This window comes from Beta vulgaris, chromosome 1, assembly GCF_026745355.1.
Source record: "Beta vulgaris subsp. vulgaris cultivar EL10 chromosome 1, EL10.2, whole genome shotgun sequence".
NCBI classification, from domain to species: domain Eukaryota; kingdom Viridiplantae; phylum Streptophyta; class Magnoliopsida; order Caryophyllales; family Amaranthaceae; genus Beta; species Beta vulgaris.
The window spans coordinates 64,058,817-64,199,695 of NC_079202.1; the positions used below are offsets into that span (position 1 = coordinate 64,058,817).

Below are 140,879 nucleotides of genomic sequence, written 5' to 3' on the forward strand. Positions count from 1 at the left end.
GTGGTCGTGAGAGATTGGTTGTAACTTCAATTCACATGGCTTGACGGTTGTCTACGAAATCTTTTAGTAGATTGTATCCAACTCTTACTTGATAATAAGTTGGGTATCAAACCTAAAAAAATGGAGAATCGTGTTTTGCAATTAGTACAATTAGCAATTGTTCATGTTTGAAGACATATTACAGAAACAAACATTCTTATATGAGATGGATGTACAATAATTTATGATATGTGGGTAACTTTTTGTCAAATATAATTTTTTTTTTTTTGAAATGATTTATCAAATATAATTAAATTATAACAAAAAATGACCTTTTAAAGTAAAAAAATTATATTACTTATGTAGAAGTCAACCATATAAGAGTATAGTCTTGCTACGAAGAAATTATTTATCCTACATCATGTATTTAGGAGCGAGAACTCTCCAAAGTTCAAACCAAAGACAACTGGAATAATTATCGTCAGCCTAGGTAATTTTTTAATAGCACAGTGACAGTACTAGACTATCTTCCAGTTAGACCAGTACGACGTTTCTATCCAGTCTGGTTGTTTTTATCTTCCAGAAAAAGCTAGCTAGTCCAAATGAAACTAAAACCACCACAACAAATAATTTATGAAAAATACAGAAAAAAGCAACAAACAAAAGATACTCATAAAATAGTTTTCGTGAAAACGTGAGCCATTTGTAATTATAGAGATTCACCCATTAGTAATTGATAGAGTGTAAAACTATTTTGAGAGTCTAATTATTAGTTTAAATTTTTGATTGAGTTGATCATTTGACATAATATTAGAGTAAGAGTGAAATAAAGGTCATGGTTGTAAGTTCTATTGACTATAAATCTAACAAGCAGTAGTAGCAAACAATAATAGAACAACGAATAACAAAGCAATAAAAGACAAACAAAAACTTTTACGTGGAAACCCAACTACCCAAGAACTGGGAGAAAAACCACAAATCTGCACTGGGAATCGATGAACGTTCAAGAAAGATTACAAAAGCACTTCAAGAACTCTCTCTCTAGCTTTTTTTTCTCTTGAATATGAGAATAATAATGTCGAATCCAATCATATGCGTATTAGGCTAAACTTGTTTATACCCCTTCGGAAAAAACACGTCTCCACATCGGATTAGGCCAAAATAGCCCACCGCCCGATCGGGTCGGGCGACTAATCGCCAACTAAAATTGTAGGCGGGCCCGATCAGGCGAAAGGAACCCTGATCGTAAAATACAGTCCTTCGCCCGATCGGGCGTAGCACAAACCTGCCCTGCTATACAGCCAGTCTTGGGTCCGATCGGGCAAAGCCCCTGCACCACATTTTTGACGTTTTCCCCTTCTACGCAACCTCATCTCTACACCCATATATACACCTCCTTGAGCCTCATATTGACAATACACCCAACAATGAATTCCAATCTCATCCACCCACTTTACGCCAAAGGATTCTTGCATGAAAGGATATGATAAAGTATAAAACTATTTATGGGACCTCACAAAATTTAAACTTCTCATCCGTTTTCAAAAAAAAAAAATAGTGATAATATTCATGATTTTGTATTGAACGACGACATAATGAGTATGATCTTTAGTAATTTTTTAAGAGAGAGAATCTTTATTAATTGAACCGTAGTGATCTTGTATTATAGGACGAAGAGTTTTTGGACGAATAATCTTGAAATGTATGTATATACTTCCTCCGTTTTTTTATAGATGCTACATTTCCCTTAAATGGAAATGTCATAATAGATGCTACATACCATAAATGGATTCCTTTTCACCATAAAAATCTTAAAATACTATTAAAAAGTTGGTGGTCCCCACCTTCTCTTTTAAAATACTCATACTTTTTCCTTAACAAATGTTTTTTTATTCAAAAAGTGGTGGTCCCCTACTTTCTCTCTCTACCTTTCTTAAAAACCCCCCACTTTCTCTATGTAGCAAGAATAAAAACACGGAGGAAGTATATATTTAAGGAAATAAAAACAAGGTTAAATTATCCCCATAAGAAGTCCAATATAGCTCGGATACTTTATGATGATGATGGTGAATTTCAAAGCGACACAAGATGGTGTGGGTGAAAAGTAAAGTATGTAGAATCGTTGGTAGCACAGAATTAATACTAAAATGTGACAAGTACAGTGTTATATAGTTCGTTGTATCTCCCAAAGCTCAATTGTAGCTTAACCAAATTTTATTTACGAAATAGAAAGTAACAAGGAAATACGGTGTTCATCCCTTGATAGTCTTGTTGTATTCTAAAGTCTTTCTTATAAATTCACCTTTTTCCGATTAGCAACAAACTCTAGTTAACCAGTCATGGTGTCATGGATCAGAAATGGATTCAGGAAGAAAAGAAAATACGAAATATCAAGTATAATAGATTAAGAGAGTGTTTGGTATAGAAAATTTGATGTAGAAAACGAATTCAAATAAGCATTTCCATTTCTAATTGTTTGGTATGAGTGTTAAGTAACAAATACCGTTTTCGGAGGGATTCACAATCCTGCCATTTGTTATCCTTATCAAACTAGTGGAAACAAATCACGTTTCCTTACTCAATCATGAACTTCTCAATTGTTTTCATTCTACTAGGATACCAAACAATTAGTAAAGGTAACAATTATTATTTCTATTTCCCCTCTTTATCCAAATCATTTTCATCCCGTTTCCATTAATCATACCAAACACCCCTAAGTAGGTAGGACAATAATTTGAATTACATAGAACTATAGAAGTTACTGGTCTCTTCTGACTTTGTGAGACATGATCCCGTACATGAATGAGACTGAAACTCCAGTCACCAGCTTCTGATCCTAATACTTAATTCATCAAAGCAAACGATTTTGTAATTATTTAACGAAGCTAAGCTAGGTTAGACTTTAGAGTAGTAATGGGATGAATGTGGCTCTTTTGCTGAATACTACAAAACAAAAGCTCTGGAAGCACAACATAAAATAAAATTAAGAAAAAGAGGAAGCTTTATTCCATAACTATAAAGCGTAGACGAGGCAAAAGGAATCAATATTTACCATGGTCAGCTTTTCTTTCCCGCTTATGGAGGAAGGCAGAAGGCTCATTATGGTGCAATTAGTGTTTTTACCTTGATCTTGCTGTTTCTCTTCACGCACTGTGCCCCAAATATTCACCTTGAGGGAAATTAGCCACAATTTTTCATTATTCTACTACTACTCCATGTTTTTCTTACCCTAGCTTTTGTTAATAGAGATACCCCCTATACATTTTGACTTATCAATGACAATTGTAAGCCATTTTTCTCATTCCCATAACTAGACAAACTTATTCATTAGGGTAAAAAGTAAAACAAAGGGAGGATAATCTTTTCAAATTATAAAATGAGTAGTATACTCATGTATTTGATTGAACATTTAAGCTTGTGTACATTGATGCAATCTTGTCACATAAAAAATTTCAGGTCTAATTAATTCAAATAAGTTTTAGTACGTATAGATTACGTACATTCATCAGTATAATACAAGTGAAAATACACCCTAAATATATACACAATCCTAAACTTGGATGCCTTATTCCTTTACAATAAGTTTAGCTTGGCAATATATACTATCCATACATGGTATAATCTCAAAATGAATCAGTATAATAGTGTGTTTAGATACTTGCATTTGATTTGATATTCGTTCTAAAATTGAGCAATTTAATTGTTTGGATGAAGGAAATAATCAACTTTGAAAATTTCCGAATTCCCAACAGAATTCAAAGGGCCATTAAAAAATAACGGATTGTAAAATCGTTACCATGTCCATGTCTTGATATTGCCATTACTTTACTATACAGCTCTATTCTCTTTGAACAAACCCATGTGTTATTTCATACCAATTTCTCTCTGTCTAAGTCATCACCATTATTCACCAATCTAGACTAACATTTCATGTACAAGTCAGTTACAGGTCATTATAGGTTCAGATCAGGTTATCAAATTAGGCCATTTTTTGACTGATGCTCTACCTGGCTATCAATGACCGCCACAACTAGTCATGATGAACCATCACCAATCACCAATCAGCATTGCAGTTTCTCCGTTCTCTCACAAAAGTTCTCCTCCTCTTCCACCATGATCGAGCACATGGTACTCATCGACCGATTGACGAATACTACATTTGACATTTCTATTTTTGAAATTTGAATTCAGTAAGTCCAAATAAATTTGGAGCTTTCAAACACTATCTAAACTCAATTTTATTTGACATATTATTTACTATAGAAGTAATATACAATCGTCATATTATTCAAAAAATTAATTCTGTCGTGGATAGCAAAAATAAACAAATAATCAGACACAGTTACAACGTAACCCATGCAGATTGCAGATTGCAGATTGCAGATGCAGTCACTAAAATTTGTCAACTTGGAACTTGGAAGGGAGATTTTAAAACATGAATTTATGGACTAAGTGAGCTTTGCGAGAAATGTCTGACAAAAGATTAAGTTGGCCATACATACGTACATAAATTTAGCCGCCAACAACAAGTGGTTGGAAAGTTGCTTCCAAAATCACAAACTAGTGAACTACTACGAGAAATATCAAATATGTAGAGTAATACTACATCCGTTTCTTTTTAATTGTTACACTTTGACATTTTACACTATTCACAAATTGCACTTCGACCCTCGTTTGTGATTTATACGTGAATAAAAACATAGTCATGTGGGATCTTGTTAGATTCGTATTAGTATGTATTTTATTAATATGTAGTTTTTATATTTTTTACAAATACAAAATTAGAGATATAAAGGCTCAAAGTATTGCATCGACATGCGTGAAAAGTGTAAGTGTAACAATTAAAAAGAAACGGAGGTAGTACTAATAAGTCAGTACTGAGTACTGTGTTGTGTGTGCTGAATCTATGGTAGGGACTAGGGTGTGGCGGTGTGGCGTTGGTTCGGATGGAATTCAGTTACATCGCGCCCAAAGTCCAAACAAATACTACGAACCCAGTAACCAATACTACTATACTAGTTGCTTATGTTGCAAAAAAGGATAAAATATACTAGCTATTTTCAGTTGCCTAACCTAAGGTAGCAATTAGCATGCATTACTTTTAGCTTATTTGAAGTTCGTTACGTATCTTAGCTCAACATTAAACTCAATCAGTCAAGGGCCAAGGCATATTTCTTGTGTTTAGGTTTTTAATTAAAATTAGGTGGATTAAGAGTTAATTGCAATAACTAAAATTTATTAGAACTAAAACAATCAGAGGAAAAAAGCTAAACTGATAAACTAGAAAATAAGTCCTAGATATGTGTAGCTTTTTTAAGTACGAGATTTCTTGTAAGTTAAGTTAGGAAATATATAACGATTATTATTAGGATGAGGAGTATGTTAGATCTTTCAATCGCCAGAGACCTTACTTAAAATCTCATAGCTTATAAACTAATTTGAATTCTTAACTTATTTTTGATTCAATACTTAAACTAACTATATATGAACTTTCTTTTAGTTGTAAACATTACCTGATAGTTCAACTGCTTACCTAGCTAAACTCACATGAGCTTAATTTACAATTTATTTGAACTTATATATGTTTAGAAAAGTTATCATAAGTTGGCAAGTTGACTATGTGTGTTTAACTTAAACTGAAATATTTAGCTAATTAATCAAATCAAGCTGAAAACTTCATTAAAAGTTGAAATAAAGAAAGCCTTGTTCTCCCAACTCCCAAGCCTCAAGTCCCAATGACAAACAACTTTCTTAATAATTATAATGAATTGTCCCTCCCAAATCTAGAATTTTAAAGTAACAAATCTTTTTGTGTTCCAATTATTTGATAAATATATGTATTGTTTATCTCCACATTATTGCTAACTATGTAGTATAAATCAAAATGCTAACATCTACAATGGTCCAAATGTATCAGTTGTGTAAATTTGTGGTGGTTATTTGTTCTTATAGAATTTGTGTGCAAAAATTTTCTCCCCCCACAGTTCCACTATAATTCAAGAGAAAGAAAAAGGGAAATCATCTATGATCCATCATCCATGCATATATATAGATGAAGGAAAGAATACCCAAAACAATACTTACTTGTATAATGCTGGTGGAAAGATATATAAAATCTGATTATTTGAGGGCCTACTGAGTACCCACCAGGCCACCACCGAGCGGCAATTGATCATAAGCGTGATATTTTAATTAATGACCCAAAAAAGAAGGATACAATACTATAACCTTTTTCGCATAACAATTAATGCTGTCCACCAACATATGATAATATGATGATATGAGTACATATCTTGTGTAATTGTAAGTAATACTGCCAAATATAAAAATGCATTCCGGTACCTAGCAGTTGTAGCAGCTAGCTATACACCAATACACCATATGATGAGATATATATCTATCTATCTGGTGAAGTATTTTAATTAATGGCCGGCCAGAATCAGATTATATCGATACAGTACACCCTATCAGTATCACACTATTAGTTTAATTTAGGAGTGCTGAAGATAAGAGAATCAAGCTAAGGTAGCTTCAGTTGCTGACTCGTGTACTTGTACCAACCTAAATCTCAACCAAAAAACACTTTATTGCAATTAGGTATCCTCGTTCATCTTGCATTGATGAGGCATGTCATCAACAATTCTTCAACTCATTATAACAATCTAAAATATCAAGTGATTGGAGGTACTATGTACTGAGACTGATTATAAGGTATATACGGAAGTGTTTTTTTTTTTTTATAAAAAAAAAGTTTCATGTGGGATTATAGTGTTCACAAAATCTGAATACATAATAATTTAGAGTAAAGATAAAATAAATAAAGCAATGTGAAATCTTGTTAGATTCGTTTATGAATAGTTTCAAAATATCAACCTTTATACTAGCTCGTACTAATACATAATCATAAACTCATATTTGGTCTAGACTCTAGTGATAAGTTTGTGTCTCACGTGTGATCAAACTCTATTAGAGGCACTTTTCAAAATATGAGTATTCTTACCTTTTTCCCCTCTCTTATAGGTCTTATATATACTCTTACTTGCATAGCTAGGTCGAATTAACCTGCAAAAGGTTTCAATCTAGTAGGATACTTGTACTTAACAATCTAAAAGAGATTCTAATACATAATTAAATGTTAACCTAGTTGGTTAAATGCACTTCTTTTATGTGACAATGATTTTCCTTGCAAAGTGAGATCCCTATACTATATCCCCAATTATAAGATATGTCAATTGTCACCTTAATTTAAAAAAAAACAAGTTAAATACTATCGACAATAGAATCAAAATATCAGTATAAAAATGGGTAGTGGAAATTTATGGAAACTTCAAAAGTGATATCCCATACGTGTAACTGGGAAACATGTCATGAGGTAAAAACATTTTTTTTACACAAAATTTAAACACTTTTAATGCTGGAGTTAACTGATATTGGATGCTTAAACTATTAGTCTACTCCAGAGTCCAGACTAATAAAGAAGTGCTATATAGGGAGTAGAGAGTAGTATGAAAGTTTGCCACATAACTCCCAAAATTTCAATCCCAAATCCAAAGAACCATAAATTAACAAAAAGCACAGCAAAGCAAACCTTCCCCTCCCTCTTTCTTCGCCTTGTTTATTTCAACTGCAACCATGTATACACTTTTTAGAACTTGTGCTTAAAAAGCTTCCCATGTGAACCTCTTAAATCCTAAAAGAGAAAACAGACAACTGTGTTTCTTCTTCTTCAACAATGGCAAAAACTACCAATCCCAGGAAACCCACAAAGGAAATCCATAGAACAAGAAAAAGTCAGCTTCCACAGAGGACAGAGAAAGAAAAAGAGCAGCAGCAGCAGCAGCAGTTACCTTCATGGGTAGTAATGAGGAACATCCTCACTTGCAAACACCTCGAAGTAGAGCAACAACCACAACCACAACCACAACTACAAGAACAACAAGCAACACTAACCCAGAAAAAGAAACAGCAAAAACTAGGTGCAAAATCAGCAATAATGGAGGAAAACAACAAGAAGAACAAGAAAATGAGGTGTTCTGGTTCACTTTGTAACAACACAAAGGTGATGCAGAGGCCTGAACCTGTCTCCCCTGAAACTCTACAGAGGAAAAACAGGGGACTTCCTGGTAGTAGCACCAGTAGTAGCAGCCATGAAGGGTCAAATAGGTCAATTAGATCTCCTGTGTTAAGCGAGCTTAGCAACAACAACAACAACAACAATACTAATAATCTGTTAACCAAGTCATCTTCTTCTAATAGTAATGCTAATTATTCTATTAAGGGGATGCCATTTAGGAGACTTTCAGGGTGCTATGAATGTAGAATGGTTGTTGATCCTGTTTTGGCTTTCACTAGAGATCCTTCTCTTAGGGCTACTATTTGCTCTTGTCCTCATTGTAGTGAGATTTTCATGAAACCTGAGAATTTGGAGCTTCATCAAGCTGTTAGGCATGCAGGTACTTTCTCTCTCTTCATCTCTTATTCTTAACCACAAGCTACATTTCAGTTGCAGTAATCATCCTACTCAAATTTATTGCTTTATTTGTTTCACTAGCTAGCAGTATTAAGGAATATCTTATATTCTTATCCTTTGTTAAATACAAAAAATATGTTAGTAGTGTCAATTATGTTCATCAAATTTAGATATGTCAAAACCAGTTGAATAGAGCAAACTCTTACACTAACATGAATTTTAGCAATATTCTTATATTAGAAGGTGAAAAGTGAGCTAAAAAAGTCATGTACTACAATTTGATTAACCTTGTTTTTCAAGTATAGAATGTGTTTTTGTCACTTTATTTAGAACGTTTTCATACATACTTTCTAAGTTTTTCATAGAAAATTTCTTTGACTAAAAGATTTAATATTTGGTTGCAGTATCTGAACTGGGGCCAGAAGATACAAGTAAGAATATAGTAGAGATCATATTCCAATCAAGCTGGCTAAAGAAGCAAACTCCAGTTTGCCAAATTGATAGAATTCTCAAAGTTCACAACACCCAAAAAACCATTAACAAGTTCGAGGAATATAGAGATTCAATTAAGTTTAAGGCTACAAGGCTTCCCAAGAAACATGCTAGGTGCATAGCTGATGGAAATGAGCTTTTAAGGTTTCATTGCAGCTCATTCATGTGCTCCTTAGGCCTAGATGGCTCCTCCAACCTTTGCAATTCTATCCCAAATTGCAATGTTTGTAGTATTATAAAAAATGGGTTTAAGCTCGCTGATGAGGGGCCTGCCGGCAAAGGTATTCTGACAACAGCCACAAGTGGAAGGGCCCATGATCAGGCTGATGTTGGTGTGGAGGAGCATGATAGGAGGGCAATGCTGGTGTGTCGGGTGATTGCAGGACGGGTCAAGAAGAGTCCAGAAGGCGGCGGGGCAGAGGAGTATGATTCGGTGGCCGGAGCTACCGGAGTTTATTCAAATTTGGATGAACTGTATGTTTTTAACCCAAAGGCTATACTGCCTTGTTTTGTTGTTATCTATAGGGGGTTTTAGATGTTTGGGCTTAATTTAATTAGTGTAGAATAGTTCCATTATTATGCTTTGGTTGTTGTACATCTTCACTCTTCAGACTTGAGCTTTGGGTAGGGTAAATTTTTTATGATATTTTGTACCATATGCAGCAGTATGCATGGAAGTGGTAGCCCATGGTTAGAAGACCCAAGCAAGTGAAGAAAATACTCGGGAGTTTTTTATTACCTAAGAAAACAAAAAACAGAATAGGTTTGTTCAAATTTGGCTCCAGTAAGTGTACGGTGAACTGTTAAAAAAAGGTTTAAAACCACAAGTGAAATGATCAGCTAATTAACCAAGTGAGTAATGAGACTTTGTTTTTAAATATCTCATCAACCTCATAACTTAATACCTTTAATTTGCAAAAAGCTTAAAGTGTGTGGTATATTGAAAGAAAAAATATGCAAGAGAGTCTTATCTATAATGAACTTTGCAAAGTAGTACTTATTTTGGAAATTTTAATGAACTTTGGGGAAAATAGAAAAGATACAGTCACATGTAAGATTGGCAAGTGTAATTAAGCAAAAAAGTAATGATAGAGAAGGATATGAAAAACTTGGTGAGATTAGGAGATCAGTCTCTGAGAAGAGAGAATACAAACCTAAAAAGATGAACGCCCCCAAATCCAATGGAAACCCCAATCCATGTTCTCATGAGCAATCAAACTCAAGATTTCATGTATGTTAATTGTGTGCATATATTCCATAATTTTCTTCACATTATAAGGGAAAGACCGGGAACTCCCTAGTTTCAACAGGCCACAATAGTACCTGGTGAGTTCGTAAAGTGAAACCCCCTACCGATTGCACTAAAAACTACTACTTGGAAAGTTTGCACATTTTCTGTAAGACCACAACTTGAAGACCTTAAATTATAATTATTGCGAGATTTAACCACATGTATTATGTATATGTATGTTTTACCTGTGCAGACTGTAGTTGCTAATGCATGTCATAAGTATATTGTAATTGTTCCCATCATCATGCATCAACATCTCGTAATTGTTCTTTGGAAGCTTTTTGACTCATGTTTTTGTACTATTATCACTCCCATCCTGTTAAGTACGTTAACTAATAAGCAGTACAGGCGTAGCGTCGGAAATGTAACACAAAATAAGCAGTGCACTATGGGCCTACAGTAGTGTTTAAACAAAAAGACAAGACGGCACAGCCTCCTAATCACCTAGAATTCTATTCTGAGGACCGAGGAGACATTTTTAACATTATAAGCATTAAATTTTGATGTGATTAAGGTCAATGCACACTAGCTTAGTACACTTGGCACCAAGCATATGGTGTGGTTCAGTTTCTACTGGTTTATTTGTTTAACTACTCTTTCTTCTTCTCATCATTCAATGCCGGGCTCGAGAATCCATTGCCATTGTTGACACCCTCAACTTCTGTGCTCCTTTTTTTTTTAATCTCAAGGAAATATAAAAAGAAAAGAACAGCACATGGAAGCTTGCCTTTGTTGGATATTTACCTTACTTTAATTCTTTACTAGCTGGCGCTGCAGATAAGAAAAAGGGGAAGAAAGAAAGAAAGATAGAATAAAGGGTTAACTTGGGCCTCAGGGAAAGCAGTAAAAAAGTTGGGGTGAAATTGAGTGCACAGGTGAGGCAGCACAACACAGCACAGCACATTCACAGGCCATGAAAAAAGAAGGTAACTTGAAGAACATGCTTCAGTCGATTAATAATGAACAATCAAAAGTTCTGGATAAAAATATAAAGAAGAGGGAATGACGACGGAGTGGATATAGAAAGCAAAATGAAATGATTGTACAAGGAGTGCGCATGAGCACTGAGCAGCAGAATGTCCAAAAACAAGAAGACTGCCACTGACTCACTGACAGGAAACCCCCAAATGCCGTCTTAAAACGGTAAAAGGATAATACTATGTACTGCTACACTACTAGTGTAATAGTGTTACAATCATCATATTATTAGGCTTATGAGTGCTAATCCTACTCTAATCTCTTTAATGCTTCTTTTATTAATCAAATCTTAATTCATTACTATCGACTTGCCGCTATTTTTTAGTGCATATAGGGGGCAGTAGCCAGTAGCCAATGCTCACTAGTCACTAGTTACTTAGTAGTAACCTCTTATACTCTCTCCCTTTTTCTTGACTAATAATATTAATAGTTTCCATAGACAACCACTTTAGGATAAAATATGAAGTAATAATGCTTTACATACACCGCCAAAAAGATAACATATTATAAAATTTTTATCATTCGAAAACGTAAAAGTTGATTATTATTACATTTGTCTTCCGTATAACATGCCAGGGTTCAAATGATGGTGTGACATTATGAATAATCTCATTTAAGCTTATAGTAGCCACCTCTTATATGCATTGACACATAAAGTACTTCGTTACGAACTTCATATTTCTTATTAATTATCCGCTTATGCTACTCAGTAACTCCCATTGCATTCCACATAAATCATAATGGTTTTGATTTTTTGTTTTTGGGATATATAATTGCTGATATGATGTTGTTTAGAACAGTTACAAGATGGTAGGGGCGTGAATGTTCTCCCATCACGTTTAATTGATTTACGTTCTTGTTGTTGGGTCAGTCTCATGCTAACTGCTAATAACCCTTCAGTCTTGGGTCGCTATAAGGTCCAGGGGACCAATTGTCTTTAGTTCACAATTGCAACATCTTGAGCAATACACCTCTGGAAGTATAAGTACATTTTCTTGCGTGGGGCCTAATTAGTTTTAGATAAACATATATGACACATGGAATAGTTAGTTACCCTCCAGATAAGTTTTAACTCACCCCTAAATCATTTCAACGAAAAGAATTATACCATTCAAGTCCCATAAATAATTTATCTCTTTCGTCTTTCTTTTCAAGGGAAAAACAACCTCAAACTTATTATGCCAAACATTCAAAGCTTCATTCATAACTTTTATGATGGCAACCATATAAATGATGGAGATAAGGAAGCATCAAAATTTATGAGTCAAGGCTATTTTGTTCTATTTCATGATTACACTAACCAAAAAAAAAATAACAATACAGGGGCCTTTGATCCAGTGGGCCATAAAAAAATTGGACCAAAGAAAATATGTCCTAGCCACTACTGCAAAAATGGAGACTAGCATAAGCCTTTTAAAAGGCAAAGTAACCATTAATGCACATCATCTAGCAAACATAAAAAGCATCAAAATGCTCCGGGGTTCTCATCTCAAAGACGTTGCTCCAATTTAGCAACTTCTATGTTAATCAACTACTTCCAAATGCATCATTATTAATAGACATTCACGCACCTGCACCAGAGCAGTCAGCAGACTATACCAGACACCCAATTTGTCCAGATTACCTCGGCTACGAAACTATCAGCAACGAATTCCTGTTGCACCTTAAAAATTGTGTTGAAAAGTATAATACCTAGGCACATGGTGTGATACTTGGACATTCAAACTCGGCCAAAATCATACGGATATCTTCAAATAATGGCCTCGTCTAGACATGCAGTTCACACCTGATCACATACCCGTGCTATATTTATTTAATTATATTCTTGTTAAATGGATAAATGCTTGGCACAGCATGCTGAAATATTGCAAGAGTTCCCACATCAAATAATGAGCTTCAGCTGATCATCCAACACATTACCCACATTTGCTAGATTTACTGTAAGATTTTGACCTTCTTGAAGACATCTACACTGTGGAAATGGGTACTTATAAATTGAGTTGTGCCTGCTAGATTTTTTTATTCTTGGCATCATAAGCCCTTCCCGGTTGCTTTCTACAAGCATCCCCTTGACCTGATCTTTAATCTCTTGCCAACTGCCAAAACATTTTTAATGCCCAGAAATGTAAGTTATCTGTCCACAACATAGCTCTAGAAAATAATGGGAAGTGCATGAAGTGTATTCATGAACTTCAAATAAGAAGTTCCAAAGTTTGTGATTCTAGTAACCTACTAGCCTCCACATGCTCAAATCACATGCAAAATGCAACATACGCAAATCATGCAGGTCAATTGGTCAACTGTTCAATGAAGTGATGACGAGGAAAGTCACCTGATGCTTGTGTTGTGGAAGAGAAGAACAAGTTTCTGCTTGTCAGGTTTGATAGTCTTTGCATGTCCCCCATAAAGATATCTGCGATGACCCATGAGAAAATGTGGGAAGTTTCCACCCTGAGTTGTCAAGAAAACCTCGCTAAATAAACACACTACATAGTCCAAAGCAGCCAATCTAGATGAGTAGCCCTGTTACAAGTCAAGAATTTCAAATTCAGATGATATTCAATACAGTGCAGCCAAATGGAAGTTGATCCTGCAGGCCATTACGGATTTTTGAGAAGTAAAGCACCTGAATTAATTAATTATATCTGGGGTAAATCACAATTAAGTGCAGCAAAATTCTGAATTTATTTTAGCTTTATCCATATTATCAGAAAACTTAGCAACAATCACCTTAAAATAAGCAAGCTCTTCTTTGGTCGCAAGAGACTCCTTGGTATATAGAAGCGGAAACATCTCTAACAAGGGAGCTAGATGTCTCTCCTCTTGATATAGCTTCCCTGATGCCATATAGATCAATGTTTTGTTGTCAAATCCCATTCCCCTAAGCATCATTCCAACCTATGCTGACGAGAAAAAAACATGGAAGGAAAAAGTGAGGGAAATGATAATTTAGGGATGCAAAGACCCCAAAAAAAATTTTGTTCTCCCAGTGGACATATACTATAAGTAAACATTTGGAGGTCAAGAAAGATCCAAGGAAATATTTGTTCTTTTTGAGATCTATTTTCATATTGTCTTAGAATCCTGATTACAGGGAAATCCAAATAGCTTGAGAGAGAGAGCGAGACTACCTCCACAGGAGTTAAAGGACACTTTCCACTGATTCGATTGAGACCAGGATTGATAACTGAGCTCCTGCGTCTAAATTTTCCTTTCCATCCTTTTTCACGGACAGAATCCATTTCTAATCGTTCTTCTTCGCCTCCATCGTATAAGCAACACGAGAATGCCACCATATCCTACAAGTCCAGTAGAATACAAATAAAAGGCCAGAAAAAATAGGATTGTTTCACAAGAACAATGGATAGGCCGAAACTTCTTGAAGAGGGATTGAAAGTGATCACTCATACCTCCTCAAAGCGGAGGTGGACTGAGACATATTTACCGTCAATTCTTGGACTTTTCTCCATCATTCTCTTAATTATCTTTTTGGCAAGTGTTGATATAGGAGATGCGAATTTTAAGGCTTTGTAGTTTGCAAGGCATCTTAGAAACTGAATGTCGGGAGGAAGATACATTGACAATCTATTGGCGAAAGGAGCTATGCGAACAAGCCTGGGCCACATCAGGGCATGATGATCAGAACTTTTTAAGTAAAATAACTACAAAATCTACAGCATGAAGCTAATTTAACATTTCACTCAAAATTGTAGATGTGTGGAACAGTTTACCATATTCTTCACACAAATACATAAGTATCATTGGATGATCTTAATGCGGTCTGGCAAGGAAAGGATAACTTAAAGTTATCAAAGAAATGCTCTCTTAAAAGTGGAGTGCATGTCCCTGAAGATATGAATATTGAAAACCACGTACCCTTGATTCCGTAAGATGGGGAAAACTTCTTCAAGATAGTAACTGATGGAAGACCAAGCAGGGACTTGAATAATTGGTACATTGCTGATATTGTTGTCATATTGTTCCATCAATATCAGTGGCAGTTCCCGAGCCACCCTCACAAAGCCATTAAGAGTGTTTACGAAATGCTGCTCGTCATAGATAGCATCAAAAGGACTGAAAGAATTAAAGCAGATGAGAAGGCTATGGCAGACCCTTATTTACTTGAGCAACAGAAAAGATAGATGTAATATATAGCTAATCAATTAAAAATATGCTGGTCTCAGTAGTGTATAAGTCACTTGAAAAAATAGATTCTTGTAGCCACATAGACATGCATCTAACAAAAATTGAATGTCCATTTTGAAATCAACTAGCACTCCTTATACCTTTGTTATTTCAACCAGTCAGGAGACTAGCATCTGAATATGTCGTAGAACAAACTTAATAACATAAGATAACAAAGTGAACAAACTCAGCTACTAAAGAATATATTAAGATCCTAACAGGACCAGAAAAAAGTAAGGACAATATCATAATAGTCAGTCATGAGAATAGGTCATTGTAACGTTAATTAGTGATTTTGTGTAGCCAATAATCCATGCATGTAGCACACTCGACTGGAACCTCAATCTGAAATCGACTACTACTCAGTACTCACTTTAAGTTAGTACTCACTTTAGTACTCTGTGATCACTTTAAGTTGTTGAAGTGTACAGTATTACCTGTACCATTGCTATAAGTTATGAATATGACATCTGACAACTGTGCAGAGCAGCCATAAACACATAAAGATAACAGGGCAAAGAACACAATAAATAATGGATAGAAATTCGAACTTATAAATACAAAGCCAAATGGAATGCCATCAGGAAGAAAGGGATGGGAAGAGAAAGAATCGAAAATAATTAAATTTTCCAATGATTGCTTATGGAAGGATTGAAAGGAAGCAAATGTTTGTTTAGCTATTAGCAAAGGAAGGAAAAAAAACAGGAAATAAAGAAAAATTGACAACTTTATTTTGTGAACTTCACTTACTTTCCTTTCCTATCATATACAATACTTACAACCAAATATGGACAAGTCAATTGATTGCTTCCTTTCCCTTTATTTTCAATCCACATGCTGTCTACAGAACAAACTCTTAGCAGTTTGTTGGATATCTATTTAGTAAAGGAAAACAAACGGAAGAGAAGAGAAAGTAATCATATTTTCATGTGTAAGAGTATTTGGTTTGGCGTAAAACCTTTTCCTAGAAATTAGAGTTTTCTGTTTTCCTTTTCTTGGTTTGTAAAGGGTGAAAAATAGTTTTTTAATTGGTGGAATATAGTTTTTCCAATGGTGAACTGTATTTTCTCCTAGATTATATATTTTCAAGGAAAATGATTTTCCATTGAAAATGTTTTCAGTCCAACAAAACGGAGCCTCAATAGAAAGAGTTGAATTCCTATACTTTGTAATTGGCTAGATACGAAAAAGAAATAGAGGGACAGGGAAGCAAAATTTTCGAGAAACAAAAGAGGATGAGAGCTTTTAAATTTCTCTTCACACCCAAAATCCTCCATTGTATGGAGGAAATGAAAGTAAAACATTTCAAACTTCTCCTCTAGTCACTTCCTTCCCTTTCTTCTCACATCCAATATCATTTTGAAAACCAAACACCGGAAAATTGGTCAATTCCTCTCCCCCTCCTTCCTTTTCATAGTAAAGCATCCAAAATCCAGTCGAAGGAAAAAGATGAAACACCTTGGGTCCATCCAGACATTGTGATATTCAAGACGTGGGATTACTAATGTAGCATTCAAAAAGCCAGCAACAGCCACTGCATTGCATATCTGCATCAAAGACATTGAAACTAAACAGAAGCAACAACTACTTGTAAATGTTGTAATCTAGTAGAGATATAGAATGAAGAATTCATAATATGATCAACAAGTATAAGTTCGTCTCACTGCAGAAGCAAAATATGTAGAGGAATTAGAAAGAGAAGAACGTGGACATACCGAAGACCTTTGTTGATTAAGACCTCCATTAGCCTCAACAATGAGATATCCATTATTTTGTGAGGTTTCTAAAGGAAAAGAGTAGGCCAAAATCATGAATAATTTACAAGAGAAAGTTTAAAGAGGACAAAAAACAAGGAAAGTGAGGCAACAAAGATTCTGGTAACGAAAATTCAAAATTGCTTACCCATTCGCATTCCTGCATTAGTAATCTTGCAGGGCTTTTCGATTTTCAATTTTTTATACTTCCATAGAGTAGATAACTGCGAGAAAAGCATTAACCATATGTTGTCAAAAGAATAGTAATCATAGAATTTTTCAGACCTGATCCCAGACATCAAATGCAGCAGTCAAATAAAATCCAAAATCAGGAAGATCAATCAGATGTCTACAAAACTAACTCACAAGTCTGAATATTGACGGAGTCATATGAGATGAAATTAAAAACAGAAAATTAGATTGAATTATACATGTTGTTCTGGAAAAATGTAAAATCAGAAACAGTTAGTGAGCAGAAAATTGAATAAAATGCGCAAATAGTTAGACAAGAGAGAGAGAGGTGAGACCTGAATGGGAGGAGAAAAGTCGTTGAGAATGTGGAGACGAAGGTTGTGGAAGATGTGATGACTAAGGTAAAGAGAACCAGGAGGATTAACGGAGAAGAAGAAGAGAGAAAGAGGGCGAGCACAAAGAATTAAACCTAAAAGGTATAGAAATGGTAAGATCAGCCAATACCGGAGACAGCAACGCCGCCGGAGAACGATGCCGGCGTAGATATATTTCCGGCGAGGTTTAGAACGGGTTGTAGAGTTGAGCATCTGGCCCGATGGAATTGCATTGGGCATGGATTCAGGAAACATTGTTGCTGCACAATGTCAGAACAACGCAGGGTTTATTTGATTGATTCAATCCTGCCTGGTGCCTGCAACTGCAGCCTGCATTTGGGGTTTTGGAAGTGACTTATGGCCTATGGGGGGAAGTGGAAACTCAATTTGGATTTAACTACTAGTCTACTACTACTTTTTGTAATTTTGTATTGACTATTCACTATAAGCTGATCACTGCTCATTCAGTGACTCACTGGGATTGTGGTTGAACCATCGCTATAACAAATTACCAACTCGCTTCCTCTTCATTTCTACTGTCTCATTCCACACTTTCCATCATCTTCGGGAAACTTGTTATTATGGACTATCCTATTCTCGTTTTTTTAGGCTTCAGGAGTAGTTATTAATTTCATATATCATACCTTAAAAAAGGGTTAAAATATCATCATTTTGCAAATTTAAATACAACTCTACGTAAAGCTAACTCGAATTGACACCTCTACTTACGATTTAGAGCTAACATGAAAATATAATACATCAACTAACACGACATTAAATCATTCGGTATCAAACTCAAATTACGCAGATTCATGATGACTTGTATCATGAATAACAAAAATGCTCTTCCGATGCTTATAAAAAGGTCCAAATGCGTAAGGCAAGATGATGAGGATTAGGGGTGGCAATGAGATGAGACAATTCGTGAGCTACCCGAGATCGACTCGGTCAAAGCTCGAATCGAACTCGAGCTCGACTCGAGATGCTGGTAAGTCGAGTTGAGCAACTCGATACTCGACTCGAAAACTCGTAAGAAACTCGAATACCCAATTATCAATAGCAAAATACCTAAATTCAACATTTTTCTACCTTATTGTTACCTGTGACATGAGACACTTGCAATCTACTCGAAATCTACTCGGTCAATGCACGGTCAAAACTCGACTCGAGTGAGCTCGACTCAACTCAAACTCGACTCGAAATGCTAACGAGTCAAGTCGAGTCGAGCTAGCTCAAACTCGAACTCGACTCGCATCATTGCCACCCCTAATGAGGATGACAATGTGCACAATCAGACACTCTTATAACGGAACTATAAATTAAATTACCCAATTTAACTACTACTCACATTCATTAATACACTACCAAGTGATCATTTGCAAAAAGAAATTGTATTGAATGGACGGGAATTGAAAATTACGCCTATATTTTGAAGCAATTTCATACTACCTTGATCTATTTACAAGTATCATTGTTTTACAGTGAATAGAAGTAGATAAAAGTATCCCAAACATTCACCCCTGACAAATACACAGGTGCTTTGTCACCTTCTAAGGACTGAGGAGAGTTTCAAATTAACCAACTCTGGTCCAACATATGGGAGTATGAGTTTTAGCAATGCATGTTTCCCTTTTGAGAAGGGAAGGGAGTAAATAAGTGGAGATGAATAGATGATCACAAAAGGTAATAGTCACAATCTGATTTGCATCCAAAAGATGCAGATCTGGGTCCTGGGATCACCCACCCTCAGGTTTTAAGTTTTTAACTATAAAAGGCGGGCCACGTGATCTAGTGCTATTTCTTTAATGAATTTGGCTAATAATATAGAATTGGTTGGGGTCTGTGATTTTACTCTCAGAAATTTGCAGATTTAATGATAACTGTGTCAATGACAAGGGGTTGCCGACTATTATCAAACAGCAGCAACATCAAGCTAAGAAACGAGACCACTTTCATTCACTAGTGAAAACTGAAAAGTGATACATTATCAGCAAGTTACTATGCATCTATATTTGATCAGTACCTGCAGAGCTGCAGGGCATGGCCTATCTTTAGTCAATAACAGAGAAATATGCACCAACTCAGCCTCCCTAAATTGGTCATTGGCTGATTTGTTGCCTCAACATTTCAATCTCAGTAAGTTCCTGGAAATATAACCCCTCAAGTCAAGCCATTTAATTAAAATAAACAATAATATTAAATGGCAAAGTAAACTTCGTCCAAATTCCACAAAACTCCATTTCTTCAAAGATCTTCAAAACACACGTAATAACTTGGATCATGGACCATTACCTTCGTTATTGATTTACTTTTTCAGATCAGCAGGCACTAGTCACTAATATTATTACAGTTTAGATATTGCACGTTGTAGAACTTACAAGTCCTATTAGGCCTTGGCTTTTTACATCAAAAACCATAAACAAGTACATTGAGAAAATAGCCAAATTGTGAATTCTTATGACAAGATCATCTAAAAGGAAGTCTCCAAAGCACCAACTCTATCGCGGGGAATCAGCCGCAATTCAGACCCATGCTTGAGGAAGACATTACCTAAACATTCAAACATCAAAAATAAATCATCATAAACACTATACGCGCTTGGTAGATTCTTCTTAGCAATACAAACATGTAAATTAATAAAGCATCAACTTATACTAAGCAAGTTTTACACAACGCCACAAACAGGCATATATACTCCGATGAAATGAGCAAATGGCAAGATGAGGTAATAGTGAATGAAAAAACTAGCAGACTACTAAAACACACAATGATTCCTTATTTGATATCAATAATCATGGTCCATAATGCATACCAGGGAAGCCTTGACCAAAGCACTCATGTATTGCTTTCATAGCTTTTTTCTTTTATAAACATAAAGTATTATATTCTTAAAATAAAACCTCATACAGAGATGAGGCAAGATTAGGAACTATGACATAGTTTGCCTTTTAGAGATACTTCAAAACCTTTTGGCCTTGTCAAGGGTCATGAAAGAATATGTATAAGAAGAGAAAACAATGGGATCAGAAAAATAACAGAAAAACATCCAAAAGACTTAATATGAAGGGAATTTATCATTATCCTCTAAAATTTCATACTTTAGATACAACAACCTATAGAATCTAGGAAAAAGTTGTTCAAATGTCATTGCGAATGGTGCCAATACAGTATCAAACACTATATATTTCAATTGCCGAACAAAAGGAGAAACCATGAAAAAGAAGTAATACTGAGACAATCTGATGGAAAACAACTTGTAGACAAATAGGCAAACTTTGCTTACCTGCACTTTGCTGAGGATTAATACCAACGCCATCTGTTTTAAGAAATAGCCAAATAAAAGAAATTATGATTAGTGGAATATAAATATTGCAACCCAAGGAAACATAATGCCCTAAGATTTCAAAGCTGTAGTCTGTAGCTAATAATGAATCTTTAGAAGTTGGAACAGAGTTGAACAGAAATCATATGGACATGTTCCCATATCCACATAAATGTAAATCAACAGTTGAAATGCCCTGGTAAGCTGAATCCTATTATAGAAAGTTAGTGTTTTGAACCTCACTAACTAACTATAAACCCGTAATAAGTACAATTTACAGACAGCAATGTCAGCAGAGAATAAATAATATATGCCGGATCAACGGGTCATCACCCTATTTTTCACTTGAGAAATAAAAAAAGTTTCGAGACCAAGGCACAAACCATGAATCTACACAAGTTCAGACAGTAGCTCCACTGGAAAATAGTTCTGTATCCGAATTCAGATGTTGTAACAAGCATCAGCATAAATACATAACCCGATTCCCAAAACATTACTTTCCTTCTATGAAGAATCATCCCAAAAGTTCGTCTAACCTTGAAAGTCTAAATTTGTTCTTCACGCTCTTACTTGAAGCTTTATTCATCTAAAATCACCCCATTTGCTGAATTCTTCAAAGTAACATGTAAAGTTCCAACCCTTGGGAACAAGACTTCGAGATGAAAAATTGAAGGGAAAACTAATACACTTCAATAAGAGTATATTAGCCATCATCCAGCCAATTAAGAATGGACAGTAGTGTGTCTATTACAGATTACTTTAGTCATTCTCCCTGGTCCTTAGCACCCAATATTCTCTCACATAGAGAACATTATGAGGCCATAGAACTTAGGAAACAAGTGAACTTACTTCATTAATGAAGATTGAATATTGATATACCTGAAGAAAAGGAAGTATGCAACTCTGTTTCTTTCATTTAAAAAAAAAATTGAAAGGGGCTTTCTAATAGTTCTACAGCAGCCAAAAACTTAATTACTATGCTTATGAAATGGGGTCTGTTAAGGATAAGATACGTAAAAGTAGTACACTTCATATATTTAACCAAAAGTTATAACCATATAGTAAAAGGCAAGGAATTCTTCACGGGTCTTAAAATCCTTCAGACTCCATTTGGTACTCTATTTTGGCCAACTATTAAATATACGCTCGACTGCAAGCTCCTTTTACCCTGATCTCCAAAGAGTATACTGATTGAAGGTGTACGTAGATTAAATCATTGGGAAAGACTAGCATATCTGAATCATTTTGATGGATTCAAATACAACCTTAATCTAAATCTCACATAAGCAGAAGAGTAATAATAAAGTTTCAAGTCTTTCAACTGGCAATTCAAAAGTCGTTAACAATGAAAATCAACAAGCACAAGCGATGTATCCGCTTCCTGTTTATGAGCTTTTAACAAAAATATAATAGTAGCTTAACATCACAACAGCATTTTCAATTTCCTCCTTCTAGAAAACTATGCAAGCATCGTCCTTGATCCTACCACCTCCAGCTTCCAAAGGTTCACAAGTCACAACACGTGATTTGATAAACATGCTGATCGCCGAGCAATTAAATAAACTCAAATTCCTCATATTTAGATTCAAATAGCAGGTTGATTTAAAAAAAACAATGAAATTGAAATAGCGAATTCCAACCAAAGTAGAAAATAAATCATGGTAAGTCAGCAGCAAATAGAACGATAAACAGTCTCCGTATATCTAAAGTTGAGAATATAGATGGAATTGAATTCGGAAAATTGCAGAGAAGAATGTAAGAAATCAATACCATCAGTGATGATAGCGCTGGTCTGAGGAGGCACCTTAAATTCCTCGGCGGCGAATTTGAGAACGGCGGTGAAAGGTGCGGCTTCAGGCACACAAAATCTGTTTTTGATAATAATAATAAGAGAAAGTAAATAATGATAATCCTAATCAAATCGAGAAATTAATTAAGAGGATAGAGAGATATATGCAAACATACACTTTGAATGGAAGTTTTGGATCCGAAGTCAGTGTAATCTTGAACGACACCTTGCCTCCTGCTGCTGCTCCTCCTCCACTCGCCATTCTTTTTCTTAGTTCTTCCTCTTTCTTTCTCTTTTTAATCTCCTTCAATAATAGGGATTAGGGAGGGATTCTTATTTTGTTAGATTTTGGGGAAATTCCTCGAATACTCTCCAATTGATCATATATGACTTAAAACCTAACTAATATTATGAGATAATAATTACATAAGTAATAATACTAACTAACTAATTGGGTTGAAGTTTTAGAAATGGTACCTAAACTTGGGATCAAATCTCGTTTACATTATTTGTCCTTGTATTTCTGTCTACCAAAAAAAAAAAAAAAAAGCCACGCACAAACTTAAAAGACAAATGGAGCAACTAAGGGTGTTAGTGAGTGGTGACCCTAGCTGGCTCGCAAATATTAGAGCTCAAAGTTCGTGATAGGTTCGAAAGATATTTTAGCTATATTATTTTTCATATTATAGAATTTAATTGAAAAGTCATACTTATATTGTACACAATATTTGTGAAAAACTTAATGTAAGTGTAAACCTATTTCTAGAATAAATTTAATATAATTTTTCTCACTCAAGTTGAAGGTAAATTGAAATAGAAATTTTTAACTCAAAAAAACTCGAGACTTGGCTCGAATTTGGGTAAAAGTGTTAGAGTCGAGCAACCCTTGGCTCGGTCCTCGGTGCGGCTCATTAACACCCATAGGAGCAACCTTTTTTAAACGATGGGAATATATTAATTATGCAATCACTCTGCAAAATAAAAAATAATAATCTATTTTGATTTGAAATGTTTATCTCGTATTCCTGTTACAATCCAATGGTCGATCTAGAATTTATGAAGATTTTAGTGTTCGGTCCATTTTTAGACCAACAAACTATGAACACTGTCCTTAACTTAAGTACTAGTGATGTACTCACGTTGGCCTTAGTTTTTCCAACATCTAAAAACCAGTAAAAACCAATTCTATTAATTTCGCCGCTCCCAGTTCTATGACTGGCACTATGGCCAATGGTGTATCGGATATAGGAGAACTAAAAACATTTTCATCCAAATGGTTAAAGATCTATGTGAGTCATATTATAATAAAAAATGATAATTCCGCTATTAAATTTGTGATAATAATTGAGAAAGGGTGCTCAAGGTTAGAGTCACGAACACCAGGGGAGCAAAGCTTTGTCACAATAATTGCATGCCTAGATATGTCTATGAACTTAAACGAAATATAAAATATCACCTAATAAGAAGGACAAATTTTCACCTACTACTTCATATGTCTATAGGAGTCCATTTACATTATTCAATTATCTTTTATTATCTCATTTCATTACTCATTATCTCGACCCACTATTGATCCACTATTAACGTATCAACAAGATTAACATGTTGCTAGCATGATATACTATTGATCCACTCTTCCTTAGTAACCAAGCCTTGAAGTGAAGTAAATCAACATATGAAGTAATATTCATGCACAAACTTGAGATATACATTGATGATTGAAGGGATTAAAATCAAACAATTAGGGGCTTTATGTGATGTATGCCTTTAATATATCCATAATCCAATAGAAGGAAAAAAGCTGAGTTCAGATTGCTCCTTTTGGCCCTTGGAGACTTGGACGTGTAGAAAGCAAGTTTCGAAGTATATACTACCAACATACGACATTATTTTATATTTCTCCTAGCTAGTAGCTACCCGGCTACGCTCTAACAAATAGCTGAATCACTGATGTTTGATGTTTTTTCAGCCCATGGAAAGGGTCTTTACTCCTTACCCTTGCTTCATTAAACAATCTTAACTACTTGAGTACCGTATATCTTATACACAAATTATTAAAAGAGACGGTCTAATTTTAATATAAAAGTAGACCTAGTAACTAAATGGATTAAACTAGTGACCGAAATAAATTAACCTAGTCACTATTGGGCTTAGCTTTGCCTAATTTTAATTTAAAAGTAGGCGGTCTCTTACAAGACAAACTAAATCTTATATTGTTATGCTACCGCTAATAATTAAAGTTTGGCCCATAATAAAGAGGCCACACTACCCAAAAGCCCTTTAAATTTCTATTACCTTTTTTTAAAATATTTTCAGTGGAAAAGAATTGATCATTTTTTGCAAGGCCAGTTGGCACACGTGTGACGCTAATCATGATAAGCACCAAGCCCACCCTTGTTAATCATTCTTCCACTTTAAAGATGTACCCCTCACATTAACACTAATCTTCCCTAATAACTTAAAGCAAGTACGTTTTACTAATCTGCCTAACAAAAATTTACCAACTTGTTTGACATATAAAAACAATAATCCATCTATTCCTTTAATTTAAGGTCTTTTTGCTCTTGTAATTTATGTGGTTTCTAATGTGCATATTCAATAAATTAAAATATTTGGTTATTTAAACAAAAAATTATAAATAATGTAATAAACATGATATACATAGATTTGGTTTAGAATTAAGTATATTACTTAAGTTTCATTTAGATGTTTTTCTTCTTAGACTATGTTCTTACTAGCCTTCATATGCACGCGATGCGTGCGTTAATTTCAAAATTTGTTATTCTATTAGATACTCCATTCGTACTTTATTTATGATTAAACTTAAATGTGAAAAATTCAACAGTTAGGTGAATTTAGATATATTAATTCGCTAATGTAAAAAAATAAAAAAGGTTATGAGTGATTGTTAATATTAATTTTTTGTGAATGAATATTGAACAGAAAGAACAAAAATAATGAGTTGGTTTAACTGAATTAAAGAGTATCAAAGGTAGTGAATGTTCAGACTTTTCATGTGCACGTTATGTATGCCATCTTTTTTAATAAGGTATATATATTTGTCCATTTAATTTTTGATTGAAGTATTTGATGCATATACCATTTTAAACTTGTTTTAAATGGCAAGTTGGAATGAGAATTTTTAAATGATTTGCTTTTGTAATTTTTTTCATTTCATTAATTAGATCATTAAGGGTATTTTAGTCACTTCAAAAGAGGACACCACACCTCCTCCCTTGGCTTATATAATAGAAATTTGTTTTTTTTTTTGGAAAATAGTATGATTGATTCTTGTTTCTCGTGCTTCGTATTAATAGAACTATTAACCGACATATTCTAGACTCTAGTATTTATTCTTTTTCGTTTTAATATCCAACACCTTGTAGGCACTGTTTGCATACTTTACTTTGACCATTGCATATGACTTACAATAAGAAAATCTACATTCATGAATTCCTTTTAAAGTTATCTCGACATATTTATTCTCAATATCAATATTTTAATTTATAAATTTTATTTATATAAATAAAGATGCAACAATCAAAATATTATATTGACTAACATGAAAATAATAGATTAAAAAGAAATTGGCGTATATCACAAACTTTTTATAACTTGGTTTATGTGGAAAAAAAGGATTCGGAAGGATAAATGATACTGTAAATTACTAAATTACATGGGGATTGACTACTAAAGCGGCGTGATGGTGGGCCATGCCGCTCGTGGGGTTGCATGCGAGCCTGGCCCATCCTCCACAGACAAGGAGTCTCAAGCACAAGCATGGAAAATGAAAATGAAAATGAAAATGAAAAAAAAAAAAAAAAAGAGAAAACCAAAAAAGGGCAAAAGAAAAGAGGTAGGATGGCCGCAGCGCAAGAGTGTGAAAGTCATGGGGACATAAGTATAGCACCCACCAATGAAATGAAAGCAATGATCCCAAATATCGCAAACAATGAACCTTTTTTAAAATATTATTAAAGTGGGGGGAAGTGAAGAAAGTTGAAGTCACCCAAACAAGCTAAGTGTGCTAATCATTGCTTTACCAATTACCACCCTCAAAGATTGCATTTAAGAAGGTGCTAGCTAACCCAATTATTCTAACATTTTACAAATTAACATCAACTTGTAGTACAACTACCATAGTCCCTATTAGTATAAAGTCCTCTTTCTTAGAGATACCACTATTCTTTATAACTCTCCTCATGTATCAAAACTAGCTAGCTTATTTGATAATCCATTTCTTTTTTAGAATTGTGACTTTGTGAGTGAGCTTATATTAGCATTGGCATGGCTTCTGAGAAGGTGGAGACCGTAGTAGCTGGGAATTACGTTGAAATGGAGAGGGAGGAAGCCGATCATTCGTCGTCGTCTTCCGTTAAAACCAAACTTTCTAATTTATTCTGGCATGGGGGTTCTGTTTATGATGCTTGGTTCAGCTGTGCTTCTAACCAGGTTCACATTACTACTATATATATACCTTAGATTCTCTTTTTTTCCCACCCTTTTGTTTTCGACAAATTAAATGACTTACTAAAGTTTGTTAGAAGAAAAGATCATAAATCTATAAATTAGAAAGTTCAGTTTAGTTTAGTTCACTTTCTATATGTTCCTCGCGTTTTTTCATTTATCTCATGTACTTGTTATCATATATGATCATCTGACACTCAAACATAAATATGTCATGAATAGACAAGTGGAACACAGTACTAAAACACGTACATAAACATTTCCATCACGAGGATAAAATTGTGTAATTTGATTAATCTAACATGTTGGAAAAATGAATGAATAAAAATGCAGGTTGCACAAGTGCTATTGACACTACCATACTCGTTTTCACAACTGGGAATGCTATCTGGAATACTATTCCAACTCTTCTACGGCTTGATGGGCAGCTGGACTGCTTACCTTATCAGTCTACTTTATGTTGAGTACAGAACCAGGAAAGAGCGAGAAAAAGTTGATTTTAGGAACCATGTTATTCAGGTACAGTACCGTCACTCACTACTATATTTTCTTCTCTTTTTCATCTGCCTCTAATTCATTACTATATATGTTCCTTTAATCCTTTGACTTAAAATGAGTGCAGTGGTTTGAAGTACTTGACGGATTACTCGGGAAACACTGGAGAAATATTGGTCTTTTTTTCAATTGCACTTTCCTTCTCTTTGGATCTGTCATTCAGCTTATTGCTTGTGCCAGGTATGTAGTACAATTAAGAAACTCATTTACTAATACTAGTAGTTATTTATTATTGAAAAATAATACTAAGTATTAATAATATTGATTTAATGGAAATGGTGTTAACTGTGCAGCAATATATACTACATAAATGACAGCCTAGACAAAAGAACATGGACATACATATTTGGTGCCTGCTGTGCAACGACAGTGTTCATACCTTCATTCCATAATTACAGAATATGGTCGTTTCTAGGCCTTATCATGACTTCTTACACTGCCTGGTATCTCACAATTGCCTCCCTTGTCCATGGACAGGTAATACTTACTTGTACTATTACTCTAGGGTTAGTAGTTGATGATTTTCTTGAGCTGAGCTGAGCTGAGCTGACTTGTAATTTTGTATGTGTGTTTGTGGATCTGTTTGAAGGTTGAGGGAGTAAAGCACAGTGGGCCAGCCAAGTTGGTTTTGTACTTCACGGGTGCTACCAACATTCTATATACTTTTGGTGGCCATGCTGTCACTGTGTAAGACTCTTGCGACTATCGTCTTTCTCCTTAATTTATAGTATCATGGATGGTTTATATGCAAAAATTGATATATATGGATGATTATAAATGATGGTGAAATGTAGGGAGATAATGCACGCGATGTGGAAGCCACAGAAGTTCAAGATGATATACTTGTTGGCAACACTATATGTGCTAACACTCACCCTGCCATCAGCAAGTGCGGTGTATTGGGCATATGGAGACATGCTTCTAGATCATTCCAATGCCTTATCTTTGCTTCCTAGGACTGCTTTTAGGGACACTGCTATTATCCTCATGTTGATTCATCAGGTTCGATTCTCATGCATACATGCACATTCATTCATTCATTCATTCATTCATTCATTCAATCAGTCATTCATAAATTATTGCTGAATTTGATTTCCTTTGGTTATTATGTGCACATGCAGTTCATAACATTCGGATTTGCTTGCACTCCTCTATACTTTGTGTGGGAAAAATTCATAGGCATTCATGAAACAAAGAGCATCATGAAGCGCTCTATTGCACGCCTTCCGGTGGTTATTCCAATATGGTTCCTAGCCATCATTTTCCCATTCTTTGGACCCATTAATTCCGCAGTTGGTTCACTTCTGGTTAGCTTCACTGTTTACATTATTCCAGCCATGGCTCACATGATCACTTTTGCCTCTCCATCCGCTCGTGAGGTAAATTATACAATCTTATACATATTTTCAACAAGTTAAATTGTATTACAAAACTTTGATTTCCCTTCCAATGTACATCCATTGAATATTGTTGTTTATTCCGAATTACTCGTGTTAAATAATTTCATAAGAGAATAAAACTATGCATGAAATGAGCTAATCCGAGAAAAATAGCCTTGCTGGATAAATGATGAAGTCCCCTGCATTTTTTTATTGTAGTATCTGATCTATCTGAATGATTACAGATTTAATTAAACAGTGTCATCTAATAATTTAAGTTGCTACATTTGGACAGAATGCCGTGGAGAGACCACCATCATTCGTAGGAGGTTGGGCCGGAATGTACAGCATGAACATATTTTTGGTGGTGTGGGTGTTTGTGGTAGGGTTTGGCCTGGGTGGGTGGGCCAGTATGATGAATTTCATACAGCAAGTGAACACATTTGGGCTTTTTGCTAAGTGCTATCAGTGCCCTCCTCATAAGGCCAAGGCTTAAATTTGTATTTTGCTTTTTTTTTTTTAAATATAGCTTTTCTTCGTCTAGAGATTATACGTAATACATAAAGTGTGTAAAGATTGGCTTTTCATTTTTCTTTTCCATTTAATCCTTTTATCTATAATTTATGAGGGTTTTATTTTTTTTCCTTTGTTTAACTTTTCTTTGTAATTTTGTGAGTTGGTTACGGTAGTAAGATATGTAAACTTTGGTGTCTTTAAAATTTTATGATCTCTTTTGACATTGATTAACGTATTCAGGTGCGCACTGTATATGAAATTTTTCAAAAGCAATCGGATATATAAAGGTTGTTAAGATCACCAAATTATCTACTTTGTTTGGCTTGAAGTTAAAACATGATCATGAAATTGGTGAAATCATTTTCAAGATCAAGTTGACTTTTAAGAACTTGAGTTTGAAGCTTGAGATTCGGTTTAAGCTTAAATGCAAGTGTTATAAGTTAAAATGAGCAATTTCAAATATCCAAGATCGAGCTCCACATGGCTGAATAGCACCCCAATGCACCAACATGTATTTACGTACTATAGCACTGTGATCCATGATAGGAGATTATAAATTGCTATCCAATTGACATATTCAAGTTAAGAACATCGAGACAAAATACATCTACATTGTGTAGAGAAGTGAGTGATTCCTAATTTCTAATTGTTAAGGTTAATTTGCTTTTGGCCGGGAACACGTTGTAGCTCAGGAGTTAACCTCCTTGATGAGCTGGCGTTTTCTATTAGAGTTTGTTATAGTTTATTAGAAAGTTAGTTTGGATTAGTTTCTTAGTTTCTTGAATACTCTTTGTATAAATAGTTTTTAGGATGTAAATTTCATTTCAGATTTTGATGAAATAAAAGATTAAGAGTTTCTCTCTCTAATCATGTTATCTCTTCACACGTCTATTAGATAGCTTTGAACTTAAGTGTTTACAGGTGTTTTATTTGTTAACAACTGTTAATAATAGCACGGGAACAAAGTATGAAAGTTTTTGACATAAACTGAGCGCGGAAATCTATACTAATATATTAAAAGGCGTGCGTAAATCAGGAACGGTGCCACGTGACGCTCTCCCTATGGAGTTTTAGTTTATGTAACCCATGTACAATATAAAAAATTAGAAATTGTATAGTATAAGTTTTGATTCCGTGACCTCAAGTTCATGTACTAAAGTTTTAACCACTAGACCAAGTTGTATTTAGTGCTATCATATCAAAGTACAATAATAAATGAAGTTTTTCTTACCCGGGACATAGCCCGGGCCTAATAACTAGTTTCTACCCAAATGTCGTTAACATTACACACCACAATCAAGTCTCAACTTAGAATCATGTAAATCTTACTACTTCGGCACAAAATGGACTACGAAACAAGACAATCACTGTCAATTCTTTTATGGAACAAAATTTGATGTAATGTTATCCAAAATGAAATTTCAGGAATGCAGTAGTCAGTACCAACTACCAATCAAGGGAAAGCAAAGTCAGTAGTCAGTTGCAAATGGCTAGAGAGCCGCCATGTAACATGCCATGTCTGGGAAAAAAGGGAAAAGAATTGCAAAAATAAATGAGCAAAATTCCAAGTGACCTTACCTAAACTTATGGTCTTAACTCTCAATAATGGTGGTCCGTCCTTTAAATTCTAAACTAGTTCCATTTATACAGTTTGTACTTTGTACCGTATCACTTGGACTTCTTTCCCATGTCTATTCTGTCCTGGAATTTGCTCAAACGACAAAGAACGTAGTCTATGACTAAATTCCCCTATCTTTTACCGTTTTCAAACAAAAAGTAGGGTACAAAATTATGGAGTCCGAATTCTCTATAGTTTTAGTGAAATTCTATAAAGTAGAGTTGCATCTAAACCATACATTTTAAAATCAATGGCTCATATTGGTGGGAGAGAAAAATTAGAGGGTGAATTTTGATAAGAAAAGATAGGGGGATTTAAAAAATAGAATATATAAGCCATTGATTTTTAATTTAATAGTTGATATTACTCAAAATCTACCCTGTAGAGTTATTTTATAACTTTAGAGGATCCAAATACAGACTCGAAAATTAGCGATTTTCCGTTTTAGGGCATGTTTTTTTCGGCCTATGATTCCGCCCCGTCCCTATTTAGGATAGACAAGCCATGGACAACCCAAGTCTAGAAATTTAGGCTAAAATTTTGGCCGTGCCTCATATAGTAGGTTTTGGCCCAAAAAAGTTGGCTTAAGATTTGCCTTAGCATGAGTCTTTGGTCCAAAACAAACCACTGATTACCTTTAATAAATTTCAGTTCTCAACTATAATAACTTGTCGTACCTTAGATAGGTTACGTTAGAGGATAATAGATTCAAGAAAGTTTAGATAACTGAAAAACACTCAAGTTACTTTGAGATACAAAATACCAAGTAAGTGTTGGTTCAGTGATGATGGGGATTGACTTTGGTAGGACGGACCCGTGTTCGAATCCCCGCAACATTCTTGGGGAGGAATGGAACCTAACCACCCCGAACTTGGCCTCGATCCAGATGGAACCCGAAGGGTAAACCGGTTGCAAACAACAAAAAAACAAAAACAAAATAAAAAACATTGAGGTACAAAATTTACGTTACATGAATATAATGAAGTGTGATTGTTGGCTGTTGCACAGGTTTAACTTGAGAAAGTCTAAGTATTGCTGGTAAAAAAATAGACTAATAGTTTATAGAGGATCATTTGGAAAAGAAAAAAAAGACATTGGGAAGATAATATTTCTTCCCCATTAATTAGTAAAGTGTATACCCTACAAGACTGTTTACATGTATTATAAAAATATGCACTCTAGCGGTTGAAAAATGTTATATGTTTATTCTAATTATTACTCTTATCAATAGAATAATTTTTTTTCATTTTCCCCATATATTTGTACTTTCTATCATGGCAAAATTGGCTTAAACACCACAAACTATGGCGCGAGTGCACCCAATACCACCAACTTTGACTAGTAGTCAAAATACAACAAAGACACAAACTATTGGCCTGGATGCATCTAATGTCATAAACGACGGCGGAGCTAACTTTTTTTTGCTGATGACATATTAAATCTGTACTAATTTTTTTTTCCATTTCCCCCTTTTTATTTCATTTATCCTATTCTTTCGTTAACTACAAGTCTAAGAAGCACGAACAAGTGTCGAAAAGTTTGATTCAGCATCATTCATGAAACCAGCTGCATCCATACCAATAGTTTGTAGTACTTTTTGTCTACTAGTTTAAGTTAGTGACGCTAGGTGCACCCGTACTCTAATTTGCTTTTAAGACTTATTTTTGCCCTTTATCATTGATATCAATCATTAACACTTAATCGTCTTATGGTGTTAAATGGCAAATGGATCCATGCTATTGTAAGCTTATGATGAAGTGAAGGAATGACATTATTGTTGATAAGTGGATAAGGAAAACGGTGATTGCAATTTCCTAGAGCAAAAGTCAACAAATAAATCTCCGACTTCAGACAAATATTATACTCCGTTTGCAATTAAAGTGGGGTGACGTGGTTGGAATTTTTCATCAAAATTCCACCTTCAAGAAGACAATCAAATCAAACTGATCTGATCATAGTTGTAAGTTGTTGCATAACATCGATCATCTTCACACTCTATTGTAATTTGTAAACAGTGCCGGCCTGAACAATATAGAGGCTCTGTGTTAATAAAAAAAAAATAGACTCTTATATAAAAAGTTCAAATAAATCTACTAAAATATGCAAGTAAATCAAATAATAAATATGTAGTAAACTAAAATTTTCTTTTAAAATATTTTGATACGTTTCAAGAAGAGCTGAATTCAAGAAATTTGCAAATATTGTGACTATTAGCTTCAAGCTTTTTATTGTTTAAAGATTTTTTTTGTCAATTTAGAGGCCGGAGCCCCTTTAAAACTGAGGCTTTGTTCCGTGTTCTACTTTAGACATGCTAAGAATCGGGCCTGCCTGTAGACTGTACTCTGTAGTATTACACTAAATACTGTAGGTAGATTGTAGACTAGTAACAAATGTACGACTCTCAATAATAATAATGAGTAGCAGAAAAGCAGAATCCAAAAGGAAGTGGACATGGAGACTTACAGGCGGGCCATGCAATGTTATTATTCATGCATTTACCCTTAAAAATGTAGCTATCTTATTTTGTGAATTGTGAATAAAGCAAATGGAGCTTTAACGAACTAATAAGGACAGCTCAATGACTTTTTAAACACATGAGAAAAAGGCCGTTCGTTAGCCCATCTTCATCTGATCACTCTCTCTCTTTCTCTGCTGCGTTTTATTGCCTCTCATTTTCAATCAAAATGATACTTCCAATCTAGATGCTAGAAAGAACTAACATGGATGGGAGAGAAATAAAAAGCAGTCTCGTCAGTAAAAGTAAGTTGAAAGAATGCAAAGTTTTGATAATTGATGGAAGGAAAATAACAGTCAGTCTTAAGTCTTTAAAAGGGAACGTCTTTAATTTTGATCCTCAATGATATTCTTTTTAGCTAAAGAGGAAAACTTTATTACAAAAATGATTTCTCTTTTTTCTTCTTTTAAGGGTATTACTCCCTTCATGCGTTCTAATTTGAAATTTCATTGCAATGTGGTTTCAGGTTTGGTTGTTGTCCATCAAGTTCAAAAGAAGTTAGGTTGATATGAGGCCATATATACTTGTGTGTTAATATAATTCTAAACGTAGATGTATAGGGGATAATGGTTAAATATTAATTAATTAAAAGAGTGAAAAGTGTTGCCATTATTCAAAATGAAGGTGTAAAACAGTTGTTCTATTTAGTCATGACAATCTAATGGGTGGCAAAGAGTGTAAAGTGTTGCAATTATATAGTAAAAGTAACTATGTGTAAATTAAAAAAAAACATATTAAAAAATAAAGTGTGTATATTAGAAAGGAACGAAGAGGGTATATAAAAATGATCTTAACTTTGGTGATATCGGCCCTAATTCAAATTTGATTAGATAAATAACTAAAAATGAACATCTCACATGTTCTAATTAGCCATATTACCATAACAACCTAATGGTTGGCAAAGACAAATGAAGGAGAAATTTTTAAATGTGGTCCTAGAAAAAACGCAAAATTTATGTTATTACTCATGTTCATGAACTAAAATGTGAGTGGTTAAAGCATAAGCACTCATGATCTAGAAAAACATGTTAACTCTCTCTCTCTCTCTTTTGAACTATCTCTTTTATTTTACAAAAGTTGATCATGATTCATGCCTCTAGCCATATTCCATATTGACAAATACACCCCATTTATGACTAGAAAAAAGAACATCATCCCAAATAAAAAAACTCAAGTGTAGAATATCTAAAGAGAATAGAATTAAAAGTATGTAATAATATAACAAAATGGATGGTCTAACTTGAGATATGTAATGTCATGACCCAAGCTAGATCACCAAAAAAACATGAGTATCGCGACTATAATTTATTTTAATCAAGTTTTATGACATAATTTCAAGATAATCTTGCTTCCGACAGCTCAAAGATAGAGGAAAGTTGATCCAATCAATATTGGACCAAGAACTCATCGCTAAACCGTGATCCGTGTGATTGTGTAAAGATGTAATGAGGTGGCTCCATCACATGTGTTGAGATCTTCTAGGATTTCAAAATAACTTTACACGGTGGAGTTCGTTAAATATCAGCCTAAATCAACGGCTTGTATTTTCTCTCCTAAAGATCTCCTATTTTCCCCCCGAATATCCTGCCCATATCTTTTCCTTTCTCACTAATCATGAGCCCTTAATATTATAAAATATGATTAGGATTCAAATATTCAACTCTATTTTGTAGAGTTTTCATAAAACACTAGAGGATCCAAACACGAATGTGATAAGACGAGGCTCGTTACAGGAAATAATTACGTCTATAAGAGAAGGATCCATAACTTCGAAACTAAAAATTACTTGAGTGAAACCCATTAACTAAGGGTCGTGTCTAATGTCTATGTCAACTTAAACAAGATCTTTTGTGCTGGGCCAAACCAAGTGTGCGTATATCATGTCTTGATCCGTTACTATGACTGGCTACTTATTATTAGTTTCAGGCCCATTCCCGTTATATTTGTGAATTGACAACCTTTTTCATTTTTATTGACGGGTGAGATTTGTAAGCTCCAATGCTTTTTTTTTTTAAGGAAAAGGTAGGCTAAATTTATTCAGTAAGTTAGGAAAACATTAATTTTCTAAATTTTCTTTGTTTGATTAAAAAGAGGTAAAAAATAGTTCTTGCAAAGAGGAGAAATAAAATCCATATATGATACTTTCTTTGTTCTTTCTTAATTGCCATATTTGGATTTCTACATTTATCGAAACATGATGTTGACTATGAAAATATGTAGTTATATATATGTAAAAATTATGTAAATGATATATTTAAAAAATACGCATAGATAGATATAGAATAAGATCTCATATGTCTATGTTTTTCTTTTACATGATAGTGTTTGATTATTAATAATGACTTGTTGATTATTACATCTAATGTCCAATAAGTCCAGTTGAGTAAATTAGTAGACACTATACTTAAGACTTCTATTCGAATTCAAATGATACTCATAGATTGGTATTGTCTCCCCTCTCCACAAGATCATTAAGTCTTCCCGCCACCTAAAAGCAGATACTCGTTATCTGGAATTTAGATCAATCATATAGACTTTTCTATAGCTAATACTTAGATTTCATATAAAATGAGAGGGGGTATATATTTTAAAATATACAATGATATATCATCACATAAAATATTTTGAGAGAAAATTCAACCTTTATTTTTAAAATATTCTTAAATTTATTAATATATGATTACGAGTTAAGAAAAATCAATAAGAACTATTCAAAAACTACAACCAACTCCCTCTAAAAACAGCATAAGGACCTGTTCTTTTCAGCATAAAACAGCTGAACTAAATTAAACTGAACTGAACTGAAACTGAACTAAACTGAATTGAACTGAACTGAACTGAAATGAATAGTGATATATGAGTGTAAAAGTATTGTTAAGAGCTGAACTGAACTGATCTAAACTGGTCTGTATTGAATTGAACTGAAAATAAGCTGGGGAGAACATGCCTTAAGAAGAGTTAAAATTTAGGTGAACACAACGTAACTATTAACTAAACATATGTGTTTGTAGATTGTAAAGTTAGCATGTGATATCATGATATTGATCCGATCCATGCATATATGTAATATGTGGTTTCAATTGTTATTACTCACTTGCGAACAATCACCGCCACTATTTCATTCCTTTACAATAAGGTTTCTCTTCTTTACCAAATAGTTATAGAATGAGACCCAAGAAAACAGTGGTGACTAGTGAAGCTATCTTCCCGTGTTCATAATTCACTGGTTTCCATTTATCCATGGCCACAAAAACCATATCATCAATGCATGGACACCTTTTTTTGTTTATTTTTATTAATAAAATGCCTACAGGCTACATGGACATCTCATATTGTACTTTCAAGTAATAAGTGTTTGTGGTCATCTCTCTTTAATACCTCTGTAAAGTTGAATGGTAATCATACATTCATACTAATCAATGTCATATAGTTATGTAATCATCAAATTAAGTTCAATGAAAGAGGTTCATATATATATAAAAAATTGTTCATAAAGTTCATTGTATATTTTTCTTCTATTTTTCGAAAATCAATAAATCATGGATGATATAAATATTTTGTTAATTGAGAGTATAATGATAAAAGATGGTGAATTGTATTTTATTACTTAAGAGTATAAAAGGATTTATCATTTTTAGTGTTCCCCTCATCTTCCCTTATGTAAGTTGTAACAGCATAATAAAGATAACTAAACTTTAAGTTATTATTTTGTTTTAAGTGTTTATTTTAATATCTTTGTTGCATTTTAAAGAACGTGCTTTAAATTTCTTTGTCGATTACTAATAAGGTGCTTTCAATTTCGTTGCTGCAATTTAAATTTACATCTCTCACTGCTATATAATATAAAGCCATAGGATTACATACTTTCTTTGTTATTTTTCCTTTATTGTCGATACTTTGACGAATATTTCAATAAAAAAAATGAGAGTAAAAAATTGCAAGTCAAAAAAGCAATGGAAACAAGACCAAATTACTCCATACCAATGTTGAAAGTATATATAATGTAGAACAGCGATGAATGTGGGTTGGCAGGTCAAAGGCAGCGCTCGCCGTGGGTTTAGTTGCTGCCTAGTGCCTATGGGCCCTGCAAATGCCATATTTATTCCGTGGAACAGCATTAAAAGCAATGTAAACTGGCTAAGTCAATCCCAACATTTAACAATTAGTAACAATTAACATCCATAGGCATGGCCCTCGTGTGCAGATGCAGATCTTTAGAGTTACACTTTCGAGTTTCGATATTTTAAAATATAAGACATTTACGTTTTATGAAAATTTGCTTTTAAAATAGAGGGAGTATTAAAGTTTACATTCTACATGCTACAGTTAGGCCTTTACCGAAGAAACAAAATCAAACAATACCACCTTCTAGTTCTTGATCCCCTTTTGTTTCTCTCTCCTCCAATTACTCCATACCTAGTTCGTCATAGCCACCCCTGACCCCTCTGACCACCATCCTTGTGACTTTCCTTCAACAAAAACAAAAAACAAAAAACCCATCTGTACAATTGTTTGGGTGATTTTCGTTTTTCATCCTAAAAAATAAAAATAAAAATAAAAACAAAATCTAAAACTATTGTTAGATTTTACTTTTACCATGAACCAACAAAAATCCATAAAAAACAAATTAATCCCAGAAGATTGTTGTTAAATCTGATTACACTTTTACAAACAGTACAAAAAAGAAAAGAGGAGCAAAAAAAGGCAGCCTTCCTATTGGCTATTATTATTTGTCATTTGATAAAGGATGGTTCTTTGAAGAGTTCAGAACCTAAATTTTGTCAATTTGAACACGAAATTATTGACTTCAATTCCCACTTCAGAAACCAACACGCCGGGAATTTGTGAAGCGGTTGCCGGAAACAATCTCGACAACAACTTCGCCGGCGTCTCTAGTTTCTTACTTTCTAGTCACTCTATACATCTTCTTTCTCTATAGTTTCTACTTATAGTCACTGACTTTATTCATCCTCTCTCCGAAATTCCCTATCTTTTTTCTCATTCATTTTCTTTCATCCTTCGTCCTCATTACCGTTAAATATCTTGATTATATTTTCAAAACAAAAAAATTATAATCCTTCTTGTAACCATTATCATATCTTCAATTTTTGCTATCTCATCTAGATCGATACCCCTTTCTTTCTCCTATATATTTTTTAAGATTCGGATTAGCAAAAGCATCGGTGCAGTTTTGTTTTGCGGCGGCATCGTGTTATAGTTAAAAAATAAGACTATTGCTTATTGAAAAGTTTAAGTTTGTTTGAGACTTGAGTAAAGTTACTTTTTGCCATCTTAGTGGACGACACATCTTCAATTTGGCCCCTCAGGCCTCAGCCTCAGGTAAATCTATATGTTAATCGTGTCTTTTTGCTTAGGACTATTTTATTTCTTCTTTTCGTCCCTTTTATTTTAATAATTTCATGATTCCAACTGCATCATACATCGTTTTTACTCTGTACTTTGATTCTGCTACGCTAAGTTTGTTTCACCGTCTTTTTATTTTATTTAAAATATACTTCCATCTGTTGTTCCTCATGTTATTGTTTTTGTTTCATCTGCTACTTTTATTAACCTCTAATGTTAATCATATTGTCTTGTGTTCTTTTCAACTTTTTTTAGGAGAAAAAGATATCCAATAAGCCTTGAAATAATTTTCTATCAATAAAGATTCATTAGGATAATAATAATTTCAGAATAAGTTGAGTAAAACACATAATGTCACTTTTTTTTAACTTTTCCAAAGAAAATTCTGTTTCTTTTTGAATCCGCTAATTTCACAACTTTTGATCTATTTTAGCTGGTTTTGCCATAATCAAGAAGTTTGTATGCTATGCTATTGGCGTATCTGGATTTGTGATACAATACTAGGAGTCTAGACTATGACAACTTTAGCCTATCTGTTCGAGCAATGTTGTTTGATTAATTATGATGTACTCCATATCTGATTTGAATAGTCTAGTTACTCGACCAGAGAAATTAGAGAAAGTGGACATAGTTGCCTGTGGGTGATATCTGCTATTGTACATTGTATTATGTCTTCAAAGACATATATGCCCTTTCTAAAAGGCATTACAACTTATAAATATATCTGTCAAACTCATCAATTCAATTCAATGTTGAGGTGTAGGAACTATAATTAATTTGTTAGTTAGTTGCCATATGTATTATCTTCTTTTCTTCCTGTCTTGTTGTGCATCTACATGACTATACTATAGTACCATACCACTATTATAATGCAATAAAGAATTAGGTAAGTGGTTTCCTTGGTCTCCCATGTATGTTCTTTTGTCCTTTGTCAAGGATTTGCATTATTAACAATCTTGATGAAAGATGCAACAGTAAGCCTCTTATATTTTAGGAGCTAAAATTTTTGTTTTTGTTTCTAGTGAAGCTGTATACAAAACAATGGCTGCCCATGGATCTGGGCAGATCAATACAGATCATGTAAGCGACTCAAAGGCAAAGTGTAGCAATTCTCTAGGAGAAACTAATAGTGCTAGTACATCGATTGGAGGGCCATCTTCTAATTTTCCTTGTGAATATCATTCACACTTGGATGAGGATGCAAAATCTCAGAATTTTTCTCGTATAGAAGAAGTTGGAGACCAGACACATAATATCCCATTCTCTGTAGATAATTCTACGGAAAATGGAGTTGCTCCTAGTCGGCTAATGTCCAATGATTCAATAGCAAGAGGAAGCAGTAGCGGTGCCTCACTGAGAAGGTTATTTAGCCTATCTGGTGCTTCAAGACCTCACTTGGACGAAGATTTAGAAAATGAAATTGTTTCACAGGCTGGAGATATTGGAGACAGGACAATTAGCAGAAGAGGTAGTCAAAGAGAGAGTGCACGGTTTTCAATGGAACAAGGGGTAGTTTTTCCAATTCCTGAAGAACTATTGGATTCTTCTGGCTTTTGGTCCCATGCTTATTTCAAGTCAAACACAATCTCTCCTGTATCACCATTTGTGTCAGAAATCATTACTCCGCCTCCCACCAATGCTCTCTTACCCAATAAACAAGTAAGTTCACCTTTAGATATATTGGCTACGGCTCTTGTTTACTTATTGTATGATTTGAATGGTTCATGTGCTTCAGCTTCACCAAATTACATTATCGAAATATAGGAGGAGAAGAAAGAGCTGCCACCACCTCTTGAATACGGTGCCTACCTCATACATTTGGCTGTCTTTGGAATTCTTGGGGTAAATGCTTTAATTGTCTGTCATACATGATTTTTGATAGAATATCTTCCTAGCATAGTGTTGCTCCTGGTGCCTTTTCTCCTTATTTTATAGCTCCTGATATATAGTGTTGAACCATGTGCATGCTCCTGATATATAGTGTTGAACCATGTGCATGCTCATACTTAATCTTTGTATTTTTGTTTTATTATATATTAGGCTCACACACTAATTTGATTAGAGAGACTGGTCATAAACGTTGGATGTAGTGAGGGTTTCATGATATTGGAAAATGAGTCTGCCATTACATATAGTAAGTAGAAAGTCCTGCGCTTACACATTTTGCTGCCAAATTGAATCATGTATTCCCGCATCAACTCTATATTGTCATCATTTTGCAAACAGGGATTAGTTTTTTTTGTACAAATGTAACTCTTGCTATAATATAGCATGTAATCAAATAAGATGAAATGATACTAAGGAATAGAAACTTCAATAGTTTTCTGACTTTTGAGTGTTTCAATATTGCTTTCCTATTATATAATATGAACAAAAGTATTGGATTGAGCCATAGTGTGTGTTCAATAATTATTTTCTTCTACACCCATTTGTAGTTGTACTTTTAGAATATAAAAGGGTTGTCCATTGATGATTTGGATATTATGTGGAGAAAACTCGAAAATTATGGGTTAGAAAAGTTCTTAACACAATAAATATCCTAGGAGGTGACTCACTGACTGAAGGTAGTGGCTGATGCACATTTGATCTAATCAGAGACCTCACAGTTGCTAGCCCGAAATTGTGCATAAAATTTCAAGAATATGAACTTCAAAGAATGAACAGCTCTACATGTGTCTCACTTGATAAAATTTTCTAGATCTACCAAAGGATGAAGATGAAGGCAGTTATAAAGAGAATTTTGAGCAGTTATAATATGTTATTTTATTATGTAATGACTACTGCTTTCACATGTTATGATTGTAGCTTGAGTCTTAACTTTGCAACAACTTATGTCACAGGTCCTAACCAGGTATCTACTACAGAAATTGTTTGGCCCAGGTGATGTAGGTGTGACAAGTGATGGAAGCATTCTCTATCTTGATCTCCCATCAAATATGGTACTTTTCTTTCTTAATATACGATGATTATTCAACGGCTACAAGAAAATTGTAGCCATTATAAATTTATAACAATTGAAATCTTAGCCCTTTATATATATAGATTAATTTTGTCCATTGATTTAATTGAACCTTGAAAAACATAGAAAAAGTCATTTTTTCCTTTTGAACTATTTTTCGTCAGATTTTTTTATAACCATTAACAAAAATTTGTGGAAAATGAAGCCAATTATCATTTTAATGTACAAATTCATTAAATTTTAAATATGAATTATCATTTAATTATAAAATCAACTTAATGAATGACGTGGATTTAAGATTTAAAATGAATGATCCAAGTCATACAAGTTATGGTGGTTATGATTTTGTCCCTTAATTTACTGGTCTTATATGAGTAACTAGTCTTTCGATTCACTACATATATAAGTCTGATTGTCTGAGTAAGTAACTAACTCTTAGGTGCTCAAACTCCTGTCCAAAGGTTTTACTTTCTTTTCTATGCATTCTTGCAAGTCTTAAGAACTAACTCTTTCTTCAACATTTGACTTTTCTACCTCAACAAGCAAGAAATAGGATAGGTTGCTTTTTCTTATCTGACTTGGGAATACTTGTAGGTTGGTTCATTCTTGATGGGATGGTTTGGTGTTGTTTTCAAAGGCAAGATATCAAGTATGTCAGATCACCTAGCAGTTGGTCTTTCCACTGGATACCTAGGAAGCCTTACCACATTCAGTGGTTGGAATCAGAAAATGCTCGACCTTAGTGTTAGTGGCCATTGGGTTTTTGCGCTGTTGGGCTTTGTTATAGGTAATTGGCTTTTGACAGCAACAATGTCCTTTGGTTTTTACTGTCAACTTCTTATTTGATGTTTATGATACCAAATTTCTCCACCTTTGCTCCATCTCAGGGTTGTTCCTTGCTGCTTATTCTATTATCTTCGGGATTGAGACAGCCAAGGGTTTTAGCAGGCTTCTTGAAAATACTGAAAAAAGTTCGAGCTCCAACAAGTTCAGTTTGAATAGCTTTAAGAGTCGCCTGCTAGTTTTATCAGTGTTGATGCTAGTGTGGGGTGGTTTGTTGACCACAAGTGTGATCTTGGAGAAGAAAGAGTTTAAAGATGGCGGGAGTGGTGCTCAACTTTGGTTGGGTTGCCTTGTTGCTCCTTTAGGGGTTTGGATGAGGTGGTGGCTTGCTCGATTAAATGGGCGTGGGTTGGGGAAGGCAGGAAGGTGGAGATGGGTCCCATTTGGGACATTGGCTGCTAATGTCTCTGCAGCATGCATGATGGCAGCTCTTGCTACAGTGAAAAAAGCAGTGAGATACTCCCTAATTTCGAAACTTTCTTGAAATTTTATTTTGAATTGTATTCAAAATGGAAAATGAAATAGTACATGTTTCAATGCTCTACAACTATTAATTGTTTGCATTCCTCTAGTTTGCTTGGAAATTGTTAGATCTTATTTGAGTTTCTAAAGTTTTGTGTGCTTGGTATAGGTGAATACGAATGACTGCAACACAGTTGCATCAGGATTACAACTTGGTCTGATGGGATGCTTAAGCACTGTTTCCACGTTCATGGCTGAATATAATGCAATGAGAGAGAGCAGTCATCCTTTCAGAGCATATGCATATGCATTGATCACTATTGGGATTTCATTTGGTTTGGGAACCTTGATATACTCTGTACCTGTGTGGACATTGGGGTACAGTTAAAGCTCGAGAATATTCTAGCATCACTCAGAATCCAAAAGCTATATTCATATCTAACTTCATTGTTCATCAAGAAGTTTGAAAATAAAATTTGCGGTTTTTGAGAAGAAGTGTAAATTGAGGTCGATTAGGCAAATTTCGTCTCTGCTGATGCATATGCAGTTGAATTGAACCATTGTAAATTGGTAATGATAGAATGTCAGAATTCTGTTTTGTGAGTAAAATCTCATACAGAAAACAATACACGTACCGTTGTATTAGACAAGTCTCTTTTTTTTTTCATTATTCAGCCAAATTTTTATAACGTGTAATTCTTCCAATGACAAATATCAGCCAATTGATGGAGCATTGATTCATATTATTGTGATTATGAGAAATCTGCTAAAACATGTCATGAAGAACATGACCAGAAGAGGTAATTTAAAGATTTATTTGGAAAGTAATTTGATAGATAAGATACAATACTATAGATGTGTCGCTCAGAAGTAAATATAATGGAGATGCAAGAATAATCGAATTTCAAAGGTACTGCACTAGAAGTAATAGTAAAAAAAGCGAGTCGGCCTTCACTGAGGGAGCTTGTTAAGCTTGCAATACTTGTAATCAGCAAACTTCTTAGTCTTGTAGTTAGCAGGATTTTGTTCGTTGATGAGCTCCGGGATAGGCCCCACTTGGTGCTGTGCTGGGGGTTCAATGAACACCGGCCAAGACATCCTTGTTCTCTCTTTGGTCACAGTTGTTCTGTGAAGCACTGCTTTGTATTTTCCATTGCTCAGAACCTGTCATTGGATTCATGGTTTCCCAAAGGCCCACATGCACCAGTTTGTGTCAAAATACCATAATGCAAGATGTAATTTAAGTTGATATTGTACAAAACTTGAAAAGCACTAAATTGTCACCTATTCATCGACTATGCAGATCAGGTGATCCTAATTAAGTACTGCAGCAAGTCGTAAAACTCTGTGGTTCAGTTAAATGATAGCTATCACCTAACCCATCAACATGATCCCCGTGAGCCCTTAAATAACTCCCGAACTCTTGAATAAAGGTAAAGCTTATTCACCACTAGAATATATACCTCTTGTTGGGTTACCTACCAAACTTCCACATCACTATATATGACTAATTTTCTTTCAATCTCTTTGCCTAAAAAACAAGCACCATGACTATATGTTCATATTATAACAACACTACTTGAATGACAATGCATATGGTCTAGGCTCTAGGCCAAAATAAAAAACATGCGAGTTCGCAATCTTTTCTAAAAGTGCATTTTTTTACAAGTTTTTTTTTTTTTGATTCTGGAGATGTTTTAATACTATCTCTATACCCCATCTAATCCCCATCCCCCTAAAAAGATACTCAAATCATTTCTTCCATCTCGTCTCCCTTATCCATATCCGTCCTCTTTTATTCATAAAAACAGACGCTCTATGAATATTATATTTTTTGTTGGAATAAGACATTAATTGGAAAAATAAATGTAAGATGGAATTATAAAGTATGATAGGTAGGCGATACCTCAAGTTGATCACCAATGTGGATGATGAGGGCATTGGGTATATAGTCGACATTGTACCAGAGTCCATCTCTAGAAACTTGAAGACCAGCAACATCATTAGGGACAAGAATGGTAAGCAAACTCAAATCGGTGTGAGCAGGCACTCCAAGTGCTAATTCAGGGCATGGACATGGCGGATAGTAATTAATCTTTGCCAAATACACCATTTCTTCACCGCCTCCTGCTTCCTTCATCTTATTCTCCTCCAGACCAAGTCCTTTTGACCAACATTTCATTAGCTTTTCAGTTACTCCTCTTAAGTATTTCGCGTACTCTTCATTTGCCTCCCTGCATTCATATTTCTAACTTTTTACCTCCACTCAAAATCACCATTTTTATCATCAACACAAAATTATATTTTCAGGTACAGTTCGACAAGAAGATATATATATGAAAATCATATGGAGGAATCCACCAAATCTTACATAACACAAATTATATATTTATGTTTAGAAAACATTTCCGTGAAAACATGTTATAACTATTAACAACAAAGGCGGTGTGATTAGATAAATAATATGAATGTTCCTCCATCACAGTCAACCAATGGATTAAGTGAATAATTCCATATACATAAGGCCAAAAGATTCGATGAAAGAGTTTTAATATATGAAGAACATGATTTCCTCCCCAATTAAAAATATAAAAAAACAGAGTATTCAAAACATCAAAAATATAAAATTGAAAAGAAAGAACATGAAAAAACGTAATGTAGTTAAAAGAGTAATAAAGGAGAAGGAAAGTACCTATAAGATGGAGGGTTTTTTGGCCAAAAATGGTAGTTAATGGCGGAAGGAGGCCAAATGTTATGAAACAAATGATCAACCCAAGATCTAATTGAAACATCATCTTCGTTTCGTTTATTACTAAGCTTAGTTCCATAACCTTCAGCACCTTGATAACCTGGAGGTGGTTTTGCATAAACCTCTTTTTCTTCCTGAGGAAGCTCAAAGAATTCTTTCCCAACTCTCTGCAAATTATGAATCACTTGAGTTGGTATTCCATGGTTAACTATTTGAAATAAACCCCACTCTTCACTCGCTTTCGATATCAAACTCACAACTCTTTCCTCATCAAAGTCGTTGATATCAATGGTTGGCACTTCAAGCACAGACCCATGCATTGTTGTCATTGCTGGCTGCTCATTCTCTGCCCTTATGAACTCTAATGGAATGCTATCTATTGATGTTTTACCTCCATTCTTATTGAACTTAAAGGCTATGTTCTGCACTTTTTCTACCTCCATTGTATATGAACTCAGGATTTTCTTTTTATTGTGTTTAATTTTTGGTTGTTCAAAAAAGAAAGAGGAGATGTGCGTTATCACGCGATAAATGAAGTCCTTATATAGAGGCTTATTAAGCGCAACTACCCCAGTTTTTGAATAAGAGAGTCATTATAGTTAATTATAGTATTTGAGGAGTGCTTGGTAGAAGCTAAGGAGAGGACGAGCTGAGTTCATTGCTTTAAAAGTGACAATGTTGTCACGTTCCTACGATCATATGATATATGACGTGGGTGCATGTGGTTCACTTTATAGATGTTACCAACCATGTAAAATTATGCCCTTATACAACTATACTACCAATTTACTCCTCCGTTTTAATGCCTTCATCATTACCATTTCTTGATCCTTAAACCTAACCACCGTCATACTATGATCATCCTCTACATAGGCTTATATAAAGACATCAAGTATAAACAAACTTTGGGACTTTCTAAGTGGAAAGTTGTTGAGTCTCTTTTTACTTTTTGTTTCCTATAATTATCTAATGTACTTTCTTATTAATAATGGAGTAGACTGAATAAACGAGCTCAATCTAATATAGTTATGATTATGATGGTAAAAATTGTCTCATGTTCCAACCATGGTATATGCCAAAACCCTTGGAGAGTGAGGGAGATAATAAGCCATCTAACTCTCCAACCTTAGTGCTCCAAAACCCTTGCGGATGAGGAGAGGATAAAGATACGAGACCTCGTTTCACACTAGAAGAATTTGCGTCTTAGTAGTCGTACCATACCCTTCTATTCAGGAGAAGATAAATAAAATTAACACCGCACAAATTCAGATGGGAGTTCGTATTATCACATGATCAGCTGTTATGTAGATTTAAGTGATATTACAAGGTATATCAACAAACTAAAGAGCAGTCCCAATTTCCTAAAGCCAGAGTTTATGGAAGTTTTCAAGTTTATACACACGACGTCACGACTCACGATACAATTCCAATAGAAATCAGAAGGGCAACAACGAGGACATTATGATATATATTTTTTAGCCACCGCAGCAGGAACCACAGGCGGGAAGTGAGCCTGAACAAACAAAAATTACAGTTAAGACGAGATCTGAAAGTTCAAAAGTGAGAATCTAGGAGGAAAAGGAACTCACTATGATCTGCACCACGAACGTCCCTCAATCCACGAACGTTGTCTAACCCACGTGGCGGTCCAGGAGGCCCACCACCATATGGGCCCCTTCCACCACCAGGGCCACCACCATCCCATTTCTTGCTGGACCCAGATAATTTCTTATAAGCATCTGACTGCTCCATCTGCAACTCAGAACACAAGCATCATGTATCCAGATAACTGCACTGCAGTTAAACCATATCAAACTGCATATAATTAAGTAACAGCAGCTCCATACTCACCGAGAACATTGTTGTAAAGAAAACTACAATGAAGTTGACAATAGACCAGAAAAAATCAGAAAATGTCTTCAAACGCCATAGTGATTGCTTCGACTTAACAACACCTGGCAATGAAAATGAAAATCTAGGTAAGTAGCTGTGAGCAAATCCGCAATATTGCTTCCAGAATAAAACCACTCCCCCCCCCCCCCCCAAAAAAAAAAAAAAAAAAAAAAACAAGTATGTACACAAACAATTCAATTTTCCAGAGTATAAAAATATAGACTTCAGATAATTGAAGAAACTACATGTCAGATGTTTAGCAAAACAAGAATTCTAGTTGTATGAGAGGAAAAAATGTCAGATGCTAGTACAGCATCTTCCAAGAGGAGGCAATTAGAGGCTTTCCTCCCAAAGGGACACATAAGACAATATTTTTCCTAAGAGGACAGTTCCGAATTAAAATGTGCTTAATTAAAAGTGAGAAAGAAAGACCCAAATACTTTGTTGGGATAGCAACCATGAAGAGAAAGGAAGGGGAGGGAAGAGAGAGCTTGCATTTCCCTTCCAAATCTTTCAACATTGGAAGGACAAGATATATTACCTCCCTTTCCCTTCTTTCAGGGTTCCTTCATATTCATCCATCAAAGCAAACTATGACAGCTAAGGCTAGAGATGACTTGAAAGATCTCTAAGAGGTAAATTCTGATGAGCCTTTATATCAGGTATAACAAAACAGATAATGTCGTTAACAAACTGCAAGCAAGAGAAACAGACATTCTCTAAGCTAAATTCACGCTCCTCAACAATCACAAAATAATAATGGATGGGATTAGAGCGTCATCTTATGTTAATTCCCTAGAAGAGATAAAACACCCTATCAGAGTCGCAGCAGCTAAATTGAAGAGGGTATACACCGAATTCCAGCCTCAAATCCACTACATCCACGTAGCATTATATCCTTTCCCATCTAAAAACATAATCATTCTTAATGTCAACTTGAAACTACAACCCCTCTACCACTTCTATCCACCTCAGGCTGATAAAAGAACTAGTCTCCAATTATAAAAAAGGCAAGCAAGAGAAGTAAACCGCCTCTATAACAAATTCTGCTCACTTAACAAATCTCCAGAGAGTATCTTACAGGTTTAAAGGCCCCTCATTACAATCCCCCAAGAGAGGTAAAACACTACTTAGAAGCCCTACCAATTGGATCAAAAACACTACATTTCCAATCCCGAACACTAAAAGCCCTGGATCCATCTAGTACTAGATCCCTTCCTCTCTAGAACTTACCTAAAATTATCAAGTAACCCAGTCATAAGCTTTGTTAGAGTCAAGTTTGAAGACTATAGATCCCTACCTTGTCCTCTCATGTTGCTGAACAACTTTTAAATCCTATGCAAGCGGGGCTTCAGCCAGAACTAGTCTCCAATCAACCAAGAGCAATTCAAAAGTACGAATACCATGCAATACCAGATCACACAAGCCAGCAGAGAAATCTAATCGTGAAGAAGCAAAAGAAATTTAAATTCATAATCCCCAAAATGAGGAAAAAAAAAAGAAAATCCAACAGTCCTCATCACTCCTCATCAATAGTCCCTACCATCTCTGATTAAAAGGCCTGCAAAGATCTCATTACGCATAATTTACTCCCATATACTTCTATCTAAATTAAAGAACATATCTATCTATCTGGGTCGAAAGACACAGAGCTGAACTCTACATGTCAATAATAACACTGCCACCATCTATGCAATGCGCAAAAACTTGAGCAGAAGACACTGGGAGCTTGATAGGGTAGGATCAATTTATTCTCCCTCTAGGCACTCCATGTATTACCTTTATTCTAAAAAATGTAATTGCCAAATACATTGCTACCGAATTTCACCAAACATTTCTCCAGTAAGATCTTTGTAGTTTCAATTCTAACTAGAGCTGCAATTAACCATTGCGATTTATAAAAAAAGTAATCTCCAAAAGGGGCTAAGTAGCAATTTCGAGGCATAAATTCTAGAAGAAAAAGAAGCACACAGTCCTAATTGCCTATTTTCTACAGACACTGTATCAAACATCAGAAAGTTATAGGATGAAATCCAAATAATGATATTTTGGTAAGTTAAAGTGGTGAAAAAAGATACTACCTCCGTTTCTTTTTAATTATTACACTTTGACATTTTACACTATTCACAAATTGCACTTTGACCCTCGTTTGTGATTTATACGTGAATAAAAACATAGTCATGTGGGATCTTGTTAGATTCGTATAAATATGTATTTTATTAATATGTAGTTTTTATATTTTTTACAAATACAAAATTAGAGATATAAAGGCTCAAAGTAGTGCATCGGCATGCGTGAAAAGTGTAAGTGTAACAATTAAAAAGAAACGGAGGTAGTATATGTTTAGCTGCAAAGTAATTACAAAGAAAACCTAAAATAATGTTTCATCAGTCTAATTTCAATCGCACAATGAAGACACCGAAAAGGTAGGAGGAAAACCAAGAGACGAATAATGCATAGAATATACAGCAACAAAAGGGACAATCTTCATCATCATAATTCGTAATTCATAAATTTGCAGATCGCAATTCGAAATCAATCAAAAACATGGAAGAAAAATGAAATTGATTATTGTAGAGTATAAGTATAAATTGACGGAGAGCAACAAAATCAAAAAATAGAATAAGAAACAATGATTACCCCTCTCGACGTAAGCCATGGAAGACAGATTTCGTTGGAGAGCCAAGCAGAACCAGGTCTTCTACGGAAGGTAATACAAATTCTTTTCCTATATGATTTTTGATTTATTTATTATGATGCGGTCTTCGTGTAATTAATTCCTTAGGTGCCTGCCACGTAATTAATTCTCCAACCATCTGCATCATAATAACCTATACCCAACTGCCACGTACTACTTCTGCGTCACTTCTTTTCATTTATTTTTCTTTTTCCTGGTTTTAGTTTTACCTCAGGTTCTCGATTGACCTAAAGCTTTTCTTTTAAGAGAAAAAAAATCACAAATAATAAACATTATATACACCTTATGACGAGACCACTTAAATTGTGCTTGAAAAGGATTACTTTATTGGTTAAATCATAAGTTAAAATGATCACATTTAGATAATAAATTACCTAGTACTTCATATGGATCACTTCTACATTAAGTTACCATTTTAAGACACCAACAAGTTATCCTCGACTTTTCATAAATTAATCTTTTATGAGATTTTGCATAAGAACTATGAAATAGTTTTAATTTATAATTTAGAATGTTTTAGGTAGTTTGTGGAAAAAGTCTATTTGTTGTAGAAACATTCAAAGGGTGGTTAGTGATTCAGAATTGTGTACATTTAACATAGCCGGTATTATAGACTATACACTTACGAATCGAGTTTGAGAAAACATAAGAATTTTGCGAAAAATTATAAAATGTTCTAGAAACTATAAAAAACAAAGTAAGTACTATTAATTAATTACCCCAAATGTTGTAAATTTGGATCTCAACCTCTCACAAGTCACAAATTACAATGGTAAAGTGGTAATGTTGCGTTGGGTTGAACCAAGCATCAAGTGTTAAAACAAATAGTTTAGTCTTGCCTGATCACCAAAAAGTAAAAATAAAAAGTTTGTCTTTGGCAATTCCAGTGTCCCACTTGAAACTGCAGAAAATGGCAAGCAAGCTTATCTTACTGTGCTGCTTGCATACTACTAAAGTGAGTATAGTTGTTTAACTGCGAGTTGTGTTGTGCATAATCCCTTTTCCGTCTCAATGTACACAAACACGACTGCATATACATGTCAAAATAGCAACGGGGAGAGCCGGAAACGAAATGCATAACAAACACGTACTAAGCAGAATTCTGAAGTTCATACAACAGTATCACAGGAAAAAAAATCACAGCATTCTATCATATTATGAATTTTTGATATACCACTAGTTATCAGGTGAAGACAAATACTTATCTGAATGTATACTACATACTACAAAATTCAAGCACAGTTCCTCTCTCGTATTAAAGAACTTCTGTGAGATGTCTCCTAACAGTTTCCAGAATCTGGCATGGCCTCCTACTCAATACTCAGTAGTCACGACTCAGTACGGGTGGGAAAATAATTTTCAAGATCCATAGTGTTGGATAACCTTTGTCAAAAATAAATAAAAATAAAGCCAAGGAACAATATAATTTCAATTCCCAAATTATCAAGTGACTGCTCATCATAGTATTGCACTTTGCCATGTGCCATCAACTGCTTCTTCCTAGGTCATCAAGAAATAGCAACAAAGCTACAATCAAATTTGTGTTCTGCCTTGTTTTCCTCTGTATTACTACAACACATATCATAGGAAATAAGCAGCTTAGGCAAGCAAGTTTCACAAATCATACATATAAATATACCTTGTTCGCAACTGCAAAGAACGTTTTAGTCACAATTGTGTAACAGTAAGACCAAGACAAAAGATGAACAACCATTCAGCAATGAAGGTTTTAATCTTGTTTCCTGTGTATTACTAGTTTAATACAGCACAAATCACAAGAAAAAATGCAGCTTAAGCAAGCAAGTTTCATAAATTGCATATAGTATACATCTTGTTCCCAACTACAGAGCACTCTTAGTCAACTGAATAACAGTAAGGCCAGTACAAAAGATGAACAACCATTCAATGATGGCTTTACTCATCAGTATTGATATGCGTAAGAACCTCTGTGAATGATATCGTTGGAAGAACGTAAAAGCCTAAGTTCATCTTCAGGTCAAGTAAAGCAAGGTTTACTTACAATTTAACAAATTCCAATCACAAAAACTCTTCAAATATTGGCTTAGCTATATCAAGTATGCAACTAACTAAGTATTGTGAAACACATACACACTCTCGCAAATTATAGCATTTTCAAAAGATTCCACAAAACCAGAATAGAGAATAACCATTATTTCAACAAAGTTTCCCAATATGAATATAACCAATATAATGAAATATCAAATTATGGTTACAGTTATATGCTATATCCGCTTCAAATGAAGATGAAAAAATTCCTATTCTTTAGCGCAAATAATAACACTAATTCAAAAAGATAGGAAGTTTCTTCAATTCTTACCAGTAATTAGCTTTCACATAGCAGACGATCATTGAGTTTCTATATCAGACTTTAATGGGAATAGTCATTTTATTATAGTAAGGATACAACTGCATATACCCACCATCAGCCCTGCCTTACCTTGAGCTGGAGCCTCATAGTGATTTGTATTAGCACTAGGAAGTCGTGAAAAAATATGATGTATGAGAATATGACCCATGGAGTATGTGGGCGTACTTCATAACTAAGTCAAATTTTCCCTTCATAGTAGTCTCAATGGACTTTCAATTTCTCAAGGGTTTGCATATACAGACACGACAAATGATGTTTAAGGAGCAGCTTACAGGAAAATCATATGCCAGTTGAAACGGGACAGCTGATAATTAACAAACAGTAACTTACAGTACAAGAAGAAGTTAAAAAGGGAAACTGATAGCTAACTAGCAGCAGCCAACACAATAATTGCATTGTACCAGTTGAACTCTCTCAGAGTTGACCGCTAGTAAATGATGCAGTTAAATTTATGGAAAAGAGGGAAGGTTTAACAATATTTCTTTAGGATAAATAAGCTTTCTAGAACAACATGCTAGCATAGTACATATTCATTAATTACAAGATTCAGAAAAGCTTACCATATAATTTACAGAATAGTAGCATAAGCTCAGCCATAGAAACTATCGTGGACCTGAAACCTGCTGAGATGAAATATACGAAAGAGTACCATGTACTGTACCACTTGCACTCAAAAGTGAGGTATGAGGTTGATCTGTCGTGAAGTCATCTTGTTGATCGGCATTGCCTATGACAGAAAGTTCAGAAAAACGACGTCCATAAAATCGCAGAAAATTTAAAGATTCAAATCTAGGATGGCCAAGTTCGATCCTTCCTTCAAGCATCCCAACAATAGTCATCATGCTTGGTCTCAGAGCTGGCTCCTCATGAACACAACATAAAGCAATACAAACTAATTTTTCTACCTCTTCTCTTGTCACACGGCCCTCTAGCCTTGGGTCAGCGAGCTCCAAGTACCTTCCCAGTTCATGCATCTCCAATGCAAGCATAGGGAAATATACAAGTCCTGAATTGGATGATAGTGATGAACTATTCCCAATACTATTATCATCATCCAAACTATGGCTTTGTTGCACTGGCTGTGGCGAACAATTTTTTCTTCCACTCACAAGTTCTAGCAGTACCATTCCATAACTGTAAACATCCGTTTTCTCCGAGATGGCAGAGCTAGTAAGCCACTCTGGTGCAAGATATCCCCGAGTTCCTCTCATTGTTGTAAAATGACTGGATTGTTCAGGATTTAATAGCTTTGACAGCCCAAAATCAGAGATCTTTGGCTGGAAATGATCATGCAAAAGAATATTTTCTGGCTTCACATCACAATGAATTATCTTATTTTCACAACCATTGTGCAAATAAGCAAGAGCACGTGCTGTTCCAAGAGCAATATCAAATCTCTCTTGCCATTCTAGGACAGGACCGTTTCCAAATAGAGTCTTTTCCAGGGATCCGTGGTTCATGTACTCATAAACCAATAAGCGCTGAGTTCCTTGAGCACAAAAGCCTCTAAGCTTTACCAAATTTGCATGGTGAATATTTCCAATGACTGCTATCTCTGTGCAGAACTCCCTCTTCCCTTGAAGACCCAGATTGGTAATCTTCTTGACAGCCACAACAGTTTTATCTCGTAAGGTTCCCTTAAAAACAACACCAAAGCCACCGGAACCGATCTGAGTACTGAAATCACCAGTTGCTTCCCTCAATGTCTCATAATCATACCTCACAGGTAATCCAGGTATTGAAAAGGCCTCTGCTTCTCCGAAAGAAGGAGAACTTAGGTGGTCTGATTTTTCTAGTCCAGCTAGGAACTTCTTCCGTTTTCTCCACCATAGAAGGGCAAATCCAGCAGCCACAAGGAGTGCAGCAAAAGGAAAGATAACCAAAGCAACCAATGTACTTACTTGTCTTGGACTTCTAGAATGATTGGAAGCACCATCTGCTGTATATATTGCATCTAGGATTTTGATGTAACCTAATAGATCACTCCCACCAGCGACATTTGACATAAATGATCCCAAGTGGTTGTGAATCAAGAAACAAAAACCCGATGAGTCCCTGTGGAAAAGTCCCAAACACGAGCAGTCTTTGGAGCAGAGATCCTGACACGTGGACAAGTTTATTCCATACTTTACGGGATCTGAAAATTTGATATCATAATAGTACTTGCCAGTCCCCAGACCTAGATACGAGATGTTCTGAAAATTTTGTGAACTTTGATTGTAGGAAGAATTACAAGCAAGTGGTAAGGATATAGAGCCTTCATTTGGAATACAACTATTTGTTTGATGCTCATGCTTAAAACCAGATGGGCATGAACAAGCAGGGCCATTTGATGTCCCAACAATACTACACAACCTAATTCTTCCACAGATATATGGGATTTCACAAATTTCACGAGGCCATACAAAATCTTGGTTCCAATCTCTTCCTGAAAAGCTACTGATTATGAAGTGGCCATTAGAATAGACCTTGGCAATCCGGAAATCAGACGGGAACAACTTGACTTGGAGCACAATAATTGATCCATTACGAGCAAAAAGAGAAAGCCCATTTGTATTTAACACTAGATATTCCACCAGATAATTGGAGTTTCGATGTGCATTAGGATCCATAGACAACTTCGAATATGTTGATCCACCCCATTGCAGTATGGAGTCAGAGGTGGTAACTGAAAGACTATAATTACCAGTGGAGAGATGATCGTCTGACTCTGTGAGCGAGCTGGTTAATGAAGTCCCAACAGGCAAGGACTGAGCCATCACAATGGTATCAGTTGGAAAATGAAAACTCTCCCAAAGAGAAGCGTCATTTTGATCAAGAAGCATAAGATTACCAAAGTCGGAAAGCATCATGGCTAGGACAGATGAATGCAACTGTGGAGTTGACCATTTAGTATTGCCGTTTTGATCAGAGACAGTTAAACCATGAGAAGAAAGCAGAATCTTACCAGAAATCGAGATGGGAGCATCGCGGTTAGCAGACCAAGTAATGGTGTGGGATTGAACATGTATGACACATAAGTAGAAGGTAGTTTGCTGATTGCCGGGATTGAAAATAGCTGCCTTGAAAGTTCTGTTTTGTGAATATAGGAAAGCACCATGATCCTCAACGAAGTGAAGGTATGAAGCAGTATAGTTAGGAGTGATGCGATAGGAGGCAGAAATGGTGGGGAACAAGGAAATGAAAATAAAGGTAGCAGAGATGATAAAAAAAGGAAGCCATTTCTGATTTCTGAAGCAAGAAATCAAATTCTCTCTCTCTCTCTCTCTCTCTCTCGGTCTCACCATTCAGGCATTCACCAAGTCAATCCTCATTTCGAATTTCATCAGCTAGGCGCTAGCACTAAAGTTTGGGACAGTTGACAGTTGACAGTTGGCGTGTTCTTAATATTATATTCATGTAAAGCATTATTAGTCTGACTACATTTCACCTACCCTACACATCTGCCACGAGAACATCAGAACATACATACTACTACATACCAATTATTGCCAATAAAAACAAACAAGGACCCTTCCAGAAATCAAGCATAATCTAATCATCTAATAAGTAATAAGATAAAAAAAAACAATAATAGAATCATGGACATTGAAATTTGGTGTTAATGAAGTCAAATTGAAAGAGCAAGCATTACCTCATGTCTCATGGCTCATGGCTCATGGCTCATGCATGGGGCGGCCAGCCGAAAGTTTTGACAAAATTGAAGTTCGACTATCCTGCAAAATTGGCACAGAAATTAGAAATCGCCCAGTCGCCAAGTCACCATGTATAAATTATAATCACAAGTTTTCCTCTCTCTAAAATTTCAAAGGGTGAAGCTACTCATATACACGCGGTTTGTTTGGAGCCTGAAGGGGGTTCATTTAACTCCTGGAAGGCGGAAAGTTGACTCAGTCACTGCAGTGCCAGCAGCCAGTGCCAACTCTATGTCAACCGACATTGCGCCACTGGGTCGAGATGAGGAGGATTTTCAATTTTTTTTTCACCTCTTTTTACACTAACAATCTAACATCATAAGCTGGCTATGTTTGGCTAACCCTAACATCATCAGCTGAAAATGTAACAAGTACTTATAAATAATAAGTCACATGTAATTAACAAGGTAGCTACTAAAATGGATAACACGTTGACATGGATAAGGTAACTATTAAGGAAATTCGTTTATTTGGATCATTTCAATTTGAAAAATATAAAGTTCGATGTACATTAAATAAAAATCCATTTTTTAATAATTTTGGGCGGGTTTGGACAAAAAATTTTGGCCCACGGTCGGACTCGAACTGTTTTTTAAAAAAACTTTGGGACGAAAAGCCAAAAATGACTTTTTAGCCTTTTTTTTCGCCTGTCCCAATTTTGAGCTGAAATAGCTGGTTTTAGGCATGAAATTTTGGTTTGAAATTCGTCCTAATCTGGTCCAATCAATAGGCATTTTTTCTCGGCTTGGCCCGGCCCGACCCATGGTCACCTATACTCTCTCTTTAGTCTCTACTTCTACATCCCTTTGTCTCATGCGCCACCCTCACTCGACCCGCTGTGGTGCCACACTACCACTTTTCGCCGTACCCCACGCCCACTGTCGACACACTCTTGCGAAAGCCATCTTAAAACATGGCCGACGAAGACGAATATCCCCTTCCCCTCGAAAAATCCCCCACCCACCAAAGAACAAATTGGTCTAGTTTTTCGATGGGTGGGGGAATTTTTCGAGGGATGATGGTGATTTTTAAGGGGATGGGGGCATTTTTCGAGGGATGATGGTGATTTTTAAGGGGATGGGGGCATTTTTCGAAAGACGATGATTTTTAAGGGGATGGGGGAGGTTTTCGAGGATGATGGTGATTTTAAAGGGGATAGGGGAGGTTTTCGAACGATGATGGTGATTTTTAAGGGGATAGGGGAGGTTTTCGAAGGTATGGGGATTTTGGCCATTTTTTCGAGTGGTAGTGGTTATTCAGAGGCAATATAGCAATAGTGGTGGATCAGGGGGTGGTTCTCAGTGTTGCAATAGTGGCGGGGTGGGAGTGGGTGGCTGTAGTTACTAGTTAGGGTGGGGGAAGGGCTTTCTGTTTTTAGTATAGTTGATTAGGATTATTTATGATTTAATTGACATTAATTTAGTTTATTAGGAATTAATTAGAATAATAAGGTTGATTTGACTTAAAATTAACGAAAATTTGACGGTAATAGTTATTAAAAGCATTTATGCATCTATACTAATATATTAAAAGGCATGCGTAAATCAGGAACGGTGCCACGTGGTGCTCTCCCTAGGGAGTTTTAGTTCATGCAATCCATGTACAATAAAAAAAATTAGAAATTGCATAGTATATGTTTTGATCCCGTGACCTCAAATTCATGTACTAAAGTTTTAACCACTAGACCAAGTTGTATTTAGTGATATCATATCAAAGTACAATATTAATAAATGAATTTTTTCTTACCCGGCGCATAGCCTGAGCCTAATAACTAGTTTGATTTAAAAAGTAAGAGTAACGCGTGCATTTTTAGAATTTTAAAATTCCACAGGGGTATCATGTGAAAAAACGTTAAATAAAACATAAAAGAAAGAGTTTTTTTTGTCAAAACAACCTTTTAAAAGGGTCATTTTGTGAGAAACAACCTTATATTTTTTTTTTTTTATGAAAACAACCTTTAAACTCTATTTTCTTGTCAGGTAAGATCCTTCGACCATTTTCAGGCATTAATTTGATTTTTCTGGCGAAGTCTTTTTTTTTTACCTCCATCCCCTCTCTTTTTCCCTCCAATTTCTTTCTTGTAAATCCACCCTACAAAAATCATTCTCTCGCTTTCCCATCTATTTCTGAAATCCAGAGCAGTTCGATCCCCCTCTTCGTCCTTTGTGGATGCAATAGGGTTTAAGGAGTAGCAAGGCAAGGAAAATTCGAGCGACAGGAACGGGCAAAAGAGGAAATTATAGCAACAATGTGAAGAGAGATAATTCACCATTGTTACCGGTGAAACTCTTCAACGAGAAATGACTACTTAGGTTGATATTCTCAAGGCGAATTACTCGTGGACTGAAGCTGATAGAGCCGCTGCTAAACAAGTCACTCATCTTCTCGCTCAATTCGCTAAATATGGTACAAATCTATCGCCTCTGTTTTCTGTCTCCATTCTTACTGTTAATGGCAACAAGTTGGGGGGAGTTTTCTTAGGTTAACAACATTCAAGCTGAATTTTTTGTGCAACCATGGTGAGATGAGAGAAAGGAGAGGAAATGGCAAGTTTACAGGAGATTCAAATTGGGGTTGACATTTGAAAGAGAGGAGAGAGAGAATGTTTTGTTTAAGTTTGAATTAAGAGGCTCTGCTCTAGGCTTCTGGTCAGGTGTTGAGCAGTGACTTCTTGTGCAAAAGGAAAGTGCGAGATGGTGAGGGTGGAGGATGGAGTATGGGGGGTGAGGTTGGAGGTTGGGGTGGGGTTGGGAGAGAGAAATGTTGCGTGAGAGAAAGAGAGGTCAGGCTGGAAAGGAAGTGAAAGAGAGGAGAGAGATAAATTGGAGGGAAAAAGAGAGGGAAGGGAAAAAAAAAGTTTTCGTCAAGACGAAAACTTAAGTCAATGCAGGAAAATGGTCGAAGAGTATGATCTGACAAGAAAATAGAGTTTAAAGATTGTTTGTCATAAATTGACACTTTTAAAAGATTGTTTCAGATAAAAAAAAACTCTAAAAGAAAAGGAAAGTGAAGAGCTCCATAGTGGGAAAAAAAAGGGGAGAAAAGTGAAGAAAAAACTAGGAGTCGGCGCCCAACGTCTTATTTCCCCGCCGACCAATGATGATGAATGATGGCGTCGCTTTCAATTACACGCTTTGTCCTTCTCTCCCTTCTCAACTAGGACTAGGTGTAGTATCCATCCGCATTCGCCCCTTCCTCTTCTTCTAATTCTTCCCTCTAGACTCTAGATTTACCCTGTCCTCTTTTCTCTCTCCTTTCTTCATCAATTAAATATTTCTACTACTATTTCATTTCATTTTTACAAATTCTTTCTTCATCCCCTCGTCTCCTCGGATTCTTTCCTTCATCGTCCCCTTCACTCCTCTTGCCTTCTTCCGTGATTTTTTAGCTCTTCGGAAGATTCCCCCCTTTGTATCTATATAATTCTCTCTTCAACTTTTTTAAGATATTTTCTCCAATTGATTTTAATTTCTTTCTCTAAGCAGTATAACCTTGCATTAATTTAATTTAATTTAATTTAGTGTTGTGTTAAGTTATGGGTATGGTGGTCGTCGAACAATTACAAGAGGAACAACAATCTGGCGGTGTCAGGTCCGAAGATCTCATTGATAAGAAGAAGAAGCGTCGATCTAATCGTCGCTCTAAGCACAATTCTTCTGTCTTCGGTATTCTCATCTCTTTCCTTGTTTCAACCTCTTTTTTTTTTCTTTTAACAAATCAAATCTACTACACTAGCCTGTACTATTCACTTTTTTTTTTTTTAATTCATTACATCATTATTATTCTCAATTTCGCCTACTTTGAAAACATTGTCTGACCTCATCTCAGATTGTGTTGTATTGCTTATCGTTATCTCATCATGCTGTGCCAACATGAAAATTTTAACAATCGGCCTTCTTCACTTACTGCCATCTTAATCTATACTGCGTCACATCAAATACCATCAAGTTTCCATTTTTGTCCAATTCTTTTCTTTTTAGCTCAATTTGTTTTTGTTTTGCGTAATATATTATAGCTTTCCTTACATTGCTTAAATACTTACATTCAAATTACTTTTATTATTTTGATTATCATCGAGTGCTCAATATATTTTATCAAAGATAAACAGCGCATTATTATTTTGGATGAACTAAGATTGAATTCTGGAATATTGTTTTGGGACATAAGGAGCTTTTTGGTAATTTGCAATGCTATTGCTAGGGTTGGAATAGTTGATTACATTTCTGTTTTTTTTCCAGGGTCAGAATCTATTGAAGTAACTGGACAATGTCAACATACATCTCAGGGCTTTCAGGATGGTTCCAATTCCATGTCAAGAAGTGGTTCTTCGTCAAACCAACACGCAGTCGACACAACATCCGGTGTTGCATTCAATTCCGTCCCGCCAATGCATATTGATCAACCAGGAGTGAACCTGAACTCTGGCATAAAAGTTCTTACAAGGTCTTGTCCAACTCCAGATGCCTTTCCAGATTCAGCTCAACTGCATGATAATGGGGATGTCCTACCGCCTTATCTAGTTTATGGGTGTAACAAGCAAAAGCATTTTGATCCACACTGGTCCTTGGACGTTGTTATGGAGGCATTGCAGGTTGGTTGATTATCTAGCAAAACTACCTTATTAAGGTAAAGCATGTACTAGTGTTTATTTTTTTCTAATGATATGTCTAATAATATGTTCTTTTTTCTTCTCTGTCTGTTTTTTTTTAGAGAGGCGAGGTCTTTCAAGCTATAATACGCGTCAATGCACATAATAGACTTGAGGTCTGCCACATCTGAACATCTTAATGGTTTGCATATATCTGTGTGCAGTCTGATTTTCATGATAAACTGATGCCTTTATCTTCTGCTTTCTCTTTGTGTTAGGCGTACTGTACGATTGAAGGTGTTCCAACAGATGTTTTTATTAGTGGAATTCCTAGACAAAACAGAGCTGTAAGTTTGTTGCTACTTTTTCTTTCTACACACTTATGTCGCTCTCTTGATTAGCATAGCTGCTTTCGGTTTTTATATTGATATTGGGATTGTGGCTTACAAATATGGACACATAGCTTGTTAGTGGCCGTGGATATACAATTAGGCTCTTTGTGGTAAAGTTTTCCCCCCTCCCCCCTTTTTTCCTTTAGACAATTTGATTTCTCAGGAGTTTTCTTCGTTGCTCAATCTAATAATGCCTGTGCATTTAATGGTCAATAATCAGTTTCAAGAGATATTTCAACCACCTTACTATACTACCGGTAGGATTTTCTGAAGAAGCATTAATGATGTGGTAGGAGTTTAGTAGTGCCTTTTCTCCATCCGCCTTTTTGTATTCAGCCATTCAGTATCTTTACTGCCAAGTTGTCTGTTTTGTTTCTGTTAACCTGGCTGGGTTTGGTGGACAAGAAGCGGACAATGTTGTAATTCTATGAAAAAATCCTTAATTGGTTTGCACTTTGTATTATGCATCTTGCATATCGATATTTGAATTTTATTGACTTATGTTTCTCACTCAGGGCATGTTAACCTGACTTATGCACTTGCTTTTGTGTTATAAATAATAGCGGTAACTTCCACGGGATAACCTTGTGCACTATTTACTCTTGAACTTTCTAATTTTGCACAATGCATGCAAAACATAATCTCTTAGTTTTCGTCTATGATTCTGATGCGGCAGTAGATTTAAACTACCTAATTAGCAGGGGCTGCGCTGGAGTTTGCTGATGTTGGCAACTATATAGGGCCTTATACTGTTTGGGGCATATAATGTTTGGGGCATTAGATTCTGATGTTTGGGGCAACTATACCAATTTTTCCAAACTTTTGGGTATATGGTGCACAAAATTAGATACATAGGGTATCTGTTGAATATGCCTTGGAATGAAAGACAATTCCGAATCCGCTTTGTCTACGAACAAGGAAGCTATAAGTAATGCAACTATGAATCTCATGGAGAGTTCGATCAAGAATAGGTGGTGACCCGTGAAAATTTTCGAAATAGAAGAAAATTAGTACTATGCTAATTTTATACTCATTTTCTGTACACAATGCTAAGACTCCTTAGGAAGACTAGAAAAAAAGTTCTCGAAAATCTGTGATATTCTTTGAAATGTAAGTGCATTCCGGAATCATACGTTTCCTGCATATCTATGTGCCTTAATAGTTGAGACTGAATAACTAAGATGTGCAGAAGTGCATAGTTTGCACACACTCTTAGTGTGCCTTTCACCTTGGTGAATAGTGTGTTGCTCTGTAGTCCTTTTGTTAATCACTAGGATCACTAGTCCTGTTGTTGATCACTTCTATTTTGATGGATGGATTTCGTGCAGGTAGAAGGAGATGTTGTTGCAATTAAGATTGATCCTCCTCAATTGTGGAGTAAGATGAAAGGATCACTAGGATCTGCAAATAATTCTTCTTCTATTGAGGACCGTGATCCTCCTGTTGACACTGAGATCACACATGATAGCTCCAAGGGAAAAACTAAACTCGATGTGGAATCTGGTTTGGTGCATGTGTCAAATTGTTCACCTGTTGTGGAGAACGGGAGTGGAATGAACTATACGTATGTGAATGGCCACCACTGCGCTGGCATTGATCCTTCAGGTGAAGGTTTCCGTCGTGGAGAGACTGGGGTACTAAATTCAGTTGAGAAATTGTGTCATTCAGTTGTTTCATCCCCTTCTAAAAGGCCAACTGGTAGGGTTGTGGCAATTATAGAACCCTCTCTTCGTAGAAATTCTGTTATGGGTTTTCTTAACGCTAGATGGTTGCTTTATAGCAAGGAGGGTTTCAGAAAAGAGAACAGACTCAACACAAATATGCTGCCTCCTTCCAGTTGCGATTACGTCATGCTAATGCCAACTGATCCAAAGTTGCCTAAGATGATTGTCCCTGTGGAAGCTTTGCCAGCTGATGTTAAGAAAAGGTTGGATGACGGGGATTCGTCAATTGAAAGAGAACTTGTTGCTGCAAGGATTGATAATTGGGCTGAAGAAAGTTTACTTCCACAAGCTTGTGTCATGCGTAGTTTTGGGTGTGGTGGAGAAGTTGAACCACGGATTGAGGCGATTCTGTTTGAAAATGGCATTTGCTCTTCTGATTTTTCTCATGATTCACTTTCCTGCTTGCCAGACGAGTTGTGGCAGATTCCAGCGGCAGAGTTGCAATGCCGGAAAGATATTAGAAACCTCTGTGTATTCACAATCGATCCTTCGACCGCCACTGATCTTGATGATGCCCTTTCGGTCGAAATGTTGTCAAATGGAATTTACAGGGTTGGGGTCCATATTGCTGATGTGTCTTACTTTGTTCAACCAGATACTCCTTTGGATGTAGAAGCTCAAGTTCGATCTACAAGTGTTTATATGTTGCGACGTAAGTTGCCTATGTTACCTGCTTTGCTGTCAGAAAATTTGGGTTCACTTATTCCAGGAGTAGATAGGCTCGCTTTTTCTATCTTCTGGGACTTGAATGTTTCTGGTGAAGTCCTAGATAGATGGGTTTGTCGTACGGTGATTAGGTCTTGTTGCAAACTCTCTTATGATCATGCACAGGACATAATTGATGGCCTAATTAGCGTAGACAGTTTGGAGAGTGATGGACATGGCTTTCCTCAGCTGTATGGCTCTTTTACTTGGCATGACATTTTCCAGTCTATAAGAAATCTTAACAAGATATCTAAAGCTTTGAAGGATAACAGATTTGTTGATGGTGCATTACGCCTTGACAATGCAAAGGTTGTCTTCTTACTGGATGAATGTGGAGTTCCATATGATAGCATGCTTTGTGAGCGAAAAGACTCCAATTTTCTGGTGGAGGAGTTTATGCTTTTGGCAAATAGGACCGCTGCAGAGATTATTTCAAGAGCTTTTCCAGACAGTGCTTTGTTGCGGAGGCATCCTGAGCCTAACATGCGGAAGCTCAGGGAGTTTGAAGTATTTTGCAGCAAACATGGGTTAGAATTGGATGCTTCTTCATCTAGCAGCTTACATACATCACTGGTTAAGATCAAAGAGACGCTTAAGGAAGATTTAGTTTTTTATGACATACTAATAAATTATGCTACAAAGCCAATGCAACTGGCAAAATACTTTTGCACTGGAGACGCGACAGTGCCTGAGAATGATTGGGGTCATTATGCACTGGCAGTTCCCCTCTACACTCATTTCACTTCACCATTGCGTCGATATCCTGATATAGTTGTACATCGGACATTAAGTGCCACTATAGAGGCAGAACAGATGTATTTGAAACATCAAAGCAAAGGAACTAAACTCAACCAGGCAGGGAATGCTAGGTGCTTCACTGGTATGAATTTTGATAAACTTGCTCTCCAATCTGTCAAAGGCCAGCAAGCATTATCAGCGTCGGCGCTTAAGCACAAGCTACCTTGTAAGGAAGCACTCACAGATGTAGCCTCCTACTGCAATCAGAAAAAAATGGCAAGTCGACATGTCAAGGATGCTGTTGATAAACTATATATGTGGGTTTTGCTGAGGAATAGAGAGGTATGTCCTGTCTGTCTGTTTTAACAATGTTGTTTCTTTAGTTTTGCTGTAAATTTATATCTTGTCTCTTCTGGTTAACAGTGCTTGCTAGTTAACTTTTGTTGCTAGGTATTGATGTCCATGCAATTTATACTTTTTATAATCTCTTATTTCTGAATTAGGTTTTGAGAATATTGTAAGCTTGACAGACTGACAGTTAGTATAGATGCTATTGCTATCTTGACATCAACTATGCTTCTTTTGCAGATTTTTCTGTCAGAAGCAAGAGTTTTGGGTATAGGTCCAAGGTTTATGTCCATATATGTCCAAAAGCTGGCGGTATGTGTATTTTTCTTTTTCCACCTTCATATTAAATTATAATTGAAGTGTCTTTTCTCATATTTCTTATGGTATTCTTTGGTAGATCGAGAGGCGTATATATTATGATGACGTTGATGGCTTGATAGCAGAGTGGCTTGAGGCTACATCCACACTTGTGCTCAGCTATGTACATAACAATAATAATAAGCGCTTCCAGCGAAGAGGGAGCCCTAAATACAAACAGCTAGAAGAAGTGGCTTTGATTTGCAGTCCTTGCAACTTTGAACCAGATCTTGATCCTTCGCTAAATGACAATTCTGGTAAACCACCATGCGAGTCTGTTGCAAATATCGATCCTGCTGTTTTCCCCCTCACAATTCGCGTTCTATCAACAATCCCTGTTGCACTCCATGCTGTTGGCGGAGATGATGGGCCTCTAGATATCGCTGCCAGGTTGTATGTTGCTTCGTATTTCAGGTGACTTACAATTGTGATTTCGAGCCTCTTAGAAGACGGAGTTCTCTTCCATGTGGAAATCCTGGAGCTTTACATTTGTGTAGATAGTGATGTCAGTGTATAGTCTAGCAAATCTAAGTGCCATAGCATCAGTTGGTGGATTCTATTTTACGTTGTTTTTCCCCCTCTTGACCTGAACATCTACTCTGGTATTAGGTGAAGGGTAAATGCTCTGGCTGTCGCTGGAAGTGGCTACTTTTACTGCACGCTGCTTGTGGGAAGATCTGGTCCATCGGATTATTTTTTACTCTCCGAATTGGGCCATTCTAACCCTATACGTTACGTGGTCTAGCTTTTACCTCCCTTCTTTTGCCTCACTCTTTTAGTTTTGTTTATTGTTGTTACCCAAAAAGTTTTTATAATTTTGGGTAGCACTTGCCATTAAGAAAAAGAAAACGCAGCAGTTAGAGATCTACATCCTCCCCAAGGGGAGTGACTGCTCCAATTAATGTGAAAGTGTGGCTTTTGTTGGTTTCACTTGTTTCTTAGCAATAAAATTTTGATGTGCTTTTTGGAGAACTACTTGGTTGAAAACTTGAATAATCTATGTGAGGTGTTTATGCAAGCCTATGGGCCTTCACGTGAGTTAGATGGGGAATTTATAAAGTGAACGTCGACTTTTTATGTGGTTATATGATTCTGTTTTCTACATGTTGAGTTCATTGAACACGGATTATGGATAATGTAGGAAATTAGTTATTAGATTTGGGCTATACTTCGGGTAAGGAAATATTTTATTTATTAATATTGTACTTTAAGATGATAATGGTAAATATTACTTGATTTAATGGTTAAGATTTACTTGAAGTGATGAGATTAACCCTTATATTATGTAATTTTTATATTTTTTAAATTGTACTATTTGGATTACATGGATTAAAATACCTTTAAGGAGAGCGTCTCGTGGTGCCGTTTCTTGTTTAGGAACGTCTTTAAAGGCCCGTCTGTTAGTTGGTTATAAATGGTGTTAATGAGAATTAATTTATTTTTAAATTTGTGAAGAATAACATTGTCCATTTCTATGGTAATGTTAATTTATCTTAAAGTGTTCATTTTCTTTCTTGAATTTTCATTCCCATTCAATACCACCGTGTAGGTGATAATGGAAATTGCTTTCCCTTGGAGACAAAAACACAAGTTTAGGGGTGAGATTTGTTTGCCCATGGAGGAAAAATGCCCTCTCCCATGAAGATTTTAAGCGTGATTACCTGATAAAATTACTCTAAAAATTCATTCCCATTACCGTAATTTATTAACGATTATCAAATAGGCTGTTAATGTATTCGTGTAGATTAGCGGTTACATATTTTATTGGTCATGTTGTTTATTCTATGGGGAATTTTTTCTGAAAGGGGGTTTTATGCAGATTTTATACTATTGTTTTAGGTTTTTCCAATGTAAGTCATACTTGCGCATTAATATGTGTTTAGGTTTTTTGGTTGCTGGCTAATCGAAGAAGGAAAAGAAAGGGGAAAGAAGGGGAGGAAGTAAAAAAATGTTGTATTAGGATAATTAGACGAATAAAAATATAAATTTGGGGAATTAGTTAGATTAATTTTCGTAATTTTATCAAGTTTGTTACTTGTTCACGTGAAGATGGGATAACTATGAGAAATATTTTTTATGAAATTATAATGGGTTTAATTATTAATATCCTGATGTGAACGAATGTTGTATACCTAAATATAATCATATAAATATAGTTATTTTACGACGGTAATTTCTTCAAATTAGTCATTTGTATTATTTGATGAACCATATTCTTTGTTGTTTTAGTATCACTATACATGTGTGATAAAAATTGAAAAGAATGGGGTAGAGATTAGAAAAAAGAGTTTGTCGTGACCGCCAACTTTTAAATTAAAATTAGATAATGTATAAGTCCAATATTAAAAAGATAATTTGCCCAATAGTGATTAGGTTAATTTCGTTTAGTGACTAGTTTAATCTATTTGATTACTACTTTACTAGGTTTACTTCGATATTAAAATTAAACGGTCTCTTTTAATAATTTTTGTATAAAAAAAGGGAGGATTGTTGTCGATTGATAATTATGATAAACAATTAGTAGTGGAATATAGAGTAGAAAAAGTGGTAAAGAAGAAGAAAAAAAAAATGGGAAAAGAGTTAAAGACGGCATCACGGCATTAAGGCCCTAATTGAGAGACATGGAAGTCGGAGAAGAGTCCAGACTCGTCGTCTTTGTTCATTAACAAACAATTAAGAATGGGAATTGGAATGGGAATTGGAAGTCACGGACCCCTAATTGAGCTATCGGCTGCTTGTTGTCATGTAGGCGAATTGGTCCAACTCATCGTCTTTGTTCATTGCTCAACTCCCGTTCAGGGAAAGGTAAGGTATCAATTGTGAATTGTGAATTGTGATTTATGGTTTGTGGTGTTTTGTCCTTTGATTTCATTGTGCATTAAAAAGTAAGTAAGTAAGTAAATTGGGTTGGCGCAGAGCAGTGTAAACTCAAAATCATGTAAAGTGGTGAGGACAGACTTGAAAGTTGGAGACGAGTCCAGACCATATTTCTTCATCTCCCTCTGGAATTCCCACATTCCCAAGGCTTCCTCTGTCTCTGCTGGCGACTTTCTTTTTTTACGAAGTAATCAATTTACCAATATTCATCATCTTCTACTAATTCTTCCTTATTTTTTCTACTCATTGTTCATTGCATTTGCGCCAGATGTTCAAGTTATGGAATTTAGGGCTATGGTTGAAGCTAGGAGTGTCCCTTATTCATCCTTTCTTCCTCTCATCCATACTTATACTTATTCTTCCCTCCTTTCTCCAGGTTTTCTCCTTCTCTATTTATTCTCTACTCGGATATTTCTATTCTTATTCTTATTCTTATTCTTATTCTTATGTTTCTGTGAATTAATTAGGCGTCGATGATTTGGTCACATCTTGCCCCCTTGTGGAAACCGCTAAAGAAAAGCTTAGGAGGGTCATACACTGGGTGAGGGTGAACCAAACATCATCACTTCCACGGACTACTCTCTCTAATCAAGTACTACTCTCCACTCTTCCCATTCTGCTCTATGCTACCTATGTTCATTCAAATGCTATTTACAATTTTTCATTCTGACGATCCGTTCTCGCTTTTTAGTCGTCATTTCATGACTATATATGTTCCTTTTATGCTAGACTCCAGCTTCACCAAACTGGAAGGTGCACAAACAGGAAAAACCTCGTGACTGTCTCTTGCTCTCACAGGTATTAGCCCTGTCTGCTCCTTGTAAGGCTGTCTTTCATGCGTCAATTGGTGAAGTTCTTCTGCAATCTCTGCCACTCGTTCTTGAGAAAGAAAGGCGATTCCTCAGCAGGCGATTGGTTACCAAAACAGACATTATAGTGGAAGATATGATTTCTACAGGCTGCCAGCTCTGTGGACTCCCATTGTGTTCAGAGTATGCTACCTAGATTCCTCTTTAAATCTTACTAAATTGTTATATGATTATTGCAATTCACACTAATCACTAATGTGTTGATCCTTTGCTGCACCAGTTCCACCAGTGTCGGAAAAGACAGTCCATTATATTGTGGCAAGAGCTCAAATCGACTTCATATTGTTGGCTTCATATACAGGCCATTTATGGTATGATTTTCTGTCATTAAGTCTGGGAGCTAGAGGGGAAAAGTGTCTCCATGAGGGAGACCAATACGAGATTTTGTACTTCTTTATTGGTTTCTGAAAACACATATAAGGGACGGAGCAACTCTTGATCCATGAGTGGCAATGCTTAGCTTAATGAAAGAAAAGGGTTCTGCTTTCTCTGCCAAAGGCTATGCTGCTACCTCATAAATTTAAATCGTCCTTGCTACGCTACTTTTGAATCAAAATGCAGTCGTATCTGAAAATATCAATCAATCCTTGTATAAAACTTGGTCATATGAATTTTTGAAATCTAAATTGCATGTATGCATATCTAATGACTATAGTTTGAACTGCAGCTCTACGTGTGGGATAAGTCAGAGTATATTCCACTTCTTGTTACAAATAAGGCAGCTGAACTCCTGTTTGGGAACATCACTGCTGAAAAAGTGTACCTGTCATACAAGGATGACCAAAAGGATCCTCAGAAGCTGAAAAACCCTGTGAAGGCACATGTTAATGTACAGGATTCTGTAAAAGTTGAGGAGAAAAGGATTGAGTCTAGCCCATCAGTGGGAGCTATGGGATTAGAGACGAGGAGGAATTATAATGACTCGCGAAGCCGAAACTTCTATCTGATTTGGTTAATTGTGTTAAAGATGTTGCTGCTTCAAGGGAAAAATAGCTTGTTAAAGTTTGAAGCTCATGTTAATCCTAGCTTGGAACCGGAGGATGGGAGATTTCAGATGATAACCGTGTCCATGCCATGTTCAAATTATAAAAAAAGTTCTGATATTTAAAGAAGGTGGTTCTCAATTTATATGTACAGCATAGTTATGAAGTATTTATCAAGGATTTATGTTGAAACCTTATAAAGAGTATGTTTTGCTGTTAAGAACTTGAAGAATGTGGTTTAAGTTGATAACATGACTGCGTGCAACTTGCAAGGCAGAAGTATACTACCTGTTTACCTCCGTTTTTTTTATTGTTACATTTACATTAAATGTTTTTTTTAATTTTTACATTTTTTCTATTTGGAGTACTTGGCCCATCATAAAGTAATATTATTATATTTGTTTTTTTTTTCTTCTTTCATCGAAAAGTACTATTTTTTTTCATTATTTTACATTAACCATCCAAAAAGTTTTAAAGTAACATTACCTAAATTGTGGTGCATACATAGTACTTCTTATAAAAGGATAAGAGTTAGCTCAAGTGGGTAGAACGCTTTCCCTTTAGCCAATGTGTGTTGGCGTTTCTTACGAGTTAGTAGCCTTGTAGGGGTGAGCCTTTGGGCTGACTGAATTTCCTAATAAAAATAAGATAAAATAAAATAATATTTCTTATGAGATTAGTTTTACCTTTATCTTTTCTGGTGCAAATGTTTATGGGATTGGTGGTACTTGAGAAGGCAACAAAATCTGGCAAACAGTCAAATCCTTGAGCGGCATTCTGATTCCTTCCTCGGTGGATAATATAACTGGATTTTTGACATGAAATGACATTGAATTGGTACTTATCTATAATAAGTTGATACAGAATTTTGAAGAGATAAATCAAATGGGTCTATATACTATTTTATTCTTGTCCACTCTTGACTCTTCCCAGGTGACTGAGTCGAAAAAATAAAGTTGCAAGTTGAAACGTAATAAGATCAGAAAGAAAGTCGGAGAGAGACATCTTCCATCTTTCATTAATCATTCTTCCGTGCCCTAACTCTCTCTCTAGTACTATACCGAGATAAAGAGATGAGAGGCATAGGAGGACCACTGTTGTGCATTGGAGATCTGTTAAGCGATGTTGGTGAAGCAGATGACAAATTGGAGGATACAACCTATGCCTCTCTTTTTCAATCTCAACCTTCTTCTCATCTTCTTCATCCCGACCTCCATTTTCAACCTTCTCGCCTCACCCAACTTTTCCAGGTGCTTCTCTTTTCTTTTTTCTATCCTATTTTTACTATTTGCTTTCTCTAATTTTCGAATCTTTTTAAAGCTTTGATCTTGATGGTTTCCAATTTCACTGTTCCAAGCGCTCTATCATATTCATACAATCTTGATTTAATGTCAGCTTTCTGGGTCATATTTTGTACACATTGAGGCTTTCCTTGTAATGGACTGATGCCTCAAGATTTCTCATAGCATACACTCTACACATAAGTTTTTCTTCTTGTTATTAGGCTGTTGTGAGTGTTGCTTACAGGAGTAATCCAGAGATACTGTAACTGCAACCCTCGTCCTCTATCTGGGATTGTGACCGCCACTCACTGGCTACTCATTAGCGGAGTTAACGGTGCTAGCCTTCTCTGTCATAAAAACAGGATCTTGACCATGCTATAGGGCAATGTTTTCTTTTCATTTTCTAATTTTATTGTCTATGTATTTTTATCTAATCTATGTCATTGATGAGCTCATTCCAACCATCACCTTATAGGAAAGCTACGATCAGTTGAACAAGGCACTTGCTGGCTCAGATCATTCATGGACTTCTATGACATTGGAGGTAACTAATACAGCTTCAACTCGACCTTTTGCAATTCTGACCAGAACAAGATATTTGTTGTTTGAAATCGTGGTACATACCTAACAACAAAAGAACATCTATGGTTAATACTTGCTTGATAGCTTTTTTTTTTTTTTTTTTTTTTTTGGGTGAACAAGGATAATTTCAAGATAAATTAAGTGTTTTGGCCAAAAAGCCTAATACAATCTGAGGCGATAAAGTTTTGACAATAATTAGGTGGATGGGGAAAATGCCTAATTACATTAAGGGTGTTCGACCCATGCCTACTTTTTTTTAGCTAATGCATCCGCTACTTGGTTATCTTGTCTTCTAACGAGCTTGAGATCCATGTCCACAAAGTAATGCCGCAGCTCCCTGCAATCATTTGTAATATCACAATATAAATCCTCATAACTATCTTTAGAGTTGACAAGTTCAATAGCTTTTCTGCAATCCGAGTGGACAACAATGTGCATGAAATTGGCGTTGCTGGCTATTTGTAATCCCTGACGAAGGGCAAGACATTCTGCATGGAGAGCATTAGTAGCATATAATAAACAAACTGCACCCGTGATCCAGGTGCCATAATTATCCCGAATAATACTTGCAATACTCGAAGGTGTTTCAATATTCACCAATGATGCATCAACATTCACCTGGACATAAGTAGCAGAATAAATCTTCCCATTTTTTGAGATTTGCGGAGCTTGGACGAGAGTGGAGGTTTGGTTGGCAATGAACTCTTTGGCAAGGCTGATGGCTTTTTTAATGGTGATTTCAGGCAATGTGTGGGGCTTTTGTTCAAAAATAAATTTATTTCTTTCTTTCTACAACTCAAAGCAAATAAAAGGAAAGAAAACATCCTAATCCAAATCACGATATTTGTATGTGGTACTAGAGTTATGTTTAAGCCACTCACCTATATGATCATGCTCCCAAAACCCCGGGGGAAGTGCAATAAGATTGCACACTTGTTGAGCCTTGCTTGATAGCTATTGCATTTAGAATTTGGATAACTGTTTCGTATAGCTTTGTGAATATGACTGGTCATGGCATCATGGTGTTTTGAGTTTCAGATCTCATACCTTTCAAACTTCAACCCCCTGTCATCGACCTCCCATCTCCCAGGCTTGGAAAGAAAAAGGAAAATCCAATAGGAAAAGGAAGAATGGAAAAGCAAAGTAACTATCATGGATTGACAAATGCACTCCTTTTCTCTTGCTCATAGGGTTGCTTAAGTTGCTAGAAGAACTATTATGTGCTTTCACCATCTTGCTTTCTTAGTTTTAAACTTGTTAGCTCTCAACTGCTTGCATTTCTTTCCGCTGCAAGGGATTGTGGCATCACCTTTTTCTGCCATATTCAGCTTGCATTATCTGACTACTGATATTTTCTTGTTTTCTCCTTCCCCCGTCTTACCACAGCTGTGTACTACTCTGGATACTGCAAAGAAGCTGATAGAGTCCGCCAATTCAAATGTGATGGTGCTATCAGAGAATGTTGGGGAACTTGAAAATATAATCAAGAAAGGAGAGTCTGCTATTGCAGAGGTCAGATCCATTCATAGCTCACTAAGCCAAAGGATTGATTCAGCGACTAAGAGAGAAGCCTAATCATAGCTTATCAAGTGCTCATTGGTTGAAAGTGCAGTATAAACCAATCTATGATGTTTCAGGTACAGAGTGACAAGTGACTGAGGATGTGCAATTATTGCTCTTTTGGTGTATGAAATGCTAAATACATCCGGATCAACTTTTCCTAGAGTAGTAGTTGTTTCATGTGAGTGAAAATGTCACCAGGAACTGTCGAATAGTAAGAATGCATTTATATTAGAAAAGGAGCTATTAAGAAATAAGAACTACTTTTTCTCATTGAGATTACTGTTTATTTACTACATTGAAATTTCCCATATTTTTCTTATACCTCTGAACTATGCAAATACATATTCGTTAGCAAGACCCATCTACTTGAGATTTTGATGTAATCTTCTACGTTGAAGTTGCAATTTAATTATAAGTAGCTATTGCTATTGTTTCATAATATTAGGCGTCAAAAGTTTTTAGATTTGAAGTTCTATTAACTTCTTTTGATTTGTTGATGAGGATTAGTATATGTCTATTTGAAAACATAGACACTCGCGCGCGCACATACACACACACACTCACATACACGCACACATTAGTATATATGCTTATATGTGTTGTTAGTATGTCCAACATGTGATTTGACGTCTAGAGAGAAATTAATTATTACAATTTGAGTTCCATAACCGTAGAGGTCTTATGCTATGAGAAGGAGGGAGTGCCTACCTTCCGGTCAAGGTAAATGTATATATAAGAATATGAACTTGTATCATATTCCCTCTATATTTTTTCCATCTTGCTCACTTGTAATATTCTAGTTGAACTCAGAAAACTTTGACCATGTTTAGTGAATATTATATATGAAAAATTATAGTCGTGTAGTAGGATCCCGTTGAATTCGTTTCAATGTATAGTTTTATGATATCAACTTTTCATAATTTTTAGTAATATCTAATTAAAGATTTTATTATTAAGGGTCAAAGATGTGTATTGGAGACTACAAAAGCAAATAGACAAGATAAAAAACTATAGTGAGAGTATTATTCAAGATTAATTTTAGTATTCCAGATGTAACATTGGAAATTATTGTTTTGACTGGTTATGGGCCTAGGAAATTATTGGAACAAAAAATTTGGTTTTAAGATTTAGTTTATCGGATGGTCGGATGTACCGTATTGACTTGTGAGTATACTTATAGTGCCTCTTTGTTTCGCAATGCCTAAGTCCTAACACCTAAAATACTACTACTTCTACTGCATAACTAATAATGTTTCTTGTTATGGTTTGAGAAATTGCCTTTGAAGACTAAAAGTTTAAAACTATGTTTTATGTCTTTGTAGCTTTGTTACTCAGGCAATGTATCTGGATCTACTTTCTATCTGGTTCTTGAATTTTGTCCTCCTGTCGCTCATTTGATGATCCATTTCATTGTGGTAGTAGTAACATTTATAATGAGGACTCAACTTATCCTCTGTGTAAGCTTGTGACCAAGTGTGATTAATTATCAGCTGATGTTTGGGGAAATTGTGCTTGAATATGCTATTCATATTATTAGAGTATGAGCTCATCTAGTTGGTAATTTGGATTTCTTGTCGGGTTTGGATGCTAATTATATCTGTGCTTTGGTTATAGTTGACTAAATAAAGATGGCTCATTAAATTATTGTTTTTTGCATATATATCAAAGTAGCAAATGGTTTGTCGTTTTGTAAAATCTAATCTAATGGAAACAGCCTTTATGCTATCTCAAAGGTAAGGTTGCAGATGTCCAAGCCTTTTTGAATACATTGGAATATAGTTGATATAGGTGCTGATGTTTGAAGGTTAATAGGTGGCCAATAGTGATGATTATTAATCTTGTTTGACGATGCTCTTGTGCATGTTCCATATGTTGACAACTCTTGAGATCTCCAATAATTCTATCTTCATTTGGGTTGAGGTTGTTGGATAGGGGTGTTCTTAAGATCCTTTTATATATTGTTTAACCTGGCCTTCACAATACTCACCTTTTCTGAAAAGGCTAAGGTTCCTTCGAAGGCGTGAGCTTTTGCTGCATCGGGAGACATAGATACTAGTGATACGCTGCAAAAGTAGAGGATGGGGTTAGCTACCTTGTCAGGTATTTGTATGCTTTCTCATTTAAATGTGATCCTGCAACTCTTTTTATCATCATCCTGAGGTGGCTTAATATATTTTGGAGAAGTTTGTTTACAATGCCTTAATGGTCATTTCATTGTCTTTTTGGGGCCTCTTGAGTCCTGGCCATTCGACTTGCTTTGGGTAAGCCATATGGTTAACCAGCATAGTTTTTGTGGGCAAACGGGAAAAGCTAAAGAAGTCTTTCTTCATGCCAAATCTATCCTGTTTAATGACTTTGATTCCCGATGTTTGAAGGAACTACCACCATCTACAATGGTACAAGCCCATCAACAGAAGTGATGATATTACAATTTGCATGTTGTTCTTGAAGCTATGTCAAACATCACATTGCTCCTTTTACGGTGCATTAATCTCCGTATTTCCTCATCACATGGGTTTAAAGGTTCACGTGGGTTGCAATTCGGATTGCATTTATACATGATCATTGTTTTAATTTGCAACTATATGCTAACTTTAACTTCTAATGAAACATGGGCATTGTCTTAATCCTTAATCTGCAACTTTGGGAGTTGGAGTACAAGATAATGCCTATATGGATTTACCCTATTAGAATTTGCTGTCTTCAACAATAGTGCGGTATTCTAGGAGTTGCGAAGCTCCATTTTGTGCTTTTGTGAACTAGAAAGGTAGCAACTATATATTTGGTGCAAAGTTGGACTTAAATTAATATGCTTGGTTTTTTTGTACTGTTTTATCCTGTTACAGGCTACTAGCTCTTGAACGTTTGGAATTGGTATTTTGTATAGAAGATCATAGAGCAATATTTTACAATCAACTATAGGATTCTGATTGTTTACCTGTCTCCAGTCCAGTAGAGTTATTCCAAATTTGTGGTACTTTTTTCTGATTGATTTTATAGTGACAGAATCTTATATGCACTTTGTTCTTGTCAGTGTAGGTTCTCGTTTAAAAAATATTTCTTTTACTCCATACTCGTTGAAAGCTTGCATAGCTTTTTGATGTGTCTCGATATGTAGCGTTGCAATACCTCCTAGCAGTTACCAGTGCCTAAATAAATTGTGACATTGACTAGTTGATGATTCTTGACCTTATATAGAGTCAAATTTCTTCTGAGTCATGTCTCTTCGTTTTTATGGCTCCTTTCGTTGTGTAATCCACTATCTTTTCTCCTGCGTACCTGATAAAAGTTGAAACATTTTTTGCACGCATCTCCTGAGTGCAAACTCGAAGATAGAGATTAGGAAAGTTGTTATGAATCAATCAAGATTCAAAATTGAACTTGAAAGAGACTTGAGAGCTGAGTAAAGCAAACAGGTTGCAGAGCACCCTGGTGAATAGTGCAGAATTTGTTAATTTAGTAAAGCCTATCAATTGTTAAGCTTCAAAGTTGTTTCTTGGTTGGCCACACAAGTCATAAATATTTTTTCCGTTTTCCTGCAGTTGTTTCAGAGCATATTTTCATGGCTGTGTCACTGTGCAGGTAATAAACTGGAGAAGGTACCCATGATTCTGGGATATCAATGAGCAGGTCAATCCTTTTAGAGATGATGAGGTTTTCAATCCTTGTAATATGTAAAATGTAAATGTTATCCAAATCTAAGTTACATCTTGTTGATTCAAGACAAGGTTGAGTGAATCTCATGATACTGTGTTTTAGATTGTGTTTATGCTGCACATATCACATGACATCAGCTCAAGTCGATTATTCGAAGAAATCTGTGTGAATCCTGAAGACTTGCTAACACTTTCAGAAACCAGGAAGGGTTGGAATTTGCTTTCATGATGGATTTGTATTGAAGATCCATGTGAGATTCATATGCTACTTATTTTGATGTATTGAGCGTTGAGCAGATTTTACAGAGTAATGTAGGTCTGAATATTAATGTAGCTGAACTCGGATCCTTCAGTGAATCAATACAACCTAAATCTAACCTGTCACTACTTGCTAGTTGCTATCCTCTGGTCCGTTGCTTAGTATTACAGGATCTTGATAACTAGTACGCCTGTCATTTTTACTAATGGCAAATGTGTATTATCGTCAATGGTAAAATCTTTCAGCAGTTAGGATGAATAATGGCATCAGTGTGGCTCACATTTATCCAAACTGTTGAACACTGTTCCATAGCATACCATTAGACATATGAATAATACTTGAAAATATTATTTTCTTGTATATTATCTCGATATGAATTGAACATAACTAATTGTCAAAGTTTGTGGTTGAATATTGTGCGTTATAAAATGAGACGAAGATTACTTTGTATATTTTTATATTAGTTGTCCTGAATTAGTTGCACAAACCATCTTTTTGGAACTCCACTATAAATTGGTTATTACAAGACAATATTAAATTATAGCGACGAATCAAATAAAGTCATTTTAGAAACGCAAACGATTACATTATCAAGGGGGAAATAACATTGAATTATAACATTTCGCTAACGGAGTTAAACTTGATTTTAGATACACTAAGACCGCATGTCATAAATATGGTATATTCAAGACCAATTTTGTAAGCATGAATCTGAATTGGAGAGAGATGATAATCGGATAGTAGTAGTTTAAACTTTAAAGGTTATAGTTGAGTTTGGTGAAATGCATATGAATTGTTTGCTCCAGCAAAAAGGCCAAAGGGTGAAGAATCCCAAGTAACGTGAAATGCAAAGCGTCCAATGTACCTGGACATGCTCTGATGTGCAAAGAGAAATGCTGCGCCCATTTACATCTTCCTGTTCTTGGCTAAAGCCTAATAATACTAGAAATATTGTTTCTCTCTTCAAGAATAAGAATCAGATTCCCAGAAACTTTGCTGCTCCTGCTTCTTCTCCTTGTTCAGTAGGAATACGTGCGATTTCCACTCTTACCCCTGAGCCTGATATGGAGGTTTCGCACAACGCCCAGCGCCCCCTTCAGGTATCCGCTCTTTCTTCTTCTTCTTCTTCTTTCTGCAACTTCTGCTTTCATCATGGATTTCAGTGCTTTTCTTTATTTCATTTTCAATCTGCCGTTTCTTCAATTTTCCTGCCTCTATCTACTCATTTTAATTAGCTGATGAATTTCTGCTGATTGGAATTTTCCGGTCTTTTATTTGTTTTACATATTAATGTGGTCTTTGCATCTTCGATGTTGTTCAGTTGCTAGATTAGCTATTAGGTTTTTATATATTCTATCACAAATCACAATATATATGTCAAAATGGGAATCATTGTCTGCTAGCCTTGACCTTGATTAGAAGTTAGGACTCTTGAGTTGATATCCGATTGCGCTTGTATATTTTGAGGGTGGTGCGATTCCACTAACAGCCGTTTGAGCTGCTTTAGGCAATGCCGTTGGAGGTTACGACTTACGAGTTATCACCTCTTGATGGACGTTTACTACATTTTGGTGAAGGCTTTCTCGTCTTGGATGCATTACTTTGGCATTCTAAATCATCAAGGAATGTTTTTCGCCCACCATTACCTAATCAATAGAGTGCTACCATGAACCTATCCGATACATAATCCAGCTGAACTCTATGCCTTGTTTTCTTTCATTAGCTAATAACACCTCCTTTTCGGCTTACTTTTGGTTTTAGCATTTAATTTTACATTTTCTTTCGGGAGTGTGGTGGTTGGAACTTGGGAAGACGGCTGGAGGGGGCTAACTGGTTTCATTATATTTGTAATTTTTGAACACCAATGGCAACGTATCATGTATATTCACAATCAATCCCAGCTTAGAATACCGGTATAATCATTCTCAAATTCTTAATATGTTGCATCAACCTTAACTGACATGAACTTTGAAGCAGAGAAGTATCACCTATTTATAGAGATAAGAAAGTGAGTTTTTAAGGCTATAAAGAAAGACTTCTAGAGATAGGGGTGCCATGATTTCTTCCCTATCTTACCCTCCTATTTTCTCTTTTCCTATCCATCTTCTTCCCTCCATTTTCGTTCTTTTTTCTCCCAAACTTCTCCTGTGAAGAACCAAACATTTTAAATTAATTTGCAATTGTGTTCCTCGTTTGGAAAATGTTTCTTTTGAGGAAAATCAACTTCATTCAATTTGTTTTCCTTCCAAGCAAACAGACCCCAAACTATGTTTCCGAGGCTGTGGTTAGGAGGACCTCTGACCGCTCTGTGACGTACTTAGTTAGTTAATTGCATTTGTGTGACTCTGTTGAAGCTGGAATCAAGTGGTATCCTTTTTGTAAAATCGAAAGATCCAAACTTTCTCGTGACTCAAGAGTTACTTTAGAGTCTCATGTTGAAACTTACAGGATTTTATGTCACTTTGGTTCCGTCTGCCTGTCAGAGGCGCAGCCAATCTAACAAATTAGTCTCCCTCCCCCTCTGCATTGTCCCAATAATGCAGTTTGTGACTATGATTAGCTCCTTTTGTCTGGTATGCGATTCTTCTGTAGACCCTGAAAAAAAAGGATTCCACATTGTATCTGATTTAATTTAGAGGTATAAGCTTATAAGGTTCCTAAGAGATGGAACACTTGGAGACTAATAGCTATCATAGTTTTCACCAAATTTGCTGTTTTTGGTCTACAAGAGTTTGGAGTTAAGGAGACATCTGTATGTGATTTGCTCAAACACACTTTTTTTTTTCTATAAAAGAGGCTTCTTTAGGTGTGGGAAACGTTGGAACTGTACTCTACTAGTTAGGCTTACCTGAAGACAGATATAGGTTAGGTTTTGAAAGGCATGTGGATCAGCCTAGTTTGCTGGCAATCATATGGGTGGTTAGGTGATTAACTCAAGGAATAGTCTTAACTCTTAATAGTCATCAAGGTGCCATGGGGAATTTTCATCTCAACATGGTTCATTAGAGCAGTTTTATATGTTTAGGAGTTGTTTGGTGGACTTCTGCCTCGGAATGGTTTTTCCCCTGTCTTTTGGGCATCAATGTTACTTCATAGAGTTGATATCTATAATACAACCCTCTTTGGTTCGAGTCCTGTCTGTAGCTGGTGAAAAGGGATCAATCCAATGTTTAGAATTTTTGCCAGGCCATCTCAACTCTGTTTATGTGGTTAGTTGCTTCAGAAATGCCTTATCTTCATTCTGTTTTCATGTTCCTGTTTGGTTAAGGGAAAGACTTCCGTTTAGGTCACTGTTCTTTGATACTGCTGCAAAGATATTATGTAGCAGAATCTTGAATTTCCTCCTTTCTGGAATAAAGATATGAAGGCACTTAAGGACCTGTGATGTAGACACTATTGGCTCATAAATTCTAAAAATTTAGTATGCAGCTTCTGTTTCTTTACTGTAACACATTGCAAGTGTGTCATATAGCCTCACCTGTTTGGCTTATCCATATCGGTAGTGTTTTTCATTCACTAACTAACATTGCTACTTTGGACCTTTGGAGTTCTATTTTACCCTTCTTACTCCGTGATTCCCCCATCTTGTTGCAACTTGTTAAGTAAAAGGAAACTGTCCTGAGTCTTCAATGTTTATATATGGTGTAAATTCGTGTATCGGGGTTGTTGTACCTCAGAGTTTTTGGCCACTTAGCAGGTTGCAAGGCGTTTGGAGAAGTTTAAAACCACCATTTTCACACAAATGAGCCAACTTGCTATCAAACATGGAGCAATCAACCTTGGCCAAGGATTTCCCAATTTTGATGGGCCTGAATTTGTGAAAACAGCTGCTATTGAAGCCATTAGTGACAGTAAAAACCAGTATGCTCGAGGTTATGGAGTCCCTGACCTCAACTCTGCTGTGGCTGAGAGATTTAAGAAAGACACTGGACTTGCAGTTGATCCTGAAAAGGAAGTAACTGTCACCTCAGGTTGCACAGAGGCCATTGCTGCAACCATGTTGGGGTTGATAAATCCTGGGGATGAGGTCATCCTCTTTGCCCCGTTCTATGACTCCTATGAAGCTACTCTTTCTATGGCTGGTGCGAAAGTTAAAGGCATCACTTTGCGGCCACCAGACTTTGCAGTTCCTCTTGATGAGCTGAAGTCCACGATATCAAAAAATACCCGAGCAATTCTTTTAAACACTCCTCATAACCCAACAGGAAAGATGTTCACTCGAGAGGAACTTGATGTTATTGCATCTCTGTGCATTGAAAATGATGTGTTGGTTTTCTCGGACGAGGTTTACGACAAGTTAGCGTTTGAAATGGATCACATATCAATGGCCTCTCTTCCTGGCATGTATGAGCGTACTGTGACCATGAATTCCCTTGGCAAGACATTTTCTTTAACAGGTTGGAAGATTGGATGGGCCATAGCACCCCCACATTTGACATGGGGAGTGAGGCTAGCACACTCATACCTCACGTTTGCTACTTCAACCCCAATGCAGTATGCTGCGGCTACTGCTCTGAGAGCACCCAATTCATATTATGAGGAGCTGAAGAAAGATTACAAGGCGAAAAAGGATATTTTGGTTGAAGGACTGAAGGATGCCGGTTTTAAGGTATTTCCATCAAGTGGGACCTACTTTGTGATAGTAGATCACACCCCTTTTGGGCAGAAGGATGATGTTGCATTTTGTGAATATCTGATCAAGGAAGTCGGGGTGGTGGCTATCCCAACAAGTGTTTTCTATCTGAATCCTGAAGAGGGCAAGAACCTTGTCAGATTTACCTTCTGCAAAGATGAAGACACCTTGAGAGCTGCTGTTCAGCGAATGAAGGCAAAACTAAAATGAGATCTTTGAAAGAAAATCTCGACTCAGGTTTATCGTTTTTATGTTGGTTTTTGAGGGAGGGAGGGGGAGGGGAGTAGGAGGGTGAAATGATGTTTGCTGTTAACTTTACATCGTTAAAAGTTGAAAAGGGATTATTAATTTATCAGCATTTGGGTGTAAAGATAATGATGATTTGACTATACCAAGTGAGGGAGGACTCTTGAGCACAACTTGGAGAAAATAATTAGTACGTAGTAGAATAATGTGCCTAATTAAGTTGTATATTTTTTTTCACCAAGGATCCACGAGACCACGACTTATGATCACTAGTGGACTAGTGGTGTACTGGTTTATGCTTAACTGGTAATAAGCCAACTGTTATTTTATAATGCATCATAAATAAAAGGTTTAAAAGCCTTTGTGAAGCATTTATGGACTAGAATGCTATCTATCTTGCTATCTCTATATTTTTTTTTTATCCATATGAGCCTCGAAGGCGGTACAAAGTAGGGGAGAGGGGGATTCGAACCTGTGACCTATCGTTCACAGTACCTCAATCTTAACCACTAGGCCAAGACATCCTTGGTAATCCTGCTATCTCTATATGTCAGTGTGACAGATAAACATATATCTAAGCGCAGGTCAAATATATATTTCCCCTTTTTCTTTTGGTACTCTCATGGGGTGGATGCAAAGCTCACACATTTGGCCCCTCCAACAGTGAGTGTGGTGTGGATTTCAGTTGGGATAGTGACCGCCGATGGAGTTTATGGGAGGGCAGGGAGAACAAAAGAGAGAGTTAAATGGGAAAGATGCAAATTGTTTATAGAGTTTAGTGCGGATGTGGTTTATAAGATTTGGAGAGTGTTGGTGGTTTCCATGTGCCAAACCAAGTTGTGAATTGTGTGTGTTGGGAACCAAAAAACATAACATGCATAAGTTGTAGACCTAGCCATACCCTATGAAGGATAAAGAGGAATCCAACATATAATATGTTGTATCTACACATAATTAAACAAATCAAATGCAGATTCATATATTAGCCTAAATTATATAGTGTCTTCTCCCAACTCTCATGCATCTATATTTTCAGCAAGCAATCAGCAATCAGCAATCAGCAATGAAGGCAGGGTACAAGACACTAGCTATCTCCTACACCAATTCCAATTTATTTATTTTTTTGTCCAAAGGCTAATAAGTAATACTTCTAGGAGGTTACATGATGGCATAATGCTTAGTACCTGAATACCAGTTAGTTGGCCAATAATTATCTAAAGTCATAAAGCAGTCAGATTAATAATACATTAATTAAGTAGTAGTATATTCTGGTTCAGAAGGATTCTCTGGTAGTGTTTTGTTTACCAATGACATTTATATTGCAATTATGCTATATGTAGATGAGTAATAGGACCATATTTCTATATCATAGTTGAATAATAAATGAAGGGAGTGGTTTAAGGTTGGACTTGGGAGGACAGTAGTAGTTGATAATTCCCTTCATTTTGATCGTTGGGTTGACAATCTCCCTTATCCCGCCTTTAATTTCTTGCACACAAATTAATTTCATATCAATTGATGGAGAGGATACTCCTTGTTACTTAGTCAATCAACCCCATTTTTTGCAGAGTTGGCCAACTAATAATATATGTCAAAGCCATTAATTTCTTCAAAGTCAAAAGGTTTAGAACTCGTCCAACAAAAACACTCTACTTTTCATTTAGGGACTTGGTACATTACACGCTTATTGCTATTCTCAACTATATTTGAACTTCCCCTTTTTGAATTCTTCACTATTGTTGGATGTTGATCAGGTTTTAGTTTTACTTTTCCACCACCATCATCTTAACTTAACCTCTCACATCTCCTAGCTCCTACCTAAACCTAATCAAACTACAGTTTCAAAGGTTTTTCCATGGTTAAACCAAACTAGCACACCAAATGAAGACCAACTAGCTAACTTCATCATTTTTAATCTTATTTTATCCAAATGATATAGTTTACTTATTTATAATTTGATTATTACTTTCTTAATCATAGGGGTTGAATACTTTAGAGAAAAAAAGATGAAATGTCAAAAGAAAATAAATTTTCAAAAACAATTTTTTTTATAAAGCTACCTTCGCCTAGTATGGTCGAGGGTTCACTTATTTATCATTTTCTTTGTACAAGGCTTCTATTTCTTTTCCTTTGACTGTTTTCTCTTTCAATGATATAGTCACAATTATGGTTTTTACTCGAAGATTACGTAGCCTGAAGAAAAAAAATAAAAGAGTAAACATGGTATATTTTTTTATTTTTTTTTGAAAGAGAGTAAACATGGTATATTATTAGCACATGGATAGTGAAAGAATGTAGATTGATATGTAAGGATTTGTTTTTTCGCATATTAGTAAAGATATGCCGTCAAAGTTAACATATGAATTATGCAAAATTTCCAATGTTGTATGTCTTGGAAAGAGAGGATAGTAATGTGAGTGAAAGTAGAAAAATACCCTGTAAGATATGAAAACGCAATCGTGAATGGTTAGAAAACTCCTTCACTTTTTATTTTTGCTTTGATTTAGTTTGTATTTCTATTTCTCCATTTGCACCCCAAAAAAAATCTAGTTTGTTTGAGCATGAGCATGAGCATTGATCACTATGATATGACTTACAACTTAAATGGTTTTTGATGACATTCCAAATAAAACAAGAGATAGAGTAGATATAATGTTTTATTAAGACATGTAAATGTCGGTCAACTCATAGTCAAAATTGAATGCATAGAGCGAATGAATGTGTGATCAGTGATGTAAGGAATAATGTTATTTGCGAGTTTACGAGTGCGAAGTAACCCAAGCAAGTAGCATGAAGCCATGAAGGCAAGTCTTGGTTGGTAATTGGTATGTAAAGATTTCCCTGGAAATGGAAATGGAAATGAAAATGGGCATAATTAATTAAGAGATTGGATATTTTGAAAATTGAAAGAGGAGCAGTTAGCTTGGTTATAATTTGATATGGAAAAACTAAAAAGGTTCCTAGTAAATAGAGAGAGAGAGAGAAGGCACGTGCCGCAGTGGTACAGAAAGAAATCTGTGAGATCCAACGACCATATCTTCCCGTCAATACCGGAGAAGCCTCTTTTTAAGAAGGAATCCAACGGCTCCAATGTCACTGTAAATAAGGACCCTTTGATTTACATCTTACGCTCCAAATCAAATCATTATTCCGCACTGGGTAAACACTAAACAAACAGAAACAGTACTAATATAAATACACAATATAATAAAGAATAAGAAACCCTCTTAATTTGTTCAGATTTCTAAGAATTCAAACATCTTTCTCTCTCTCTCTCTCTCTCTCTTTCCTCTTTGTGTTTGTGTTTGTTCCGCCCGCTGCTCTCTCCGACCTTGACGCTGCTAACCTCATCGTCAGCGCTGCGCTTGCGGTGATATGTCGCCGGAGGGCGTTACCAGCAAATCCTACGTCAAACGAATCTCCAGATACCGGAAATAGACACACTCTTTCTTTCTTTCTTTCTTTCTATATTTATCTCTATTTTAATTTCAATTTGTTGGTGCCAAAAAAGGAAAAGGAAAAAGGAAAAAGAAAAAGGAAATGGAAGGGCAAGGGAAGCTGAGCCGTACACAGTCATCACTTCTACGGTCATCTCCAACCATCCGATCGTCGATCCAAAGCCTATCGTCAATTGCAGATGTGTCAGATTCTTCCGAGTATGTGTATGAGAGAAAGGTTCACAAGTCATCATCTTGTAACCCTAAAAGTAGTAGTACTAGTAACAGCACTAGTACTAGTATTGGAACAAGAACAATGATATGGGTTGTCAGCCTCCCATTGGCATTGGCATTGGCATTGACATCCCTAATTGCCATACTAATCTTCATCTACCTAAAAAGTGATGAAATTTCAACATCGGAGAATGTTCTTTTGGCCCTCATAATGATCGCCGTAGTGCTATTCTACCTGGCTAAGAACAGAGAATTGTTGGACCGTTCAAAATGGGTGGTGAAGAAGCTATACAGGCAGCAGAGGCATGAGGATGATGATAATAAGAAAGGTTCTAAATCAGTGCAGTGGTACATCGGGGATGAATCTGAATCTCAATCTGGCAAATCTCAATCTGGCAAGCAGACTGACATGGACATGGACATGAAGATGGTGAAAGAGGGCGTTGAACTGTACAGCAATGGGGATGTGTACGAAGGGGAATTTCATAAAGGAAAATGCAACGGAAGTGGGGTCTACAATTACTTTGTAAATGGGAGATATGAAGGAGATTGGGTGGATGGAAGGTATGATGGATATGGAATAGAGAGTTGGGCAAGAGGAAGTAGGTATAGAGGACAATATAGAGCTGGATTAAGGCATGGTTTTGGGGTTTATAGCTTTTATACAGGGGATTCTTATGCTGGTCAATGGTTTCATGGACAGTACCATGGCGTTGGCCTTCAAACTTGTTCTGATGCTAGCTCTTATCTTGGCCACTTCAAGTTTGGGGTTAAGCATGCCTTTGGTTCCTACCATTTCAGGTACTTCCTTCTTTCTTTTTTTGTTGCTTGCTGTTCTTGTCTGTGGACCATGGATGTGTCATGATCAACCCTGTACTGTACTGTGCTGTGCCTCTAATCTTTTTCGAATTTGGAGTATTGTTTACTACACCTTTTAGAAATTTATCTATCTTTCTGCTTCCAATACCATTACATATTTACATCCTGCTGCTTTCTATAATCGTATTGTTTTGATTACTCATTTTACAATTAGATACAACTGCTGAATTTCTATTACTGAATATCAATCATACCCAAAAGCCAAAAGGTGTTTCTAGGTTTATCTTATGATGTTTCTTGGTGTTTCCAGAAACGGAGATAGATATGCTGGGGAGTATTTCGGAGACAAAATACATGGCTTTGGTGTATATCACTTTGCAAACGGACATTGTTATGAGGGCTCGTGGCATGAAGGTCGTAAGCAAGGCTTTGGGATGTACACCTTCCGCAATGGGGAAGCCAAATGCGGTGAATGGGACAATGGTTCCCTCAAAACCCCTTTACCACCCCTAACAGATTCAGTCCTACGAGCAGTTCAGGTTATTCAAAGATCCAGACTCCACCTATAGCTATAATATATACTTCTTCTACAAGTATTGTATTGTATTTTTGTCCAACTTCTTTTAATGTTATGCTCCTGTTTTACAGGCAGCTAGAAGAGCAGCTGAGAACGCAATTAACCTGAGGCGCGTTGATGATCAAGTCAACAAGGCAGTGATGGCTGCAAACCGAGCCGCCACTGCTGCTAGGGTAGCTGCTGTCAAAGCAGTCCAGAATAGGATGGATGGAAAATATTATGATACATATGTGTAACTCAGTGTAAAATGTAAAGTAGGCTAATTTCGGTTTGGATTACCCTGAGAAATATGTAAATTTTTGCCAAATTTCTCTTTACTACTTTGGAAACCAAAGAAAAAACAAGGCAGACCCTGGTAAGCACAAGCTAGCTGGAGGTTGAGATAGATTTTCAGGTCTTTTTTCCTTCCTAGAATTATCTTTTTTGTTCCTTTTTCTTATCATCCACACTCTGTAACTTGTATATAAATCTGGATATGTAGATTAAAGGAAAGCTGAATTCTTCAGAGTTATATTTCTGTACCCCCCGTCCCCTTGTAAAGATAACAGGATAACTGGATAAGTATGTTGTTTATGTTTATGTTTATGTGGCCAACATTATTGACTCTTTCATTCTGCAATTATGAGATTGCAGGTTTTATTTATCTACACCACAATATTGTCAGCAAATACGCAATTCCACCTATGCCTTATCTCTAATGTTGGAGTCTTGTCTCAATACTAGTGGATGAATATATTTGTTTAGTGACGGTTCTCAAGGGACAAAATTATGTATATACGGAGTATTATAAACGATACAAGGAAAAAACTAATAAAGAATACAGAAGGTTACTCAACCTTAATCTAAATTATTAGCTTTTTTTAGTTAGTTATTTATATGTATCACCTATACGTTACTTGATTGTGCAACTCTATACTGTATAAGACTGAAGCCATCACATGTTTAGAGCAATTAATGACTATATTTAAACCCATTTATTAGTTTTATTTATTATTGCAATTTATGGATCATTATGTAGGATTATAGGATATTCTTATTAAGTTATGTGTAGGCATGTAGCTCAATTGTGAGACTCTACGAAATTAATATGTGATAAAGAACATATTTTTCCTTAAATACTTCGTAGTCTAAGGAATTTGAATTTGGAGCATAATTTTTACTCAACTAGTAAAGTACTATTAAGTGTCAACCATAATCTCCATTTCATATGAATAAACATTTAGAGTATGTTTGATTCGCTATTTTTAGGCTACAAAAAACGAAATCAATTATCGATTTCCTTTCTTAATGTTTAGTTCAATCCTTCACCGATCCATTCCATTACTTGGTGGTAATGGACTTCCCCCCAATTTGCTACCTCCCCCAACCCCTCAAGTAACAAAATCTATTAGTTGGTGGTAATGGTTACCATTTTATTTCTATTCCATAGTTTAAACCAAACACCCAATAACTATAACCATTTCCCTTCTTTATTTGTTTACATTCCCTTTCCATTCCATATCTTGAACCAAAATGACCCCTATCAATGTATTCCAAAAGAGTTGTAAGTTTGGATTTTGGAGTTGAGATAAATTAGACATGTGTCATACGGTATTATCAGTAAGTAGATGATAATTAATCTCTAATCAATTGTCAACACTGTTTTTCTGTAACTCTTTGTACACAAAAACAGATACAATTCATATTGTAAAGTGGCATTCAAAAGTGTTAAATTGGAGGGTGGGAAGCAATCCAATATAATTAAAATGAAAGGAAGGGGGTAATTATAAAGTGACCTTTAGCCCTTCCCTCTCAATATAAAAAAATTAGGCAACAAGAAAACTAGGGATCAAGCATGCATAAAAAGTTTGAAAGAGTTGTATTGGCTTGAAATGGAACCCCACCACCAAGGCTTTGATCATGTGGTTCGTCACGAAACAATGAAAATGACGAGTCTTATATTACTATCCTAACCCCCAAAACAAATTTATATTATACTTAGCTCTTAGGGCACATGGCTCCACATACTCGTTTTTGGTTGTTTAATTAGATATTTTCTCCGCACCAAGCTTGATCTAGTTGCAGTTGCTCCATGCTCTATGTCTTGATCTAACTCCTCTTCTAGTGATGTCTCGCTTTTGAAAACCAATATATATATATATATATATATATATATAGAGTCGGGATCCAGTGAGAATTAGAAGTTATGTGAGAATAAAAAATATGTGAGAAAAAATTACACACACGTACATCAGATCTTCACTACATATACATCGTCGGTACACTACAAATACATTAACTCTCATATATATATACGTCATACTTATTAGAAATTTCAAAAACCCAATTAAGCAACATGAACACAACACTTCTGCATAAATTCATGATATATGCCTAAATCAAAATCAAATCAGATTCATTCTAGTAAGAAAGAAAAACTCCATTTAGAGCATTGCATACCGTGCCATTTTTTGTAAGCACATTGTCATACTTCTATAAGTACATCGTCATGCTTCTATAAGTACATCAAGTGACTAATGTAAGTACACTGACTGGGAATATTTCAATAATTGTTCAAGAAACAGCCCAAAAAAATTATTATCTTAATAAACTTCAATGTCAGTAATATTATTCTTAATTAAATGAAGTTCCATGATTTTGTTGGATAGTTTTAGCAATTAAATGCACATTGGAGAGAAAGAAGATAATTCAAAGCTATGTAGATGAATTGATAATCACAGGACATGGATTAAAATTAGACAAACTTAAGGAGCAATACATTGAATATCTCCAAACCATGGATTTGCAGCACATACATAATAACATTAGTTAGTAGGCGCCATGTAACTTCCTAATGATCTACATGAACCAAAAGTATTCATCACAAAGAACACCAGAATTTCACTTCAATTTCTGGTAAATTTAACACAATAAGATGCTTAAAATCTCACTACAAATTAAAAATCCTAATCTCTTCTCCTCCTTGAGTCCTCCAATCAAGAGTAAATTAAAAACGAATCGCGTTTGAGAAAAACAGAAATTTGGTAATTTTAATTGATTATAAGACAAAATCTCTAATGTTAATTGGTTTTAAAATGCAAAGCTTCAAAATCCAAAAAAACAAAAAGCATTTTAGTGGAGAACTTTCAGAAAAAAAAAAAACTCATCTCAGTGGAGCACCTTCAGTGGAGCTTCAAGAAAATCATGAGCTTTGATGAAGATTCAATGGTGCGATCTAGATTCTTGTCAGAGCTTCAATGGAGACTCAAGCTTTAAGTTTCAGAAATTTTGCAGCTTCAATGGAGATTAAACAAAGCTTAACAGTTTTGATGGAGCGAGGTCGCCGATGGAGGTCGCAGATGGAGGTTGAAAATTGTTGCAAATTGTAAATTTGTCGAGGAAAAGGATGGAGGTCGCGGATGGAGGTCCAGTAAAGGAAAAGGATGGATCGATCACTTTAATGATATGGGTGGAATACGAGTCGTTAGATTCAAGTAATCTAATGGTTCAGGTTCATTCTCACATATATTTTTGTTCTCACATAACATATGTGTTCTCATATGAGCCCAAATCTATCTATATATATATATATATATATATATATATATATTTATATATATATATATATATATATATAATTATATAATATATATATATATATATAAGTTGTTGGCCCGCGCGCAATCGCGCACGGCCCCCTAAGAAAGCGAAAATTATTATGAATAGCTCTATTGAAATATGAGTGAATTGAAATTAAAGTATTTCAAAGTATATGAACATATAGGTAGGATAATAAGGCTATTAGATTATATTTCTTATATGCGTTTTTTTTTTGCAGCAAGTACAAACAACAAAGACCGACAATCCTTTCATACAACATCAACTGTACACCTTATGTGCCTCTCATATGAGCAATGTCTTCCCTTCTCATCTCCCTTTTCTTTCTATCTCCAACTTCTTCCACTGTTTTGTATCTCTAACCACTACGCTACGCCTATAAAACCAATTACTAATACAACAATGAGCGAAAAATTGGCCGATCTCATAAAAGAGAGAGAGCGAAACCAGACAAAACCTATCATCAACAGCATACCCCTTCAAAGAAAGTTATGTCATTCAGAGTTCCATTGAGATAGATCAAGTAGGGGGTGATATATTTTCAGAAGAGTTTTTAAACAGAGTGTGACTCCTCCTTCCGGGGTGTGTCTACTAAGGTAACAGTACGTACTGCGTGCACTTCTACTTCTAGTACTTTTTGTTCCCTTTCGAAAAACAGCATTGGGAAACAAATATGCGACATATTACTTTGAAGATCAAATCATTGAACTTATAGCATTATATCGTAGTCATAGTTCTAGAAATACAATCTTATAGAAGTAGTTCTTAAAATAATTTTTGAAATGTAGGCTCACTTTATGACTCAATATAGATTTAATTTTGAAAGTAAGCAAGGTTTAACAATCAGGGCAAATGTAGTATATGATTATGAGACACAGTAGCAAGATAATAAAATCTCCCACAGATGTCTTTATAAACCAATATCGTAATAGATCTACACTTAATATATTAAAATTACATAGATCTAGACCTTTGAAACCTGCCAAATGTGGGATCAATTCCATTTTCATATAGGTAGATTGTGATTGTTGTGAGAGAGAGTGGCCAGCTAATTAAACATTTAGATGACACACATAATTTGATGCTCATAATGGTGAAGCAAAGCTAGATGGTCTTAATGGTGAAGCAAAGGTAGAGCTTATTTAGCATTGGTGGAGTGTTGATTCGGATTGGTGGACTAAGTACAGAAATAACAGTGGTGGTTCTTTCTCCAGGTTATAACAAGCTTTGTGGAATTCACGCTTCAGGAATAACTGCCTTGTATGATCTGATGGATGAGGCACGGTGGTGAACATGTTGTGGGTAGTTGCTTCCATATCCCACCAATGTAACTTGTTGCTCTTGGGTTGTCTCCAAGAATGTAGTCAATCTGAATTACCAAAAGCAGTCTAATTCAATGGTGTTTTTCTTTACTATTATTGAGTTTTCAGTAAATTTCAAACTAAAATTTCATGCTCTTATGTTGAAAAATAGCAACCAAAATCTGGAAATAAGACCAAAAAATTTTATGCTCTTAGCATTATTACAATACCTGAGACTTGGCCATTGAGAAGAGTTCAGTTGGAGAAACACGACCAGCAGAGCGCTGCATGCTCGAGTGAGCAGAAGAAAGGTAGTCGGAGTATGATAGAATTCTCAATCTAGGGTGGAAAGAAGTGGTGTTGTGCCATGGAAGATGGCAGATCGAAGGAGAGAGAGAACAGAGGAGAGAGATAGGAAAAATATAGAAATTCTATTATTCTGATGATGTATTGAAAAGAGTACAAATACATGTATTTATAACTACTAATCTAATAACAAACTAACTGAAATTAAGGAAACTAACTAACAAACTTATACTAAACTATATATTCCAACATCCCCCTCAAACTGGAAATGGTGAAAACCATATCCAGTTTGAAGTAACAAGGGACTACGACACAAAGAAGCAGCTGTCAAGAAGTAACAATGGAAAGCAAGTACTTCCAACCAGACTTGAAGAAGAACTAGATTCCATGTAATCTCAGATTTCATCACTTAACAAAACCAGAAATACAATCTTGTTTGCCAGATATCCATTTGTGTATATGATGACCAACATCCCATCCAAATTGCAACAACAAACAATTGCAGCAGAACCATACTAGTTATATCACCTCGATCGTCAACATTATAACACACCAAACGAGGAACCACCAATATCCAACCAATCAATCACAAAACAAACCAAAGAAAAAAAAAAATGAATTTGAGGGAGTTTGTGTTTGAGAAATTTTTCGGGAAATAAGCCACTATGGGCTGTCAAAACCACTATGGGCATTCAAGGCCACTATGGGCATACAAGGCCACTATGGGCATAAGAAAAGCCACTATGGGCAAATGACCAACTATGGGTCTCAAAATTCAAAGCCTCTATGGGCAAATAACCAACTATGGGTCTTGAACAAAAAAAAAAAATCAAGAACACTAGAGGAAATCACAACTTGATTTCAAGAAAAAAAAAAACAGTAGGAAATTTGTGGTGAGAAACAAGTGGAAGAATTATAGAATAGACTCTGTTTTAGAAGAAGGAAAGAAAATGTTGAAAGAACCAAGAACAAGACAAATACACCAGAATTTGGTAGAAATTATACCCAGACATGAAACCTATGGTAATTGCTCAACCATAGGCGAATTGTTAAGCGTACTGTTCTTACAGCTCTTCAATTCATCAGAAGAACTCACTTTCCTTCTCAGCCACATTTCATCAAACACCACCAACTCAACTTTTTTTTTTTTACAAGATACATCTCATATCTTCTCACAAATTCAGTGTAATCCCATGAATTTCAATGTGATTCATCTTTAAAACACAAATTACTCAACATTTTACAACTAGTATTAGCACAAGCAATCTCCTTCACAAAAATCCTCCCACCATCAACAATTAATCTATGAACAAGAATCAAAAACTTCAAGAAATAAACGTTCATAAAACCACCGAAAAAAATCAGCAAGACCCTTGACTGCCACATTGTCTCTCCGCGCCAACAGAGAGAGAAAGCTGGAGAAGCTCTTAGAAGCATGTTAACAATGGCGTAAGTTTGAGGAGAGAGAAAGAAGAGTTGAAGACGATGAGATCCCATAATTTCGAGGTTGATGAATGTTCAATCTTCGAGATTAAGATTCTCAATGAATGTGTAAATTTATACAATCAAACCCAGAAACGCAGTTGAGCGAATTTCAACCTTTAATTGCGGACGAAGAAACCGAGTTCGAAGAAATGAGAAGAAATTAAAAAAAAAAACACAGAAGAAATTTATTGAAACTGATTGAATCAATCTGATAAACGAAAAATCGAACAAGAAATCGTATCAATTGATTAACGAACAATCAACCGCAAGAAATCGAACAAGAAATCGCAATACCCAGAAAAATCGCAGAAAATAAGATGAAATTTTGTGAATTTGGAAGAGAATTTGCAGAAGAAATTGAGCTAGGATTCGTCCCGCTCTGATACCATGTTAGAATTCTCAATCTAAGGTGGAAAGAAGTGGTGTTGTGCCATGGAAGATGGCAGATCGAAGGAGAGAGAGAGAGAACAGAGGAGAGAGATAGGAAAAATATTGAAATTCTATTATTCTGATGATGTATTGAAAAGTGTACAAATACATGTATTTATAACTACTAATCTAATAACAAACTAACTGAAATTAAGAAAACTAACTAACAAACTTATACTAAACTATATATTCCAACAGAGTATACAGGAAGAAGGAAGGAAGCACCGGTGACAAACTGCAAACTGTTCCACCTCTGACGGAAGATCAGTCAACGATATCAAACTTGTACATATTTGTGGGTTCTTTGACTCTTTCGCAGAATTAGCAACAGCATCAAATCCAGCATAAGCAAAAAATACTACAGTTGCTCCAGTAAAAACTGCCCCATAACCATTAGGAGCAAAAGGAGACCAATTTGATACATAAACCTTAAAAGCCCCAGCGATAATTACAATAATCACAATGACTACCTAAGCCCATACACATTCATCGGGATTCGAATTTTGTGCTATGAGAGGGTGGGAGATATTGAAATAATTTCTGAATGTCTTAGACATCACCCATTCATCCTCACCTCTACAAGTCTGTACCGCTCCATTTACCTTCCCCTCAAGGTATCCGAAAGAGGAGCTAGGTCACGCTGAATAACCACGCCATGTCCAAGAACACAATCTCGTCGAGGTTTTGGAATAGCTGCACGAAAAACATCTTAGAATTATGATCAACAACACACTGATGAACAATAGTGTTCGGGAAATAAAAAGTCAAAACATATCACCGCTATATAAAGGAACTCATGTTGCATTATAACAATGAGCATACACACAGAAAAGAAGGCTTGGCATGAAATAGTTCCAGGAAGTGCTAGGATCTATTTTCACTCTATATAAGTTGAGGTCCCCTTTATTCCCCCAACTTGTCAAGGTTTCTACTTACCTCATTAAAATATATATATACTGCTAAAAAGAATACCAATACTTCCTATTTAAGCATATGATCTTCTAACAACGGAGACCCTTAAAAAATTACAATACAAGGGGTCGGGGGAGAAAAAGAATTCACATGTGGTTCTAAAGTGCTAGTAAAGTAAGAAAATCATGAAAGTCAGTGCAATCAAATAATTACATAGTTCACAAAAATGGCAGGAGAAAGTTGGTGATGCTGCTGAACTATGAGATGTGCTCCCCATAACACCTAATGTTTTATTATCAGGTTACGCAGCAACTGCAGGAGGGACGAGGGTGTCACTACCTCCCACAGAAGGGTTTAGGACCTGAAAATCGTAAACTGCACGACCACACTTATGGTTTAGTATAATTGTTGACATAACGTTTAACATTCAAGCTAAATTATGTAGACCTACAGTCAGATTTCTCCCAGTCCAAGAATAATTTCTCTCTGTCAAATACTATACGATAGCCAGTCATGAAGTTTTCTGCACATAAATCAGCAATATATAAGAATTAATAAGCTTATGCATACGAATTGCAGTCCTTGAGAGATTGTAGAAAATATTAATTGCAGTCCTAAGAAATATATGTTAACTGTCTAATATCCAACACTAACATCCTACTCGGGAAAACAAACCCTAGCCTCCTCTCTCTTTTTCTCTCTCAAACCCTAGCCTCCCCTACCCTTTATTCATCAATTAGGGGCTGCCATGGATGTTTTCATCCATGGTATAGCCCCTTTTTCCCCTTTTATTTCCAGTTTTTAATTCATTTTCTTTTTTTGTTCACTAAATTAGTCTCTCTTTATGAGAGTTTCGCAAACCCTGTTATGGGGTTTTTAGTTCTTTGTTTGGAAATCTCCTTCTCCCCTATGGGAGTTGTGGAGTATGGTTCTTTTGTTTTAGGATGAGAAATTATTTCATTGGTTGAAGTTCGAGACTCAACATGAAGGTATTGGAATCTCGGATGCGTCAACCTGACTCGATCAAGAATGTTCTTCCCAAACTATCAGAATGATAGACTTCCTCATCAATAGTTGCTTGATTCAGCAAATACAAGAGGGTTGTGTTGTATTGTTCAATCTGGTTCATTGTAGTTTATTCGAAGACGAATTTGATTTAGTCTTGTTTAATTGTATCTTGTTTTACTTTAATACCTATTGTAGATGCCGTTTGGCCTTCAGTTAATGAAATTTTCTCTTTCAAAAAAAAAAAAAAACATCCTACTCGGGAAATTCCCAGACCAACGAGTAACAGGAATCAACGTTTATGTCCCTTATGAATTTGGCTTCAAATCTATGTGAAATTTCAATAGCAGCACCCGACCACTCCTTATCAAGTGTGTAAATAGAATTAAAACATGAAACAGTTCACGACTAAAGAAGCGAAACAAGAAAGCTAGGGTTCCCCTAGTATATTATGAGCCAGATGAATTATTTCCTCTATTCGGCTTGATTTAGACACTTTCCATGGACTTCCTGACTTGTCAAGAGTTACCAAATGCACTCAACCTAAATGGCAAAACATTATCTGCAAACAGATGACTTACGTCCAATAATGTTGAGCTCTTTACTCTTGACCACAGCAAGACAATATACAAGTTCACTCTGCATTCAGAAGGATGGAAATTGCACTTAAGTAGTGGCAGACAAGTCAATTACTGAGTTCATGTACAGCTTACAAAGTAGAAATTAGCTTGACACCTGTGTTGAAATCACAATGATAGGATCATCAACCATAACATGGCTACCCCCTTGCATAGAAAGACTGACAGTAGTATTAAACTGGTATTTGCATCAGGTCTGCAGATTGTGTAGGAAATAACCAAATGTCATGATTAAGCTAAAAGATTTTATGGAACGTTTCAGATTAAATTGAAGTATCTAGAATCAAACCTCATATCATAGCAATATTCAAAAGGAATTCTTGAATCAACAGGACGCCTCTTATCTTAAAATTGTGAATCAAACTGCCAGAGCAGGGAAGAAAAGAAAATAGTTGATGTAGAGAGAATGTAATTGCAGTACGTAGATTGTAGATAAGACGCCTCTCTCCCCTCTTTCTCTCTTAGGAATCCTTATCTTTAAGTCTTTAACGCATTAGGTAAAGGGAGGATATACTCAATAAAATCACAATATAACTGAAATTAACAATTCATTAGGTATGAGATCGAGCTCGTGTGGAGTTAGAGAAGCATAAACATACCTCCCCATAAATGGTATAACACATCTTCTTTCCTTCAACATTGTTATCGTAGACCTACATAATTTATAGGTACCAAGCAAAGTAATATATCAGAAACACATATCCTTTCCCAATTTTTGTTATCATAACAGACTTTTCTAAGGACAGTAGAGTCCCTTCAACCTTAAGAGGTACCAAGCGAAGTAGTTTAGTAGAGAATGCATTCCTGCACCATACATTTGATAAGCAACTGAACCCGAACAATTTGTTGAAGCACATACCTTGGGCAAGCATGGCTATCTTAACAATTGTTCCAGTTCCCTTGGGTAAACTCACCTGCAAAACAATATATTTAGCACCCACACTTTCAAGTGAAGTGCATGAAATTCAAAAAAGAACCAAAAAAGAAGCCATTTATAGGGGAAGGGGAGATCTTTTTATCGGAGACCTACATTTGCTCTTAGCTGTTGGTCATTGTATTTAGGATCAATATTCAAACGAAAATGGGCCTCTGCCGATTCGACGAACTTTGTCATCGACATTTGCTTCGTCAATGATATCGCTGTCTTCAAGCATACACTTGCTTGGTTTATCTGAGTCTTTGAATATCTAAGAACCTCTTGGACCTCGTTTGACAATATATCAAAGTAAGCACCAGAGCAACGATAGTAGAAGGCCTTCTCTTAAGTCTTAATATTCCAAGAAACAAGCATGCTAGACATCCCTCTGGAAAATACTAACAATTTACAGAAGTCCACAGGGCATTTAAAAATGTAATTTAATATACAGCTTTTCACTACCTCGGGGCATTTTGCCTTGTTAAATCATAAATATAAGCTAATCAACAATAGCATCTAAAATTAATGAAAAGAAACAAAAGTAGATATGTTTTACACTATAGATTCAAACAGAAGGAGGGGCAGGAGGAGAGAGAAAGTGGGCAAAGAGAAGGTGGGTAGAGAGAAGGAGCTGGTGAGTGGAGATGGTGTGAGGCATGAGAAGGTGGGCAAAGAGAACAATAGCAAGAGAGAGAAAGAGGTGGGGTTAATGGGTTATGGAAGGGGAGGAGAGATGAAGGTGGCGGTGGAACGGGAAGAGGGATTAAGTGGGTCGTGGTGGCCGGCGGGGAGGTGAAGGTGATAGAGGGGGGATTTTCTCGATGTAAAAAAGATGGACGGGCCCATTAAATTGTGACACGTATTACACTTAACCTGTTAGGCGGGTCACGATCACGTCAAGGACCAATATGAGAAGACACCCCATAAGTAAGATTATTCAGAAATAACTAAAAGGTGGAAATGTTTTAAGAAGACCGACCAAATGTTGGATTATTAGATTTCATTTTTTCCAAAAAAATATGATTAAGAAGGATCTCAAGTAACAAACTACCCCTAATAATTATTTATTATAATATGGCAAGGAATCACTCTTGAGTAATGCTACTATTCTGTCGACTTAAAGCCACCCCTAATAGCTCTCCTCCCTGATAAATTTGACAAAATTTATTAACTCATTATCAATTTCTTTTTTCAAAATTAATCTTTCTTGAATGTTATGACTAATGAAAGTAAATAAATAACCCCTCATCTATTAGGTAACAATCAAGGGGGGAAAATACTCAAAACCACCACAACAATATATGACCAATTGATCAGCCATCACTACCACTCCACCAACTCTCTTACTGTCCAACTGATTGCTCCTAAGGTGTGCATAGATGCCTTAATCACCATACACGCATTGTCATCACAATCTAGTCCATTCACCCTGCTTCTCCTAAGTAAACTACCACCTAGTTTTTGGTTGTGCCAACTTCTTTCATTGGCTAAGTTTGATCTCCAAATGATGGATAATTGTTGGCTCATAGAACTGGTTAAAGCTTGAAATCATATGAAAATTACTCATTACTAAAAAAAAATATCCGTGATCAAGGAATCGCATCAAATCCACCAGCAAGCTCCACATTTCAATCATGAAAAAAAAATGTGATTTGTGGCTCTAAATCTCGGGTGTGATCCGACACTTGGACAGTCAGTTATGTAGAGCAGGAATAGAGAAGGTTCTCGGGTGGTGGATAATGGAGGTTGTGGTATTGCGCTGTGAAAAAATAGCCATTCGATTGAGAATTAATATGGAAAATAGCCCCGTGAGTGACAGAAAGAATTTGTGGGTGGCTTTATGCAGATGAAAAAAGCATTTAGGGGTGCTTTTATACCTTTTTATTATAAAATAACTAATAAATATATTATGAGTGGCTTGGAAAATCAAGATGCTACTTAAGGATGTGATGTTTGTCATTTGTCTCTTGATAAATTTTTTTTCATATCTCAATATCAAAGCTGCAACATGTTGAGTTATTTCTTTCTCCAGGTTATAACAAGCTTTGTGGAATTCACGCTTCAAACTTATTGGAACTTAAAGACTTACAAAGAACAGCAACAATATGCAGCACGCAAAACTCAAAAGTGCTCTTGCCACTCAATTAATCTGATAAAAACTACCAAACAAAGGAATTAAGCTCTACATTTTCGCACTTCTTTCAAAATGAGTTTCTTGATTTCTCAATAGCACCTAGTTTCCCAAGAAACTTATCGCATGATTTGATGTATAATTAGTATGCCATCTCTAACCACTTGAGTAAACTAACAATATCTCATGAACAAGAGCCAACTAAAGCATCTAAATCCTATAAGCAGGCTACATTACTGGTTAATGAACTATATAAAGAAACTCATCTGATAAGCTGCACCTAATATTTGGCACCACTTCTTTTACTCAACACTCCAAGCCAATCAATATCTAGATATTCTAATATCACATTAACACATCAGCACTACGTTATCTTTTCCACTAAATAACAAGATTAAGGAAGTAAAAAACATACCGAAAAAATACAAACTATAATGGGTTCACAAAAAGATCGAAATTTCAATAACAAATGAAGGAAAAAACAAAACCAACAAGTGAGAAATCTGCGGAATCAAAGTATCCTATTATTATTTCTCATGTTGGTATCACTCTAAAAAAATTCACTAATAACCAACAAAGCTTAGATCTTCAGATATTTCTCTTTGAATCACATGAGAAATGCCAAAAGATTGCATTTTTTCTTATTTTTCAAATATCTACTTTGATTTTTCTCGCATTTCCAATAACTTAGCAATAATAATAATAATAAAAAAACTGAAAATAGGGCAAAAAAATTTCAAAATGAAGAATAACTTACAATTCAGTGGTGGTTCCAGAAATTTGGGAATGGTTCGGCAAATCTGCAATACAACCAATGACCATTCGATATTGCATAACCTCAACAGAAAACTGCAAAACACAGAAAAGTTGACAAAAACCAACAGTAAACCTCCCTTTAATTGAAATATTATCAAACTTTGTAACCGCATAATATTGTTACTAATATTGGTTAGTCTATCATTATAAGTAACTCATCCCAAAGAAGTAACCTCACTTGAATAGACTCAATCTGTCCTAAATCAAGCCGAAGAATCGCAATTTAACAAAAATTTACAGGATCCCAAAATTGAGCTTAACTATAGGGTCCGTTTCCACTCACATGAGTGACAAAATACAAATCTACGCAACTGTACACATTTCTGCTATCCTGATCTTGCAACGAGGACTACGGCAAAACAAAACAATCGAATCAATCAATTAATCGATCAAACAATCAAATCCCTGAAAAATGAAAAAGGAATCAATAATGTATAAGCAAAGGTTAAAAAAAAAAACTCACCAGATAATATACAATAGAAACCCAGAAATTGAACTAAATTAAAAGAGGATGAAGAATAAGTAGAAGTAAGGTATAGTTGCGTAAATTAAAAGGCATAATCATCCTTTTTTTGTTACGTTTGGTTTAAATGAATTGGAGTGAGAATTGAATGAAGTGCAGTAAAATTGGATGCAGGGGATGAGAGAGAAAGAGGGGAAAAAAAGAGGGATGAACAAATTCTTTGTTACTACGATTCATTCTTTTTTCGAATTATAGGAGAAGTCTTTGAGAAGTAGTATTACCTTCTTCTTCTGCTTGTATAATCCCTTCATATCTACTCTTGATGTCGCCATTTTTGTTAAACTTTGGTGCTTCAGTTTCTCTCTCCTCTCTTTCGAAGTAATTTTGAATTGTGTATTTATTATTCTTGCTACATAGAGAAAGTGGGGGGTTTTTAAGAAAGGTAAAGAGAGAAAGTAGGGGACCACCACTTTTTGAATAAAAAACAATTTGTTAAGGAAAAAGTATGAGTATTTTAAAAGAGAAGGTGGGGGACCACCAACTTTTTAATAGTATTTTAAGATTTTTATGATGAGAAGGAATCCATTTATAGTATGTAGCATCTATTATGACATTTTCATTTAAGGGAAATGTAGCATTTATAAAAAAACGGAGGAAGTATGATTTTGGAAAATGGCGAGTTATAGAGAATTCGGAAGTGAAAACAAAAGTTTTAGAGTTGAACAATTGTAAACAGATTTAGGCTATGTTCACCTTATTTTTGCTTATTTCAGATCTAATCAGATCAGATCAGATCAGATCAGAAAAAATAAGTTCAGATCATATCAGATCAGATCTGTCAGTTTTAAAACTCATTTTTACTATTAAATATCTTTCATTACATATTAGTAAAAATTATAATAATTGAATATTAATAAAGTATTCATTGAGACGAATCAAACAAGACCCCACATGACTATATTTTTTCTTATATATTGAGAGAAATCTAAAAGATAAGATCTTGTAATCAGATCAGTTCAGAAAAAATAAGTTCAGATCAGATCAGAAAAAATAAGTTCAGATCAGATAAGTTCAGATCAGAAAATTTCAGGTGAACTAAACATAGCCTTATTCAATGTGTCGAAGGAAAAGACGTTAAAAGTGTTGTACGAGGATGTCGCTCGATCAGGCAGTGTCGTCCGATCGGGCCCGAGACAAGGTGAGCAGCAGTGTATTGTTGTGAAGCCCCCGATGGCTTCGGGCGAAGGAACGTATTTAAGACCGGGAGTCCTTTCGCCTGATCGGGCCCGTGTGTGATCTACTTGGCGAACTAGTCGCCCGATCCGATCGGGCGGTAGGCTATTTTAGCTTTAATTGACGCGAAAATGCGTTTTTTCCGAAGGGGTATAAATAGACTTACCTTAATACGCTTCTAATGGTATAAGTACTTCATTATTATTCTCATATTCAAGAGAGAAAAAGCTAGAGAGAGTTCTTAGAGTGCTTTCATAATCTTTCTTGCTTGAACGTTCATCGATTCCTAGTGCAGATTCCTTGTTTTTCTCCCAGTTCTTGGGTTTCCACGTAAAAGTTCTTGTGTATCTTTTATTGCTTTGTTACTTGTTGTTGTATTATTGTTTGTTATTACTTGTTAGATTGATAGTCAATAGAACTTACATATAGAAGCAGTGTTTTCAAATAATCCAAAGGTTAATCACTTTTATTGAAGCTTATGTAATTATGGCCAAGTTCATAATGTTGCTAATAATTGAGTTAAGAGAACTTGTTCTAGATTGTTAGTTGATTAGGCAATAATCAAAGAGCTTGTTTGATTTATTTGCTAAATGTTGATACTAGCTACTTTAATTGGTAAAGTCATGCATGGTAATATTTGGTCATTTGGAACGTGCGGCCGTATTTCTTCTATATCATCGCTTTTCTATGCTCTTAGTGCATCTATGAGCGAATAACATTGTCTTAATCCAACACTAATTATCTCCAAAGGATCCACTTCCGAACATTTGCCCTCTCTGGGCAACAAGCTTGCTTTTTAAATGGTCTTAATTCTGTAACCATAAGATGATTTCTAGAGGTTTTCTTGTCAGTTCTGAAGAATTATCCGTATCCATAGCCTTTAATTTCGACTATCTCAAGACTCTAATTTCCTGAGGCCAACGACATTTTTAGGTGTGATTGGGAGGCTCTGCATTGCATTGTTTAACTTGATTAGCTTGGTCCCTTAACCGTCGTTGACCTTTCCTTAGCTTGTCTTTCATACTTGAAACTTTTGCTTTTGAAATCTCGACTCGCACACCATTGCTTCATACCTTCTCTTAGACAAGGATATGCTTGTAAATGTTATCGTATGACCTCTTAATTCATCCATGAGGTTTCTTTTTCGAGTTTTAAGAATGTCCCGAAAACGTGTTGCAACCTTTAAAAGGCTATTTCAAGACTTCTCCGAGCTCGATCGATTATTTTTTTCAATAATCTTGAACCTTCCCATACCAAGATTACCCTAATACCTATTAATGATTCTCTTTGGTTGTTGGAAGTCTCTATATTGGCACATTGTTTCATAGCTTTGCTTTCTTTGTTTGCCTTCTTAGCCTTGTCTTTCATACAATGGACTTTCCATGTTGTAAATTCAATCGTTCACTTTTAAAAGTTGTGCTTCAACAACAAATTATTGTCTTCAACCACTGAACACCATCTTTTGTTAACGAGATACTGAACACCATCTTAATCGAATTCAATTGGGTCCAAAAGTATTTATTCCTAAAATATGTCATAAAGACATGTTATTTATAAATGGTATAAATCCCAATTTATATTCATGATGTTTTTTTCCCTATAATATTGAAATATTTAAAACATGTATTTTAGCTTTTAAAATTCGACTATGTCAAAAATATTATGAATTCAACTAGAGCAAGGACTTGATTCAATTACATTACAATGATCATAACTTTCATGCAGGATAGTTTACTTGCTTCAATTAGATTTTTGTTATATAGATTTTTATTGTTAATGTCAAATGGGTTTCCATCAATAAATTAATATATATTTTTCAGTCAAAAAAAGATGTTAGTAACCGTTTTCGTAGCATATACGCATAGAAGATCAAGACAATAATATCTAAGCAAAAGTAAAAATAGCATACTTTATAATGATGCTCTAAGATCACATGACATGTCCTAGTCTTTAACATAATAACAGCATGCAAGGGAATCAAAGAATAGTACATACCCTAAGTGCATCATGTGCTCTAGTGTTGAGCAAAGCCAAAGTTAACCGTGATGATGCGGCCATGATATGCAAAATATGTAGGGCCCGCAAGCTAATGTGCAACTAATAGCAGATTTTGGCTCCGTTATCCTGAGTTAGCAAAGGGGAGGGTCCCACATTAAACGGGTTCCACTTCCATACTAGAAGTAGTAGTAAAACTCGACGCATAAACTCGTTTCCAAAACTTTAATAACAGTGGTCCACAAATGAAACAGAAAATTCAACTCCTGCATACTTGAAGAGACCAAATGCAATGTAAAGAAAAAAAAACACGGGGAGATGGTGCCCCATGCAGTCATCCCTCTCCCTCTGCTTGCATGTATAAAGGCAGTCCATGTGCATCATAATAGCGATTAGCGAGCCATGCAACATTATATTGCAACTCCATCACCTAGACTAGACTACATAAGCTAATGCAATTGTAGAATAATACTACTATTTTATATTTCCCAAACATTAATTAATTTATTTTCACTTATGTATGATTGAATACCACGTAAGTGCACGTCTCTCTCTCTCATCTCTTTTTTTTTTTTTTCATCTCCGAACATTTACACGAGCAGTAAGATAAAAAGTCGAAATGGATCACTTCCATCTGTGTAATCTAGTGTTAGGATATGAACAATCTAGTAAACTAGCACTTTCATATGATTAGGGACTCAAGGTTAATTATCTCATTTTCTCCTCTTTCTAAATTAAACCCCTAACTCTCCTACTTAGCTTGTTGGTGATTCTACTATATTAATATTCCCATTTTTCTTTACTGCTGGTGTATGGTGAACTCCATTTTTTTTTTCTTTTTTTTATAATTTTTCTATTAAAACTAATAAGTTGTCCAGTACTTTTTGTTAACAGAACAAATTAAAAAGCTGCTTAGTAGCCCGGCCAATCTCTCCTTATTATGATCGTTTTATATATTTTCTTACCCCAAACTATTAATTTGGTCTCTCTTTGGGAAGCTGAGTAAAACCAACAGATTTAAGGGGGTAATCTGTCAATATTGTTCAGTCTTGTAGTTGAAACTTTCCAATCGTTCTAGTTTTCCTCATTTTTTTTATTAGATTATTTTAAGTGCAATACAAATGGATAATCTAACCATTAGATTTAGACATTAAAATTCAAATAAATTTGTCTGAATCTCATGTTCTCCATTGAACTAATAACTTTGCAATAAGTATCAATACAACGAGTAACTTTTTATGACAACAAAGTTCATGAATTTTGACCTTAAAAACAAGTGTATAGTTGATTTTAGGACCAAAAGTTATTCTTCTGGATAAGGTAATAAATGGACTTTGGTTGGCTTGCAACAAGAATTGACAGCTACGCTAAGAAAAAAAGAAAAAAAAAACTTCTGCAACTATAAAATAGAAAATGAAGTATTTGGAAGCAACAAGATTCAACTCCAACCGTATACAGTGTTCAAAGTAATCATAAAATATCCCCTCAAAAAAAAAAAGTAATCATAAAATATATTATTTAAACTCTAAACTCACTAGAGGTTTGATCTAATTATCGTGGAAAAAAGTCATTAATTGAGGAAAGTTCCTTGTACATGGCTGAGCAAGTACTGAAAGTACTGGAAATTAAACTACAAAAATTCCAATAAAAAGTTTTGGTTATTCGAGAATATAATTGTCTTAAGCTTTTTTTTACACAAGAAACGACATAAAATAAAAGCAGAAACGCACATAAGATTGCCGATAGCAGCTACTTTTAATTGAGGGAGTTAATGGTATAAATAGAACTTACCGAAAGATGAAACGTACAATTAATTTGAATGCTGATCTTACAAACAATGAACTTTTGAGTACAAGTATACATATATATATATATATGATGACGATGAGGCCCAAAAAAAAGGCAGACCTCAATGGTAAATGAATTGAAGTAGCTTAAATTGTTTCTAATTGCATAGTACTCCTTGTGCTAAATTTTTTTTAAAAAAAAAGTAATTAGAAAGAATACATAGATTATGGAGTATATAAAATAATACTATACGTGATTGTCATTTGTCAGTGTCGTCCTGAAGACGCTTCCCGCGAGAAGGGTGAAATGAATAAGAATAATGAATAATATAGTTATGATGAAGGGAACAGAGATTGGAATGACTAGAGATCAGTGGTAGCTCCACAATGGAATATCTCCTTCATCGTAGAAGTGGTCGATATCAATAATATTGATAGATGGGGGATTGAAGAACATGGAATTGATCATGGGATCGATGCATTTAGGAGACAAGTCAAAGCAAGACCATGGATCATTCATCATCATATTCACAGGCATATGATTAGCCATGGATGAGACGTCATTAGTATTGTCAAAAGCGGGAGTAAGAGAGATGGTATCATCAATGAGCTGATGCAGATGTTGAAGCTCTGGTGAAGAAGATGACAGAGAAGGGGATGATGACAATGATACTGATGAAGAAGATGACATTGACATTGATATTGATGAAGATGGATGAGTTTGAGAAGAAAGCGAGGATGGATCATGATGAGTATGAGTATTAGTGGAGGTATCATCAACAACATTATTATTATTATTAGCAGCAGCAGCAGCAGCAGCAACTCTTTGTATTGATTTAGGAGACATGACAGTAGCTGAATCATGACAAGGGATGAGAGGATGACAGTTGGAATAAGCAGAGAGAGGAAAGTTGAGGTTAGCAGAAGAACCCTTAAGGCATAAGAGTGCAGCATCATAGGCCCTAGCAGCAGCTTCTGGGGTAGAATAAGAACCCAACCAGATTCTTGTTTTCTGATTTGGAGCTCTAATTTCTGAAACCCAGGAACCCCAGCTCCTCATTCTCACTCCTTTGTATTTCTTTTTTAATGACGACAATGAGGATGATGGTATTGGTGATGATAATGATGATGCTTCGCATTGGCTCTTCTGCTCTGACTTAACCATTACACTAATTTGTAGCTTGCTTATTGCTTGTTTTTCGTCTCTCTTTCAATTTTAGTGTGAGGGTGATAGAGGTGAAAGAAAACTGGAGAGTAGAGAATCATAGAATGAAGTTATATTTATAGATGCTAGCTTCTACCCTATTTAGACTAGCAGATCCCTCAAGTCAAGCAGGGAAGGTTCAGCAAATGGGTGACAGATGTTACTTTTTTTTTTATAATATGAAATACATTTTTTTATTAGTTTAAAGTATATATGAAAATAATCGTTTGGTTGATTTTTCTTCTGGTAAATTTTTGGGAGTAGTTTGGTTTAAAATATGAAATGAGAAAAGAATGGATTCAAATTGAAAAGAAAAATGGTAATAAAAATAGTTATCTATTTTTATTGAGTGTTTGGTTCAAGTCAATTAATTAAAATGAATGGTAACAATTATTACCAATTAATAGATTTTGTTATTTGAGGAAGAGAAGAAGGTAACAAATTAAAAAAATACATTACCATCAAGTAACGGTTACAAATTAATGAACGATTAAACAAAAAAAAAATCAATAATTAATTTCTTGGAGTCCTAAAATAGCAATGTAAACAAGCCCTTAATCTATACCCTATTTTTATAGTAGTGTTGAACAACTCCACATGGGATGTACCTTTTAGGTACCTTTTCTTTTACAGTGTCTTTCAAGTTTCATCTCCACCTCTACTAAATGTATTATACACCATGCTTATTTTTTTTAAGTTGGTAAGATGAAAGATTTTACTGAGTTGGTATTTTACATAGGTATAATTAGTCAAGTTTATTGGTTACACTCTTTGAAGAGAAGGAGATGGTAAGAGAAACCTTATCTCCAAAAAGCTCCTAGTGGGATTTGATCTCATGACCTTAAAATTATGAGGCTAAATGTTTATCGTTAGGTCAAGCCTTGCTTGGTTAAAAGTCATATGATGTAAGGATCTAAGGGGTGTAAACTTTAAACTAGTCATACGTATATTAAACATGTTAATTTTGAAATTGACAGCAAAAACTGACATTGACGGGAAAAACTAGACCTGGGCATGGGTCGAGCATGTTCACGTGCTCGCCCCGCGGGCTTGGGAAAATGGTGGGTTGGGTCGAGCCCGAGCCCGCGAGTAGCGGGTCGTGTCGGGCTTGAAATTTTCAGATTTTGTCTACGGGCACGTGCTTCCTGCGGGAATGTCCCGTGTTTTATGTTGTTTTTTTTTTTTGTAATTTTAACAATTTTTAGGCTAAAAAACAAGGAAAGGAGCGTTCGACCCGCGGGCCAGCCCACACGAGCTCGTGCTGGTGCGGGCCTGAAATAATATTTCTTGACCGTGACAGGCCCGCGGCCCACGTAGTGGACAACGGGTCAGGTCGGGCCTCGAGCAAGCTCGTGCCAAGCAGGGCCCAAATCGTGTCGGGCCAGGCCGGCCCATGCACACCTCTAGGAAAAACTGAAAATAACTTTTTCTAATTTCAAATTTTTGTTTTCATTTTTAAAAAAACTGAAAATTCAACGCAAAAAAATAACGAACAACTGATTATCCTGAAAAAGAAAGTGTGCAGATCAAATTAAAACGAATGTAGTGAATAATATAAAATGCCTTGATCTCCCTTCACACTCTTTTTTTTTTTTTCCTTGAGTTGATTTTTCAATTTTTGAGGGGGAATAAGTTCATAATAAGAGTAGTTTGATTTGGGTAAAAATGAATAAAACAAAAACAAAGAGTAAAAACAAATTGTTTGTATATGTGCATTTTCCATATATGTATGACAAACAATTTCTTATTTCGACTTATTGTTTTAACTATTCATCCCATCTAGACAATTTAATGATTCACTATCTGGTTTTTTTTTAGTCTTAAGATATCTTAGGTACCGCATTGAATATATATATATATATATATATATAATATATAATATATATATATATATATATATAATATATATTATATATAATATATATATATATATATATAATATATATATATATATATATATATATATATATATTCCATCAGGATGGAATCTTCCTTCCCCCCTTTATATCTTTTTCTTTATTTACTTTTCTATATACCATCTCCAATGTAAGCATTTATTCATTTATAACTATCTAGTGATGAATTAGCAACAGATGCACACATTTATCCATTTACAATTATCTAGACAATCTAGTTACTCCCTCTGTTTCAAATTATAAGGCATTTTTAGTTAAAAAAATTTATTTCAAAATATAAGCCATTCTACAATACCAATGTAAGATTAAATGCAACTTTATACTATCAAGATAAGCTTATAGGTTATTTTGTATTATCAATACAATTTTTAATGTCAATTCTTGTTACCCATGCAAACCCAACTAAAATTAACTAAATTCTTAGTTTGTGTGAAAAAACCTTAAACGACTTATATTTTGAAACGGAGGGAGTATATTATTAACAATTATAAAAAGTTAGTAATACTATGGTCATATTAATTTGGTAAATGGCTTTTTCATTGGCTTTTTCATTGGCTTTTCAATTTGATCAAACAGCAAAAAAAAAAGTGTTTCGTTATTGACTTTTTGGTTGGCTGAAAAGCTGGCTTTTAAGCCAAAATGAAAAGGTTGTTTGGAGTAGCTTTTTGGATTGGCTTTTGGCTTGTTGGCACACATACTCTCTAATAAACAGCCAACAACCACAATTAATTTTGCCACACTTTTGCAAATAGCTGGCTCAAACAGCCAGCTTAAAAAGCCAATACATACAGCCACTACTTCCAACCAGTCAAACAAGCCAACTAAACTAGCCAACAGCCAACCGCCGATTGTCAAACAACCTCTATACCTATGTTTTTTTCGGTTGCAGCAAATGCCTTTTTGCACAAGTATTAAGAAAAGAGGAGAGAGAGTAAAGTTTAACTAGACATGGAAAAGTTGGTCCCGATCCGAAAATTCGGTCTGTGGTCCGATCCGGGTCCGAAAGAGACGGTCCGAACCTTGATCTGAATTCGAAACGGTCCCGATCCGGTCCGAATCCCGATCCGAAACTCATCTGAAATCCGAATGATCCGATATAATCTTACCCCATCCGAAACCGATCCGACCCGAAGGTAAACCGATCCGAAATTATTGGTTTCGATTAGGCTTTGATCCGAAATACCCGAAACTTACCCGTTTTTTATATAAAAAAAATATCATTTGCATAAGTATTCCATTCATTCCACCATAGTCCAATTCCGATCCGAATTAATAGTCCGAACGATGACCCAATCCGAAACGATCCGATCCGGTCCGTTCCCGATCTGAATGTAACTTGATCCGAAAACGGTCCGATCTGAATTGGTGCGGTCCGATTTCGATCCGAAATAATAGTGCAAACGATGACCCAATCTGAAACGGTCCGATCCCAGTCCGAATGTAACTTGATCCGAAAACGGTGTGATCTGAATTAGTCCGGTCCGAATCCGATTGGTCCGATTGCCAGGTCTAGGTTTAACCCAATTGTCCACACTCTTAGCATGTGGGATAGTTAAAGTGAGGATAAAATGGTCAAATTACTCTAAAACCTATACCAATAAAGAAAATATTGCATATAAGTAAAAACACCTATAAATAGAAATTGTTGCAATTAAAAAAATAGGGGAATTATTAAAACTAAGGAAAATTTTCAAAAAACTACTCCCTTGGTTTTTTTTTTTATCTTTCTTACTTAGAATCTTTACACTATTCATGCATAGAGAGAATCTTCTCAAATGTTCTCAATTTATAAGAAAAAACATAGTCATGTGGGGTCTTGTTTGATTCGTCTCAATTAGTACTTTATTAATATTCAATCGTTATAATTTTTACTACTATATAATGAAAGATATTTAAGTTTCAAAACGTGTATTGGAAGATGCGCACAGAAAAGTGAGAATGATAAAAAAAAGCAGAGGGAGTACTACCTAATTTTTTAAAAAAAACCTACCTTATAAAAATTTTCTTTCAAAAAAAACTACTTATATACATAATGTTTTTAATACCATTTGACTTTTTTTATTGACATTGATTATTAAATAGCATGTTGTCGGTGGGGCAACAAATAAAAAGAGAAGAACAAAAATGGAGGAGAGAGAAACTAGCGGGAGGGGGGTGCTTGTTAATAAGAAAATGAAACGAGGGACAATTTGACTCCCTATAAGGGTTGTCAGCGGTGTCCGGGCCGTGAGATCAAGACAATAAGTAGAAATGAATTCGTCAGGGGTGGTTAAACCCTCATTTAGCGGTCAATTGATAGTATTTTGAAAAAAAATTATTGTATAAGGTAGTTTTTTGGAAAATAATTTTTAAAAGGTAGTTTTTTGAATAATATTTGTTATAAAAGGTAGTTTTTTAAAAATTTTCCTAAATGTACACATTGAAATCAATCTAATAAGATCCACGTACTTAATAATATTTCGGAATTCATATACCCCCTCTATATTTTATCCTTCTTATTTTCCTTTGTATGTCTCCCAAGGCACATCTATACTAGCTAGTTTTTAATGCACACTAAGCGTGCAACGACATTTTGGGAATAACTATTACTCAATAGTAAAAGAAACCAAAAAATAAAAGTTTGTATCTAATTTCACCTCCATTTTTGAATAATAAAAATTGAAATACTTACAGATAGTATTTAAAAACACATTAGTGAATAAGTATAAGTAATGAAATTGCATCTCTAACTAATATTTTTTTGTCAAAGCTCTAAACAATCACATGAACCATGACAAAAAGAGACAATAATCTTTCTCTTCAATTATTAGCTACTCTCCCAACTCCCAAAACCATCTCTCAATTTCACGCCATTCTTTTACCTTTCTATTTATTTGAAATAACGCAGTCGTCACTTTTTCTCTCTTTTATATCATTTTCCTCAATTTCCACCAAATCAAACTAACACTCGATTTCTCCTCATTCTCAGCTAAACCACTCGATCTCAATCTCCAGTTACGTGGACTTCGAAGAGAAGCATTGAGTTTCTCAATGAGTTCTCGCCGAGTTCATCTTCCAAGTTGCCAAGTTCAAACCTTCGATTATGATATCGTCATCATTTGAGCTAGCTTTGGCGGTCATGAAGATGCTCTTCATGTCGTCGATCAGGTATTTTTGAATATCTAATGGGTTGAAACTCGATTATGGGCACAAATTTTTAATTTTAATATACGGTTTGAAGTATTTTTTTTCTCAAATTCTTTTTAATATCTGGCCACAAAAATAATCCGCGTTAAAGTATTTTGTCTCAATTTTTTATATACTTGGAAACAAATTTAAAGATATTTTTTGGAAGAAATTTGATTTTTTTTCCGACCATGTCTAATGTAATTTTAGTTTGAATCTCAACTATATTTGAATGAAATTTTAAATAAACTGTAATTTGAGTTCAATATTTTTAGAAAAAAATTATAACACAACACATATTCGTAAGATTTACTTTAATTTGAGTTTAAATTTACTCGAACATATTACATATTCTTACGTTTTACTGAACATAGAACATTACACATACTTTGATTTTCAATAACAAATTTTGAACTTGATTAACAGTAAAGTATTCGCAAATTTAAGAATGTCGTATTTGAAAATGTCGTGAAGCTCCAATCTATAAAGAGAACTGATTTTTTTTTTTTGGTTTGAAGTTTGTGTTTGTAATTGAGTTTGTGTTATGGAAAATTTTATTTGAGTTTGAATATAAGTTGTCTCTATAATGAGAATGTCGTGTATTTTTTTGTTATTGTATGTGGTATTAATGTGTTGCATATTCTTAATTATGAATCTTTTATTTTGATTGAATCTTTTTTATTGGCAAGTTTATTTGATTGAGCATTATATAAATTGATTATATTTAATAGAGATTTAATTGATTTTTTTTTTGGCAAGTTTATGCATGCATGGCATTGGTTTTGATTAACTACTACAGGTGGTATTTGGAAATTTGGAATGTAATATTTATGTTGTAGAAGGACAATTAAGTGAATTGCTAAGGGGACACCGTTGCTCCCCTATGGAGATATGAACTTAAATGTTTTTTTATTATATATTAGTAAAAATTACAACGATTGAATATTAATAGAATACTAATTGAGAAATCAAACAAGACATCATATAACTATATTTTTTCTTATAAATTGAAAAAAATTGAGAAGATTCTAAAAATACGAATAATATCAAGATTTCAAGTGAGAAATATTAAAAAAAAAAAAGGAGTATTTATAAAGACAATTTAAAATGAATTTCTTCAAACCTTTTAACCACTGAAAAACCAGGAGTAAATTTTTTAAAGGAGTATTGTGGCACAAGTTCGAGGAGTAGAATCTTAGCCTTTACCACACAAATAATATATTCACATTTCACATCTAGTCAACCTAGAAAGAGATGCATCCAAAACACAAAGCAAATGAAACAGCAATTCCTCAAAAACCTTGAAAAATAGAAGGCACAATCAGCTAGCGTGGCTTTTTTTAACATTAAGTTTCAACACAGTATAATATTACTTCCTCCATTCCATGAAGATTTAAAAACTTATTGAAACACGTAGTTTAATAACTAGTTATTAAATCCGGGCTATGTTTTAGGTAAGAAAAAAATTAATTTATCAATATAATACTTTATGATAATAATACTAAATACAACTTAGTTTAGTGGTTAATATTTTAGTATATGTACTTGAGGTCTCGAGATCAAATCCTCAGACTACGCAATTTCTAATTTTTTTATTGTAAATGAATTACATGAACTAAAACTCCCTAGGAAGAGTGCCACATGGCACAGTTTCTTATTTATACACGCCTTTTAATATATTTATATAGATATTATAGTATGATGATCAAAAGTTATTTTATTAAAAAATAAAATAGACGTGATAGAAATTTGTAGGTATTTTTTATATTGAAGGGTAAAAAAATTGAGTATCTTTTTATTAATACAGATAGAATAGGGGAGCAAGGGGTGCTAAAAACTAATACTCCCTCAATTTTGTGAAGCTTTACTCACGTTCCGTCTCAATTCGTTATGTGAAATTCTATCCCATTATTTATTCCTAGGTTAGTGAATAAAATCTTATTAGTTGATTGGTTGATAACCCACTTTTTTTTTCTCATATATATATTTATTTAATGCATGTGGACCAAAAGGTAATAGACCTACTATTTTCTCTTCATAGTAGACTCAAACAGTTTACTCTATCTTCTATTTTCTAAAACAATGTATCTACATTAACTGAGTATAACTTCAAAAAATGAAGAGAGTAGCGAGATTGTAAAAACTGATAGTATTTAGACTAATTTGGGACAAAAAGGGAAAGCTTTCAAACTAATTTGGGATAGAGGGTGTATTAACTAATTACTTCCATCATTTGATAATATAGTGGTTTTAGTTCATTATTCATGAGAATCAAGAAAAGTGAAAAATGTTATCAATTGTATTATTTAATAGTGTATTTATATTATCTTTTTAATTTTAATTAAAAAAATCTATGGCTAAAAATAACCAAAACTACATAGAAAATAACAACGAATATTATATACTCCCTCCATCCCAATTTATAATGTTTGTTTCTCATTTTACACAGGAATTAAGAAAATTATCATTTGCCTTAAATAATTATAGTACTTTTACTGGAATAATAAGTATTTGCATTGGACGGTATAAATATTAAATGTGGCTACAACTTTTCATGTAAAAATAAGGACACATACTAAATGTAGGTCATGTGGCTACAACTTTTCATACAAAAAAATAGGACAAACAAAATAAAAATTGTTTGATGATTTTATTTTAGGAAAAGTATCATTTCAAAATTGGAAAAATGAGAAAAAAGAGAAGAATATTTTGAGATGTCAAAATGGAAACAAGTACTATAAATTGAAACAGAGAGAGTATCTACTAACATTAAGAGGAACAAAAATTTGTATGAAACCAAACAAACTAATTGGATGATTTTAACAACTACTCCCTCCGTCCCATAATATAGTGCTTGTTTCCTTTATACACGGTCTTCAAGACGTGACTTTGACCTTTAATATCTTCAATTATGTATTAATAAAAAATATAAAAAGTTGATATTATAAAACTACACATTGAGACGAATCTAACAAGATCCCACATGAATATGTTTTTTTATATATATAAATGAGAATATTCGGTCAAAGATTTCAAAGTTTGACCCACCAAAAATGAAGTAAGCACTATATTATGGGACGGAGGGAGTAATAGAATTACAGCTTTTATGATTGTAGGGATTTTATTCTATACAGTTATACAGTAGAAATATTGAAGGCAAGATCAAATTTTATATTATTAGATGAAAGGAGTACTAATTAATAATTGTTAAGCTAAATAAACTTAAAGTCGCCCCTGTTCTCTCTCTACTTTTCCTAACCCTAACCTCTAACTAGGGGTGGCAATGAATCAAAACAACTCGCAAATTACTCGAGATCGACTCGGTCAAAGCTCGACTCGATATGTTGCTGAGTCGAGTTGAGCAACTCGATACTCGACTCGAAAACTTGCTAAAAGCTCGAATACTCGTCATAAGCTCGAATACCCAATTATCAATAGCAAAATACCTAAATTTGTAATGTTTCTTTTAACATGAGACACTTGCAAGCTACTTGAAATCTACTCAGTTAAAGCTCGGCTCGGTTGATAATCGACTCGAATGAGCACGATTCAACTCAAACTCAACTCGAAATGCTGACTAGTTGAGTCGAGTTAGTTCAAACTCGAACTCGACTCGCATCATTGCCACTCCTACTTTCAACTGGTAGAAAGCCCCAACTTTTTTTTTTTTTTGTTATATTCCTTTAATTTTATTTGCTTTTTAAGTTTTATAACAACGCTTCATCCTTTTGTAGGGGAACTTTTTTTCCGCGAAAGGCAGGGTTTGTTTGCTCTCTTAGCAAGATATTTTTTAGTCTCGTAGAAGTATTATCTAGGTTCATTGATTAAGAATGATGCGAGATTACAACAATGATCAATTTTTCAAATAATTCAGATGAATTAGATTAAAATCATCCTTGCGGTTACAATAATTTGTTAGATTGCCTCTCTAAAAAGATTGTATATTTTAGCAATAATATGTGCGAGAGATAATTAATAATTCAAGATCTACTCAATGATTATAATTTTTATGAAAGAAACCTTTATTTGTTTTAATTTGTTATGTATTACCTATGTATTTTAAAATCTTCTCATTTACTATGCAAATGGTATGCTCAAAAGAACAGGGCCTTGATTACTATGAATATACACTTTAAAAAAAATTGGAGAAATTGTGTAAAAAGTAAGTTCATTTGGTTTCTTAACTTTTTTTTATTGACGATATAGAGTGTGAGTTTATTGTATTTTACGGGAGATCAAGTTTTAAATTGTTTGGAGAAGAGAGAAGGGAGTATATGTTAAATTTGAATTTATTTTATAGTATAACTTTTATTAATGAATTGATTTTATGAAAAAATAGTAATTGTAAATGAAAGATAAGAATCATCCGAATCTAAACGTGTCATACAAAGCTACAGTTATGTACCTAAGTTAAGTTCGAAAGCCGCAAGAAAATGGCAAAATGCCGACACCTAACAAGTGACAAATGGAATATTTAGCGATTGATGAAAGTTTTAAAGCAAAAAAAAATTAACGAGATGGCCTTTCCTATTTTCTTCGTCGAGGTTAAGTTAATGCAGTCGTATCTTGCAGAACTTGCCTGGAAAAAGGTTGAGGAACTTTTTGGAGCCCGACGATACTGCGGCTCTTGATAAAAGCAAAAGCAGGAGCAGCTGGATTTCCTCTGCACCAAGCACCGGGTTTCACAAGCTTTGCGTGGCTATTTGATTATAATTGGTTAATTTCCCATTCTTTTGAATCGAGAGAAATTAAATTGAATTAAAATAAACTAAAATGAATTGAATTGAATTAAATTGAAATTAATTTAACTATACTAAACTGAACTAAAATTAACTAAACTGAACTGAAACTAAGTCCAAAATAATAAGACCTAAGTTGAACTATTTGTTAGCATTCGGATAATAGTTATTAGAATTTGACGGTAAAAATTGATTTGATAACAAGAGTATGTATTGCATATAACATGTTACATCATAACTTATTGTGTAACCTGCATAATAACATAGATTTCAACAAAAATGACATGGGCTATACAAATAATAACATGAATCTCATGTCATTTATTCCATGTCATTTGAATTTTTTTTACAAAAAAAAAAGCAGTGGTTTACGAGTTGTTACAACATGAGTTATTGTGTAACCATCACACCCAGACTTTATCTTATGATAATTAGTGTCCAATGAAACTAGTTGTTACTTTAGAAAATAACAAAAATAAACTACGTTTCAATTTTCAAAAGCTACCTCTAACCCAAACGATTATATCTATAACCTTTCCAAAACACTAGTTCAAACACCAAAATCTACTTCAAACACTATTTCACTAAATACTACTCTCTTTTTTAATAATTAGCTCACCAAACATTATTTTTCACTATTATTAGAGATTTCACTTAATCCAAATACTAAAAGTTACTTCAAATACTACTGTCAAACACACCCTCTCATTTAGCTAGCATTTGATCAAGATTTGTTCATTTTATCTTATTTGGACTCGTTTTGGATAAAATATGTTTAGATGAAAATTGCATGAGGCATCGACATTTTTCATTTTAGACAACCCCGGGGGGGGGGGGGTTGAAGAGATAACAAACTTTGGAGACGGGTTATGATCCCATAACAAACAACTTGTGTTTCTTTGAGTATCGGTGGGGGAATAAGGATATGGATCGTTCCCGACACTAATCCACCAACCCAATCTTAGGGTTATGATCCCATAACAAACAACTTGGGTTTCAACGCGTAAAATACATATACTAGTATTGATGCAATTGAGTAAGGTTGTCCATACGAATACCTCAATTCGATGAGGCACGTACAAGGCCTTATTCTCAATGGACCTTGATAAAATCAGGATTTGGAGGAAGGTTGATTCTTACAAGTAGTAAATTGAGAGATTTAAGAGCAACTCTAATGGTGAGCATTAGGGACTTGCTAGCAAATAAATAAAAAGTTAAACAACTAGCCCAACCATTAGAGTGAGTAGCTGAAAATTCATTTGCTAGCCAATGTAGCTTAACTAAGGCTATGTTTAGTTCACTTGAAATTTTATGATCTGAACTTATCTGAACTTATTTTTTCTGATCTGATTTACAAGATCTTATCTTTAAGATTTTTCTCAATATATAAGCAAAAATATAGTCATGTGGGGTCTTGTTTGATTCGTCTCAATGAATACGTTAATAATATTCAATTATTATAATTTTTACTAATATGTAATGAAAGATATTTAATGGTAATAATGATTATTAAATATAAGCATGATTTGATCTGATCTGATTTGAACTTATTTTTTCTGATCTGATCTGATCGGATTAGATCTGAAATAAGCAAAAATAAGGTGAACTGAACATAGCCTAAGCCAATTTGCTTGAGCTAAAGTTGTGGGCCCATATGAGAATTTTAGTGAATAATTTCTATATATTCTCTTAAAAAAATCAAGTATTAATCAGCACATACCGTCAAAAGGTAGTATTATTGAGAGCCAATTTTATTATTTTGTTAATGAATTTATTCCAAAATTAACATTAGCCTATTTCGGACGTTACAAACAAGGGGTGAATATTCTTTACCATGATGCTCAAACCTTGTTCTTTTGGACTTATTTTCAATTTAGTTGAGTTTAATTTCAGTTCATATACTTTATCATGTTCAGCTTTCTCTCGGTTCAGTTCAATCTTGTTGAGTTTCAGTTGAGTTTCAGTTCATTTCAGTTTAGTTTTTCTCATTCCAAAAGAATGAGGCCTATTTGCTAACAACGAAGACATGATTAGATTAAAGAATTTCTTCTAAGGTAAGATGAAGTCCCTTGTAAGGAAGGGGAAAAATTGGGGATCCCTTTTTACAAGGGGTGAAACTCGATTTTAGGATCACTGGGATCGGAGATGATGCCAACATCACTAGGCTTTCACCCGTTGCTCAATTAAATTAAAGAAATTACTACTTCTTTTGTTACATAATAACTATAATAAATGGATATTATTATATGTGAGGTATAAAATATTCATTTATTATAATTATTATGTTATGTGGAGAGTAGATGAAAGTCCATTTGTTGAATAAAAAAAAAAGCCAATTTGCAATATGAATCCTTTGATTTGATTTAAACATAGTAAATGATAGATGACCTGATGTAAGAGCATAGAATAAGAGATGCAATTGAATGATTGACAGCCCACATGGAGGCATTGCTAAATTTATCAAAAACTAAATGAGGGAACATATCTTTCTCTATGATTTTTTGGAGGCATAGGATTCTTTCCTAGGTACCTTCCTGGATTTGCAGGGTGCAAAAAAGGAGAGTTGTGCCTTACAGAATATACACCTAAAAATAAATTAGTTTAATATAATAATAGCAATCGAAAAACAGTTAAACAGTACTCCTCTCGACCTCTCCTACATACTCCACTTATAAAGAATATAGAAAAATTGCATAAAAAATAAAAAATTTACACAAGTCTAAGAAAACGCGCAAACTGAAAAGAACAGTGGGTAGTTCCCAGTTGAGTTTATCTCAAAACCAAATAGGAGTGCAGAGTGCTACTAGCTAAAAAAGAAAAACAAACACCAGCTGTTGCTCATCTGTCTCGCAGCTCAAACAAAAAACGCGTTCTGACTCTGAGGTATTTATTCATCACTTTTTCTCTCAAACAACACATGTACGGAATACATTTGAAAAAAACATCAAAGCTTTTAATGAGGAGGGGCCGGGACCCGGGGTAATAACTTGAAGGCTACTGCTTACGCTTGCATGATTTGACTTTAGGGTTACTCTTAGCTAAATTGAGCTGGTTTTGGATGTAATTTTCAATGGTACGGAGCATGGTACCTATTTCAAAAAGGGTCCTCCTCATACCTTATGATTTAGTGATACTATAATTAAACAAACTACAGTTCTACGGTTGGCCTTCAGTCTTCTTTCTTCTATTATTGATTGAAGACTAGAAGACTACTCCCACACTCCCACCCCCCACTCCCACATCAGGAAACGCCCATATGTGATGGAACTAGGACGCGTTACACGATTCTCCTAACGTCCTTTTGTATATTATCCAATGCTCACTCACTTTCCAACTCCCTTCTCTTTATGGGGTTCTCTAGACAATAACACTTGGACACAAACTAAACACACCTAATTAATTAATTTCATCATAACTTATCCATGCTAGTATAACTTATCAGAACTTTAGTTATCCGAATTTATTTTCCTTTAATAGAGTAAAATGTGGAGAACAAAATTTCAATTGGTAGCCACATTCTGTATACTAACATTGTTTAGTAGATCAAACCTCCTTTGAGAAAGCATTAGTATAATTTGCTTTACCAACCAAGCAAGATTTCATCTAGTGGTAAAGATTTAGTCCATGTTTGGCAATTAGCAGAGGAGCAGTTGATAGTTGTTAGCTTGTCGTATTTAGCTGATAGTTGATAACTAATTGTATTAGTTGGGTTGACTAACCGATTGTATTATCATTTTGTATAAAGGCATTTGGTAAATAGCTAATAGTTTTGCTACTGAATTGTGTAAAATAACCAGTACAAACATCGACATAATCCATTATTGTACTATTTGTTGTCGTATATGTACTTTTCAAAAATAATCTCACAATGTTCAAACTTGGTGCAGCATTGGCGGTCTTAGCATTATCTTGTTACAAAATCGACTCTACACACTATTCATGGCATGGGCAACGGTGAAAAAAAATAGTGATTAATGTGGGTACCAAGGACATGAGAACTAAGAGAAAATAAGTTTCACAAAGTAGATGGAAGCTAGGTCCATTAGATAGCGAGAAAAGAAAATAGAGAAGTCGAGCAATAACGGTGAGAGCAAGATTTAGGATGGCTTGTGTTCCTCGTTGACAAAATATAGGTGTCAACATTAATATAAGAAAACCTAAAATGTATTAATAGAGTAATACATAATTTAGATGGCAGAGAAACACAAACGCACAACTTAAAGAACCACTATGCATGGACTTAGGTTAATTTAATACTATATACTAAAACTTCTTATCAAATACGATCTATTAAAATAGTTATTTTGTTGGAATATACCTAAAAAAAACTTGTTTAAAAAGGCCTATTATTATTACTTGTGTTTGTTACTTCATATCACAAAATTTTTGACCAAAAATTTATTCTCTACCATGATTTTTTTTCATTTAATGAGGGGGGGGGGGAGTTAAAATAGGTTGGTCCCATTTAATAAGAAAGGGAGGAAAACATAGCAAGGCCGTAAACTAGAACTCTTGGCTGGAAGGCGGGAGAAGGAGGAGTTGGAGGAAAAGAAGGAGATGAAAGAAAGGAAAAATCTGGAGACAGGCGCAACGACTTCCGTTCTCGGCGTAACAAGCAGCACCGCACGCTGGGTGTCTCGGTTCGACTCAAGCATCGCCACGACGATAAGAGGCATCTAAAGCCGGTGAGAAAGAGGGAAGAAGTTGTCATGTAGAGCTCGCCGATGAATTGAGTTGGAGCTGGTGGTATTGGCGTGGGTGTGTTGAATTGAAGATTAAGAGGGGTGGGTGGTTAAGTTGAGGAGAGAGTGGGGTATCTGAGACTAGTGGGGGGTCGGGTGGGTTGATAAATTAGTTTTGTTTAGGTTGGTAGATGATAAGTGGACTAAGAACATGTTCTCCCCAGCTTATTTTCAGTCCACTTCAATTCAATTCAGTTCAGTTCAATTCAATTCGGTTCAACTCTGGACAATACTTTTACTCTCACATATCACTCTTTATTTCAATTTAGCTCAATTCAATTCAGTTCAATTCAGTTCAGTTGTTTTATGCCTAAGAGAACAGGTTTTAAGTTATTAAAAAATTAAGTAATGACATTTCTATATAAAACTGAAGAAAACTTTCCATTTTGAATTATATAGTACTTGTTTAATAGTACTTGTTTAGCAATGAAAGTTAGCAGGTTTACAAAAAGGTGATAGATACATTCAAATTTCAACTGTCTAATTCGTGTATTAGTAACAGTTCAACATTCTACAATTCCCCCAGATCTGAATTCCGGGGACAATCAGGAATCAGGAATCAGCAACCCTAGATAAAGCACATGGATAATGTCAAAAATTTCTAAAATTCCATCCTTGGTAGGAGGCTCATTTATTTACAGTATCTTCGTCTAGCCTAACCACTGTATCACAATGCACATTTCTACGGACAACAAATAAAGAGGAGGAATAACTTAATTACCTATACCAGTATTACCATTAGAAAAGTGCCCACACTAAACTTACGCACACGCCTTGAGTTAATGTAATCTATCTAATTATCATACCTTAAACATAACCTGTATCATACAAGAGAAGCTAGAGCTAAGGTTTTGTGGTCCCAAGAATTTACATAACTGTTACTCCTTCCGTTCCAAATTAGTTGCTACATTTCTTTTTCACAGTTTACGAGATGCAACTTCAAACACCAATATTTTGAGTTACATATATGAAAAAATTATAAAAATCATATATTTGAAAAATACAAATTGGGACGAATAATCAAACAAGATCCAACATGACTATGTTTTTTCTTATGTATATGAAGTAAAAGATAGTCAAAATTATGACGTGAATAGTGCCTATGGTCAAAATGTAGCAATTAATTTGGGACGGAGGGAGTATTTAGTAAATCAACTACTAACAAAGAAAATGGAAAAACAAAGTCATACTCAAATATATAGGAAAGGCAGAGATGGATGCCTTTATGTTAATTTCGAGACACTTTTGGGATTAACGAGAAATGAGCAAATATGGTGTTTATAGGTTTTTCGAGGCGACACAAATGGTGTCAAACACCTGCGCAACGTTACAAGTCACGTCGGCTTTCCTAAGGACGTTTCGGGAGAATATATGACCATGTCATGAGAAGTCCAAAAATGTCCCAAAAAAGCCAAAATTGAAGGTTATAATACACGCTTATGGACTTTCTCGGGGCCGGAACTTCAAACGCCACAGGATGCCTCCTAGGGACATGGGAGGTGATTGGAAATGAGTCATCAGCATTGAAACGAATATGTGGATGCCTTTACTTGTATTTCGAGACAGTTTTAGGTTTCACGAGAAATTGAAAAAATGTGGTGCTTAGAGGCTTTTCGAGGCAATGCGCAAATGGTACCAAGCACCCGCGCAACGTTACAAGTCACGTCGGCACTCCTAGTAATATTTCGGGAGAAAATATGACCATGCTTGGAGATGTCCAAAAATGTTCTAAAAACAACCAAAATTGAAGGTTGTAATACACGCTTTCGGACTTTCCTGGGGACCGAGCTCTGAACGCCGCGGGATGCCTACTAGAGACATGGGACGTCATTGGAAAGGAGTCATGTGGCTTGAAATGAATATGTGGATGCCTTTATATTCATTTCGAGACAACTTTGGGTTTCACGAGAAATGAACATATGGGGTGTTCAGAGGCTTTTCGAGGCAACATAAATGGTGCCAAACACCCACGCAACGTTAAAAGTCACGTCGTCTTTCCTAAGAAAGTTTTGGGAGAAAATATGACCAGGATTGGAGAAGTCCAAAATGTCACCAAAATAGCCAAAATTGAAGGTTATAATACACAATCCGAAATTTCCCAGGCCCGAACTACGGAAGCCATGGGATGCCTCTTAGGGACATGGATTTCACGAGAAATGAACAATTGAGGTGTTAAAAGCTTTTCGAGGCAACGCAAATGATGCCAACCACCGAGAAATGTTACAAATGATCGGGCCTAAAGAAGTCCAAAAATACTCCAAAAACAACAAAAATTGAAGGTTACAAACTTTCGAACTTTCCGTGGCCCGAGATCCAGACGGCACGGGGTGCCTCCTAGGGACAAGGGAGGTAATTGGAAAGGAGTCAATTGGCTTGGAACTAATATATGGATGCCTTTACGTTCATTTTGAGACATTTTAGGTTTCACGAGAAATGAACTAATGTGGTGTTCAGAGGCTTCTCGAGGCAACACAAATAGTGTCAAGTACCCGCGCAACGTTGCAAGTCACATTAGCTTTTCTAGGAACGTTTCGGGAGAAAACATAACCAGGCCCGGAGAAGTCCTAAAATTAATGTCCCAAAAAAACAGTCAGAATTGAAGTTTATAATACACGCTTTCAGACTTTACCGGGGCACAAGCTCCGAACACCACAAAATGCCTCTGTGGGACATGGGAGATCATTGAAAAGGAGTCATGTGGCTTGGAATGAATATGTGGATGCCTTTATATTCATTTCATGACAATTTTGGATTTCACGAGAAATGAACATATTGGGTGTTTAGAGGCTTTTCCAGGCAACACAAATGGTGCCAAGCACCCCGCGCAACGCTACAAGTCACGTCGGCTTTCCTCGGAACATTTCCGGATATAATGTGATCAGACCTGTAGAAGTTCAAAAATGTACCAAAAACAGATAAAATTGAAAGTTATAGTACACACTTTCGGACTTTCCCAGCCCCGAGCTATGGACGTCGCAGGATGACTCCTAGCGACATGGGAAGTCATTGGAAAAGAGTCATGTGGCTTGCTTGAAATAATTATGTGGATGCCTTTACGTTCATCTCGAGGCAATTTTGGGTTTGAGGAGAGATGAACGAATGGGGTGTTCAGAAGCTATTCGAGGCAAGGCAAATGGTGCCAAGTACCTGCGCAACGTTACAAATCACGTAAGCTTTTCTAGGATCGTTTCATGAGTAAATATGACCAAGCCCGAAAATGTCCTAAAAACAGCCAAAATTGAAGGTTTTAATACACGTTTTCATACTTTCCCGGGTCAGAGCTACAAATGCCAAGGGATGCCTCCATGGGACATGGGAGGTCATTAAGGAGTCATGTGTTTTGGAACGAATATGTGGATGTCTTTGTGTTCATTTCGAGACAATTTTGGGTTTCACGAGAAATGAACAAATGGGTTGTTCAGAGGCTTTTGAGGCAATGCGAATTGTGCCAAGCACCCGCGCGATGTTACAAGTCACGTCGGCTTTCCTAGGAACGTTTCAGGAGAAAATATGACAAGTTCCGAAAAAGTAAAAAAATGTCCCAAAAACAGCCAAAATTGAAGGTTATAATACACGCTTTCGACTTTCTCGGTGACCGAGCTTCGAACACTACGAGATGCCTCCAAGGCCATGGGAGGTCATTGGAAAGGAGTCATGTCGCTTGGAACGAATATATGAATGCCTTTACATTTAATTCGAGGCAATTCTAGGTTTCACGAGAAATGAACAAATGGGATGTTTAGAGACTTTTCGAGGCAACACAAATGGAGCCAAGCACTCGCGCAACGTTGCAAATCACGTCAGCACTCCTAAGAATGGTTTGGGAGAAAATATGACTAGGTCCGGAGAAGTCAAAAAATGTCCAAAACAGCCAAAATTGAAGGTCATAATACACGCTTTCGGCCTTCCCGGGACCCGAGTTCTGAACAACACGGGATGCCTCCTAGGGAAATGAGAGATCATTGGAAAAGAGTCATGTGGCTTGAAACGAATATATGGATGCCTCTACGTTCATTGCGAGGTAATTGATTTTGGGTTTCATGAGAAATGAACAAATATGGTGTTCACAGGCTTTTCGAGGCAACACAAATGGTGTCAAGCACCCGCGCAATGTCACAAGTCATGTCGACTTTCCTAGGAATATTTCAGGAGAAAATATGACCTGGTTAGGGGAAGTCCAAATATGTCCCAAAAAACAGTCAAAATTGAAGGTTTTAAGTAGTAAAAATTAAGGGTGACTCAATCCGGTTATAATTTAGCCGAACTAATACTACCTCTGTTCTTTTTGTATTACAACAATGTGTTTGGACACAATTTAGCATAAAAGTAATTCTTTAATTAACTAGAGTAAGAGAGAAATCATCCTTAGAAAATAAAAGCAATTTTATAAAACTAAGTGAGTAATTAATGATGATTTTAATAAGATGATGTAAGGACAATATTGTTAATTCAAGTTGTTTTTTATACCAAAATCGAAATTGTTGCAATAGATGTGAAACTACGTAATTATTGTAATATAAAAAGAACGGAGGAAGTATATTGTAACCTCGTCTCATGTACACATCTATAATCTGTAAACTTTTGTGTATTATAGGAGTTTTAATTCTTTACCATTTAATACTACCATACATCATCTATTCTAAAATAAGTAAGATGTTAATGGAGACTCTAGAACTAAAGAAAACAAAGAGATAGAAACAAAAACATTGTGACCTATGTGCAAAAAGAGTCGGTCTTATAAGAGACCATCTAATTTTAATTTAAAATTAGACATTTTTTTTTGTAAGATAAAGGGGACTCACTTGAAGGGAGATATGGGAAATTACTCAGATAAGTCCTATGAGTTTTGATCACTATACCTCAAGGATAACAGATAGGAACATACCACTTTTTGAATACAGTAAATAGTTTAAACTATGTCGATTAACAAAAGTAAAATTAGCTTGCAACAAGATTTGTTACACTTACACCGTATATTATAATATCATATTAAGTTTCAATCAGTGAAAATAAAAAATACTCCATCAGTTTACAAACAATTATTACACTTACACCGTACACGTTTCACGCATGCCAATATAAAACTTTACGGGCTAAAACCTCTAACTTTGTATTTGTAAAAATTATAAAATGTACATATTTATAAGATACATATTAAGACGAATCGGACAAAATCCCACGTAACTATGTTTTTATTCACGTATAAATCACCAACAATGATCAAAGTGAAGTTTGTGAATAGTGTAAAATATCAAAAAGTGTAATAATTTTAGGAAAAATTGACAAGAATAATCCAAACTATCACCGTTTCTCTCAAAATAATCCCAACTATGGGGTTCTCACTTTCCAACTCCCTTCTCTTTATGGGGTTCTCTAGACAATAACACTTGGACACAAACTAAACACACCTAATTAATTAATTTCATCATAACTTATCCATGCTAGTATAACTTATCAGAACTTTAGTTATCCGAATTTATTTTCCTTTAATAGAGTAAAATGTGGAGAACAAAATTTCAATTGGTAGCCACATTCTTGTATACTAACATTGTTTAGTAGATCAAACCTCCTTTGAGAAAGCATTAGTATAATTTGCTTTACCAACCAAGCAAGATTTCATCTAGTGGTAAAGATTTAGTCCATGTTTGGCAATTAGCAGAGGAGCAGTTGATAGTTGTTAGCTTGTCGTATTTAGCTGATAGTTGATAACTAATTGTATTAGTTGGGTTGACTAACCGATTGTATTATCATTTTGTATAAAGGCATTTGGTAAATAGCTAATAGTTTTGCTACTGAATTGTGTAAAATAACCAGTACAAACATCGACATAATCCATTATTGTACTATTTGTTGTTGTATATGTACTTTTCAAAAATAATCTCACAATGTTCAAACTTGGTGCAGCATTGGCGGTCTTAGCATTATCTTGTTACAAAATCGACTCTACACACTATTCATGGCATGGGCAACGGTGAAAAAAAATAGTGATTAATGTGGGTACCAAGGACATGAGAACTAAGAGAAAATAAGTTTCACAAAGTAGATGGAAGCTAGGTCCATTAGATAGCGAGAAAAGAAAATAGAGAAGTCGAGCAATAACGGTGAGAGCAAGATTTAGGATGGCTTGTGTTCCTCGTTGACAAAATATAGGTGTCAACATTAATATAAGAAAACCTAAAATGTATTAATAGAGTAATACATAATTTAGATGGCAGAGAAACACAAACGCACAACTTAAAGAACCACTATGCATGGACTTAGGTTAATTTAATACTATATACTAAAACTTCTTATCAAATACGATCTATTAAAATAGTTATTTTGTTGGAATATACCTAAAAAAACACTTGTTTAAAAAGGCCTATTATTATTACTTGTGTTTGTTACTTCATATCACAAAATTTTTCGACCAAAAAGTTTATTCTCTACCATGATTTTTTTTCATTTAATGAGGGGGGGGGGGGGAGTTAAAATAGGTTGGTCCCATTTAATAAGAAAGGGAGGAAAACATAGCAAGGCCGTAAACTAGAACTCTTGGCTGGAAGGCGGGAGAAGGAGGAGTTGGAGGAAAAGAAGGAGATGAGAAGAGAAGGAAAAATCTGGAGACAGGCGCAACGACTTCCGTTCTCGGCGTAACAAGCAGCACCGCACGCTGGGTGTCTCGGTTCGACTCAAGCATCGCCACGACGATAAGAGGCATCTAAAGCCGGTGAGAAAGAGGAGAAGAAGTTGTCATGTAGAGCTCGCCGATGAATTGAGTTGGAGCTGGTGGTATTGGCGTGGGTGTGTTGAATTGAAGATTAAGAGGGGGTGGGTGGTTAAGTTGAGGAGAGAGTGGGGTATCTGAGACTAGTGGGGGGTCGGGTGGGTTGATAAATTAGTTTTGTTTAGGTTGGTAGATGATAAGTGGACTAAGAACATGTTCTCCCCAGCTTATTTTCAGTCCACTTCAATTCAATTCAGTTCAGTTCAATTCAATTCGGTTCAACTCTGGACAATACTTTTACTCTCACATATCACTCTTTATTTCAATTTAGCTCAATTCAATTCAGTTCAATTCAGTTCAGTTGTTTTATGCCTAAGAGAACAGGTTTTAAGTTATTAAAAATTAAGTAATGACATTTCTATATAAAACTGAAGAAAACTTTCCATTTTGAATTATATAGTACTTGTTTAATAGTACTTGTTTAGCAATGAAAGTTAGCAGGTTTACAAAAAGGTGATAGATACATTCAAATTTCAACTGTCTAATTCGTGTATTAGTAACAGTTCAACATTCTACAATTCCCCCAGATCTGAATTCCGGGGACAATCAGGAATCAGGAATCAGCAACCCTAGATAAAGCACATGGATAATGTCAAAAATTTCTAAAATTCCATCCTTGGTAGGAGGCTCATTTATTTACAGTATCTTCGTCTAGCCTAACCACTGTATCACAATGCACATTTCTACGGACAACAAATAAAGAGGAGGAATAACTTAATTACCTATACCAGTATTACCATTAGAAAAGTGCCCACACTAAACTTACGCACACGCCTTGAGTTAATGTAATCTATCTAATTATCATACCTTAAACATAACCTGTATCATACAAGAGAAGCTAGAGCTAAGGTTTTGTGGTCCCCAAGAATTTACATAACTGTTACTCCTTCCGTTCCAAATTAGTTGCTACATTTCTTTTTCACAGTTTACGAGATGCAACTTCAAACACCAATATTTTGAGTTACATATATGAAAAAATTATAAAAATCATATATTTGAAAAATACAAATTGGGACGAATAATCAAACAAGATCCAACATGACTATGTTTTTTCTTATGTATATGAAGTAAAAGATAGTCAAAATTATGACGTGAATAGTGCCTATGGTCAAAATGTAGCAATTAATTTGGGACGGAGGGAGTATTTAGTAAATCAACTACTAACAAAGAAAATGGAAAAACAAAGTCATACTCAAATATATAGGAAAGGCAGAATGGATGCCTTTATGTTAATTTCGAGACACTTTTGGGATTAACGAGAAATGAGCAAATATGGTGTTTATAGGTTTTTCGAGGCGACACAAATGGTGTCAAACACCTGCGCAACGTTACAAGTCACGTCGGCTTTCCTAAGGACGTTTCGGGAGAATATATGACCATGTCATGAGAAGTCCAAAAATGTCCAAAAAAGCCAAAATTGAAGTTTATAATACACGCTTATGGACTTTCTCGGGGCCGGAACTTCAAACGCCACAGGATGCCTCCTAGGGACATGGGAGGTGATTGGAAATGAGTCATCAGCATTGAAACGAATATGTGGATGCCTTTACTTGTATTTCGAGACAGTTTTAGGTTTCACGAGAAATTGAAAAATGTGGTGCTTAGAGGTTTTCGAGGCAATGCGCAATGGTACCAAGCACCCGCGCAACGTTACAAGTCACGTCGGCACTCCTAGTAATTTCTGGGAGAAAAATATGACCATGCTTGGAGATGTCCAAAAATGTTCTAAAAACAACCAAAATTGAAGGTTGTAATACACGCTTTCGGATTTCCTGGGGACCGAGCTCTGAACGCCGCGGGATGCCTACTAGAGACATGGGACGTCATTGGAAAGGAGTCATGTGGCTTGAAATGAATATGTGGAGCCTTTATATTCATTTCGAGACAACTTTGGGTTTCACGAGAAATGAACATATGGGGTGTTCAGAGGCTTTTCGAGGCAACATAAATGGTGCCAAACACCACGCAACGTTAAAAGTCACGTCGTCTTTCCTAAGAAAGTTTTGGGAGAAAATATGACCAGGATTGGAGAAGTCCAAAATGTCACCAAAATAGCCAAAATTGAAGGTTATAATACACAATCCGAAATTTCCCAGGCCCGAACTACGGAAGCCATGGGATGCCTCTTAGGGACATGGATTTCACGAGAAATGAACAATTGAGGTGTTAAAAGCTTTTCGAGGCAACGCAAATGATGCCAACCACCGAGAAATGTTACAAATGATCGGGCCTAAAGAAGTCCAAAAATACTCCAAAAACAACAAAATTGAAGGTTACAAACTTTCGAACTTTCCGTGGCCCGAGATCCAGACGGCACGGGGTGCCTCCTAGGGACAAGGGAGGTAATTGGAAAGGAGTCAATTGGCTTGGAACTAATATATGGATGCCTTTACGTTCATTTTGAGACATTTTAGGTTTCACGAGAAATGAACTAATGTGGTGTTCAGAGGCTTCTCGAGGCAACACAAATAGTGTCAAGTACCCGCGCAACGTTGCAAGTCACATTAGCTTTTCTAGGAACGTTTCGGGAGAAAACATAACCAGGCCCGGAGAAGTCCTAAAATTAATGTCCCAAAAAAACAGTCAGAATTGAAGTTTATAATACACGCTTTCAGACTTTACCGGGGCACAAGCTCCGAACACCACAAAATGCCTCTGTGGGACATGGAGATCATTGAAAAGGAGTCATGTGGCTTGGAATGAATATGTGGATGCCTTTATATTCATTTCATGACAATTTTGGATTTCACGAGAAATGAACATATTGGGTGTTTAGAGGCTTTTCCAGGCAACACAAATGGTGCCAAGCACCCCGCGCAACGCTACAAGTCACGTCGGCTTTCCTCGGAACATTTCCGGATATAATGTGATCAGACCTGTAGAAGTTCAAAAATGTACCAAAAACAGATAAAATTGAAAGTTATAGTACACACTTTCGGACTTTCCCAGCCCCGAGCTATGGACGTCGCAGGATGACTCCTAGCGACATGGGAAGTCATTGGAAAAGAGTCATGTGGCTTGCTTGAAATAATTATGTGGATGCCTTTACGTTCATCTCGAGGCAATTTTGGGTTTGAGGAGAGATGAACGAATGGGGTGTTCAGAAGCTATTCGAGGCAAGGCAAATGGTGCCAAGTACCTGCGCAACGTTACAAATCACGTAAGCTTTTCTAGGATCGTTTCATGAGTAAATATGACCAAGCCCGAAAATGTCCTAAAAACAGCCAAAATTGAAGGTTTTAATACACGTTTTCATACTTTCCCGGGTCAGAGCTACAAATGCCAAGGGATCCTCCATGGGACATGGAGGTCATTAAGGAGTCATGTGTTTTGGAACGAATATGTGGATGTCTTTGTGTTCATTTCGAGACAATTTTGGGTTTCACGAGAAATGAACAAATGGGTTGTTCAGAGGCTTTTGAGGCAATGCGAATTGTGCCAAGCACCCGCGCGATGTTACAAGTCACGTCGGCTTTCCTAGGAACGTTTCAGGAGAAAATATGACAAGTTCCGAAAAAGTAAAAAAATGTCCCAAAAACAGCCAAAATTGAAGGTTATAATACACGCTTTCGGACTTTCTCGGTGACCGAGCTTCGAACACTACGAGATGCCTCCTAAGGCCATGGGAGGTCATTGGAAAGGAGTCATGTCGCTTGGAACGAATATATGAATGCCTTTACATTTAATTCGAGGCAATTCTAGGTTTCACGAGAAATGAACAAATGGGATGTTTAGAGACTTTTCGAGGCAACACAAATGGAGCCAAGCACTCGCGCAACGTTGCAAATCACGTCAGCACTCCTAAGAATGGTTTGGGAGAAATATGACTAGGTCCGGAGAAGTCAAAAAAATGTCCAAAACAGCCAAAATTGAAGGTCAAATACACGCTTTCGGCCTTCCGCGGACCCGAGTTCTGAACAACACGGGATGCCTCCTAGGGAAATGAGAGATCATTAAAAGAGTCATGTGGCTTGAAACGAATATATGGATGCCTCTACGTTCATTGCGAGGTAATTGATTTTGGGTTTCATGAGAAATGAACAAATATGGTGTTCACAGGCTTTTCGAGGCAACACAAATGGTGTCAAGCACCCGCGCAATGTCACAAGTCATGTCGACTTTCCTAGGAATATTTCAGGAGAAAATATGACCTGGTTAGGGGAAGTCCAAATATGTCCCAAAAAACAGTCAAAATTGAAGGTTTTAAGTAGTAAAATTAAGGGTGACTCAATCCGGTTATAATTTAGCCGAACTAATACTACCTCTGTTCTTTTTGTATTACAACAATGTGTTTGGACACAATTTAGCATAAATAAATCTTTAATTAACTAGAGTAAGAGAGAAATCATCCTTAGAAAATAAAAGCAATTTTATAAAACTAAGTGAGTAATTAATGATGATTTTAATAAGATGATGTAAGGACAATATTGTTTAATTCAAGTTGTTTTTTATACCAAAATCGAAATTGTTGCAATAGATGTGAAACTACGTAATTATTGTAATATAAAAAGAACGGAGGAAGTATATTGTAACCTCGTCTCATGTACACATCTATAATCTGTAAACTTTTTGTGTATTATAGGAGTTTTAATTCTTTACCATTTAATACTACCATACATCATCTATTCTAAAATAAGTAAGATGTTAATGGAGACTCTAGAACTAAAGAAAACAAAGAGATAGAAACAAAAACATTGTGACCTATGTGCAAAAAGAGTCGGTCTTATAAGAGACCATCTAATTTTAATTTAAAATTAGACATTTTTTTTGTAAGATAAAGGGGACTCACTTGAAGGGAGATATGGGAAATTACTCAGATAAGTCCTATGAGTTTTGATCACTATACCTCAAGGATAACAGATAGGAACATACCACTTTTTGAATACAGTAAATAGTTTAAACTATGTCGATTAACAAAAGTAAAATTAGCTTGCAACAAGATTTGTTACACTTACACCGTATATTATAATATCATATTAAGTTTCAATCAGTGAAAATAAAAAATACTCCATCAGTTTACAAACAATTATTACACTTACACCGTACACGTTCACGCATGCCAATATAAAACTTTACGGGCTAAAACCTCTAACTTTGTATTTGTAAAAATTATAAAATGTACATATTTATAAGATACATATTAAGACGAATCGGACAAAATCCCACGTAACTATGTTTTTATTCACGTATAAATCACCAACAATGATCAAAGTGAAGTTTGTGAATAGTGTAAAATATCAAAAAGTGTAATAATTTTAGGAAAAATTGACAAGAATAATCCAAACTATCACCGTTTCTCTCAAAATAATCCCAACTATGGGTTATTCTAGAATAATCTAAACTATGAGGAGTACGTTCTCAAAATAATCCAAACTTTTAATTATCCTATATATAGTAGACCCAAAAGGGATCATTGAAGGCAAGAAAAATAAAAGTTTGGATTATTTTGGGAAGGTACCCTAAATAGTTTGGATTATTCTAGAATAACCTAAAGTTCGGATTATTTTGAGCAGACCGGTCATAATTAGGATTATTTCTGTCAATTTTTCCATAATTTTATTTATGGAGGGAGTAATTATTAAATCACAACACAGGGCGAAGAAGAATTATAATGCAGATTAGACGCCACAATGTGGATAGGAAGTGAATACTGACAAACTCCCGTTATTTAACCATGAATTTAAGTCGAGACAGGACGCCTAAAAGAAGTATTATTTCTCAATTCCCTTGAGGTAGTGTTTGGAAACTTGTATTTCATTTCAAATAATGGAATTGAAATTTTGAATTTAAAGTTTGTATTTCAATTCCTAATCATTGTTTTGTAAAGGGGGTTTGATAGAGGAGAGAGAAATAGAGGTTTAATGGAGGAGAGAGAAAAAGTGTGGGTTTATTAAAAGAGAGAGAAATAAATATTAGAAAGAAAATGAGTGAAGTTGAGATATAAATATTCATGAAGTTGGGATATGTATGGGGAGAGAATTTCAAATGACAAGGTCATAGCTTGAATTTCAAATTCTACTAATATAAGCTTTTGATAAGAATTTGAACAAATTCCATGATTTCAAATTCCATGCCATCCAAACACTAGATTTCACCCAAATCCAGGATTTGAAATGAAATCTTGCTATCCAAACATAGCATAAATGAACTCAAATAACTGATTACATACTCATAAGTCATACTACATAATACATATACACTGCAATTCCCTTCAACTCTCAAGTATACATCATCTTGCAAGAACTACAAAGAAAAATTCATAATTAGACAAAATTATCACAACACAATAAAAATCAGAGGATGAGACTTAGTATGCATGACAGATATCAACAGATCTGATTATGATCATGAGGCAAGATTAGAGTATTTCTGTCATCGGAGAAAACCCTAAAGTGGGGACCCCTCTCTGTCTCAAAAATTTAGGATCAGTTATCGTCATATAGATGCCAAGATTTTAGGGTTCCCAAGTTCCCCTTCTACCGCTGTAATAGTTTGCACAAATAAGACCATTACGGGTTGGTATCATCAGTTGACATCATCAAGGGGTGTCGAAGTCTCTATCTGATCCTTTTTTCAACAATCTAGATGAGATGCAAAAAAAAGCTACGCCTTTAATCCATTCAGCAAGTGGTTACAAGATAATCAAAGAGGAGAAAACTGGACAAATAAGCTTATGAGATGGCATTGGAAGAACACCATAATCCAAGCTTAAGAAACTACGAAAAACAGAGAAGACAGAATAACCACATTTAGTCCCAAGCCCCTACATAGATCATCAATGCATAGCAACAATTGAGATGGCCTTGCCTACCTGCTACTGTCATCATACAGATACAATGGAAAGGCAATCATTATAATGCTCCAGGCACCCAAAAGCGACACCAAAACACGCCAAAGTCTCAGCAAAATGTCATAAAATCAGAAGATAGAGCACATAGGCGTCAAATGTGATATGACGATTAATCTTACCAACCATCCATTTGTACTTACTAGGAATTTCTATAAGGCCATTGGAGTATGGCCTTGAAAAGGGCTTCATTTGCCAATTCTAATTTCACCTCAAGTTAATCGGGAAGACCCAACATTCTTTTACCCCACGATTCCCTTCAGTCTTGAAGTAACTTCTGATATGAGTCATATGACATACTTCTTAAACTTTTCCAGAGCTTAAGCATCCACATGGTAACTAATAGTTTGACACAATGAAGCTTCAAATAAAATCTTTTTTTTCTCCAACATTCGAAACTGTTGTCAGTTCGCCCATATAGGCATATATACTTATCAACATCAAGCCATATGAACACTAGTAAACCTTCAAAGACTCGAGAAACAGAGAGCTCCCTCATAAATTTCCTTTTTTTTTTGTGCTGCCATGATTATGGCTTGGTGAGAGAATCAATCTTCTGTCTCCCATAAGTATCATGATGGTGACTTGGGATCTTCAAAGTGGAAATCCAAATGCAAGGCATCATGTGATCTTATCCCATACAGTAGTTGACATCTTCAAAAGGATTTCTTAGGGAAGATTTTTTATTGAACGCCATCAAAAACCAACATAGACCAATCCCTCTTTCCATTTGTTTCAATATATATAAGGGAAAAACAAGCCTATACAACAACAGAGAATGTCCTGTCCAAAAAAGCTTTAACATGCTAACAGTATTAACTAGCTTTTGAAAATTAAAATTTGACATTATGAATGGGACAGACAAAGTCACCTTTTAAACATTACAAATGGGACCAAGGGACTAACCCCCTCCCAGGTCGGCATTGATAAAGTTCCAGGCATAACTATAACCCAGCATCATTTGAGAGTGAACTCTACCACATTTGGGAAAATCATAACCAACACTAATAACCAGCTAGCTAAATGGAACGCTTTACTTTGCCAAGTAGCACCCTTTTAAACCTCGATAAGATCTGCCGCAACTTCTTTTGGAACCGAGAGCCGGATGCTACAACTCCTAACCTCATTGGGTGGGATAGAATTTGCAAGCCTAAATTTTTAGGCGGATTGGGACTCAGAAAAGCTAAAGTCAACAACAAAGCAATGCAAATGAAATTACTTTGGCGCATTCTCAGGGATCCAAATAACCTATGGGTTCAACTAGTCAAGAAAAAATATCTAAAATCTGCATCAATTTTTGACTATACAACCTCCCAATCAGGATCATGGCATTGGAAAAACCTTATGAAATTAAGACCAATTTTCATTAAAGGAATCCAATGGAAGGTGGGGAATGGAAAATCCATTTGTTTTTGGAAGGACAACTGGTTATTCCCCTACCCTCTAGTGGATATTTCTCCCACCATTAACAATCTGGAACAAAAAGTAGAGGATTTCTTCCTTCCAAATAAAAAGTGGAATGTCCAAGCCCTTAAAGGTTGCCTACCGGATCATATAGTCGAAGTCATTAGAAACACTCCCATCCCATCCAATGATATTCAAGACACAATTTACTGGAGGCTCACTCCGAGTGGCGAATTTACCATTAAATCTGCAGCCCTCTTGATTCAAGGAATAACCTCGGAAAATATTCAATAATGCTCATTCTGTTGGATTTGGAAACTCAACATCCCCCAAAAGTTAGCAACTTTATTTGGAAAATCTGCAATGATGGCCTACCATCTAGAGAAAGACTTATGCGTACTCATGTAGCGGTTTCCCTTCCCTGTGTTTTTTGCAATCATTATACAGAAACAACAAGGCATCTCCTATTAGATTGCCCCTTCTCCCATGAATTATTCAAGGAAATTTCTTGCCACTATGATTGGCCGAAAATTAGAGATCAAATTCTCAAAAAAACAGAGATGGTAGACGTTATTAATAAGCTACGTGTGTTTAACACACTTCAAGATCTTCAAAAGATAACGATTGGTTGGTGGTTCATCTGGTTTTTTCGTAATAAAGTCTGCTTCAATGAAGAATTAATCAATGTCCAAAATGACTCAATAATAATAATCAACTATTGTGAAGCATGGTTTAGCAACGTTAGTGTTGACCCAGGGGAAGTGGATGTGTCGGGGTTCAAAAGGAACCACCACATCTCCCCCCCGCACCGTTTGATCCATTGGATCCCCCCCCCCCCCGCGAAGGATGGGCAAAACATAATTCTGATGGCTCAAAGTCCGGCTCGGATCACTGTTCCTTCGGGTTCATCATTAGGGGTTCATCATTAGGGATTACCTGGGCAATCCAGTGACGGTTGGGGCTAAAGCCCTGCCCCCTCACTGGTCTATACTTATGGCAGAAACAATGGGTTTTTATTTCGGAACGAAGACAACGATTTCCCTTGGTATAAGAAAACTTGAAGTAGAAAGGAGATAACTTGGTGGTGATTAATTCAATTAGAAGAGAGTGGCGTATTCCATGGGAAATTTCTAATCTGATTGATGACGCAGGTGAAGATGCTAAGAAGTTGGACGCTTTTTCGGCCAATCACTGCTACAGGGAAGCAAATCAAGCAGCGGACCTATTAACGAATTGGGTAAAAACGCACCAACAACTATGGCTATCCTCTACGGAGTTTCCTCCAGGGCTCTCTCTTATCATCCGCAAGGATGAGTTAGGTTTTCCCACTATTAGGGTGTAACCTAGTTTTCTTTCCTTATCAAAAAAATAAAAATAAAAATAACCCAGCATCATTTGCAGCGGTATGATGACACCAGATTTAGACTTGCCATAGCAAGTATTCTTTCAAGAGCATTGGGAAGATGTCAATGCATTTTTACAAAATTCACAAGTTTCTAAAAAACATTTCAATCATTTAAGTGTTCACATAGTGTCAAAAGGCAAGCAATACAGACAATTAGCAATTCAAAAGCTTTATTTAGAGAAACAAACACAATTATATTTCCAAAAGATCCCTTTGAGAATATATTTCTCGAAGAGAGAGGTTCTAAGTCCAATTTGCGTGATGAGAGAACATGCTTTAGGAAGGTGTTACTTAGTCACCAAATACCCATGGCCATTAGTTAATGACCTCTAATTTTTCCCTATACGTTCTATAGGTTTGATCTACATAAGAAACATATAATATTGAGTAAACAGATAAGAATCAAAAGTATCAAACTAAGCAAACTATGCAGACAGTTTTCTAAATAATTATAACAATATCACTGGAGTGACCACTTATCTTAACATGAAAACGTTTACATGATGTAAATCTCTACAATAGAAATAAACATAAAACATTTTCAAAAATGAAATCACACAAATATTTTCAAGTAGAGATAAGAACAACAGATGAACGACTTGATACTGATGCTGATCAACATCAATTCTTGTAACAATTTTTACGATTTTATTAAGAAACTATCATGGTTTTATGTTACCGTTAATAGGGATTTACAAGTGAAGTTTCATTGTTATTGGACTTATATCAGGTGTTTTGTGCCTTTATATAGGTTACCGTTACAAGTTGCAGAGCGACTTTAGGTCTTCAGTAATTCTGGGGGTGTGAATAACCTTCTAATGATCAATTTAATCTAGTGAATTCATAACAGCATGCTGAAAGAAGCAAAGTGTTATATATTGATTCTGAATTTTCTTACTCAGGTCTATGAGTGCCTATAATCCACAAGCTCGATTTGAACGCATAAAGTTGTACATGGACTTCTTTGAAACTGCATGACCCAAAGCAGAGAGAATGCAACTAAAATAAAATCACATATTAACAACAAAACAAATAATAAAAGCAGAATACAGCGACAATCTACTGCTAGTATTCATACAATTTCTGAATAAAAAACCTGTTATTCCATTGTCAATTAACATGTGTTATTAAAAGCAGTCAGCAGGAAGTTTTTGAGATCGCATCACCCCAAGTCAGTGTAATCGAATCCATATTCTAAATCATGAGACTGTACTTGGGAGTGCAAAATTTTAAATATATAAAGTAGAACTTCTATCAAATTCTAATAAGTTCACACTAGCATATTATAGCTAGAGCCTAGATATTTAGCATATGCTATAGAGAATTGACATTGCTTACCATAAAACTTAGACTTAGTTTCCTCTCTATTTATTTTTTTCTATCTACATGACTGCCATATTAAGTCAAACACAATGGTGAATCAGTAAGCAACAGGAAGATAACCTACATCAACTACCTTAAAACAACTCATTAAAGATCTGCAATACTATACAAGTGAAATCAGTCAGGGGAGCTTTTTTGAATTATAATATTGTCTGTTTAGTTGCAATAGTTGTACTGATATTCTTATGAAAAATATTTTGCAAGAGAGATCTTAAGTTATGTCCACAAGAGGTCAGACAATCATGCAGTAGAGTGATAGATTAAGCTAATTCAGTCAAATTGGGTAAGTATTAAATGTAGTTTTATACCTTTTAAAATTAAGAGCATGCACCACATTGTTTTCTGCCCTACGACTACCTATTGTTTGTCTCTACCTTTTAAATAAATCAATCTACAGAAAGGAACAAACTTGTGTACTAGCATACAAAGAGAAATATGCATTAGAACAAGCTTGAAAAAGTCTTTCACCAAATGAGGTACATGTCATAGGAGGACC

At 35.4% G+C, this 140,879-nt stretch overlaps 15 protein-coding genes and 1 long non-coding RNA gene across 57 annotated transcripts in view; 8 read left to right on the forward strand and 8 right to left on the reverse strand.

Annotated features, from left to right (window-relative positions):
* Positions 1-7,439: 7,439 nt before the first annotated feature.
* On the forward strand, positions 7,440-9,821 carry LOC104905404 (hypothetical protein). The gene is made up of 2 exons (XM_010694259.4): positions 7,440-8,432; positions 8,854-9,821. The coding sequence occupies exons 1-2, from the start codon at positions 7,712-7,714 to the stop codon at positions 9,474-9,476; spliced, it is 1,344 nt and encodes a 447-aa protein (XP_010692561.2). The 5' UTR covers positions 7,440-7,711; the 3' UTR covers positions 9,477-9,821.
* A 2,562-nt stretch (positions 9,822-12,383) lies between these two features.
* On the reverse strand, positions 12,384-18,280 carry LOC104904601 (hypothetical protein). Of its 2 annotated transcripts, XM_010693284.4 has the most exons (10): positions 17,677-18,279; positions 17,298-17,373; positions 17,111-17,178; positions 16,854-16,942; positions 15,087-15,284; positions 14,621-14,825; positions 14,342-14,509; positions 13,941-14,108; positions 13,543-13,733; positions 12,384-13,306 (listed from the first exon to the last, which is right to left on the reverse strand). In XM_010693284.4, the coding sequence occupies exons 1-10, from the start codon at positions 17,968-17,970 to the stop codon at positions 13,093-13,095; spliced, it is 1,671 nt and encodes a 556-aa protein (XP_010691586.2). In that variant the 5' UTR covers positions 17,971-18,279; the 3' UTR covers positions 12,384-13,092. The 2 variants fall into 2 exon arrangements, with proteins under 2 accessions (XP_010691586.2, XP_048493981.1); XM_048638024.2 differs by lacking the exon at positions 16,854-16,942 and having other exon boundaries at positions 15,087-15,256; positions 17,677-18,280.
* Positions 18,281-19,897: 1,617 nt separating this feature from the next.
* LOC104903767 (ubiquitin-fold modifier 1) lies at positions 19,898-23,161 on the reverse strand. Its single transcript, XM_010692228.4, has 4 exons — positions 23,003-23,161; positions 22,808-22,905; positions 20,999-21,031; positions 19,898-20,265 (listed from the first exon to the last, which is right to left on the reverse strand). The coding sequence occupies exons 1-4, from the start codon at positions 23,086-23,088 to the stop codon at positions 20,186-20,188; spliced, it is 297 nt and encodes a 98-aa protein (XP_010690530.2). The 5' UTR covers positions 23,089-23,161; the 3' UTR covers positions 19,898-20,185.
* A 3,667-nt stretch (positions 23,162-26,828) lies between these two features.
* On the forward strand, positions 26,829-29,978 carry LOC104903062 (auxin transporter-like protein 3). Its single transcript, XM_010691314.4, has 8 exons — positions 26,829-27,278; positions 27,627-27,812; positions 27,916-28,028; positions 28,142-28,325; positions 28,438-28,535; positions 28,643-28,850; positions 28,970-29,227; positions 29,523-29,978. The coding sequence occupies exons 1-8, from the start codon at positions 27,114-27,116 to the stop codon at positions 29,721-29,723; spliced, it is 1,413 nt and encodes a 470-aa protein (XP_010689616.1). The 5' UTR covers positions 26,829-27,113; the 3' UTR covers positions 29,724-29,978.
* Positions 29,979-38,224: 8,246 nt separating this feature from the next.
* On the forward strand, positions 38,225-44,245 carry LOC104901765 (hypothetical protein). Of its 3 annotated transcripts, none has more exons than XM_010689718.4 (7): positions 38,225-39,216; positions 40,263-40,899; positions 41,005-41,082; positions 42,081-42,179; positions 42,794-42,986; positions 43,087-43,493; positions 43,674-44,245. In XM_010689718.4, the coding sequence occupies exons 2-7, from the start codon at positions 40,282-40,284 to the stop codon at positions 43,890-43,892; spliced, it is 1,614 nt and encodes a 537-aa protein (XP_010688020.2). In that variant the 5' UTR covers positions 38,225-39,216; positions 40,263-40,281; the 3' UTR covers positions 43,893-44,245. The 3 variants fall into 3 exon arrangements, with proteins under 3 accessions (XP_010688020.2, XP_010688686.2, XP_057252030.1); XM_010690384.4 differs by having other exon boundaries at positions 40,268-40,899; XM_057396047.1 differs by lacking the exon at positions 38,225-39,216 and having other exon boundaries at positions 39,523-40,899.
* Positions 44,246-44,300: 55 nt separating this feature from the next.
* LOC104901038 (flavonol synthase/flavanone 3-hydroxylase) lies at positions 44,301-47,354 on the reverse strand. The gene is made up of 3 exons (XM_010688817.4): positions 46,197-47,354; positions 45,411-45,738; positions 44,301-44,668 (listed from the first exon to the last, which is right to left on the reverse strand). Exons 1-3 carry the CDS (start codon positions 46,694-46,696, stop codon positions 44,456-44,458), a joined length of 1,041 nt encoding a protein of 346 aa, XP_010687119.2. The 5' UTR covers positions 46,697-47,354; the 3' UTR covers positions 44,301-44,455.
* A 143-nt stretch (positions 47,355-47,497) lies between these two features.
* On the reverse strand, positions 47,498-50,944 carry LOC104900284 (uncharacterized). Its single transcript, XM_010687959.4, has 4 exons — positions 50,787-50,944; positions 48,105-48,208; positions 47,843-48,005; positions 47,498-47,766 (listed from the first exon to the last, which is right to left on the reverse strand). The coding sequence occupies exons 1-4, from the start codon at positions 50,803-50,805 to the stop codon at positions 47,729-47,731; spliced, it is 324 nt and encodes a 107-aa protein (XP_010686261.2). The 5' UTR covers positions 50,806-50,944; the 3' UTR covers positions 47,498-47,728.
* A 1,027-nt stretch (positions 50,945-51,971) lies between these two features.
* Positions 51,972-57,280, reverse strand: LOC104896917 (G-type lectin S-receptor-like serine/threonine-protein kinase At5g35370). Of its 4 annotated transcripts, none has more exons than XM_019251333.3 (2): positions 53,794-57,280; positions 51,972-52,344 (listed from the first exon to the last, which is right to left on the reverse strand). In XM_019251333.3, exon 1 carries the CDS (start codon positions 56,518-56,520, stop codon positions 53,836-53,838), a length of 2,685 nt encoding a protein of 894 aa, XP_019106878.2. In that variant the 5' UTR covers positions 56,521-57,280; the 3' UTR covers positions 51,972-52,344; positions 53,794-53,835. The 4 variants fall into 4 exon arrangements, with proteins under 4 accessions (XP_019106878.2, XP_019106790.2, XP_010682254.2 ...); XM_019251245.3 differs by having other exon boundaries at positions 51,972-52,413; XM_010683952.4 differs by lacking the exon at positions 51,972-52,344 and having other exon boundaries at positions 53,403-56,949; positions 57,064-57,280.
* A 2,734-nt stretch (positions 57,281-60,014) lies between these two features.
* Positions 60,015-66,752, forward strand: LOC104896236 (DIS3-like exonuclease 2). The gene is made up of 7 exons (XM_010683217.4): positions 60,015-60,593; positions 61,167-61,519; positions 61,639-61,692; positions 61,795-61,863; positions 63,237-65,417; positions 65,664-65,735; positions 65,821-66,752. Exons 1-7 carry the CDS (start codon positions 60,464-60,466, stop codon positions 66,196-66,198), a joined length of 3,237 nt encoding a protein of 1,078 aa, XP_010681519.2. The 5' UTR covers positions 60,015-60,463; the 3' UTR covers positions 66,199-66,752.
* Positions 66,753-68,324: 1,572 nt separating this feature from the next.
* On the forward strand, positions 68,325-70,638 carry LOC104895466 (hypothetical protein). 2 transcript variants are annotated; one of them, XM_048634372.2, is made up of 7 exons: positions 68,325-68,590; positions 68,702-68,844; positions 68,926-69,033; positions 69,125-69,249; positions 69,387-69,649; positions 69,747-69,837; positions 70,194-70,638. In XM_048634372.2, the coding sequence occupies exons 1-7, from the start codon at positions 68,460-68,462 to the stop codon at positions 70,632-70,634; spliced, it is 1,302 nt and encodes a 433-aa protein (XP_048490329.1). In that variant the 5' UTR covers positions 68,325-68,459; the 3' UTR covers positions 70,635-70,638. The 2 variants fall into 2 exon arrangements, with proteins under 2 accessions (XP_048490329.1, XP_010680620.2); XM_010682318.4 differs by having other exon boundaries at positions 68,328-68,585; positions 68,697-68,844.
* A 737-nt stretch (positions 70,639-71,375) lies between these two features.
* Positions 71,376-77,977, forward strand: LOC104894386 (hypothetical protein). Of its 3 annotated transcripts, XR_007269116.2 has the most exons (5): positions 71,376-71,759; positions 72,268-72,336; positions 73,761-74,011; positions 75,938-76,037; positions 77,520-77,977. XR_007269116.2 is itself a non-coding variant. In XM_010680944.4 (3 exons), the coding sequence occupies exons 1-3, from the start codon at positions 71,583-71,585 to the stop codon at positions 73,947-73,949; spliced, it is 435 nt and encodes a 144-aa protein (XP_010679246.2). In that variant the 5' UTR covers positions 71,377-71,582; the 3' UTR covers positions 73,950-74,211. The 3 variants fall into 3 exon arrangements, 1 of the variants encoding a protein (XP_010679246.2); XR_790273.4 differs by lacking the exon at positions 75,938-76,037 and having other exon boundaries at positions 71,380-71,759; XM_010680944.4 differs by lacking the exons at positions 75,938-76,037; positions 77,520-77,977 and having other exon boundaries at positions 71,377-71,759; positions 73,761-74,211.
* Positions 77,978-78,569: 592 nt separating this feature from the next.
* On the forward strand, positions 78,570-83,102 carry LOC104893637 (uncharacterized). 2 transcript variants are annotated; one of them, XM_019250141.3, is made up of 2 exons: positions 78,570-78,952; positions 81,547-83,102. In XM_019250141.3, the coding sequence occupies exons 1-2, from the start codon at positions 78,698-78,700 to the stop codon at positions 82,693-82,695; spliced, it is 1,404 nt and encodes a 467-aa protein (XP_019105686.2). In that variant the 5' UTR covers positions 78,570-78,697; the 3' UTR covers positions 82,696-83,102. The 2 variants fall into 2 exon arrangements, with proteins under 2 accessions (XP_019105686.2, XP_010678294.2); XM_010679992.4 differs by having other exon boundaries at positions 78,574-78,952; positions 81,550-83,102.
* Positions 83,103-85,731: 2,629 nt separating this feature from the next.
* LOC104892910 (phosphatidylinositol 4-phosphate 5-kinase 5) lies at positions 85,732-88,309 on the forward strand. Its single transcript, XM_010679264.4, has 3 exons — positions 85,732-87,203; positions 87,532-87,760; positions 87,870-88,309. Exons 1-3 carry the CDS (start codon positions 86,272-86,274, stop codon positions 88,032-88,034), a joined length of 1,326 nt encoding a protein of 441 aa, XP_010677566.2. The 5' UTR covers positions 85,732-86,271; the 3' UTR covers positions 88,035-88,309.
* A 6,659-nt stretch (positions 88,310-94,968) lies between these two features.
* LOC104888135 (aspartyl protease family protein 1) lies at positions 94,969-102,546 on the reverse strand. Of its 30 annotated transcripts, none has more exons than XR_002039816.3 (12): positions 102,079-102,190; positions 101,618-101,739; positions 101,276-101,367; positions 98,502-98,775; positions 98,331-98,385; positions 98,071-98,124; positions 97,761-97,834; positions 97,569-97,667; positions 97,415-97,472; positions 96,280-96,351; positions 96,042-96,203; positions 94,969-95,609 (listed from the first exon to the last, which is right to left on the reverse strand). XR_002039816.3 is itself a non-coding variant. In XM_048643573.2 (7 exons), exons 4-7 carry the CDS (start codon positions 98,589-98,591, stop codon positions 95,547-95,549), a joined length of 360 nt encoding a protein of 119 aa, XP_048499530.1. In that variant the 5' UTR covers positions 98,592-98,775; positions 101,276-101,367; positions 101,618-101,683; positions 102,079-102,196; the 3' UTR covers positions 94,969-95,546. The 30 variants fall into 30 exon arrangements, 9 of the variants coding, with proteins under 9 accessions (XP_048499530.1, XP_048500322.1, XP_048498943.1 ...); XR_007274939.2 differs by having other exon boundaries at positions 98,233-98,385; XR_007274746.2 differs by lacking the exon at positions 98,502-98,775.
* A 4,251-nt stretch (positions 102,547-106,797) lies between these two features.
* LOC104887356 (ethylene-responsive transcription factor ERF014) lies at positions 106,798-108,077 on the reverse strand. Its single transcript, XM_010672279.4, has one exon. The coding sequence runs from the start codon at positions 107,975-107,977 to the stop codon at positions 107,183-107,185; it is 795 nt and encodes a 264-aa protein (XP_010670581.2). The 5' UTR covers positions 107,978-108,077; the 3' UTR covers positions 106,798-107,182.
* Positions 108,078-135,345: 27,268 nt separating this feature from the next.
* Positions 135,346-140,879, reverse strand: part of LOC125496518 (uncharacterized) — a 6,777-nt gene continuing 1,243 nt past the window's right edge. The window contains exons 2-3 of one of the 3 annotated variants that reach the window (XR_008970071.1): positions 139,899-139,999; positions 135,346-135,587 (exon numbers count right to left, since the gene is read on the reverse strand). This is a non-coding gene — a long non-coding RNA (uncharacterized LOC125496518). Of the gene's footprint in view, positions 135,588-139,898 lie in introns of all 3 variants that reach the window. The other 2 variants (XR_007273095.2, XR_007273092.2) reach the window with 2 other exon arrangements.

Coding starts and splice junctions, on each gene's coding strand:
- LOC104888135 (XM_048643262.2), bottom strand. CDS start 98,591: ATGTCGATGACAAAGTTCGTCGAATCGGCAGAGGCCCATTTTCGTTTG. Junction 98,386..98,501: donor ACCAACAGCTAAGAGCAAAT/GTAGGTCTCCGA, acceptor ATTGTTTTGCAG/GTGAGTTTACCCAAGGGAAC. Junction 98,125..98,232: donor TTCGCTTGGTACCTCTTAAG/GTTGAAGGGACT, acceptor TAAATTATGTAG/GTCTACGATAACAATGTTGA.
- LOC104896236 (XM_010683217.4), top strand. CDS start 60,464: ATGGGTATGGTGGTCGTCGAACAATTACAAGAGGAACAACAATCTGGC. Junction 61,520..61,638: donor TTGTTATGGAGGCATTGCAG/GTTGGTTGATTA, acceptor GTTTTTTTTTAG/AGAGGCGAGGTCTTTCAAGC. Junction 65,736..65,820: donor TATATGTCCAAAAGCTGGCG/GTATGTGTATTT, acceptor ATTCTTTGGTAG/ATCGAGAGGCGTATATATTA.
- LOC104894386 (XM_010680944.4), top strand. CDS start 71,583: ATGAGAGGCATAGGAGGACCACTGTTGTGCATTGGAGATCTGTTAAGC. Junction 71,760..72,267: donor GCCTCACCCAACTTTTCCAG/GTGCTTCTCTTT, acceptor ATCACCTTATAG/GAAAGCTACGATCAGTTGAA. Junction 72,337..73,760: donor GGACTTCTATGACATTGGAG/GTAACTAATACA, acceptor GTCTTACCACAG/CTGTGTACTACTCTGGATAC.
- LOC104903767 (XM_010692228.4), bottom strand. CDS start 23,088: ATGGCGAGTGGAGGAGGAGCAGCAGCAGGAGGCAAGGTGTCGTTCAAG. Junction 22,906..23,002: donor CCAAAACTTCCATTCAAAGT/GTATGTTTGCAT, acceptor TATCAAAAACAG/ATTTTGTGTGCCTGAAGCCG. Junction 20,266..20,998: donor TAATCCTCAGCAAAGTGCAG/GTAAGCAAAGTT, acceptor TTGAATGTTTAG/GTAATGTCTTCCTCAAGCAT.
- LOC104903062 (XM_010691314.4), top strand. CDS start 27,114: ATGGCTTCTGAGAAGGTGGAGACCGTAGTAGCTGGGAATTACGTTGAA. Junction 28,029..28,141: donor CAGCTTATTGCTTGTGCCAG/GTATGTAGTACA, acceptor TTAACTGTGCAG/CAATATATACTACATAAATG. Junction 28,326..28,437: donor CCTCCCTTGTCCATGGACAG/GTAATACTTACT, acceptor ATCTGTTTGAAG/GTTGAGGGAGTAAAGCACAG.
- LOC104905404 (XM_010694259.4), top strand. CDS start 7,712: ATGGCAAAAACTACCAATCCCAGGAAACCCACAAAGGAAATCCATAGA. Junction 8,433..8,853: donor TCAAGCTGTTAGGCATGCAG/GTACTTTCTCTC, acceptor ATTTGGTTGCAG/TATCTGAACTGGGGCCAGAA.
- LOC104901765 (XM_010689718.4), top strand. CDS start 40,282: ATGGCTGCCCATGGATCTGGGCAGATCAATACAGATCATGTAAGCGAC. Junction 42,180..42,793: donor TTGATCTCCCATCAAATATG/GTACTTTTCTTT, acceptor GAATACTTGTAG/GTTGGTTCATTCTTGATGGG. Junction 42,987..43,086: donor GCTGTTGGGCTTTGTTATAG/GTAATTGGCTTT, acceptor GCTCCATCTCAG/GGTTGTTCCTTGCTGCTTAT.
- LOC104901038 (XM_010688817.4), bottom strand. CDS start 46,696: ATGGAGGTAGAAAAAGTGCAGAACATAGCCTTTAAGTTCAATAAGAAT. Junction 45,739..46,196: donor AAAAACCCTCCATCTTATAG/GTACTTTCCTTC, acceptor ATATGAATGCAG/GGAGGCAAATGAAGAGTACG. Junction 44,669..45,410: donor ACATTGGTGATCAACTTGAG/GTATCGCCTACC, acceptor ATCCAATGACAG/GTTCTGAGCAATGGAAAATA.
- LOC104887356 (XM_010672279.4), bottom strand. CDS start 107,977: ATGGTTAAGTCAGAGCAGAAGAGCCAATGCGAAGCATCATCATTATCA.
- LOC104904601 (XM_010693284.4), bottom strand. CDS start 17,970: ATGTTTCCTGAATCCATGCCCAATGCAATTCCATCGGGCCAGATGCTC. Junction 15,285..16,853: donor AATGTCTGGATGGACCCAAG/GTGTTTCATCTT, acceptor TAATTCTTTCAG/TCCTTTTGATGCTATCTATG. Junction 13,307..13,542: donor TTCCACAACACAAGCATCAG/GTGACTTTCCTC, acceptor ATGTTTTGGCAG/TTGGCAAGAGATTAAAGATC.
- LOC104896917 (XM_019251333.3), bottom strand. CDS start 56,520: ATGGTGAGACCGAGAGAGAGAGAGAGAGAGAGAGAGAATTTGATTTCT.
- LOC104900284 (XM_010687959.4), bottom strand. Junction 48,006..48,104: donor TCTTTACAACAATGTTCTCG/GTGAGTATGGAG, acceptor TCTGAGTTGCAG/ATGGAGCAGTCAGATGCTTA. Junction 47,767..47,842: donor CGTTCGTGGTGCAGATCATA/GTGAGTTCCTTT, acceptor TTGTTTGTTCAG/GCTCACTTCCCGCCTGTGGT.
- LOC104892910 (XM_010679264.4), top strand. CDS start 86,272: ATGGAAGGGCAAGGGAAGCTGAGCCGTACACAGTCATCACTTCTACGG. Junction 87,204..87,531: donor TTTGGTTCCTACCATTTCAG/GTACTTCCTTCT, acceptor TGGTGTTTCCAG/AAACGGAGATAGATATGCTG. Junction 87,761..87,869: donor CAGTCCTACGAGCAGTTCAG/GTTATTCAAAGA, acceptor CCTGTTTTACAG/GCAGCTAGAAGAGCAGCTGA.
- LOC104895466 (XM_048634372.2), top strand. CDS start 68,460: ATGGGAATTGGAATGGGAATTGGAAGTCACGGACCCCTAATTGAGCTA. Junction 68,591..68,701: donor CCCGTTCAGGGAAAGGTAAG/GTATCAATTGTG, acceptor GGCGCAGAGCAG/TGTAAACTCAAAATCATGTA. Junction 68,845..68,925: donor CGACTTTCTTTTTTTACGAA/GTAATCAATTTA, acceptor CATTTGCGCCAG/ATGTTCAAGTTATGGAATTT.
- LOC104893637 (XM_019250141.3), top strand. CDS start 78,698: ATGCAAAGCGTCCAATGTACCTGGACATGCTCTGATGTGCAAAGAGAA. Junction 78,953..81,546: donor ACGCCCAGCGCCCCCTTCAG/GTATCCGCTCTT, acceptor TTGGCCACTTAG/CAGGTTGCAAGGCGTTTGGA.